This window comes from Condylostylus longicornis, unplaced genomic scaffold (assembly GCF_029603195.1).
Source record: "Condylostylus longicornis isolate FDR11 unplaced genomic scaffold, ASM2960319v2 ptg000046l, whole genome shotgun sequence".
Taxonomy (NCBI): domain Eukaryota; kingdom Metazoa; phylum Arthropoda; class Insecta; order Diptera; family Dolichopodidae; genus Condylostylus; species Condylostylus longicornis.
The window spans coordinates 2,172,580-2,289,094 of NW_026578015.1; the positions used below are offsets into that span (position 1 = coordinate 2,172,580).

Below are 116,515 nucleotides of genomic sequence, written 5' to 3' on the forward strand. Positions count from 1 at the left end.
AAATTACTGGCAGCAAAATTTTCTTGCAAGTTGAACTGCAAGTAAACAAGCAAGTAGAAATATTTCAATGTGTTAGTAAAATTTTTGTATGTATTGCAACTTTCTTGCAAGTAACTTGTACGTGTAAATGCTGGGTTACATTCGATAGAAATTTTATAAAATACTATTGTGAATGAATTATTTTACATATAAAATATATACATGTATTATATTTTATGGTACAAAAATATTTTTGACATAAAAGAGCATGAGTACATATTTTCTAATAGATAGGAATGACAGAACAGGTGAATTTTCCATTCAAAATCCAAAACAAAATAAAAAAAAATAAATAAGAAAATAATAAATTTTTTAAGTTCATGTTTTATTCGTTCTGAAATGTCATATTTCGTTAATATCTGTCAGAAAATCTTTTTTATATTATTATTATTATTGTTTTTTGTTTTGTTTAATTTTTCTCTCTTTTTAACTTGTAAAATTTTACTATATTGAGAAAAATTGAGTTGATAATAGTTGAGTTGAATGCGTGTCGCGCAATAAGTCAGTGTTTTTTTTTTTTTTTTTTACATTTTCTTATTACATATTGGGAAAAGAAAAAATTAACAAAAAAAAAAACCAAAGGAAAATAGAAAAAAAAAAATTAATATTTTTTTTAAAGTGAGAAAAGTTTCTGATTTTTTCCTGTGTAATAAATTTAAAATAAAATTTTAAAGTTTAACCTAAATAAATTCTATTTTTAAATTTAAAGAATGATTTCAAAATAATTAAAAAATAAATTATAATTACAGTAGAAAATTTTTTTCTTCCCAAATCCTCCTAAACTAACATTTTGAATAAAATAAAATCTTATAGAAAAAAAAGAGTGTTATCTTTGCATACACATGTATTTCGTGTTTTTTTTTTTATTAATAATTTATTTAAGTTTTGTCAATTGAAAGAGCTTTTCTATTAAAGAAATTATTATAAGTGCAAAAGTTTCTATACAAAAAGAAAAAACCATAATAATAATAATAAAAGTAAAGTAATAAAAAAAGTATTGTAAAATCTAGAACTGATTAGATCCAATTACTAGCTACTCAAGGCAAGAAAATAAATTTTTAAATTACCTATTAATTAAATCTTCAGCGAAATGGAAGCAAGAATAATATTCTTAATACAAAATAACTAATTAAAATAATTTAGCTGGTCGGCCATATGATCAAATAGAAATTTCATATTTATTGCAAATATACTAAAGTAATATTGTGTGTTTTCATTTATAAATAAATAAAAAGTGCGTAAAGTACAAAATTTTTTGTTGAAATATTTTGTTTACTTATAAAGAATCTATAATTAGCTTATTTTTATAAAAAATAGAAAAAGGAAAAAAATCAATAAATTACCTACCATACTTTATGGAATTATTTTTATTAAATCAATTTTTAAAATAATAACAAAAAAATTGATGAAAATATAAAATTGAGAAATAAAATATCCTAGTCCACTCCTTCCTCTTCTTCTTCATCTTCTTGTTTTTGCATTGTTGTGTTCCATATAAATTTTATTTTTGAATAAAATACTTAGTGGGTAATTACCCACCTATATAAATATTGTTGCACATTTCTAATTATTTATAGGTATAGGAATAACGTAGGTATCTTATAATAGTAAAATAGAAATTAAGCGCGAAAATTTAATTTATTATTGTTTATAAGTTTGTGTTTTAGATTTTTGTTTAGCAAACTTAATTCTGTTATAATATGCATAGCTTTTTTTTCGAGCGCCTTTTTTTTTTATATATTTAAAGTGATCTTAGCACCTAAGCATAGAATGATTTTTAAAATTAAAGGTGCATTATTGTTAGACTCTTATAACAACGATTTACGTATGTAACTATGTATATTTACTATCTATATATTTATAAATAAATACAAACTGTAAGCCCGTCTATATGTAATAGTGCTCCAATACGCAACAGCATCTCTTGATTTTAATGCAAAAAATAAATAAAAAAAATACAATTATATTTTTTATTTAAATGAATATTAAACTAAAATTTTTATTATTTTCTTTCTATTTCAATCATATTTATTTGTTAAAAATTTTTTATAATATTTTGCGCCAAATTTATAATATAAAAAGTGTAATTGTCAAGGAATAGTGTTCTTTTTTTCGAAATTTTTTAAGAAAACTTTTATATTTAATATTTTTCGGTCTACAAGAAAGATTAATTTTAATCAATAATTTAAAAAAAATATATATATTTAGTATATTTTAACTAAATTTATGGAAATGTTGTCTACTGGAGCTTATTTGAACATTATTTCCATAACGCAATTTTGGATGCTACTTTCTTACAACCGTAGATTTTATTATATTTTTTTCTTTATATTTAAACGGGTAATAAATTTTACTATACAAAATTACCCAAAACTAAAAAAAAAAATGAGAAAATGTCCAAATATGGGATGCTATGCTGGGTACTGGGATGTTAAAAATAGGTTTAGGGATGCTGCGTACTGGAGAGTGGCTACTTCTCACGGTTTTCTATATAAATTTATAATTTATTGTGAAAAACATAAAAATCCAATAACATTTTTGAGAAAAAATAGACATTTTAAGTTTTCTAAACTTATATGAATTTAATTTTTGGCGGCCAAAATTACAGGAGATACTTATCACAATTACAATATCAAACATTTTCTTAAGGGTGCTGCGCTGTGTATTGGCAGTTTACAGTATGCATTTATAAATAAATATTTTTTCTTATAGGAAGAATTGATCATAAGAAGAAAAACTTGTCTTAATTTTGTCTACTCTTTAAATCTATTCAAATCAACATTATACATATAAGTATATTCCAAAAAAATATTTGAAGAAAAATTAAAATTGACAATTTTCATTTTAAAAATTTAAAATATGTGGAAAATTTTTAAATTAAAAAATTCATATCGGACTAGTAGCTATTATAATTATAATATTGATATTAAATCAAAATTAAAAAAACATAATATTAATATAATTTTTAATAATAATAATAATAAAACTAATAATAATAATGAAAATGAAGAAAAAAATTGTAAATATTTAAAATTAAAAATTATAAATTATTATTATAATTTTTTATATAAATTGTTAGTAATAATATTATATCAATTATATAAATTCTATTATAATTTTTTATTATTTATAAAAAATTTAATAAATTTTAATAAAATTCATTTAAATTCAATTATTTATAATTATAATTATAAAAATGATGATAATAAGAATAATAATAATAATAATGTAAATATGATGAATAATATAAATTTAAAAAATAATAATTATAATTTATTATATAAAAATAATAAAATTAATAATAACAATAATAATAAAAAATATTATGAAAGAAAAAAATTCATAAAAATAAATAATTTATTTAATTTTAAATTTAATATAATATTTTCAAGTTTATTTATATTTTATATTATAAATGAAAATATATATGAAATAAATGCTACATCAATGATGATATTTAGTAGTACTGCTATCGATTTAAATGATTATTATAATGATAATTTAAATGATAATAATCACAATAATAATAATAATAAAAATATTAATAATATAAATGATATGTTATCATCATCAACATTATCATCATCATCATCTGGATCTGAATCACCATCAGATTTATTACTAATGGAAAATTCTAATAATGATAATATTAACCTTTATAATAATAATAATAATAATAACAATAATAATAATAATCAACATAATATTGATCATCCAGAGAAGAGTCAAGTAATATTTGAATCAACAAAATTAAGACATTTCTCGAATGGTAATAACAATAATAATAATAACAATAATAATAATGATCACAATTATTTTGGAAAACATGAAAGGTAAGAAGTACTAGGTAATTTAATTATTAAATAATTTATATATAAATTTTAGCTTTTATATTTAAATTGTATTATTCAATCACTTTAAGCTAGTAGAATTTTGTAACTTGAAATTTTAGTTAATTCAAATAATTTTTGAATTAAGATTTTCTATTATTCCAACTTTACCCTTAGAAACAACTCTTAGATTAAAAACATCTCTTAATTTCTGATACGCCTGAGTTGAATTTTTCGGCGTACCTCGCGATTTCAAAAAAGAGCCCTAAGTTTTATTTTTTTCAATTTCATGAGCAAAAATATTTAGTGAAATTTAACACTATTCAAATTAAACAAAATGAAATGTTTTTTAGTTTCTCTAAGAATTTCAAATAATTTTTAAAAATCGAATGTTTTTTCCTTTTCTTTTTTGTTTATTTTTTCATACAAATTCTATTGTTATTTTTGTTGATTACTTAATTTTGATTCTGATACATAAAAAAAAACCATTAATGTAAAAGAATATTTAAGTATTTAATAAAAAAAAAAAAAATCTTAAAAGGCGAAAATTTGGTTCAATTCATTCATAAATTTTATTTCATACAATAAAATTAAAAATAATAAGTTTGAGATTAAATATCTTTTAGAATCGAATTTCCTAAAAAAAAAAAATATGGTGTAAACTTTGACCAAAGATTGAGATAAACTAAAAATTACCGGCAAATTTATTTTGTACAAATAAATTTACTTCAAATTAGAAATAAACCTAATTTGACGTAAGATTGGAAAACTTTACATCTGTGAGTGGCTCTGATTTACTTACATAACCTATAATTATTGAAATTTTAAGTTCAATTTACCGCAATCGATTGGAATTTAATTTAGTTGCTTAGATGTGGGGCAACGATTTTGCAATCCAGCTGTAATTATGACATTTACTATACTAAAAGTTAGAAGTTTGACAAAATATGTATTTTTTATAATGTAAATAAATCTTGATCAAATCATTGACGTTGGTCAAATTTTAGTGCATATTCATTATAAGGGGGACGGACATTTAACTATAATTTTCCTGATATTTAAAATAATTAAATATTAAAAATTTATTAAAGTGTATAAAGTTTATTTTTATAAGTATGGATGTATGTGTGCATAACATGCTGATTTTTGATAAACTTAGATTGTATATGTATTATATCAAACGGATTGTTTGATTTATTTTCGTTTTAAGTTTATATACCTACCTACCTATGTGTGTAATGCATGAAATATGTATAGTTAAGTCAAAAATATTTAGATATAAGTTTGCAATTATCGAGGGATATATGTACGCCTTATAACATATTATTGGGGACTCAATAATAACTATATTTTTACGACATTTTTACATATAATTTTATACTTATTGGACATACGTGTATACACATACATATTGCTTGCGCACATAATGTTCATGTGAGTATTGGCAAATCGGAATAGTTATGTACTAAAAATATGATGTGCATTTATAGTTATACGCATACCTTTATTATTTTACTCTTATGTTTACATACAAATTTATTTTAAAGCGTAGCTTAATTATTTTGTTGTATACAAAAATTTATACATATGTATGTAGTGTATGTAGTTAATAATGTATGGATGTATGTACGCAATCATAGGCGTATATACCATTATAATATGGTGTATTATTGTTGTGTATTCGAAACGACCTTGACGTTGTTTTCATCTATTATAAGAGATGGCGTTGTTTATCTTTATATTATTATTATTATTATTACTATATAATACTGTTATGTTATACTGTTATATTATATTTTTTTTTACTTTTTGAAATTTTGTTTTAATGTAAATGTGAAATCTTTTATAGATTTTTGGGGTTTTTTGGTTTATCAGAATTTTGCTTTTTTCTTTCAATATTTTTGCTTTCTGGAGCTTTATATACATTGTATACACATACCTCCCTATTAGGGAAATTCTTGATATTATGTTTATAACTACAAATTCACATACATCCATATAAGTTTACATAATATTTTTTTTTTGTTTACACTTGTTTTTGTTATTTTATATTATAATTATTTGTTTTGTGTATTTTATTATTTTATATTCATATGATATTCTTAGGTACCTACGCGCTGTGCCGTATTTTCCAACATAATTTCATACGTAACGATACGGCATGTACATACATGCCTACGTGGGGAATAAAATACATAATTTAGAAAAGGAGCTCAAACATATTGTCCATAATAATTCCATACTTATTTATATTTAGCAAAAAAAAAAAAAAAGAATGAAAGAAAGAGAATAAGAGAAAAAAAAATCATACTTATTGGTTTTGTTGTTATTGTATTTCGGGTACTCTAATAAATATGACGTCAATATTTGCGATTTTGTTTTTTTTTTCTCGTTTTGACATTACACTTACTTTTTATTTATATTTATTTGTTTGTTGGCCTGTTAATTTCTTTGTTTGCTTCCTATGTATTATAATTTTGTATGAAAAGATGGGTGTTCACTGTATATACATATTTAATTTTTGATAATACTTATAAGTATATAATAACCTTTGACAAAAAGAGTAATAAAATAAGAAAATTTCTTGATTTATTTCTTCATCTTTTAAATTTCTAAATTTGCTTATATACGTTAAGTACAGAGGTAGGTATACGTTGATTCCTTTTAAGAATTTAAGTGTTTATTATAAAATACCTTTTTACCAGATGATAAATATTCATACGTGATACGATATACACCTACATGCAAAAGTATATACGTATGTATTACGTAATACGTGTTTATAATTGTGTGTATTGAGCTAAATATGTACAAGATAAAGATTCTCTCTGACTCTAGGCATTTTTTCCTCCTATAATTTTTTTATTACTTATTAAAAATAATAATGATTATCAATTTATCAATAAATATACAATATATACGTATACATCCATACAAGTACTTATTAAAAGGCTTAAGTATATTGATATTTAAGTAAATATGTAGCAAAGGAAAAATGTTTTTAAATAATATTTTTGTATATATATATAAGCAAATATAATAATGTTATATTTGCTTATATATAATGTATACCTGCCCTAAGATTATATTTATTTAGGCCTTAAAATGTTAAATTAAATAAATATTTATTACTACTCTATACATTTATATTTACATAGGCAAAACTTACGTACGCACATATATACATATGTATGAATACGTGCGTACAAACTTTGAAGCATAAACAAAATTTAACACAATAATTGATTCTAAAATTCAATTCTGATATTACAGTTGTCATTAATAGTATACCTATGTATGTATATTTCAATAATCTTAATCTACAAAATCATCAACTCGAAATTTCATTTGTGTATCTGTTTGAAATTTTTGTCAACATAAAGCTATTTGGGCTCAGTTAGATACGCAAAAATTGTAAAATCATTGAGCGCAATCAAACAGTTTGTAAAAAATTACAAATTTGTTTGATTGCTTAATTAAGTACATGAGATCATACAGTTGCATGTGTGCGCGCTTGCTTATACATAAATAAGCTATGTAAAACAAATAAGCAATCAAACAGTTGCAAAATTAAAAATTTCATTAATCATAAATCTGCCTAAAATTTGTGGTTATAACTGAACACAGTTTCCTCTTGTTGCTCTATAACGGGAGGGCAGGATATTTTGTTGCACATCAAATCCTACAGTTAAATAATTACGAACATTATTGTAATATAATTTCAAAAAAAAACTTACAAATATTTGCTTAAAATAGGGTCCTATAGGGTAATTTTACTTTTCAACTTAAAAAATTTATGATTTATAAAAACTCATTAAATCTGAAAAAAAAAAATTCTAAACAACCTTAAATAATCTTATGTGTACCCAAAATTTTGCATTCTCTTTATTTTCTTATTTCAAATGAATTTTAAGTTACACAATAAATTTAAGAAATAAGTAAAAAATAACCATTTATTTCTTATATAGCATTACTTATTTTGTATATATGAGATTATTTACAGGGATGTGTAAAAATTTTTATTTTGTAATTTAATCCTTATTTTTTTTTTATTTATATTCTCTTTATATAAAATTTATTGAATTTTTTTTATTATTGTTAAATTTATTTTACTTGTATGTGTTTATTAGAGCAATATAAGAAAATTTATATATGTATGTAAGTATAACAGTTATAAATATTTAGTTACCTACATAGCTATTTACAACAATTTTATTCTGTTCACCTTGAAAATGAAAGCAAAAGTTTTATTTTTTTTTATTTCTTGAATTTTTGTTGATTTTGTTACTTTGTATAAAATATTTTATTCATTATTTTGATTGTGAGTCACCCTTTTTATTATTATTATTATACTGGATGTTTATACCTACCTACTTTATTTAACATCAATAAATTATGCCCAGGCAAATTACATTAGTATTTATGTATACATGTATGTATGGAAGTAATTTTATTTTATTAGATCAAATATGATTAAACTTAAAGTAATTTAACACTTAAGTATAAAATATAAATTGTATAAGTATGTAGCACAATATTAGTAAAAACTGAATTATTTTTATAAAGTAACCCCATGATATTTACATACTTATGACAAGTATTAAGAAAGTTTACAAGAATTTTTCTTATAAATTATTTAACTATACAACTATGTATCAGTAAAACTTGTTATAGAAATGGACACTGTCAAAGAAAAAAAACTTGTATTTGTAATAAAAATTTCAAATTCTGCTGTCCCTTGAAATTTTTTGCATGAGAAAACTGAAAAATTTGTTAGACACTACATCTGAATGAAATATTTGTAAATTTTGAAATTATTCATACATATATCTGTAACCTATGGCAATGTAGGAAATTGTGAAATTTCTCGCCGAAATGCCATTACTGATTGTTTCATTATTATATTTCGGCGGCTATTGCATATTAAATGTTGATCAAATTAAGAAGGACTGCGTATATTTGCATTTGTACTTTCTGGAAAGCTGTTTGAGCTGGAAAATTTCGTTCAATTGAATTTCCCCAGCTTTGTGAACTTTTACTATATATCGTTTATTTGTTGTAACACTGACTTAATTGAAATACTTATTTGCATATTTGTGAAAATTGAATCTTAATTTATTGTAACCGACAATATTTTTAAGCTAAGAAAACGACATTTTTTTGCCATGAAATTGAAGTGTTTTAAGTGCTTATATTTCTGTATTACTCAATCGTATCGTATAAATCGTATTTTTTTGAGTTATGTCAATTTGCAGCAAAATCAACGTTATATTTATTTATATGCCAATATTTTGTCATATGGAGTAGTGAGGACCAGTTTACATTTTATTTAATATTGGAATATAAAAGCAAAATAAAAATTTGTTTTTGGATATTTTGCAATATTTTTTTTTTGTTTTTTTCCAAATGGTTATGATTTTGACCTTGTCAAAATTTTTGCTCTTAATTTCTTATACAAAAGTTCTTATAATTGTCTTCTCTCTTATGTGGTTTTGTTATTTTTATTTTTACTTTTTTATATTGCCAAATTCAAAGGCAACAAAGTGATGCTTTATTTCAATAAGATCAAAAAAGAAAAAAAATATATTTTTTAAAAGGACTTGAATTTGTATGTAACTTTGCTCCTTGATTTTGTTTGTTCCAAAAAATATAATATTAAACAAAAAAGTAAAAAAAATTATTCATAAGGTCAAGGTTACTAAATCGTGTATTGCGTATACTTGCACGATGTTGAGTAAAAAGATGATGTCATCAAGTAATTTATTTTTTTTTTGTTATGAATGACTAACTATAGCAGCCAACAAGGAGAGTAAGTACTCACCCTTAAATAAAATATTTATTGAGGTTATTTAAATATTTATTTTAAAAAATAGTTATTATCTGTCATATGATGTTCCAAGATTTAATCCTGCATCAGAAACACTGTTTGACATCAGAATTTCCTAACGGTAATTGATAGAAATTATTCTATTGTCATTTATTGATTTGTTTACTGATATATTTTTAAAAATTATAATAGTGATAATTAATATTTTGGGAAAGTTTTAAACATCGATCAGCTGGTTTATTTTTGGTTATAATTTTCGTTGTTTTACGTCAATTTTTTTAAATTTTGAGGTAAAGCCAGAGCTATATCAAATAATTTCAGTCTGATATGTAAATAGTAATTAGATTTTTTTATTGTTTAAAGTTTAGATTTTGTCGTACACTTATCTAAACAGTACCTTAAGTTTATAATTTTTCGGTGCATTCTAGTAAATTAATTTTCCTATTAATTACTATTTATCGATTAAAGGCATTAGTTAAATATCTGTTGGAGGCAGCATGATTTTCAGTAATAATTTTCAAAAAATTTTAAAAAATTAATTTCAATGAAAAACCTACCTTAAACCGTGTCAGATTCAAATAACAGTATGTCAAATTACATTGACATTTGTTCCAATTCCAGAAACTTGGAACAAATTGAAGAAAATTTAAAATTTTTAACAAAACTATTAAAAAAAAATTTGCACTAAGTATAAAATTATTGAATTGTACTGCTTAAGTACTTAACAAAATTTTTGGTTTGACAATAATGTCCCCCTTTTCATTAGAGTTGCATTAAGTACGGTGACTTTGAAATACTTCTTAAGTATTATACGTATAAAATTTGTAAATACTTATTTAAAAAAAATATGCAAGTATATTAATGATAAAATATTAAAAGGTATAAAAGTAAAGGTAAAAATGTGTCAACAATATAGCACATACACATCGATAAATAATTGCAGGAATAAAAAGAAAAAATTAACGTAATACGTAGAGTATACAAGATAATATTTGAATGGATATGTGTGTATGTGTGTATATGAAAACTTCATTATGATTACAGGAGTGAAATTATAAAGTAGGTCATGTCCTTGGCCTTAACATTGAAATTTTTTCATTCATTCAAGAGAAAATTTCATTTGCCCTTGTTTTTCTCTGTTCATCTTATTTTATGTACGTATATGTATGTATATATAACTGAAATACAAGACGTAAGTATTTGAATTGTAAAAAGCTGGATTGCTTTTGTTATTTATTTCCCCCAATCCTTATTTTTTCATTATGTATTTATAATTTGTAATGTATATTATAGGTATGCAAATACAGTCATTCATTTTAGTATACGTATGTAGCTTGTAACATTCAGATAGGTAAATAGGCATTACGTATACGTATAAAATGCAAGATGTTTTTAAGCATATGCATAGGTACGTGTATATATACATATATACTATGTATGTGTTTGTACATTATTCTATACATAAATTTAATTTTAATGATTTTATTGTTCATAAAATTTTAACAATTTCATTGATGACAATAAACCTTTCGATGAAGGCAGTATAGCGCCGATATGCAAAGGTGCTGTACTTAACAAGTTTGTCTAGTTTGCTCAATAAAAACTGTTAAAATATGAGCAATATAATGAAATTAGTATGTGTAGCACAGTTAAATAATATGAACTGCTTATTATGTATTTACAGTTTATTGCTTTGCAGTATTGCGTTTATGAAAATCAAGTAAAATTTTCGGAATTGAATAGGAACATGCTGTTATACAAGACCACTCAATTTCCTGGCATTTTCATATTAAGTTGAATTTTAGAATTAATGCATTTTAATGAAATAGATCGAAGATCATTACAATTCAGGGTTCTATTGCTTATTCCAACTAAATTCTGCAATTCATGTTTGAAGCTGAAAGGAATTTAAAAACCGTGTCAAATTCTATATAATATGGAATTACAATGTATAAGTAATTGCATTTAAAAGATTTGTTCAATTGCGTCATTACTATGAATAATATTATTTTCATTAATTTTTTCTCATAATACGTAAATTCTTAATAAAAAATTCCATTACTTACTTATATAAAAAAATGCTGACATTAAATCATATATACTTATATAAATATATATAAAAATATTGAGATAAAATTAAAATAATACAATAAAAATGAAAGGGAAGTGTTGATTTTTAAATTCAAATTGAATTTCTTAAAGGGATCAAATTCAATTTTTTATTACTTTTTCATTTATAACATTGTATAGGAACTTATATATCAAGTACGCAGTATCACATTTAAGTAAGGAAATTATTATTGTTTGACAATAGAAATTCATTTATGGAACTTGTCAATTTTGACTTTTTCTTTAATTTTTTTTTAAATTTAAGTGTTGCATTTTATTAAAATTTTGTAATTGCTTTAGTTCTTTACTTAAAATTTAATCCAGTGTCAACATTAGAAAAAATAATGAAATATTTAATTTTTTGACAAATTCATGACATTTAAATGACATTTGCTTTTATAATTGACATAAACTATGACATATGAAAATAATATGAAAATTGATTTATGTAGTTTGAATTTTATTCTTACTATTGTGAATTCAAAACAAATTTTTCCCGCACAAAGTTATTGCTAAAATAATATGGCGATATAAAACAGTTACTTATATTAACAAGGGCGATATAATAAATCACTATTTAAATTTATTTCTCGTCTAAATTCTAACAATTACCATTTTTTTCCATTTTAAATGGATTTGGGAACGGAATGTAATTTGAGTGGCTTTAGTGTAAAATTGTTAATATGAAGCTTATTGTTATATGAAGTGTAAATTATTACGTGTTTAAATATTTTTTTGATTCACTGTGAATACAAATAAGAATACAATTAAGTATAAAATAGGTATATACTTACATATATACTTAAATATGTAAATTCATTCATTATAAGTATTATATAGTTGCCAACTTTAATATTTCCGTTTCATATTTAAAAACAAAATAAATAATTGAAAAATTATAAAATCAAAAAAAAAAATCAACTTCATCATTTGTGAGAAAATTTTTAATAATATCCGGTAATAATAGTTTTATGAATTCCCTAATTTCATTTACGTATAAGTAGTTAAAACAGTAATATTCTGATAAAAGTAATTATTATTACTTGAATACTATATTTGATTATGAAAGCTATATAAGTAATAAAACATAATTTGTATAATGACCACCCAAAGAGATTCAATTTAAAATTTAAATGTAATGACAAATTCTTATCATATTGAACAAACATATAGTTTCTTAATGCATAATTAAATGCAAATCAAAATAAAAAATGTTAAGTATAAAGTATTTTTTAAATTTCTTATCGCGCCTTTTCGGCATTTCGGATTGAAATAGACTATGTTGCAATTGTATACTCTATGTTTAAGTAGAAACTTAGCTATGTTTGGTACTTTTTATAGTCCTTAACAATTTGGCGTTCATATGTTGATAATTTTTGTCATCAATGTCAGAATTATCGCTTCTTGGAATTATTTGCATTTGTCATTGATTAATATAAAAAGTAACAGTGACGCATAGAAAATAAACTGGGTAAATTATTAAAAAATATTTTAATTTTAAAATTTTAAAATTTTGATAAAATTTTGTAAATTACAAGAACTAATTTTTTGCGTTTGCAACAGATTATGAAATCATGGTACAAAATTGATTATAAAAATTATTTCTGATGAACGTCAAATTTTTTCAGTCTAATAATAAAATAATTTGCAGTTTATAGGTAAGCCCTATGTCGTATATGAAAATTGCCTAATGAAAATGATAAGAAAGAATTAAAAATAAAATAATTTTTCATGTTTATAATCCAAAAATAATTCTATGTCAAATTTAATATTAAATATATTTATAATTAAATTTATGTATGTACATGCACATACATATACGTCAAATTAAATCTGAAGAATTTATATTTTTTTTTTTGGATGGTATTCAAGCATTTTTTTAATGACAAATCATTGAAATTAACATTTTTATATTAAAATTTTGTGATTTTAGTCCTTTTATTAAGCATTTCTATTGTATTCTTAACACGTACATTAAAATTAAATATAAAAACATGCAAAGAGATGTCATACAATAAGATCAAATGAAATAGCATTAAGTAATTAATTTCTCAATAAAATCACTACTTATATAATCTAATGCCATTTAAATCTATTATAAAAATGGTGGAGCAACTGAATTTTAACTTTAAACTGTTATTAAATAGTTGAATCAGCAATTATTTGTGATTAAATTTTGACATTATTTCCTTAATATTTGTTTAATGAAAATTCAGTGGTTATTTCTTTTACTCTTATTTTACTGAGTCCTATAAGTAAATATTTAAATTAATTTCTTATTTAGTTGATATTATGCCAATTTTTTAAAAATTCTTTTATAAATTTTTCAACAGATTTTTAAATATGATTACAATGTAAAACATCCTCTTCCGATAACTTCATGTGTGTATTAAAATATTTATTAGTTTAATTAAAATTATATTTATTTATATAACATGTAATATAATTAGTTTTAAATTGTTTAAAATCAATGATTGAATTAATGTAGCATTTGAATTTTTAATAAAGGTATTTATATAAAATTTTTGTGGTCAATGAACGAACAAAGTAAAATTCAATAGGAAAATAGAACTCAGTTCATTGTAGATTGTCGAATACTAAAGAGAGATATGGGTTAACGGAATTTTACTCCTCTAACCATGACTTTCAGCCTTACCATATCCTATTCACACTATACCGGTCCCAAACAAATACCCGAAAATATCCCTCTGAGAGTTTTGTTTTGTCCTAAAATCTGAGTTCCCGAACACTGCCAAGCTCAAACCATTTTCGCCCTCTGACGGCCAGAGTAGGTTAGTTTTAGTTAATATGTGTAACCGCCTTCTCATCGTCGCACGAACCCAATACGTGTAACCGCCTTCTCAGTAATAGCACGAACCCAATTTTGATCCATCACCAGCAACTCTGAATAGAACTCAGCAAATTACCAGTTTATCACACATCACTTCTTTACCTTTTTGTTAAGTATTAAAGTATTTCAATAGTTCTGTTTATTATATACTTAAATACATAAATAATCAATATATTTTTAATTAATTTATCCATAAAATCAGACTCTTACTTAATTACAAAATCAATAATTGCTTAGAACGAATTAAAAAACGAATTGAACTATGAATATTTAATAACGTTGGTATGTATAGGTGGTATACTTATAAGTTGTAAATATTGTCATATACTTCTAACTATACGTGTAAGTTTATGTTCCTATACAAACTACAAACTAAATTTTTACTTAAATGTCATCAATATCCACTTTAATATTGTTCGAAAATACAAAAATTGGAAATTCTAAGAATTCTAATTAAAATTGTATTTTATATTTTGGTCCTTAAACTCCTTTGGGCTCCTTTAAATTGATTTCAAAATTTATTCTTGGATTTTATTTTTCTTTTTACATAAGTTATTATTTCATTTTATTAATGCTTATATATAGCCTTTAGGGTAAAATAATTTAAAAGGAATTGCAAGACTTTTTAATAATAATTAATTGGAATTTTTTTTTTGGAATTTTATGATTTTTACAAATTATCTTAATTTTTAACAAATAATATTACAAAAAAGTTAAATTAATTAAAATTGTATGTATGAAATGTAAATGAACAACTGAAGATGTTTCCTAACTTTCAGAACGCTCTGCTGTAAAATTTTAAATTTGATACTTAGCATATCTTTGTGCTTCACTATCTACATATATATACATCATCATCATCATGACTGGATGGGCAACGGTAGGGTCTTCGCTTATTGTAAGCTATATGCCCCCACGAGAACCGGTCTCTGGGTGATGTTCTCCAGTTTGTTATTCCTATTGAGCGAGCATCTATTTTTACGTTGTCTATCTATTTTAATTTGGGATGACCTTTTTTTTCGTTTCAGATCACTCCTACTAATGTCTTTATATCTAACAAGTCCCAATGCTCAGAGAGAAACTTGAAAGCACACCTTATTTGATATGGGTTTTTTTAAATCGAAGTGGCTATTTTTTGAGAAGAAATATTAAAATAAATTCACACTTATTATAAAGCAGATAAAATTTAGAAACTGTATTTGAAAAATCAAAAAAATATATCAATATTTTCATTCATAATTATTTTAAAATTTAAAAAAAAGCGGAAAAACAACAAGCACATCCTTCGCCTTCAACGTTTTATATGTTACTGAAAGCATTTCATTATTTTTAAGTGAACAGCTTTTTTTTCTCATAGGGTAAGTTAACTCAAGATATGGGGAGTAACTGTGGTGTCAAGTTGAAAATATAATTAATGAAAGATAATTCTTAAATATTGATATAAATACCTAGTAAAGAAAAAATTTGAAGAGAGAATTAGAAAATAATATCTAAAATACAATCAAATATTAACTGTTAAATACAAATTTTATATAAACTTCAAAATTTTACCTCTATTTTTATTTGAAAAAATATTAAAAACTTACTATCATTTATATCAATTACCTAAGAAAAAAAAAATATTTAAAATGTTTGGAAAAAACAATCATATATTTTTATGACCGGATTTGAATATTTTTCTATTTTTGAAATAAATGGTATTTTACCAAATGACTCGAAAATTCCGACTGTAAAATAACAGGTATTTTAAAATTTTTGTTCAGGTATTTTAAAATTCTTTCCGTTTAGAATTAAGATAGGTCATACATACACATGCAGGGACATTTTATAAATAGATTGCTCTTGTTTACCTGCTAATAAAATATGAAAAACATACATGTTTGAAATAGTTTTAAAATAATTATTTAAAAAAAAATTTATTGGAAGTAGGTACATACATATTTATTTTTAATAACTTAAAAACTAACTGAAATTATTTGAAACAATTTTATAAGTAACGTATAAATAACCGAAATGAGATAATTCAAATTGTTGAAATGTGTCAACCTATATTACTTTTAATAACATTTTTGTTAGCCGACACTACTCAACTTGCCTTATTGTTAAATACAAAATGTGCATGAAAAATCATACATCCTTCCTCATTAACATTTGAAACCATACTGAAATATGAATTTGAAATTTTTTATCATTTTTTCTTTCCTCCTACCTTTCTTTCTTTTTCATGCAATAGAATTTAAATGGGAAGCTTTTCAAAAAATGTGTATAATATCCTGAGATTTTTTAAAATATTAATCTCTTTTTTACGTAAAAAAAAAGAAAAAAATAATAAAAAATATGACACGATCAGTGGCATTTAAAGAAAAAACCAACAACGAGACCAAAAATTCGTAATATTTCGTAAAAAAAATTGAGTATTGGGACTTGTTAGATATAAAGACATTACTCCTACCATAAAGTATTACTTTTGATTGATAATTACTTGCAACTCTTTCTATATGTCCTGCCAATTGTAGTCTACTTCATTGTACTGTAGATATTCATTACTTTTATGATATCTGGATGGCCGTATAGCTGGTAGAGCTCTGGATTAAATCGTTTACGCCATACATCATTCTCGTTTACTGTATCTATATACACTAAAATATATTATTGTTTAATTATATAATATAAAGTATAGTAAATTATTAAGCTGAATTTTTTCATTATAAATAAAAATGGTATAGCTCTTAATTAATTGAATTATATGGAATATTACAATTAATTTTATTATAATTATTAATAAAATTATTTATTATTATATACCTTTTATTATATGTACATATGTACTCGTATATAAAAGTATAAAAATATTTTACTAAGTATATCTGCACGTGGTTCACCTGTTATTCGATATTATTTATTGAATTCATTTATTAATAATTCGATTATTGAAATAATTCGATTGATTGAATTTTAAAGAGAAAATATGAAGCATAATTTTAATTTAATAAAAGAGAAGAGAAAATATTTTCATTGTTTAAATTTTTTTTTTTAATATTTATTGAATAAATGTGGGTATACTCGTATGTAGTTAAGTATAGTACTTTTGTGTAGGAAAATTTTGTTTTATTTAATTTTTAAATTTATTTCGTTTAGCATATTTTACAACAAAATTGGAAACAATATAATTAATTAGGCTCACTTCATTCGACCATTTGTGGTATATATGTATATACAAGTATTTGTACGTTCATCGATTTATAAAATCTCTATACCTACTCGTATAAATGTAAAAATCTAAAATTTCCTGCACAAACAGATTTCATATAGAAATTTTTTAATATGAGAATAATTTTAAGAGAACATAGTTGTGTTCCCATTATGCGTGCATACATAGTCTAGTTCTAGTCTAGTCAAATACATAGTCTAGTCAATTGGAATAAGTATAATTTTTATGTGTGATTACTTTGATAAGTCCATTAAGTCAAAATCAGTTATCTTTTCTAAACGCTCACACACTATAAAATTCTTATTATAAATGTACATATTATATGTAGATAAATTTAAATGAGGGATTTTGTTATATACAATTTTTAATACCAAAGACATTATAAATCAATTATGAATTTTATGTTCTGACATTTGACTATAAGCATAGCTATAAATAAGACTTAAAAAAAATTTTTTTAAATTTGAAAAATACTTAAAGTTCTTATCAGATTATAAAAGTGTTATGTATTCATTCATATTAAAAATCTTATCTTATACCACCCTGTAAACAAATGTAAGGTAATACAGTTTATAATATTAAATGAACGATAATGTAAGTCAATGTACGTGCATGTATGTATGTGGATATAAATTTATAAATTGAGAATAAATCAATTTTTTATTTTTTTTCTAAAATTTTAAAATTTAATTTAAAAAAATTTCTTTTTTCTTATTTCTAGAAAATATTTTAATCTTCTACTTACATAAGTATATGTACTCGTTTTTCTTTTCCGTTATATAAGTATATATAAGTACTTGTGTCATCAGTTATACCTATCGATTTTTATTATTAAGAGTATTAAAATCAAAATAATTTGAGTAAAGCATGAAAATGATTTTAAATGAAACCGTGATTACCTTTACCTGTATAATGTAATTGTATAAGTATACCTTTATACTTAAAAAGTATATCAAATAATGTTTAAGATTGATTAGAAGTGAATGATAAACCAAGCAAGAAGTACTCATATATAATGATTGGTAAAGAAGCACATTTCCAAGATAAAATGTTTTTGCTAATTTTTGAACAATTTTGGCTTAAATTGGCAAAAACGAAAGTTGAAAATCGGTTTTCTTTTAATACCTAGAACTTCCTAAATTTTCAAACTCCTGCAGACTATTGCGAAAAAAAAAACTAACTCTACACATTCATGAGTTGCAAACTTCAGGTATTTATTTGACCATCAAATAATCATTAATCAAAGAAATTAAATGTATTCAGTAAATACGAGCAAGAGAAATTTAATACATGCGAGTCAAAAAAATACTGTACATTAGGGTACATCCTGTTCAATGAGTCTTGATATAAACAGTCTTATGATACAGCAGTCTTGAGATTGAACTTTAATTGCTTAATATGGATCACTTCAAAAAAAGAGTTGACAAGTAGATCTTTTATATAGTCTTAGTATGAGAATAAATTTAATTTTCTATAAATATTCTATAGACGAAATTTTGTGAGCAGGTAAACGTTCGGCCCAAATTTAAAAATGATATTTTGATAAGCACATTTTTTTCTTCAAAATTTTGTTAGAAATGTATGCTAAAAAGAGAGAAACAATAAAAATAAATTATTTACACAACGAGTATTTTTTTTTATAAGAATTAAATTTAATTTAAAACATAAGGGTCTCCTCTTCAAAAATAAATATATATAAAGTTTAAGTATAAGTATTCTTTCATAAGTACATACTCACAATCAAGTGTGTGAGTGTGTACAAAATTATATTTATGTATATATATATGTATATGTAATATAAAAATTGATTACTTTTCAAAAAAAAAAAATTTAATTTAATATTTTTTTTCTTTAATATTTAATTTTTATTTTATTTTGATTTGATAAAGATCATAAAAAATAAAATTGATTTTTTAAAAATTTGATTTGTTTTTTTAATTTTCGTTTGAGTGGGTTTAATATTTATTTGTTTGATAAGAACTAAAATATTTAATGGTAAGAATATCGATTTTATAGTACGAGTAATCAATTACATTTTATGAAGAGAGAACTTTAGAGTATTTACACACTTATTTCTCTTTCTCAAAAAATAATTTCAGAATATTTTTCCCATTCACAATAATACGAGTATGTTATTCCCATTCAAATATATTTTAATTGGTATTAAAGGATTTTCTTTAAATTTATCTTATTTTTTTTCCCTAAGGTCTGCCAGATCCGCTTTTATACGTACGTAATATTTTTAATGAAATATTTAATATTAAAAAATTTTATTTTATTTTAATTAAATTTAATTAATCTCTTATTGTAAATTTTTTTGTTATTTTAAGTTTTATTATAAATTTATTTTTTCTTTCAATTAAAATTACTGGTAGTCAGTGGCGTTTATTGTTTTTTTTTGTTTTGAACAGTTCTTGATTGTTATTTGAAATCAAATTAGAAATTACTACTCGCAACTCCACTCGCATTACTCGTCGTACTACATCGGAGTTACAAATTTTTCCAATTCACTATCCGAAATTGGATACATACTACTCTCAAATACTATTCCGTGGTTATAAACTACTCTAAACTGCTACTCTAATTTAAATGAAAGTTCTTTTTTTACTAAAGGAATAAGAGTGTTTATGCTGCAATGAAATTTTAAATATTTAAAGTTTAAAGTCATCTACCGGAATAAATTTGCATATAACTACTCCTCGTAACTATTATGCTTATAAATTTATGCAAGTGGTTAGAGATTTTATAAACTTTTATATTGTTAAATACATTTAGGGTATCTTGTATTTGCTTACCCCTTAATGGAATATGAGTCAACCCTGTTTTAAATATTATAATTAATTATTTTATTATTTAAAGAGAAATCTAAAAATAATTTATTGTGAACACTTTTAAATGCGGTGTAAGTAATGAATAATTCTAATTATATTTGACCTTTAAAGTAAAAAATTCAAATAGAAAATTTAAAAATAATTACTTATTAAAAATTTTATTTATATTTTACTTTATTATATTTAATATAATAGAAATCTTGTGTAAATTTTTATTTTATATTACAATATGAAATAAAAAAAAATTTCTTAAATAACCCTCAAGCTTTTTAAATTAAAATTAAAATTTGATTCATTATGATGTCAAAATATTCACAATAAAATTTTTAATAATAATGTGAATGAGAATTGTTTTAAAATTAAATAAAAAAAAAAGTTGTCAGCAAATAATAAAAGAAAGTTTGTGATTTCTTTTGTTTTGTCAACATTGTAAAATTCTTAAAAATCAAGGTAACAAAACATCAAAAATTCATTTTTTTTTCGTTTGTTTTGTGAAATTTTATAAATTTCTAAAATATTTTTCAAAATATAAAAAAATTTATTTTTTTTTCAGTTTCTCCCTCAGTTATTTGTATTGTTAGAAATTTAAGTTTGCATACACATACATACATACATACATTTATATACATATTATGTACATACTTAAAATATATACCAGGCAGGTAGAAGACCAGGTTACGAAATGGTGAACAAAATATCTTCAAAATTTACTTCGCATGTACCAGTGTACCACCTACATTTAATAAGTATCTGAATATTTTCGACTAAATATATTAATTATTATAACTTGGAATTTTAATTTCGAAATCGTTAACATGTAGCGTCTAATCTTATACTATAAGAAGCGTAATTATATTATCTAAATAGTCTTAGTGGCAGCACTGTAGCGCTTTCCCGTTTATTTTCCCCAAAGTTTTTAATTTACTTTACATTACTTATTCCCATTTCTTATAATTTCCAATAGGCAATAAATATTAATTGCTGAATCTAGATGGGTGGTATTAAAAGAAAAATGTTTTCGTTGGAAATTGTTTACTATAATAATGAAAATAATTTTTTAATTTATAATAATTTTCGATTTAAAATTGAAAAATTTTACACATTTTATAAACAAAATTTAAGATTCTCAGTCGTTATTCCGAATTTTATATTAAAAATGTTTAAAAGTTTATAATTTTGAAAGGAACAGGTGTTGCACATTTTGCCTAAATAAATAATTTATCAATTTTATTGAAATTTTACATTAGATGACCATAAGATTTTTTATAAATTGGGATTTAATGCCAGTATAAAATTTATTTCTATATAATATTTTCCAAAAGTATACAGAGAAATTGTATTTAAAAATAAAAAATTTTCAAACTTTTTAAAATAAAATTTTAATAATAAATGGTAGAATGAGAAATTTGCTTGAAATCCAAAGAAAATTGAGAATGTCCAGTGACACTGTAAGTGCAATAATTTGTTCCCAACATACATACATATATAATTTAAGGTATAAGTATTATGAGTAGAAAGTAAAAGTACCTACCGTCTAAGTAATTTAAAATTTAAAAATGAACAAAAATTTAATAAACAAAAAATGACATAATAAATAAGTACGTGTCAATTTTACAGCTATTATTATCGTTATCGATTATCAGTAAATTTGTTTTTTTCCATTTTACTTGCTTAACTCTTAAGTATTTTTATTATTTTTCTTTCTATTATATAAATTTTCTTGTGATTTATTAATACTCACATAATCATTGTTAGTAGTTTTTTTAGCAAATTTTCTAGAAATTTAAAACAAAATCTTTTTATTGGCTTAAAAATCTATAATCATTCTATTCATTCAAAGATTGTAGACCTTTTAAAATTGAAAACTCAACAATGTGACGCATAATTAAATAGTAAGGAAACCATATTTTTAGAACAATAATTTCCATCTGTCTCTTTGCCTTTCAATTTATAGTTCTTTAATTTCCTTCAAATGTCATTCTTTGACAATTTAATATTTCAAAATTTTAAATATTTTTCAAATCATGCAAAAACACAGAAACATACTTATGTATCTATGTATATGTGCAATGTATGTCAACTCACTTTCATTTCTTTAGTGGCTTCATATTAACACGTTAAAATAGCTTATCAAAGTAACCGACATTTCAAACCGGGTTTTTTAATTTTTTGTTATGACGCGTAAATCATAAACGGCAAGTCGAAAAAATTAAATATTAAAACGTCAAATTAGCTAAATATTAATTCGATTCTCTAGATTCTGCCAAAATTTTAATAAAAGTAAAAAGGCGATTTCACTTACTCTTTGAGAAAAATCATTCATAATTGAGTAAATTCTGTCAATGAACCGTTACATTTTTAAATCCTTATGCACGTCTTACCACTTCCTTTTCGACACGGTCATCACTCCTTCAGCAGCTTTTTCGTATTATTTTCTATTTTTTAGCAAGTTATAATTTTAAAAACGTTATGTTTTAAGTCAAATTTAATAAAACACAAAAGAAATGTGCTGTTTTTCAAACTGTTGTTATTGACCAATTAAATTTTTTTTTTATAAATTTTTTAAGGTATTTTTCCATTCAACGCGTCAGTCAATCAATATAATAATTTATTATTATTAAATGAATAAATGTATGTATGTATGTATGTAAAATGCATGTGTTGCCACACAGTCATCTTTATTCTCTATAGGAGTACATTATAGGAGTCCATGGTTGCCACCACCATCTAACACAAAGCAGTCAGAAATTCTATTTTTATTTTAATTTCTTCTTTCTTTTGTTTACATGTACATATACATATGTATACATATTTGGGTGAATATTTCGTTTGCATGCAATAGTGATTACGTACATATATAACTCGATATCTCTGAATGTACATATATATTTATAGATTTGTCAGAATAAAGAGCAATTAATATATGTACATAAACTCTACATGTATATGTACAAATACTTAAATTTTTAAATATACATAGAAAAAATTCTACAATAATTATTTAAAAATTCGCTTACACAAAGTTTTTTTGAATCTAGTGAAGTCAAATTCAATACACACATACATATGTACCTAAAAATAACAATAATAAAAATCAATCCTTTTAGAGAGTTCTCCCAATGTATACTATATGTATATTTACATTATGTATGTTCGACTGTTAAGTATACGTACGCAGTATTCCATTCTAAATATGGAGAGAGACTTGCTTATATATACATATATGTATGTAAGTACTTTGTCTATAAGAGCATTTAACATTTTTATGTTTTCTTCTATAATTTTTATTTTTTTTGTTTTTTCTATTTTTAATCGGTTTAGTTTAACATTTTTGTTTTTTCATTAAAAAAAGAAAATTTTCATATTTTTTACTTATTATTTTTTTTTTATGATTATGGTTTATAATTTAAAAATAAAAATATTATTTACCTTGGCCTAAATAATTTTCGTTTTCAATTTCATGTGACTTGACTGATAAAAATTGAGTGTTCGAAAGCTCATAATATTGAGAGAGGACATTTTTGTTATTTACTTTTTTTATTATGTACATTTTTATTTGCTAAATTTTAAAATTGAAATCACTTATATTTTTTTTATACATAATATTCTATGATATCGATTTTGCAAATAAACGATAAAACTAGGAATGTCACATGATCCAAGTTACAAACCAAAAATTTTTGATAAAACCGTAACATGATACAAGTTGTAAAAATTACGTTGTGTAGATGCAAAAAAAATTGTTCATAGCGCAAAATGAATTTCGTTTTAATAAAATATATTATGATTATTTAAGAGTTTTAATAGATTATTTTTAAAGAATAGAACTGTTAAAAACAAATTATTTGACAATAATTGATGACATCTAATAAAATTTCAAAATCATGATCCAAAATGCAATTATTTTTGCAAAGCAACAACATAATTTTAATAAGAGTCTTTTTAGAGCAGAGTGTTATCGTAAATACATTCGTGTTAATATCGTACAAACAAAGTATCGCGAAGGTTTAAATATCAACACAATTTGATTAATAATTTCTAAAAATGTAAGTATTTTAAAATATTTTTTAACTAATAGCAATGAAATCAAATACACGCTTACTTACATACATGTACGTACATATTTTTTTTAGGACTCAATTTATTCAGCGTGTAATTTAATATAGGAGTTGTAAAAGGCACAGATTTATAAATTAAATATGAAATCAAGTGTTTATTCTGGGAAGATTATTCAAAATTTGAACGTATGGTCACTCATGGTTTAATGTAAAACGTAAATTTTGACTCAACATTTTTCCTTTCATGTATTTTTTTTTGCTTTCTGTTATTTGCATGTCATTAGTTTTTGTTCTTTATTTATGAATTAAAAATGTTGAGTCAACATACTAAGCACATACATTGGTACAATAATAATATACTAAGTAATATACAAGAAAGCAAATATTTTAATTATATTTAGCAAAGAACTTGTAGTAAAATTTTATTATTCTACTAAAAAAAGAAAAAGCAAAAAAAAAAAAAAAAATTCATAAACAAGTTTATTAGCAAAGATTGTAAACAAAAACGATATAAAGAAATATGAGTACAAAATATAAGAACGTTTACTTGAAATCATAAAATTTATTAAAAGTTCTTTAACTTTTTTTCTTTATTAAGTATGTAAATCATAAATTAAATTCATTTTTTTTTTTTTATTGAAGGTTTTTTTTTTTTGTTTTTGGGTTTCTTTGCACTTTTTACGTGTTATTTTTGAATTCTGCGCATTGTTTCAACTCTTAACATTAAGACGTAAGTATTTCATGTAAGTACAGATATAGTTACAAATATGTACTCGTATCATGTCAAACATTGTTATATCAAAGTACAAGACGTATACATTTTTATACATACATTGTATGAATATTGTAATCGTGTACAAATCGCGTGTTTTATACGTGTTTTTTTTTTGTAACTGAATCTAGAATTTTTGTACACAAATTGGATTAAATCGTGTATATATGTATGTATATGGAAATATACGTGAATGAGACTAATCAAAAACAAAAATATTATTTTATTGATCAAAAGTAATCAATTTTTATAACCTAAAAATGTGTTTAAATGCAAATTGAATTTTTGTAGCTACTATTTTTACTCATTTAAATTTGTTTTTTAAATTATGTAATTAAATAGTAAGTAGGTGCTACTTGTATTATTGAGAAAATACAGTTTTATTCAGAAAATAATTACACACTGTTAATGAATGGCTCAATATTTAAAAAAAAATATTAAAAGGTTAGTGTCATTTGACAAGCATAAATACACTATTAATAACTAATTCATATTTATTTAATCGTAGAGCGACTGTCGTAACGTAGGACACTTGTAAAATATTACTTTATAAAAAACTTGTCCAATGATTTGATTTCAGAACATAAGCGATATGAGTACATTAAAAGAACATAATTAAATGTGAGTACTCACACGCTTTATTAACTAAATTTTAAGTACCTAAGTCTAAAATCGTAAAAGAGAGAAATTAAGAGACGTTGGTTCTGAAAAGTTTTCAAAATACGACTTAAGATTCTTCTGCTTTAAAGGCAATTTATTTAATTTGAATTTTTTCTTGTACAATTTTTTTTTTTCTTTGATTTCTTGCACATTTTTGCAAAAATCACAAATATTTTTAATCGTATTTTGTATTTCCTTTTTTATACCATTCAAAATATTTAAATGAAAAAATATTATCAGCACAAAAATAGCTTTTGTTTTTTTATCAGAAAGGGTACAAAAAAAAAAATGGCTAACATAAAAAATTATTTGAACTAAAAAAAAAAAAATGTTTTGGTTTAATCTACTTTATTTGTTGGGAATTTGTTAAAGATTACCTTATCAAAATTATATGTATACATAATTACATATTTCATTTATCTTAATTAAAATAATAAATTTAATATAAAAAAAAAATTAAATTTGTCATAAAATTAAATGTTATTTTCTTTGAGTGTATTTACGATTGTCAAAATTTTTAAAGCTAAACTCAATAACTGTGCTTGTAATAAAATAAAATTCTATAAATAAATACATACATACATGCATACATATATCATTATTACATAATATGTCAAAATATTGACGCCGTTCTTAACGGTCTTAAAGTTTGCTCTTAACAAATAAGTAACGAGTTAAGCGAATCATTTAAGGTCACTCATATTGTTTACACAAAGTCTTAAGTTTTAATTAATTAAAAATAATCTTCTGAATTTATTTTGGTTTAAAAAAATAAATAAGCAAATAAATTTTATAACACTTAGTAATTAGTTTTAAAAATTAGTTTATTCTTAAAATCTTAAGTAGTACAAATATGAATTACTGAAATAGTAAATTATTTTTTATAATAAAAAAAATTATGACAAAAATCGGAGAAATTTAAAAAGAACCCAACCACTTAAAGGTTGTAAATTGTTTCTATGCAAATCAACATGAGCCATTTATTTTTTAACTGACGTATAAGTCAGTTGTATTCTTGATATTTACTCATGAAATCTAGTTAAATGGAAAATAGATTCATAAATTTAATCTTAAAAGAATTTTAAAAAATAAACATAAAATTTACTTATTTAATTTTTTTTTTGGCAAAAATTTTGTTTATATTTTTTTTTTTTTACCTAAGTAGGTGTTTTAAAAATTTAATGACATTTAATTTATATTTAATTTTCTTATTTGTATAAACTGAGATTTTTTATATTATTATGACATTTTATAATATTTTATTTACGTTTAAATTAAAGGTACTTTAACATTGTGGTATACATATTTACATACTTGAGTACGTCATATTTTTATGACATAATCTTATTATTGTATAAGAAAATTGTTTATTTTTGACAGTTGAACTAATTTTAATTTTATTTTGAAGTTTTATTATGGCAATGATTTCTTACATTGCATTGTACATACTTACGTAAATATTAGAATTATTTCAAAATCTTATCAAGTTCAAGATCAACTTTAATTACTTCTACTCTTTAATACTTAAATTTAATAATAAAATTAAATTACATTTATTTTATTGCAAAAATTTCTAGTACATTATTACATCAACCTATGAAACAATAAAATCAATTTTAAATAATACACGTACTATTTTTAGAAATTCTAAATATGTACATAAATTTTAAGTTTATTAGTGATAAATTATAATTATTTTGAAATTCATCTTAGACACCTTGATTCTCATTTTAAATAAATTGAAGCCAAATTGGCGACTGTATATGTAGAAGTTTGTTTTTGAGTTTGTCATAACATCCAATTGTGGCATAATAATTTAAATTTCTACTTTAAAATTTTACAAATTTTAAATTACATAATTAAATTGCATTTCATTGAATTTAAAAAAAAAAAATTATTTAAGAAAAATTATTCCAGTAGTAAGCACATATTTTTTATAACTATGAGTGACGGTGATCTTATTTATTATTATTATTAGTAATTTCTTTGATATCCAAATTTCAGTGATACTAGTTTACTAAAAAATGCAATAGTAAATTTTGTACAATAGAATAATAAGTATCAAAAAGGTGAATTGCACAGCAAAACTATTGCAATTTGTATTCCAAAGTCGAATCAAATAACAATAATACATTTTTAAAAAAATACAGTAATAATGTTCGTACTGCAGTGTATAGTCATACAGCAAAGCTGTGCTGCAATTAGTATATCAGAATCCAGTCCTGTGCGATTACTAATGCATATTTGAATTTAAAATTTAAATAAATAAAATATTTGAAAATTATTTTTCAACTTAAATAACACATACAACAATCTACTTTCAAACAATTCACAATTATCGAAGAATTAAATTAATTTTTTTTGTTTTTGTGAATTAAGGAAATAAATAATATTTAATGATAATATAGTTAAAAGAAATAATAGTGCGTATATCACATTCAATTTTCATCATTTTAAAATCAACTTCATTATAGAAAGCAAGTACGACAATACTTGTACTTGTAATATATAAAACTTTCAATTTATTCTATTAAAATCTGTCAAACAAAATGATATTATTCATATTCACAATAAGTACTTACACATACTACATACATAAGTAAGTGCTCAAAAATTGTCTTCAACTTAAAATTTATTTAAAGAAAATCGGTATGGGGAGAGAGAACATAAAATAATAAAAAAAAAAAAACCCAACTTAATGTCACAATTTATAAAATTTAATTTTTTTCTTCTTCTTTTATTTTGTATACTGAAATTTTTTGATTGAAAAGCGTTCCACTATTATAACATTTAATTAAAAATAATTGATGAAAACTATACTCAACTATTTATGTATATCAGTTAATTCACAATTCATATCAATTGTCTTTATTTTAAAAAGAAATGAGTGGCAATATCAGAGAGTTAAACAACAATAAATTGCTTAAATATTATAATATATACGAGACTAGTAGTACGGTATGACATATTAAATTGAATTATAAATTTTATTATGAATTGAATAAATTCGTTTTTTCTTTCGTGTTTCTTTTCTACTCTATTTCTTCTCTTAAATTATAATAATTCATAATATATTACCCCAGCTTATGTGTTATACAGTATAATTGTGTATAATGGTATTTATACAATATTTATAAACAGTGTAGTAAATATACAATTTTTCATAATATACAATATTGCTCAAATTTTATAAATTTTATATGGAAATTCTCTTGAAAATTGTAATTTTCTTAAAAGAAATATACTTAAGTAAGTATATTTTATTGAATTGAATTTTATTGAATTTATTTTTTGTTACAATTTTATATTACGAGTATCACTTATTTTGTTTTAAATTGGGTATTTTTTCATTGTTGTCTCATATGTATGTACATATTTTGCAAATATGTATATATAATAGAATTGAGTACGCGGACTTCAAGCGGAATTATTATGAATTAAATTAATGAATAAACAGGCCATAGGTAAATACATAGCTAATAATTGTTTTATCGTAATATAGCACAAGTCTTGATAGTTTTTATAATTTCATTAATGTGCACTATTTATTGAAGCGTTCCATTAAAGAGAATATGACATTTCGAAAGTATAACATCCTAAACGTATAACACTCTAAATATATAATGCTCTACACATGTAGAGCACTCTAAATGTATAACACTCAACACGTTTAACACTATAAATGAATACTCTACATATGTATAACATTTTACATGTATATAACACTCTTAATTTATAACACTTTATTGCAATAGTTACAAGCTGTTACTTTTATATAACAGGATAACAACGTTCCATTCCCAAATTATCCTCAATTATTTCAAAGTATGTAGTTTCGTATATTACAACATTAAATGGAACGCATGAAATAAATGCTTAGTAATAAAAGTGTACAACCATATGTACCCGTATTTAGATTTGTTTTCTTTTTCAATCACAAATTAATTTTTTTTTTTCATTTTTATATTCGTTACAGTTTGTTATACGTACATATACTTGTTTCTGTTAAGTGTAGCCAGATATTTACTAAAAAAATTCAAGGAATGATTAGACTATATGTCAACGTTGTTTTTTTGCTTTTTTTTTAGACAGTTACCTTAGCAGCAGTTTATTTCTTTAACTTGAATTTCATATCATATGATAAGGTGTGGCTCAGGTTTTTCGTGATAGCCATTGAAAACATTTTTTATAGCCAAAATTACTAGTTTTCTCATACTTATTTTGAACTACAAATTAAAATTCCAATGTCTCATCTTATGGCAATCCTGTTGAACAATTAAAAGAGTTTTCACTAGATCTAGTTGCTTAGACAAAATAACTAATCTGAAATCAAGTAGCTATAACTGGGTACATAAAACTTAACGTAAATAATTTTTGTCTGTATTGAAAATATTTTGAAAAGTGGAGCTACGTATAGATATAAGTGTTACAATAAATGTGACATGTATAATATATGTTAGTAAGTCTGGCAACAATATTTTTTTTTATGCTTAATCTTGCACTTTCAACAGTTTAAATCCACTCACTTTTTAAAATCATATTTGAGTGATGCCAAAATAAAATAAAATTAAATTAGAATGCTATTTTAAATAATTTTCATAATAGAAACAAAAAAAAAATATGTGTACATACTTATGTATAAAGTAAGTATGTAAACGAAATAAATTGAAAAAAATTATTTTAAAATTGGAAAACGCCACTCACTCACTTATTCATTGTGAAATTTTTCCTATCTACGTATAAGTTTTTGCCCCCAAATAATGCAACAGGAGAGCACAATGGAATCATATTTATTTATTTAATGCCACAAATTATTTTAAATTCAGAAAACAAAAAAAAAAAAATAGAAAAAATGAAAGAATTCAAAGAGTTTTCATACCACACACATTTGAAAATTTGGATGGTGCCATACTCGCGTATGCTTTGTATTATACATACCTAATATACTTATTTATAAATATGTATATACGTATGATTATAATTATTATGTACTATCAGTGTTGTATAAAAAATATTAATGTTACATACCTATAAGAATGCCAAAATAGTTAAGAAAATTAAGTTATAATTTTATTTTAATAATTTCATTCAAATAATAATTGTTGTGTGAATAATTTTAATGTGTTAGCTCTTATGTGTGTCATCATATAATTGTTTATTATTTTAGTTATAAAAATGACCGCTGCATGTTTATCACACATTGAATTGTTTAAAGAGACTCAACTGTGATTAAAGCCAAATTTTTCTTGATTCCAGATACTAAATGCTGGAATATTTTTTAAGCTGTTATTATGAATAAATTTTTCGGATATTATTATCGATTCTGTCTACAAAAACATCAAAGTGTTATACATTTTTCTCTAAAAATTTGCCAAGTAAATACATAAAAATTATTATTACACCCCTGAAATTCATATGTACATTTATTATATGCATATATACATGAAAGTGTAAATTTACTAATGAATTTGCATTTGTACATGATATATACATACATATATTCTTATGCAACTGACATAATGTATATATACGTGAATGAATGTGTATGTGTATCTCGGCATCGTGATTGACCTGATGCCCATTATTAAGTATTTAATTTGTAGGAAAAAAGTATTGTTTATATTTACCTAACAAAATATCGTAAATAAAAAATTTGCACAATATAGCCTTTAATGGTCTATAATAAATCACTATATATATATACGAGTATATATATATATATATATATGTATATATATATATATATATATATATATACATATATGTAAATACATATATGCATTTTTTATGTACAAAATTTCTCTGTGATCACGTTAAAAGTATCACCATACTAATATTTTTTATAAATGTACTTCAATGATTATGTATATATCGTAATTCAGTAATTTTAGGTAGTGTGATGTACTTGAATAATTTATATCAGGGGCGTATTATTTTGAGCACGTGTTTTTCACGGTATTTTTTTTTTTTCTTATTTACTTAATTATGACATTTTTTTTACGATTTTTTTTTTGTTGTTTTAAGAAACAAAACATTTTTTATTGTATTAGTGTTATAATATAATGAGACTTTGTTTTAATATCAGATTGAGATGATTCAAAATTATCTAGATATATACATATATAGATATATGCATATAAGTTGAAGTTGAATATTTAAAAAATGTAAATATGTAAATAAAAATAGCTGTTATGTTTCCTATTAATATGAGTAATAAGATTAATAATTATTTACAGGAAAAAACTGTAAGATGAATAAGATCGTACCTATGTATTTATATTGTTACTATAATTGTTAAAATTAAAATTTCCCATTACTTATTAATAAAAGTGTTTTCAATAATAATGAGAAATAAAATGTGCTATATTAATTATAAAAGTTATAATAAATTACGGGTTTTTCTTGTTGAATAAATTCTGTTATACATTATGTTCATAATATAGATATATGTATTTTTAAAGATATTTTATTGAATTACTACTGGGTGCCGAATATTTTGAATAGCAGTATTAGAATTTCACAGAAATGAAAGATCGTATATGTATATCGTAGATCGTAGATATTTTAGTTTCTCTAATTAAGTTGCTCAATTCTCTTTGAAAATTTTAAAATTCCTGCAATTTGGCAATATCCAATTTGATCTCAACACGTCCAACTATAATTTATAAGTAATATCAAAATTGTATATAACAAGTACTTATTATTAATATGAAGTTTTTATATACATACCTAAATGACATCATCTGTCTGTCACAAAGGCTCAATAATAAATAAAAATTCTTATACGTACTTATGTGTATATGGATATATATGTATGTATAATTGATAAGCATGAGTACATACACATAAAACGTTAGTTATATACACGCACGTATTTAATAATAGTCTTATCAATCTAGAAAAAAAAAATACTTTATCAAAAAGGGGCAGACCTACACATTAAATATAATTTATAATCTTATTTATGAACGGTATAATAAAAATTAATTTTATTTACAGGAAAAATAAAAATTTATTTATTTATTCAATAAATAATTTATTTTAATAACGTAGAATAAAATAGAATTTAAACCACCTTGCTGTTTAGTCTTATCTTAATTGAATTTAGATTGAATCCAAGTACAAGTCAAATTGTATTGAAAGTTATTTTCATTAATATGAAGCTTATAACACTTATTGTGGAATTGGAAAATGATTAAAAGAATTTGAAGATTTACTTACTTATACAAAAATTGTAACTTAAAGTAAGTTAGATTGCACGGCTCTCCGAAGGCTACACTTAGGCAACCAAGGCCCGTTGTGGTACCGCCGAATCTTCCCCCTCTCCTTCATTAGAACCAGCCCGAGTTCTTCAGAAACTGGCAAAAATCGTGGGACCCAAGAAACTTAAAGTAAGAATTAGCTTAATTTGGTTCGAAAATTGATTTTTCATTAAATTAAGAACATTGTTTAACTTGTGCTTATGTTATGCTGTAACTAATGCCCGACAGACCACATAGGTATGTTAAGCTACTGCGGTATAAGAAAGTAGAAATTTTAAATTATCTCTCTATTTTATGTCATTTAACTTGAATTTTGTAAGAATCAGTCATATATTTCGGTTGTCGTTAATAATATTTTGTTCTAAATTTTGAACTTCAATGTGCAAAATGGATAAATAATAAAGGTAACCAATTTTATTTTTTAGAAAAATTGATATAATTCGATTTTGCGTGCGAATATCCGTGAGTGTTTTGTACATCATTCAAGCTGGTTCTAAGATCATTTTCTCTACACTAAAATAAATGTTTTTCTGTTTTTCCGCAAATATGCTTCGATTTTGATGGGTTTGTGTCTACATTGTTTAAAGCATTATATTGAAGATTCTTTTTTCAAATTTCTAGTTTTACTTTTAAGTCTATAATCGTACTAGCATTTCAGTTCATAATCCTGTATACCAAATATTTTAAAAAGTTCATGTACATATGCATGTACGTACATAAAAGAATACGAATTTATGTGTACCATAATGCTGACGTGTTTTTTATATATTAATAGGATTTTACTACTTAAGTATATCATATATGTACATATTGTATAAGTAGACATTACCATTCACTCTCTTTTAAATTAAATTAAATTAAAATTTTAGAAAATTTCAAAAAGCGTCAAAACTATACGCACATTTGCGTAGGTAATTACGTCATTTACGTAAATAACTTACGAGTCACAGTCAGTTATTTACGTAATGCACACTATAATAAATTGTCAGTGGTCAGTTATCTGACCTATATAATATGTATACTAAAACCAATTAGTTATGTAGTTGTGAATAGGTAAATAAATTAATATATGTATAAACAAACTTATTAAATATGGAAACAAAGTAATTTTTTTTTTTCGACAATTCTAATTATATAACGAACCGTAAGTAACAGAAATAAATTAAGAATGACATGCAACAATGAAAGCATAATATAAATTTAGAATAAAAAAAACAAAGATTGAATTGTAACAAAGGGAAGAAAAAATCAATTGTTTTTTTTTTAAATTAATGAAAATAAAATAGTTTTCATATTTAATTTGTTACAAGGATAAAGAATTATTATGATTTCATTACTTAGTTAGGATCGTACATGTAAATATAAGTACATAGGTATTGCATTGTTGTGTAAAAAAACTACCAAAATTAAAGGAGAACCAAAATTTTTATTATCTTTGTAATATAGCTGTATGTAGATAAGAAGAATAATCAAGAACTTCTGCATTTAGTCGACCCGATATCTCTTTTGTTAAACGTCAATAATATCTGCAAGTAGTAGTGTCTACACTACATTTCCGAACGCGTTTAATTGCCGCACAGTAAGTTATTTTCGAACGATCTATATTTTCAATATGTACCGCTTACAATTTTTACAACGTGCTACAAGTTAATTCATTGCTAATTTAGAACTGAATTGACGAAAATCCCCCTAGCATGTTGTCACGTAATACATATTTTTGTTATACAATTCATTTATCTAAAAAATAATTAATAATTTTCTAAAATACTTTGTACTTACATATTTGAATTTTAATTTGAAATTGAAATTGCCATGATTATGTAATAATATTGCTGTTATAATACATACGCCATCTATAGGAAAAATTAATTATAGGTATTTACATATATTTTGTGAATATTTCAAAAATTTTCAACAATAGTTAGTTTTAGTTGTTTACCGCATTAATTTTAGAATAATGTTGTCAATGAAAAACAAATTAGCTTCTACTTTTAAATAAATTTATATTTTGAAATTAATTATTTCTCAATTAAAAACTGAACATATCTAGAAATAAATTTATTATTTCTTAATTAAAATTAAAAATTTTTTAATTCAAAACAAACACAATATTTTTTTTCAACTTTAATTTTCATTTTACAAAAATAAATATTTTAATTGTCATTATAGAAAAAAACAAGAAAAAAAAAATTTAATCTTACGTCATTTTATTTAATTTTCAATAAAATTAAAGTGTTTTTTTTTTTTGTATTTTCAAAAATATGAAAAAAATTTTTACAGTTAAAGCAAAAAAAAAAAAAAATATGGGTGGCACTTGTTTTTTTTTTTGGAGTGGGGCGAAATTGGTTTTTATTTGAACATTTTGTTAACTAGAAACCGTGACTAATGTTGAAAATCTTCTCCAAGTATGTATGAATATTTTTGTACATATACTTAGGCGTTTTTATTAAATGACAAAGCAATAAAAAGTTGGAAAATTTGTTGTTATATTATTTTACAAATATTATTTCAAATCTGTGTGTATGTGCGTATATTTTGTAAAATTCCATTACAATTGTTACAAATTATACCAAGAAAAAAAAAAACAAAAATTTTGAAATTAGCGGAACGGAACTAATGAATGTTAATACTTATGTTACGTTATTTTGATAATTAATTATTACAAATCGATAATTCAATTAATTTTCGATTCTTTTTAAAATGATCGAATTTAGGTTAATAGCAATTGCATTTATTATTGATTTATAACATATTTAATGTTAAAAGTTTAATAAGATAAAAGAAAAAAGTCAAAGTTTAATGGTACTTGAGGGTGTTTGTTGTTGCTTGTAAAATATTAAAATTAAATTGAAAAGATATTACGTAACCAAGATTTTAATTTGAAAAGAGAAGGAAAAAGTAATCCAACAATAGCTTGAGTGTAAATTGTATACTAGGTACGTTTGAATCTAAGTTGGCGCCTACCGAATAATAGAAAATAATGTTAGTTTTTGATCGCTACGGTCATTAAATAGTTTAGAACTAAAAAAAAGTTTTTCGTTGCCTAAATTTTGAATTAAAATCACCTTTTATGATTATTAAAAAGAATGATGGATTGAGATGAATACTTAAGAAAAATCAGGCACCTCTTACTTATGTAAATAATACTAACAATTTCTATAAAATGTTCGCATTTATTAGTGTATACAATAACTCATTCTTTGTGGAAAATCATTTAAATTGAATAACTTTTAGCTCTCCAAGAAATTTGACACTCGACAATTCTACAAAATGTCATAATCGATATAAAATTATATGCCAAATGGCATATAAAATTCTAAACAAAAATTATTACTGGCGGCAACGAAAGTGATATTATTGATCTTTCTTTAATTAATCTTTTATATTTCTTATATATGTACGTATGTATGCATTATTATGTTGTAGATACATATATGTATGTATGTATGAATACGTTTGTAGTGTGTAATATACGTACATTAAATGTTAAAAGAATTTATACTTTGACGACGTTTAGTCTGTTGTAGAGTTTTGTTAGAGTAATAAAATTTTTATGAAATTTTCTAAGTGTAATTATTTAAAGTAGACATTATGTTTATGCTTTTAGTTCTTGATATTCCAATAGTTTATTTGATTTATAAATGAATACCTATATATGTATGTATATGAATGTATGTATATGTATAGTTTTGTTTAGAAAATTTTAAACATTTTTATGTGTTTTAATTCTAATATTTCTAGTTAAGTACTACTATTACAATATACTTATTTGTTTTCTATTTTTTTCAAAATTTTAAAAATATTTGCATACATACATGCATACACATGTTTATAAAACTGATTTTATCGTTTCTATTTCATGCTCATAATAAGTATTTTTACATTTTTTTTCTCTCTTATTTACTAGAGTTCGCTAAACCAAATGGAAATGATGAATCATTTTAACATTAAATCTACATACATAGTTGTGTAATCCAAAAAAAAACACCGCCAAAAATTGACAGAAATTTATTAATTTAATTTTGCAAAATTTGCTTTTACGCTCTTACCCAAAAAATTGTTTGAAGAAAAGAAAAAACAAAAGTTCAAATAAAAAGAAAATTCTAATGAAATGAAAAGCAAAAAAACAAAAATTATTTAAAATGACGTTTTTAAAAATAGAAAAATTTTCATTAGTAAAAAAAAAACAACAGAAAATAACAAGAAGAGTAGACTGATCAAAGGTTAATCATGCATAACTACACTTCGTTCATACACCATAGCTAATTTTATAGATGTTGTCATTCTTATTTCGTCAACTGTTCTATGTTAACGTAAAAATATACGTAAAAATTGTTTAATGTAGGAACGTAACGTAACATATACTTACGTAACTATGTCATACATGCGTTAACATCATTCTGCGTTGACATCTTCTGTCAAGCAAAAATTTGTTAAACTTTTTCTATTGTCTTGGTTTAATTTATTTTCAATAATTTTACAACGTTGTCTAAAACTTCTAAGAACAGAAAAATTCCATAATTATAGAGTGCATGTCGAAACTCAAAACTTGAATATGGTTTAAAAAATTCTTATTTCACAAAATTTCACAAAATAATTTCTAAAATTTAAAATTTCCCAAAAATTTTTATATAATTCATAATATGAAACTAGTTCCGTTTCTATATGCTTGTTTTTATTTCAAATGTCAATGTCATCATGTATTTTATAAGTATAGTGATATTTTCTGACAATTATTCACATATAAATAATTTATTTCTTATTTCCTTCATTGTATTTTGGAAATAAGCAATAAATTGTTTTACAGACATATAAAAGAAAAAAAAGAAAGAAAAAAAAATAAAATTAAATAAGAAATCAAAATGAAATATGGATAAAATAGTTCATGATTTTTTTTTTTTTGCCAAATAACACAATAAAAATGTCATTATAAATTTCAAATTTATTTATTTTTAAAATGAAAATATAATATTATTGTTGTTCACAAATTGTCGTACTAGCAAAATACATACACTTATGTACATATTAGTTATGCTAGACTTGGGTACATTGCTTTTTGATGAATCTTCGTACCTTTAAAGGTGAATGATTTTATCATGTTTTTGGGAATTCCAGTTTAATATTGTGAATATTCTATGTACATACTTAGATATAATATCAACTACATACATATTATTATGTACTTACATGTATAAAAAATAATAATGATTAATACCTAGTTAACTGGTTTCTATTGGTAAAAACTAGTATTTTTGCAATTTTTTCTTACTAATTTTTAAAAAAGTGTGTAAATACTATAATTATTTGCCGGCATTTTTTTTTTATGTTCTTTCCATTTATGTCGGCATTTTTGTGATTAATGTTTATTTATAGAAGTATATTTAAAGGTATGGGTATTTTAAGTTGTAGTTATAGGGTATTAGGATTAGATTTACAAAGCTAAATGTTGATAAGAATTTTTAATCAACATTGAAATATTGATTAATTTTTATTAATTACGGGTACATACCGGTTATATTTTTTTATGTTTTGCACTTAATTCTTTGGGTTTATTGTACAAATGGTATGTATGTATGTATGTACGCACCTACTTATAATTTATCATTTGTAAAAAATATGGTTATGAACTACATACATGCATATTTCGTATTATAACTGTTATTTAAGAGAAACAAATAAATAAATAGTTCGTTTAAATTTATTAAGAAACTTTTACTTTTAGCAACTTTTGATTTTGAGAAATTTGTAAGTGTTATTAAAATTTTATTCAAGGTCTTAAATAAAAGCAATTAACAAAGAAAAATATTATGAGCTTATTGAAATTATTTGGTATCTTAATCTTTACAATTTAAATTCCTATTAACTTATTTAAATGTTGACTTCATTATATTTTAGACGACCGAATTCGGTGGATTCAATTTTGATTCAATATTTTACGCAATTTTTCCGGACGAATGCCAAATGCTATTAACTAATCGACTAATCCAAATACTTAAAAGTAATTGCTCACCAAACGCAATTTTCAGTTGTTATTTCCTATTTTTTAATCATTTGGAAATTCATTACGCTGAAATTCGATGACGTTATTCGGACGTCAATATTTAAGAGATGAAAATTAGATTTGACATTTTATAACCTCAAATTAAATATGTAAAATGTCAAAAGTAAAAGCATAGAAAGATAAAAAAAATTACTCGTTTTTAGAGTAAAATTTTTAGATTGAACTTTATTAGTAAAAAACTCTGAGTCAAAAAGCATTATGGTTTCCTAATTTCCCCAAACATGGAAATAAATTCTAATTACCTTAATAAAAAAGTACTGAAAGATTTTCGATTAAAAATGGCATAAAGCCAACCAATCATATATATATATATACATGTACCATACATACTTACAGGTATGTTCATATGTATAATATAAGTATAAATAAATTCTAAATTTTTTTTAAGTACCTAGGTATGTGCGGCACTTGCAATACGATATATTTATTTTTTGTATTTTAGCGCCAATAATTAGAGTGTATATGTAAAATTCTTTTTTAATTAAATAAAATACAAAAAAGTTTCTGTAGTAAAAAATTTTTAAAAATTACAGCCTCCATATTAATTTCAATGTTAATTTTACAATTTCTTTAAAAATGTTCGTGCAAATCTAATTTAACTTATTCAGCAATATTAAATTAATTGAAATTTTCAGTATCATAAAAAACAAAAATATATAATAAGTTGAAATTTTTAATAAAAATTTTACATTTTGTTTCTTTTTTTGTTTATATTTTTAGTAGTCGCCGGAAATTTCGTTCAGCTGGTAATAATACAATAGGAAAAGCTAATGTGACATCAACATTGTCATCATCATTGACATCACCAACATCGTCATTATCATCAGAATATATTAAAAAAACAAATGATGATGTAACATTAGCTGGAGCCCAAACAACAACAACAACAACGACTCAAACAATTATATCACAACAACAAGCTGTTCAGGGTTTTCGGATAGAAGGTTTTAGAATTGAACATTCAAAAAAAGAAGCTGAATTTGGTGATGATGGTGTACCAGAAGTTTTAAGTGGTTATGATATTGTATTACGTTTATTTGGTTATGGTCTAACCGATAATTTATTAATAATATTTACAACTGAAGAGAATACATATGGTGGATCATGTTTAATACCATCAACTGGTAGTTTTCGTGTAATACAAGGTACATCAACAAATAAAACAGCTTTAGTTGACGTTACATTTGATCGAAGTAGTAATCATAAAGATTTTTTAATATGTGCTAAAATTGATGATTCAACTGAAAATATTGTAAGTTAAAAATTTTAAAAAAATAATTTTTCATTTTAAATAAATCAAGTAATAAAAAATTTGTTTTTTGGATTTATTTTTAGCAAAATGTTACAATAGTAAAACCTTTTGTACATCAAGGCTCTGAAGCATGGTTAAGAATAAGAAGTGTTGAAAAATTATTACCTTTATGGGCATCCATTATGATTATTGTTGTATGTTTGACATTTTCGGCATTATTTTCTGGTCTAAATTTAGGTTTAATGGCATTAGATCGTACTGAATTGAAGGTAATTGTAATTTGAAATAATTGTTTTATGATTCAAAGTGATTACAATTATATAATTAAGTTAATTTTGATAATTTAATTATCGTTTTCTTTTTGTAGATACTTCGTAATACTGGCACTGATAAAGAACGTGAATATGCTAGTAAAATTCAACCAGTACGTGATCATGGTAATTTTTTACTCTGCAGTATATTACTGGGCAATGTTTTAGTAAATTCAATGTTTACGATATTATTGGATGATTTAACATCCGGTCTAGTGGCAGTTATATGTTCAACTCTTGCAATTGTAATTTTCGGTGAAATTACACCACAGGTAACACACATACATGTATTCGTAAATTAGTTTATTAATAATTTTAATTTACTAATTGTTTTACTTAATATTCATGATTAAAAATTAAAATTATTTTTTAGGCAGTTTGTTCCAGACATGGTTTAGCAGTTGGTGCTAAAACAATATACGTTACAAAAGCAGTAATGGTTGTAACATTTCCATTGTCATATCCGACATCAAAAATTTTAGATTATTTACTAGGTGAAGAAATCGGTAACGTTTATAATCGTGAAAGACTGAAAGAACTTGTTCGAGTAAGTTTAAGATTTTTTTTTTTGAAATTACTCAAATTTTAATTATTAATTATATTATTTCAAATTGTAAACTGATAATATTATTTTTTGTTTTTAGGTTACGAACGATGTCAATGATCTTGATAAAAATGAAGTAAATATAATATCTGGAGCATTAGAACTTCGTAAAAAAACTGTTAAAGATGTTATGACTCATATTGAGGATGCTTTTATGCTATCATTAGATGCAATATTAGATTTTGAAACAGTTTCAGAAATAATGAAATCTGGTTTTTCTCGTATACCAGTATTTGATGGAGATCGTAAAAATATTGTTACATTATTATATATAAAAGATTTGGCATTTGTTGATCCAGATGATAATACACCATTAAAAACATTATGTGAATTTTATCAAAATCCATGTCATTTTGTTTTTGAAGATGTAACATTAGATGTTATGTTTAATCAATTTAAAGAAGGTAATAAAGGTCATATGGCATTTGTACATCGTGTAAATAGTGAAGGTGATGGTGATCCATTTTATGAAACAATTGGTTTAGTAACATTAGAAGATGTTATTGAAGAATTAATACAAGCTGAAATTATTGATGAAACAGATGTTTTTATTGATAATCGTACAAAACGTAAACGTTTAAAAACAAAAAAACAAGATTTTACAGTATTTGCTGAACGTAGAGAAAATCAAAGAATACGTATATCACCTCAATTAACATTAGCTACTTTCCAGTACTTAAGCACTTGTAAGTATTTTTTTTAAAAAAATAGTAAAATTTTTAAATTATTTTAAAGATATTGATTATGTATTATTTTATAATTTTAGCGATTGATGCCTTTAAGAAGGACACAATATCTGAAACGATATTGCGCCGTCTTCTTAATCAGGATATCATAAAGCATATTAAGTGTAAAGGCAAAGAAAAAGACGATCCATCTTTGTTAATATATGAACAAGGAAAACCCGTTGATTTCTTTGTACTTATACTTGAAGGAAGAGTTGAAGTAACTGTTGGTCGAGAAAATTTAGTATTTGAAAGTGGTCCATTTACTTATTTTGGTACACAAGCATTAGTTCCAAATATTGGAATAGGTAATAAGTTAAAAATAGTAATTATTATTACTATAGAAATATTTGTAAATATAAACCAATAACTATGATTATATATTTAAAGTTACTAAATATTTGATTTTAAAAATGATAAAACAAAAATATTAATCTAATAATGTGATTTTAAGTGTCTGTCTAATTTTCTAATTCTATTATATTTGTAATTAAATTTTATACAATTATCAAAAAATTTTCTTGAAGGATTTACTATATATATTTTTAAAATTTTTTTATGTTTTTTGTAATTTAGAATAATTATAAGTAAACAGCATATTTTCTTTAAGCTAGTGAATACTTATTTAAAAATTTCTTGTCTGATTTAAATCATATTTTGTTGTATTATTTAAGAATATTATAATTAAAATATTATAAAGCTATTTCAAAATAATTGATATTTTTTGAAAACTTCTAGTGACAATTGTTTGTCTGACCATTGTTCCATTTACAAGTTGAATGACAGTCATTGAAGTTTTCAAACAGCCACTATCCAGTAGCCACTATTTCATTTAAATCATAGTTTTATCTAATTTTTGAATTAGTTTCGTATCTATTGGTTGAATTCAAGAAAATGTGCTTTATTGTATTTAAAATTATTCTAATGATTAATTTTTGTTTTCTGTTGTTTTTTTTTTATTTTTGAATTAAAACATCTTAATAAATTTTCTAGCTATTTTTATCAAAATCTTTTTTGATTAGGACTAAATTTTCTAATTTTATTATATTCTTGCTAATATGTGTGATATTTTTTTAATACGTGTATTAATAATTTAATCATATTTTATTATATAATATGTATGTACTTACAAAATAAAGAATGAAAAAAAAAAATTAAAAATAAAGTCTGAAAGGTTTGTAGAACAAGAAAATTTCCGTTTCAAAACGTTGATTTTTATTTTAGGCGAACCATCAGTTAGTTTTTAAAATTATTTATTTTAATTGATTTTAGTTAAATAATTATAAAAATCATTATAATTTTTTCATAAATTATTTTCAATAAATTTTAATGTGTTCGTTAACTTTTTATAATTTTATTTAAAGATTTTGTTAAAGGAAAATTTTTACTTTTAATATTTTTGTAATTAACTTAAATTGTTTTTTTTTTTCTAAATTTGTAATTCAATTTCAGAATCTCTTTTTTAATTTTTCATTATCACAAATTAATTTTTCTAAAAAATTAGAACACATATAATATAAAATTATTTCTGTCTTTAATATTAACCAATATGAATAAGCCTAACTTTAAAATTTAAGAGATTTTTATAAAAAAAATTGTTTAATAATAATGTACTTGCATATATCTAATTTATTTTGAAAGTGACCTAAGCACATTTTTAATTTTAAAACTCTTCTCTTTTATTCTATAAAGCTAATAACCAGTAACCTGAATTTTTGGTTAACTGAAGACGAATTAATATTGCATTTTTATAATATTCAATAGACTTAAGTCACTTTTAAAATAAACTATTTTTATATAACATATTTAATATTTATTCGTGACTGTAAAAGAAACTCGTTTTTACAACTTAGTTCCTTTTTGTGGGCATTTAAATAAATAATTTCTACAAAATATTTTTGTGTTTGTCCGTCTGTAATATTAAATATATAAAATAAGATTGAATTTAGTATTTGTAATTAAAGTTGTAATGTTGATGTTGTAAATTATGGGTCTCAATAACCACATTATTTAATATAAAAGTATTCATCATGAATATTGATGAATCCAATCCAACTTATTGTTATTTGATCTTCGAAAATGCAAGATTATAAAAGCAAACTTTTTCTTATATTATAAAAGAAATACAAATTTGATTATAAAGTTAAAATGAATTTGAAAAAAAATAAATAAATAATAATTTAAATTAAAATCTTCTATTAAATAAAATATTTTATAAAATCGACAGGTGAGTTTTTTCCATATATTTTATTTAAAAGTTTACAACTTTAGTATTACAAGATTATTCCTGTATCGAGTAAAATTGATTATAAAATTTAAAATTATTAGTTTTAAAAAGATTTCAGACATAGAGTTTCTTAAAATTTACATAATTAAATTTTATAAAATAGGCTTATTCAAATTTAAATATTACTTTTTTTTTGGTTTTATTCATTAAATTTTTATATATTATGGGTTTTCACTGCTTAGTGCAAAAGGTCGTGTATCAAAGTATTGATGTATCAGAGTAAAATATTGCACTGCTTTAACAATTTGCACAATTTATATGACCAAAAAGAATTTCTTTTTAGTAGTACTTTACAAAAACGAAGTTATTAAACTGGCAATTTGATAAAAATGTCCAAACTTTTGTTAAATATGGTCTTTTTCGCTATTTCAATTCTAAATAGTGGTCTTGAATTAATATATCCAATTTTTCTCGTCAAATATTATGGAGACAAATGCTTAATTTTTTTTTCTGTGGCCGTCCATTTTGATTGCCCTAGCATATAGTTGATGCTTGTTCTACTATTACATTTTAAAATTATAAGCAAAGATGCTTATAAACAGGAGTTTTGCAATATTTGTAATCTCTTTGCTTTATTCTCATTCAATAGAATTTAATATAGTAGAACAATAGTCAAATTCTTGCTATATAGTTGTTAATTTTTTTATCAGTTTTAAATCGAAAATTTTCTTCGGGCGTTCACTAGTTGAAGAAAAATTCTTTTTTTCTTCTCCATTTATTTTTTTTTTTTTTGCACTTATACATCAATGAAGTGAAAACCCTTATTATTTTTAAATTTATAATCTTTCTCAAATAATTTTATTATTGTAAACATGTTTTCCAAATAATTATACCATACCATATTAATATTAATATTTAAAAAAAATTTTCTTTTTATTCTTCAATAATCACATTAATTTTTTTACAATTATTGTCATATTTTAAAAAAAAAAAAATATCATATTTAATTTTTATTTAATAATCACTTTATTAATAAAAAAATTATTATTTATTAAAATGTAATAACTATATATTAAATATTTTTTTTTTATTTATTTATTTTTATCTTTTATATATAAACATATATACACGTACATAATATAATTTAGAATCACCAAATCAGCAATCACAGCAAATAATGGGTTCATTACAATCACTTAATATGGATGCATTATTAAGGCATTCATTTGTACCAGATTATTCGGTGCGTGCAACAGCTGATGTTATTTATATAACAATAAAACGTAGCTTATATTTGGCTGCAAAACGTGCAACATTATTAGAGAAATCACAAAAATTAGGTGTTGAACCAACAAATGAAGCAATAGATGATGAAGTTGAAAAGGTAAAATTTATTAATTTTTTGCAATTTAAAATTTTTTTAATTATTTTAAATTAATTTTAATTTTATATTTTATTTCATTTTAAAAATTTATTATATAATTTTTTTTTTTTTCATTTTTTTTTTTATTGTGTTTTTTGAAAATATTCAATACATACATATATACATAATATATGTTGAAAAATTTAAAGAAAGAGTTTGAATCTCTATTACGTGATGAAGATGATGAACAAGATCGTTTGTTATATTAAAAATAAAAAAAAATCAAACAAAAAACAAAAAAAACAAACAGTTTATATATTTTATTAAATCATCAAAAAATAAATATACATACTTATATAAATATAGAGAAATATATTTAATCATAGCGAACTTAATTAAATTAAAAATGGATTTATAAATAGAAAAAAATAAAAAAGCCGTAAGAAGTTTTAAAACTTTAATATTTTTTTTTTTTTTTTAAAAACAAAATTTTTATTTAATTTTTATTTTGTTTTTATTTTTTTTCGTTTTTGTTTGGTAAAATAGGCGCTTTTGAATATATTTTTTTTTTAAATATTTTTATTTTTAAATCGGTTGTTGGGCATTTAAAAATATTCTATATTATTTTTTTTTTTATTAATATTAATAAATCTATTTGAAAATAGAGAGAACAAATTAATATATACATATATATGTAAATATATATACACAGACAATTAATTATTTTAATTAATTAATCAAATAATATTTGTGAATTCAATTTAATTAATAGATTTTCATTTAAAATTAAATTAATTTATAATTTAATTATTTTTTGATTTTTAATTTTTAAAGAAAAATTTACTTAATATAATTATAATAAATTGTTTTTAATTATTTTAATTTTTACTCTTAATTTATTAAATGCTATACTTTAAAACGTGCTTATTTGTTTTGCTCTGTCCGTACGTCCGTCACAATTAGATTCTATGTACAAATAGATTTTTAGTAAAAACTTATTACTGTAGAAGAAAATTTTTTACCTATCTCCTGCCCTTCTAAAGTAAGTCAAACTTGTAAAAATGTGATTTTTTGACTATTTCTTCTTACGAAACCATAAACGTTTTTCAAAATCTGCAAACAGAGAAAGGCAGTCACATGCGTCTACCATTAAGGCGTAGAACAAATAAAATTAAAAAAAAAAACAAAATGGCCTTTAAAATTAACCGTTACCTAAAACATATTTTTTCAAATATTTAATATTTACATATTTTGAAATAGAGGGCAACTTGTTGTTGTTCGTTGAAACAAAATATTTTTCCAGCTTTACCACTCTCTAAGTTAATTCGTAAAATTTAAATTTTAGACACCTTTCAATTTGAATTTTATAATTCTAAAAATGCAAGTTTATCCAAAATTCCTATAAAAGCGAAAAGGTAACCGTAAATGTTATATACTGTCATCTAAAAGTAGAATTATTAATTTTAATTCGGCAACTAAACTGTCCAATTAATCTATATTATGTTAGCACTTCTTTTAAATTTTTTCTTTTGCTCATCCGAAGTATATGCAATAAACTGATAATATATTTTCACTTGTTCAAGAGAAAAGTGCTACTTTAAAAACCAGTGGTTTTATTCAATATTATTTTATTTATTAGAAAATTAATTTTGTTTCGGCATATAATTAAAAAAAAAATTAAAATTAAAGTTTAATTAATAAATTGAAAATTTTGGATTTAATTTTTTTTTTTAATTTTTATTTTTTTTTTTTTCAAATTTATTTTTAAAATGAATTTTTAGTTTGTTTTTTTTTAAGTAAAAATATTTTTTCTTATTGAAAAGTATGTTGGCCAATAATTTGTTTTGTAATTATTATTGTTTTTGTTAAATGACTTAAATGACATTTGGCAGTTGAAATATAAATATCTATATAATGGAATTCAAATCCAGGGATGGGTTTTCATTAAAAACAAAATCATATTTTATTTTTTAATTTATTGTTCTGTTGTTCAATAGAATAATAATCTAGAAACTTATAAACTAGGCAATTTGTAATTAGGCTTATAAATCTACAAGAAGACGAGTTACATTCATTTCGGTTGTGTGTTAAAACCGAATTTGACAAAATTCATTAATGTCAAATAAATATTTGACAAAAACTACTCATACAAATAATGGCGTATTATTGCAATTTTTATTTTAAATATAATTTGAGTTCTTTTATTTATTCATTATGTACACTTGGTGAGTATTGAAAAAGGAGATCAATAGCGATTTATTAATTAATTGAAATTAAACAAAATATTATAATTTAGTTGTTTTTTTTTTTTTTAGAATAATCATGCCCAAAATCTTTTAGAAAAGAAGAAAGATTTTAAAAAGATAAAAATATAATTATATGATTATTATTGTGGCTTCTATTTTTTATTGTTTTTGGCTGCCATTATTTATATTTCATGATCATTATTTTTTAAAATCAAAAAAATTAAATTTATTTATAATATAAATTTAAATAAGTAATTTTTATTCATTTAAACATGAATTAATTATATAATTGTAAAAAAGGTGGAAGGATATTTTTTAAATTTAATAAGATAATTATTTTTTATTAAAAATAATAACTATATTTTGTATTTATATTTACTTTTACTGTTTAGGTGTTTTAAAACAAATTTTTTTTTTTCCAAATGTTTGTCAAATATAAATTTTTTTTTTTTTAAATTCAAAACAAAGTTTATTGGGTATTTGAATATAATTCCGTTTTTAAACTATAGATGGGTATACGGTTTTTGTTCATACTTTATTTTAATTTCCAAAACTCAGCTAATGAAAGAAAAATTCAAATAATTTTTAAATGGCATCATTTATGTCAAATTATTTACAGTTATTTACGGATTTTTTCAACAATTTTCAATATTTCCATATACTCTTTAAAACAAGCTTAAGTTCATGTAAAATGGTATTATCTAAGCTCATCAACTACTTCTTTAGCTTTTTCAGTTTCTTAGTTCATCAGGCCCTCTTTTACTGTTAAAGAACTTCCATAAATTTCCTAAAGGAGGATAAATTCTTTGGGATGATTGTATTTTGATTTTCTTAATAAAATATGCTGTTTTTTTAACTGAGAAACAAATAACAAGAGCGGATTTATATCACATACCTTCTATTCCAAATTTATTTAATTTTTTAAAGAAAAATTCAATGATTTACATAAATTAGAAAACTAATGTTCGTTCGTTATAATTACAAAATTTTCTAACCTATCATTATTTTAACATGTGCTTTATATAATTTAATGTTAAAATGTTAAATGAATGTTGTAATTAAATAAAATTATTCGAAATGCTGTAAAAATTAACTTTATAATTTTTATGTTGATAAATTTTTAATAAATTGGCTTATATAGTATTTATTTAAAATAATGGAAAATATATATGAATATTTATTTAATATATATTTTAATTATAAAAATTTTAGTACTGTGCTATATTGATAAAATTTGATTGAAAAAAATACAAAATTTCCTATTACAACAGTACTAAAATTTTGTTTTTGTTTTATTGGAATAATTAAGCGGCTTCTTTTCATAAAAGCACATCAGCTTCTATAATATAGTATAACATAATAATAAATATAAAATAATGCCATTATTCATTTTAATGTTACATCAAAGCAATGTATTCAATATTTTGTTAAAATTTAATTTATTTTTATAAAACAAAAAATATTTAATTATTTCTATTTTATTTTTTTTTTATTACCTTTTTAGCTACTACATTCCCTTGACGAAGATGATCGTTATACTGCACATTTTCAAATTAATAGAAGAAATGATTTAAATGCATCCAATAAAAATTTATCAAATATGAATTTACATGAAATATCAACAAATACAAATATTGATAATCATAGTAAACAGGATAGTAATTCACAATCGCCAACAACATTCCCATCGGTAAGTATAACATTAGTGCGTAAAAAAAATGAGGAGGGACAAAAAAATGATCTTATAATGTATGCTACCAAGGATTGTTTACCAAATGGACCAACACCAATTAGCCCGAATTCATTACAGACATCATTTAATCAACATACAGCATCATTACTTGGATCACAACAAACTAGTAATAATAGTATGGCAGTAGCATTATCAAAATCACCATCTGGTTGTGGTAATCCTGGTAATGCTAATTTAGCTCATACTGATAATAATTTATTATTACCATGTTTACAAATTCAAAATACTGACGATTTACCATATAATAATAGTGATAATAACGATCGAAGTACTAGTTTGATTATTGGTGGTAGTAATATTGGTATTGGTGGTGGTATCAGTGGCAGCAACAGTGGTACTAATAGAAGAAGTATTGGTGAAATTGGAATATCAACTAGTTTTAGTAGTAGTAGTGGATTAGATGGTGGAAATTTATCAGAGATTAAAGCACGTAAAAGAAGTTTAAATATAAATCAACAGTCACAAAATATTAATAATAGTAATAAACAACAAAAATATTTAACAAATCAATTACAACAACAACAACAACAACAACAATTACAACAGCCATCAAATATGATGAATTTAGATAATAGTAGTAATAATGCAGCAGATTCACCATTATTAAAAGATGAATCATGTATTCAATATCAACAACAGCAAACAAATAATCCAACAAATAAAAAAAATTCAAAATGCTAACGATTCCTTAAATTATTAATATCTTTACTAATTTTTATTTAAATTTAATAAAAATTTTTTTAATGAAAAACTATATATTCAATTAAATATTTCAAATATTAAGTTATAATTAAAAATCTTAATTTAATTTAAAAATTTCTAAAAGTATATAATAAAAAAAAAAAAAAAAATTTTGAATTAAAAATAAGCAATAAAAAAATGTTTATAATAAAATTTATTGTATTATTAAAATTGGTACAAAAAATTATAATATAAATGTAATATGTAAAATTATTTAAAATTTTAAAAATATTAAAATGAAATTTATAAAATTTCATTTCATTTAAATAATACTTTTTTTTTTTTACAATATAATATAAAAGTTACCAATTGGAATTTGTAAATCAAAATAAAATGTAATTTACATTTTTATATTAGTGTTTCATGGGCATTAATTTTAAGTTTCAATTTAAATTTATAAAATATAACAGGTTATAATGCATTCAAAGTCATATATCAATTTAATTTTTTAATAAATTCAATTTTAATTGTTTAATTAGTCAAATAGATATTAGATCAGCATCTGCTGGTTGCTTGCCCAAACACTCTCATGATCTTTTTAATTTATTTATCAAGTTTACTTATTGCAAAAAAAATAATTTAACTATTTTTGATTAGTTTCAGATTCTTTCAAAAATATAATTCATGAGCTCGTTAAAAATGTAAAAAGAAATAAACTAAGTTAAAACAAAAAAAATTAACTAAATTTAGATTCGAGAAAAATTGTAGTAATTATACCAGTTATTAAAGCAATTTTGTGAAAACCACATTTAATAAATTTAATATATATAAAAAAAATGTTTAATATAAGCTATAAAATTAATTTCTATATTCTTTTTTCTTTTATTTTCTTTAAATTTTATGTATGAGTTTTATTTAATATCTATATATATTTTCTTTTTTAAATGTAGAAATTTAAAATATTTTAGAAATTAAAAAAATAAGTAGTTCTTCCGCTATTTACATAATTACAATTTTAAAATTAAATACAATTTTTTTACTTAAATATTTTAAAATTTTAATACCATATATTTTAAAAATACATTTAAATTTTTTTTTTTTTATTTGTTTTCCAATAATTAAAATAAGAATTTTTTAATACTTGTTTTTTGTTTAATTTTTTTTTTTTAATATTCAAATATTTTTTATTTTTTGCTAAGAAATCGCGCCTAGTACTTCTTAGCAATATTACACCAAATAAATAAAATAGTGATGAATATTTTTATAATATTTAGGACCTTTTAATTAATAATTTTTATAAATGTAAAATTTAATTTATAAAGAATATTAAATTGTAAATATAAATATTTTTTTTTTTTCAAATTTTCATTATTAATTCAAAGAACAAATTCTGCCGCTTTTAATAAAATAAATTACTTGACGTGATGGGTTGTTATTCAAAACTAACTTGACGTGATGGATTTGAGCTTTTCAGAATAAAATCAATTTCAAATTTGAAATTCTATACTGAAAATTAAAATATTTTTCAATAATATCACATTATCTTAAGTATTAACGACTAACAGAATATAGGTGATCTTGTTTTTTTTTTTTAAATAAAGTTAAAAGTAGTTATTTTATATTTTCATTTTCTACCATATTTTTAATTCAATAATGTTGTTATTAGTATTTATCTAACAATAATTTAAATGGTTGCTAAAAAAAAAAATAATTCATAAAAGTATGCTTTTTTCATATATTTATGAATAGTTTTTAATAATATAAAAGTTTTGCTCATTAAACATTTATGAGAATTATTCAAAAATTTATTATAAATATATTTATATTAATCAATTATAATTTTATTTTATCAAAATTTTCTCTTGATAATCTTAAATAATTAAATTATTTAAATTTTCCATTAATTCTTTAATTTTAATAAAAACATGATTGAAATATTTTAAACAAGCCAAAATTTTAAAAAAGATTTAATAAAAACTTCAAAATTTATCTTCTTATTTTAAAATGATTTATTTGATATTTCTTAATGATAATATTTTTTAAAATTGTATCTAAAAACTTTAAATCTATATTATAAACAATTATTTTAAATAATTAATTGTAACATATAACGTGAAAACTAAATACTTAAAAAATTTTTAAATATACAAAAATTTTTATTATAAAATAATAAATAGAAATGGATAATTTCTTCTTAAATAAGGAATTTTTAGTAACAAAATTTCATTTATTTTTATTAAATACTTCTATTTTATATTGAGATTTAATAAACTATAATATAAAATCAATTCCTTTTCGATTATTGATTGATTATATGGAACAGCAAATTCCTAGTTTTAATAATTAAAAATATTTTATTTTGTGTAAATAAATTTACTCGCTTTGTATTAAATACCGTGTACTCACATCAAATTATTGAAGAAAAAAAAAAGTACATTTTGTCGCAAAATATAAAAGTATTTAAATTATAATATGAAAATTATTAAATCAAAAGCTTGTTAAATAAAAAACCTTGCAAATTATTTTTGATAAAAAAAGAAAACAAATACTCGATAAGGAAAGGTTAAATATTAGACGATCAAATAAATCAATATAGTTATTATTAAAAAATTAATTCATATTAAAAGTTTGATTTTTAATTTTTTAATTAAATTATAAAATAATTTTAAAATATAGATAATGAAGGGCATTTCAAAAATTCAGTTCTAACTTAAGATCTTAATAAAAAATGGGGTTATCGTTCAGTTCTAGAATATTTCTAATTTGAAGAACACGTTCGCAAAATGTACCTTACATTGTATTCGGTTCATTAATTTCATTAATTACATTGTATTCGGTTCATTAATTTCAGTTCTAAAATTTTAGTTTTCATAACAATGTCATTTACGAGTATGTCATTTTGCAACCACTGATTATTTATACGTTTTAGAATTTGTAGATTAGAATTTAGCTGAAGTTTCAACATGCTGTTTACCGCTATGACTTGGAAATTTAAATTCTAATCTAGAACTTTCAACGCAACGTGCATTAAACAAAAACCCCTAAAGTATGTTCGATACTAATAAAAACTATAAAATTTTCAAATGTAGCATGTTCGATAAATTTTTTTCTAAAAAAAGAAGAACGAAAATCGTAGCATGCTTGAAATTCTAGGAAGCATTTTGAAATTTTTTTTCTAATTGCTACAAAAATATTTTAAATTAAAAAAAATTTACATAGAAAAATATAAAATATTGAAAACCTGAAAACTTTAGTTAGTTTCTAGGGGGGCTGTAGTGAATGAATAGTGATCGCTTTTTATGATTTTTAAGTTTTAAGTTAGAACTTTAATTGCATATTTGAATTATTGAAAATATTCGATTTTTTTTTTTCGGAAATTTTAAATATCTTGCTTAAAATTGCTGAGACAATATTATTAGCAAAATTTTATTGGGCGAATAGAATAGGGGTCACAAAAACTGTTGTAAATTAGTTCATTATCCTTGTATAATAAGTTCATTGTTCTTATTTTAAAAAAGTAAATTTTTATTTTTTACAGAAAATTTATTTTATATTATGCATTTTTCGCATTTTATTTTAATTTCTTTTTTTTTCTTATTTTATATTTTGTAAATTAATATAAATTTTTTTAAATTATAATTTTTATGTGCTTTCTATTTCTTCTAGTTTTTTATAAGAATATTTAATTTCTAAAATAAAACATACTATTAATATTCGACGTACTTAAATACAAAAAAATAAATACAATTAAAAATTAATGAAAAAAACGTGTAAAAAAAAAATAAAAAATTAATAATTGTATATAAAAAAAAAATTGTTATTGTTTTTTGTTCCTTTATGTTTTGTTATTTTGAACAATGTTTTTAAAACTAATTAATAAAAGAAAAAAAAAATAATGAAAAAATAATTAATTTTAGAGAATTTAAGAACAAAAATAAAAACAAAAGTAATCAAAGTCAATTAATTTTAATTCTTTTCATTTAATATAAATCCATACACGAATACCATTGCCCTAACCAGTTTTAGCTTTAAAATTTAAAATATTAAAAAGTAAAGGAAAGATAAAGAGTAAAAGTGGTCAGTGTAATATTGCCAAGGTTTTTGTCTTTCAGATTTAAATGATTTAATATGTTTAAATTGGGGAGATAACAATTTTTCAATATTTGAATAAATCGGATTAAACCATATTTGAGAAATTAATCAATCCCATTCAATATGTAAATGCAAACACCTTATAAACCGTGGTTACATTTAAACAAGAGATTTCCGAAAAAAATTAGCTTTTCTAAAATTCGTCGAATTCGAATAAAAATAACTTAGTAAGCTATTCAATAATATTCGCTTTTAAATATACGGTAGAGCCATCACACCTCGAACTCCTCGAAGTCATATGAGTTCCCTTGAATTTTTTGTTTTCTCTTCGAAATCCCCATAACTCGAACTGTTTTAACGTTCCCGTGCGACTTCGAGTTATACAAGCCTCACTGTATATGTTCAGTGAATAAAAATTTTGAGAAAATAAAAACAAATATTCGGCTCTTTCAAACCAAATAATAAATCGATTATTTTAAAATTCGGTAGAATCCCTAATCTGAACAATAACGCTTTCTGTTAAAAAATTAGATTATTAGAAATTATAAGAGAAATTTTCAATTTTTGCAATAATATTTTTAATTATTTTTCTTAAATTATCATAAAAAAACATATCTCTTCTAAACTTAAAAAAAATAATAATTTATTTATTACTATAATAAAATAATTTGTCCATAATTTAATTAATCATAATTTAATTTTCTAAAATTCGAAATCCTAATTCATCAGCGACCCAATCGACTTTAATGATTTTTCCTTGTTCATCAAAAAATTCATAATTTCCTTTTTTTATTAATACATCATTTCCCATTTTACCTTTAACTAATTTTCCTTCTTCTGTTACTCTAGTACCATCATTTAATACATATGAATTATGATATTCTCCTTCACCAGAATTACCAGAAATTGGAATTGGCATATTATCACCATAATTTGTTATTGTATTCTCATTAAACATTTGATATTTATCTGATTCTTGTAATGGTGGTCCATATTCATTAAATGGTTGATTTGGTGTCATTGATGGTAAACCATATTCTAATTCTGGTAATGATGGTGGTGGTGTCATTATTTTTTCTGATTCAATCACCTCAGTTTCTATATTAACATCTTTTTCTTTTTCTGCTTCAGTTGTTGTTGCTGGCGATGAACTTGATTCTGGTTCTGGTGTTGTTGTAGTATCAATTGATTTTGGAGTTGTTGGTTCAGAAATTTTTGTTTCTGTTGGTTCAACAACTTTTGTAATTGTTGGTTGAATAACTTGTGTTAGAACCGGTTGTATTTCATGTTGTTGTATTAAGGTTTGATGTGGAATTAATACTTTTTCATGTACTGGAACTTTAATAGGAACATATTCTTTTTGTATAACTGGAACTTCTTTAATTAGAGTTCGTGTAACAGGATATGGTTGTGGTAAATAAAATGGAACTGGTTGTTGAATAATTACAGGTTCTGGAATTTCTTTTTCAGTTGTAGTTTCTACATGTTTACCAAATCTTCGATTCCAAAGTAATTTAAATATTTGTACTAAAAGATTTTTTGAAGGTGGTTTTTCTGTAATAACTGCAGTTGTTGTTGTAGATGGGACTGTTTCTAATTTATGATGAGCTAAATATACTGATTGATCATGTCCATGAGTTGGATATAATACTTGCGGATGATAATTATGATGATATAAACTTAATGGTAAACTAGCTAAGGTAACATTAATGAATACCAAGATAATTAAAATCTAAAAAAATAAAAATTATTAATAAAAATTAGTTTCCGAAATTAAACAATATTAATTTTCTAATATTTGACACTTACCGATTTATTAAATTTCAAATCCATTGTTATTTTTTTAATTGTGATTTTTTGTCAAAATTAACATTTTATATGAACTATAAAGGAAATAAAATTTTGCCTTAAATATAAAGTCCCCCTCTCCTTCCTGTATGCTAAATCGTATTTCTTTTTCTATTAAAATATTATTGAAGGTCTTTTAGGTTCGAAGGCCTTTTTTTTATAGACAGTAGTGCGAATTGGAATTTTCTCTAAAGAAATTTTATACATTCCCTATTTTAAATATCGCACGAAAACGCGAGTTAGTGCTTTAGGGTTTTTATTTTTTTATATTTTACTAAACGTGTTTTGACTATTGAATGCTAATTATTTTACGTTTCTCATATTTTCAAAAATTCTTTGCTTATTTTAAACAATCGTATAAAAGATATGGTGGAAAATCTGTTTCTAATGTTGTTGAAATTTTTGGAATTAAAACTACTTTTAATGATGGTAATTAATTTGTATGTTGAAAATTGTATAAGATACCGGAATTCCATTTAACGGGAACACTTATGAAAGTAATTATTTACTTATATAATATTATATTTAGTATATTAATGAACCTAAACGCTTTTAAAGCATGTCGAGATGCAATTAGTGGTATTGCATATATTAAAAAAGAAAGTGATTTTGCAAAAATTTTTGCCACCAGCAATAAAAAAAAAATGAAGGTTTTATTTTGTTTTCACTTTTAGAAATATATTTCTGTTATTGCAGAATTTAATGAACTACAATATTGTGTTATAAGCGTAACGCTAAGAGCACTTATTTTTGGGATACAATTATTTTTAGTTTTAAATATTAAAAATATTTGCTTTTTACGTTTAATAAACTATTCTGATTATCAATTAATTAATATTCTGATTATCAATTAATTTTATTCTGAAATTATCACGTAAAATTTATTATGAGTTTATTTTTAATTAATGATAATGGTTTTAAAATTTGCATGCTACGCTTTATTTAATTAATAAAATGGAATATTGTCTCATGTGTGGGTTTGTATTTAGTTTAGTAGAATTCGATCTCTGTTACTTGAACAAAAATATATTATCAAAATTATAGCACATTGAAGTTGCACATTGAAATTGGGTATATTGCCTCTCCAGGCAATTTTCCATTTGTATTATTATAAAACACTCGAAATAGTTTTTCATTCGTTCATGATATTTGACCGGATGTTTTTTGAATTTAGGGCCCGTACTTCTAATCTTAGATGTTTTTATATTTTAGCTCTTAGGATTTTCCATAAGCTACCTTTGACTTCGATTTCATTAGGATCGAGAATAATATTGAAGCTGTTCAAAAGCTGTTTTCCAAAAAAAAAAAACTTAGAATTTGGCTTTTTAGTATGGATCTTTTGCAAATTGAATTTATATCAAATGTTCTACACTAATTACTTGAAGCGTTACTTTAATTTTTATATTTAACATAGTTTGTATAATTGCTCATTAATTTTGAGGAAAACTTAATATTTAATCTTATATATTCCTAAACCACATTTAATATACAAGTACGTTCATATAATAAGTATGTATATTTAGCAATATATAAGACAAAAGGGTGCTAAGATAACAACAGCTATGCTTTTAAAAACTTAAATAGCATTGTTTTGCACTTTATTATTACGTTGGCAATGTGCAAAAAGAATAGAATTAGAAAGAAAAATGGTTTGTATCTATAACAAAAATTTTAATTAAATAATTTGTAGCTTTCGCAATAGAGGCGCAGTTTACGTTATGAAGAAATTATTTTTTTAAACAAATATATGAAAACTTTTATTTTTAATGTTCTTTAAACATTCTTTGCTTTATTTTCAAAAAAAAAAAAAATATTATTATAAATTTAATAATATAATTTAATTATTATTTATTTAAAATATTATAGGATTCCATATTGTCTTTATTTTTTTGTATTTTTTGGAACTTATTTAGTTCATTGCTTTTACAAATATTTTATATACATAATATAAAATTTTTACTTAAAATAAAAATAAGTCAAAATTAAACTTAAAAGAAAAAATATTAAAATATTTTATTTTTTTTTATCGACTGATTCACTATAATAAACTAAAATAGTTTCCGATTTTTAGTTCTTGCAATTATTTTCGGGTTGTTCTTCAAAAAAAAAAAAAATTATTTTTTAAACAATTATTTTTTATGCAACTTCACTTTGTACAACAGATTCTGCATCTGCTGATTTCGTTGATTGACTATCTTTTGATGGTGCTGTTAATTCTTTTTCACGTATACCCAACCATGGTAAACGTTTTTCTAATTCAGCACGATATTTTGGATGTGCAACAGCATAAACCCATGGATCAATACATGAGACAATTTTTGCAGCAACAGCTGGTAACATTGAAACAGATGGTGTTAAAAGTGTTCTATCACCGAATGCACCAGTTATTGCAACCCAAGCATATGGGGTCCATGAACATACAAATAATATTACAATACTAACAGCTGCTTTAGCTATTCTTAATTCAACATTTGTATCTTTAACTTGATTAGCTGATAATGATTTAACATTCATTTTACGTGCTTGTTCTTTTAACATTGCTTCATGATCTTTTACCTAAAAAGATTTTGAATTTTAATTTTTATTATAATATTTTAAATTAAAATCAGTTAATTTCTTTTTTTAATTAAATTTTTTATTACCTTCATAAATAATTTAAAATAACATATTATAATAATAGACATTGGAATTGCATAAGCCCAAATAAATAATGTCATTGTAAATACCCTAGTTTCACTATCTTCAGTTAAATAATCAAATGAACAAGTTGTTAGATATCCTTCTGCATTAATTATACAAAAAAGTAAATTAATTTGCATTATTAATCTGTATAATTATATAATTCCTTTAAATTTATACCAGGAATATATCTATTCCATATATGAACATATGGGAATATTGTAAATGGTGTTGCATAGAACCATGTAAATATAACTAAAAATGTTGCTTGTACATAATTTAATCTACCATCAATTGGACTTGATATAGTTCTAAAAAAAGTATAAAATTATATTAATTATTAGTATAATTTATATATTGATTTAAATATAATTTATTTAATTACCTGTATCTATCAAAAGCTATCATAGCATTTGTTATAGCAGCACCTTGTCCAGAAATGCTACCTAGTGCTGCATAAATATTACAAGCACTTTCAAATCCAACAATATATTCTACAGCAGAATTTACTAAAAACATTGGCATTTCTAACATCATCGCCAAATCGAATATTGCCAAATTTAATATGAATAAATTTGATGGTGTTCGTAAATTTTTTGACCTATATTTTATTATAATAAAATTAAATAATAATTTAATAAAGCAATTTTAAAATTTTTCTAATATACTGTAAAATTATTTTGTCAATATTCAAAAAGCAAATATATGGAAATCGATTTTTATCGCATAATCGATACTCGTCTTAGATTCTACCGATAATTTACCAACAGTTAGTGTTGTTGAAATTGTGTTCAATGAATCGAGATCAAATGTAAATTTGACTTATTCGTTTTAACTAATTATTTGGAATAAGGTAAACTAATGTCAGATCTGTTAGATGTTCTTTGGTTCATAATTAACTATTTAATTTCAATATTACTATATATATATGTCTACATATCTACATATATACATGCATACATTTAATAGTAATTGACAATTTAAACTTACGTTGAAAATATAAAAACGACTAATCCATTGCCTAATGATGATATTGTCATCATAAAAAAATAAACGATAAACATAAATAAATGATAAAAAAATGGTGGCGCTGCATATCCTCGCCAATGTGGATGAACTAAATGTAATTCTTCAACAGGAAAATTCCATCCTAATAATTTATGTTGTTCAGTGCTAAATTTTAATGAAAAAATAAATATAATAATAAATTAAATGTAGAATTTACTGTAAAATAACCATTTATAACCATTACATAGAAAGTTAATAAAATTAATTTAGATTTACCTGACTAATTTTTCAAATGTAATAGGTCCAATTTCATTATGATGTGTCGCGTTACCAAATATATTTGCCATATTTTTGGTTTTTTTTTCACTTGTTTTTTTATTTACCGATCATATATAAAATTAGCGTTTATATTAATTCAATCTACTAAATCCAGTAATCTGTAACCAGTTTAAATCTATATAAAGGACAATTTTGGTTTTTTTTTTTTGTTTAAAGGATAATGAAGGATTAAAATTAATAAGAAATAATTTACTTTTTGGTTACAGCTTTCTGTAAATATAGTAGGTGTTTGTCCGGTTCTAATTTCGTTAAAAAAATAACGAAATTTAATTATAAATTACCTTTATATAGTCTTAGAATAAATTCTATTCTTTTCTTTGTTTCTCTTTAAGGAAATTCTTAAAGGAATTAAAATTGTTTTAAAAATGTATTGAAAATGAAGACAAAATAAGAAGAATAAGAAGAAAATAGAAAATATTTGCTGATTTAGCGGAAAATTTTGTAAGTTTTTCTTCTTTTTTTTTTGTCTTTCATTCCTTATAAGAATAATGATGAGGTTCTAAAAGGTTATAATAGAATTTTAGCATAAGATTTTTTACATTCTTTTTTTTTTTTGAAAAGGTGCGATTTTGTATTCAAACATAGATATGACAAGAATTTTACTAATTCCTTTCTATTTTTATTTTATTTTTGTTTTTTTCTTGGTTTTTTAGATAATGGATTAGATATTTAAGTATTAAGTTTATTTTATAACGATTTGATATAGCTATGGATTTAAAGGTTATTTTAAACTTGAAATTATATGACAAGAATTTTTACTTGACCTTCATAAATAAAATCGATTTTAAATTGTTATAATAGTTTGTGGTTAAGATTTTTAAGAATTTGAAAATTTTTTTTTTTTTAAATTTTGTATAGAATTTAAATACCATTAAAGAGCATTGAACAATGTATATACAATTTGAAATCATATGGCAAGAGTTAAGTTTATCTGGCTTATTAAGAAATTACAAGGTATATAAGTGAGTTGAATAATTTAAATCTGTTGTAAATACCCATTCATATATATATTCATTAATATATGTATATAAAGAAATTATATTTTATTTTTGTTGTTGATTTGAAGAATATGTATGACGCCGTTCTATATTGTACATTTTCTGTTTTCTTGTTTACGTGGAGTAGTGCAGCTATTATTCACAATATTGCATAAAGTGAACGATGTTAGCGTCAGTTTTCAATTTTTCTTGCTTATTTCATAAGAATGTCACAATTGGATTAAATTTATCTATAACTGTTATAACCAGAACTGTAATTCTTAATTTCGAGATGGCTGCAGGTAGTTTCGTCAAATTGTAATTTCTTACAAGTTGAATATTTTTAGCATATATAATTTTGTTATGCGTAAATGTTCATAATTATTTATTTACTAGCGTCGATACATCCATACATATTTCATCTAATAAACATAAATTTTAATTTAATTTTGTTTTTTATTTTCAATAAAATTTTTAATACATAATTTTATGAAATTTTTTAATTTTTACTTTTTTTTTTTGTATTTTTTTAATTTTTATATAGGAATTTTTTAATGGATCTATTGAAAAAAATAGACAGTGGGATTGAAAATTAAATATGTACGTAAATGAATCGATGAGAAATCAATTTTCTATCGATAATTTTAGACATGTTTGATAATTTTTGTGTTTTTTTTTTTCTTTTTTTGTAAAAAAAATACGACAAAATACGCAAAATGTCACGAGTTCAATGAAGAACACAATTTTGACTTTTTATTTCGCCAATGGTGGCGCGGGTAAATATAAAAAATCACAAGGTTATAAACTTGAAATTTTGCAATTTTTGATTAAAAAAAAAAATGGAAAGCATTTCATATATTTGCGTACAACTTGAATTTTTTTTTTAAAAATATATAAATTAAATATTTTATATTTTAATTTATTTATAAAAATATATACTTTATGTATATGATTGAATTAAAAGAAATCAAAAATATTAATTCCAGGAGGACAAGGGAAGAAAAAAAGTGAAGCAATTTGGAAAAAAAAAAATAAATTCTTTTGCGATGTTGCGTAATTTTGTTGAGCATTTTTAAAAATTTATTTTAGGTATGATGACTAAGAGTAATGGTGTTGAAGAAATTTAACTAAAAATTGTTGTACACAGTGAGCTTGGTTGCAATACATGGAAATAAACTCAGGAAGTTACAAGAATCAAAAACGGCTAGAACTATCGTTTTCTTTGGTATAAGGTGTGGGCATTTTTGCATATAATGAATTTCCAGTGGTTGAAGTCCTATAGAAAATGGCATATTAATATATTTTTCGAATTTCCATATACATATAGGGTTATGTACGCATATTATCAATAATAGATATGTAGTGATTTCAAAGAGGTCTTGATAAATTTTAAAAATCATTCAATTTTTCAAGTAATTGGTCAACTTTCCATTATGGCCAAGTTTAAGATGGCCATAAATGGAAAGTATTTAAATTCCATTTAACAGTCTCTAGGTATGTACATACGTACATACATATAAATATGTATATGTAATTAATGTAAAACTTAAAAAAGATATGAAGGTTTTCTCGAAAGGTTATTGAAATCTAAAAATTTCAATAAAAATTTTATAAAATAATTAATTAAATTATAGTAACAAAAGTATAAAATTTAAAAAATATTAATTGTTATCTTTCATTTTTAAAAGGGTTTTCAAAATCATTAATTGCGGTTTGTCTTTAAATTGTTATTTTTAAAATTTTTTATTTGAAATTATTCAAGAGAACTTTCTATATATAAAGAATATTGTTAATGTAAAATATAATTTAAATAATAATAAGATTTCCATTTTTCTAAAAAAAAAAGAAGTTTTCTCTTCTCATCAAATTCATCAGACCATTTTCATTTAATGTTATTTGTTTTGCATTAATTATATTAAAATAAAGAAATCGAACAGGTCTTGCTGATCTTAGGATCTTTATAAAGGCTAACAATATTGTTAAAAATTCAATGATTTTTTATAGCATTTTGTAGGATTTATAAAATAAAGTTGAAGTAAGCTGAAGTTAATAATAGTCTGCAAATATATTAATTACAAAATTATATGTTTTTTTCTTTTCAGTATGGTGTTATAAGCTTCACATAGTGTTAGTGTGATTTTGCAACTATGATGATTTGATTATGAGAACTCGGATATGAATTTTTGAACTTAATTTAAAGGTTTGCATTAATCTATTATAGAACTTAAGTTAAATTTTCATATATTTAATTTGATTTTTCTTTTAATTGGAGATCTTTGTAAAATTTTTCTACTATTTTGTGGCCGACGTGAAAATTTTCAGTTCCCTAAAAATTCATTTATTAATTTTGCTTTTTCCTTGAAAATTGAAGTCCGAGTTTGATGTAAGATTTAAACTTCGGAAGCATAAGCTATATATTCGTTAGGTAATCCGAGAAAGAATTAGTTCATTTTCTTTTTTTTTGTATTTTTTGCATTCACGAATTTCTTTATTCAAATTGCATATTTAACAAAATAAATAATTTGTATGCAATAATTAAAAAGCAAATTCTAAGAAGAACGGAAAAAATGCGTTCCCACAAATTTATTATACCCTTCAAAATAGTATAACATTGACATTGAAATTTTATAGGACCGAATTTTGTATAGTTACATAACTTACTTCTAATTATAATCTGGTGAAAAGAAATATGTAATTAAAAGAATTTCAAAAATTTATGGGTTATTTTGACAATTTTATTCAATTTTTTGTATTGAATATTTTTTTAGAATAAATTATTTCTTCTTTAAATTTTTTCTTTTTATTTTAATAACAATAAATTATTATTTTTTCTGTTTTTCATCTCTTTTTAGAAGAAACAAGGGTCTCTTTTATGCAAAGGACAGATCATACAGAGAGTAAAGTTGTTAAACTTTTTACGTCATTCTTTCTATTTTATTAATATTTTAAGAAAACTAAAAAAAAATATTGTCTTGAAGGAAACTTTTTTTTTGATTTTAAAAATTTTTTCTTTTTTGAATTTTGAAAGGAAAAGGGTTCTTTACTCTCAAAAAAGGATCTTATTGTTATAAATTTTAATTATGTATGTATGTTTGATAGTATGAGGACTGTATATTATGACTAGGCAACAATAAATATTTTTTTGGAGGATTCCAATTATATCAATTTGTAATTAAATTACTTTAAAATTTTATAAATTTTTTTCTTGTCAACTTTAAATTTTCGATTCATACTAAAATGTAATTATTTAATATATAAAAAAAATTAATTTAGCCTTAAATATTGCGATGGAAGTCTGATCTACAAATGTTAATATGTAGGAAGCTGCAATCATATTCCTTAATTCGGTTAAAAATAATTTTCTGATGTAAACGCGAGTTTCGAAAGTCAACAGTACCAAAGCGACAGATCGGATCGAGTATGTTAAAAATAATTTACTTGTATATTAAAAATATTCTAGAAAGACAGACTGAAGTTCTTGCAAATTTTATCAATGTCACGTATACACTAATTTAATTTTTTTAATTTATTAACTTGTATTTTTGGTACAGGCTTATTTGTAAAAATGTAAAAATTTTCTTTCGTACTTTCTTAAAAATTTTCTTCAATATTATTAAAATTTAATTTTAAATTTTTGGTATCTATAGTATTTTCTAGATTTCTAGACCTCTAGTCTCCATATTTTTTTATACATACATATGTATGTATGTATATGAATATATTTTAAAGAAATAAAAATGTAAAATAAAAATTATATTTTATAATTTTTTCGGCTAATTAATAATTTGTTTCAACAAAAATTATACATTACTTTATATTGCGATCAACAACATTGTTGTTAATTTTTACCGATAGGATTATATACTAAAGGAGAGGTATTTTATTAGTGTCAATTTTAACATGTCACGTTTTTTGACAGAGTAGTTCAACACAATCGAATTATTTGATCATCGATTTTATTTCTTTAAGCATTTAAAAAAAAAATTAAGAGAATTTCTTGAATTTTTTTTAATAGATTACGTCTGATAATAAGATGAAGCAATGTAATGAAGAACCGGTCGCTAAAACTTTACTACAGGAGCTACTAAAATTTCAACAAAAACTATACACTTTTGAAGGTATATTAACTAGAGGATTATTAATTTTCTAAAAATTTGGAATTAGTCTATAGAATATGTAGCACATATAGATACTGTCACCAAACAATGTGAAACAATAGCGGGTATATTCCAATAGAATTCCATAGTAAAACGCTATATTTTACATCAGCATGTTTTTCAACAAATTGATTAATAAACTAAAAACATTCCAAAATATAGCAATTAATTTATATAATAATTTTAATAAATTAAATGTGAGCCAGGAACACAAACTTCTACTATAGCTACTCATAAAATATATAAAATATTTAACAAGCATATAATAAGCCACACCACTTTACACCACGCCAACAAAGTGAATAATTACAATACCAGTCACGTAGATGATTTTATTATGTTATGTGCTGACCACATCTGATTTTATTTTTTTAATAATACTCTAAAGCAGTAAATCAGCTTTATATTAATTTAAATATTGTTCTACGAAATTATTATACACTTATATAAAGACTTGATGACGTAAGTGTAAGAATTAAATTCGGTATACGGCACAAAAATAAAAATCCGAAATTTTAAAAGAATAGCAAAGGAAAATTGCAATAAGTTAAAAATAAAACAAAAAACAAAATATGATTAATTTTAGTAGTCTATTAAAAATAGAAAAAAAAAATTATTTTTAAAATTATAAAAAAAAAAAAATAATTTATATGGAAGAGTTCGCTAATATTTATTAAAAAGATTATGTCGAAATTCATTTCAATTAATCTGGACGTAAAATAAAAACAAAAGCATGAAGAAGAGCAATGAAATTTTATTTTAAAAGCATTGTAATGATGTGCGATTTTTTAAAGGCAATTTTCCATTATCATTATTATTTTCATTATTATTATTTATAGCAAAATAATAATCGAAAAATATAACATAAATGAATTATTTTTAAAATGTTTTTTTTGAAGGTCTTTTAATTTATTTTTAGATTATTATTATTCTACATACTCAATAATTTGTGTATACGCATTAAATGGGGGCTTGTTTATTTTGTATTGGGATTTCTTCCTTTAGGATATGCCCCTAAAAATTATGTGTGTGAAATGTAATTACAATCTTGCTCTATAATTCTATATGTAACATTAATTTGAAAATAAACTGAATGATAAAATCTATTATGTAAATATGTAATAATTCTGTAGGGGCAAGTAATAATAGCCCATTTTGTAATTACAAGATTTTAGATTCAGTTAAATTTCAAGGGTTCGCTTCGAAAATATGTTGCTTCTGAGAATTTTTTGCCTATCACTGTATGTTAAAATAATTCTCAGAATATCAGCTTTCATATCTCGGAAAATAGCTATATAAGGTCAAAAAAATGTGATTTGTGAACTAAATATCGTCCCTAGTGTGGGACGATGTTTAAAAAGACGTATCCAATATGGAAATTTTGTCAGTTTTAATCCTTTTCCTTTTAAAATTAATTTCAATTTAATAAATAAATTAATGATTAATCTATGATTCAAGGTTTTCTCCTTTCAACTTGCTTATTTGGAAATTTTCAAATTCTTTTTCTAAATGTGTAGATAGATTTGGAATTAGGGAAAACGCTTTAATTAGGGTACAAATTTTACTTTTAAATATGAAATTTAAAAATGAACAAAAAAAAAATGTTTTTTTCTTAAATCCATAAAATTCTTTAATAATACAAAATTTAAGTAGCTGCATGCACACATACACACATATATAAGTTTGGTTATGGTCTTTAATTATAAATGCTTAAAGTTAAAAATATAAAAAGAATAAAAAAGAAAAGTAAAAATAAAAAGTTCATTTTTTATCATCAAGGGTCACATTACCAAAATATCCTGTGTAAGAGTTTCGTATGACGTCAGAGATGTACACATTAACTTTTGTTGTCAATTTTATTTGTATTTTTCATTCTATTTTTTTATTGTTTTTTTTTTTTTGGTTTAGATACTTAACACATTCTCTCTTGAGTAATGTCTTCTTAACATATTTTTTTTAATTCTCTGAGAAATATGGTCTCTGCATTTTGTTATTCCAATCGTAACAATGTGACGAATTTTTATTATACCAAGAATTCTGTATGATTGTTCCGTCTGATACAATTCAATCAAACATGTTTGAATTAAATTAAAATGAATATGAAGTTTGATTTAATTTTAAACAAGTTTTATATTTGATTTTAGTTTAGATAAGCACTTTTGGTTATTGTATTGACTTAATCAAACATTTTGTACGGTGTCTTTGTATTTGTAAGTATTAGCATTCAATATATCTGATAATATTGCATTATTTAGTTGAAATTAAAATGTTTTCAATGTTGTTGCTTAGAAATATCTTCGTTTGGCTAGCAAAATTGTTGTTCATGTATTTTGTATTACAAAAAGTTTGAAAGTAATATATAAATGTTTTGGTTTCAGACACGGTTCCGAAGTGTGTTAATTTTTCAGGCCGTAATTCATTAAGGATTGAATAAATTATTGTAGTCAGAAATTCATTCGTCCATTCCTATATTCATTAAAGAGTTCTAATACTGGACACTTCAATTATAATCCCATAGTGGGTGTTGACCAATTTTATGTTGCGTTGTTTTACAATGGGATTTTACTAGCTTTTCTTCCTTAGCGTTTTTTTTTTTATTTATGTTTTTTCTAATACAACTTTTGCTACTTACATATTTTAAATTATATTGTTTGAATGTCGTTGCACGTTGCGATATTTTTATATTTTTAAATTATTTTTTTTTTTGCGTTTTGTGCTAAAAATGCTCAATTTATTTTTGTGTTGCCATAAAAAGAATAACATTTTTATTATCATAATAATATGAAAATAGTAAGAGAGAGAGTGCGGAAAGTAAAACGGTTTATATACACTTTTTATTTGTACATGTTACGAAAAAAAACAAGCATAAGTTTATTATAATGCATTTGTGTAGGTTCCTTACCAATCTACATTTATAAATTTGTACGTATATATATATATATATATATATATATACACATACATATACTTGAATATTTAGATTTTTAAATGTTATCTTTAAACTTTTTTTTAGATATTTAATACGAATATATAATATTGCATATTTTATTAAAGAAATAATGAAATTAAATCGAAGAATAATAAGATATTTTTAAGGAAAACGTGGAGGTTTAAAGAGGTTCCTTGTGATCGTCGTTGATGTAATCGATATTCTATATTATAGCAATAATATTAATGGCCCCTACAACTAAAAATCCATTGGAAAAAGTGATATATAAATGACCGGACCCGGTTGAAAATATTGAACTGGTATTGATTGTATCATACTGGTTCGAAAGCCTTAAAAAAGGTTTTTGAAGTATCTAGCAAAACCACTCCACAGCCCTGCACGTTATAAATTTATTATGAATACCACGGTTAACGGCAACGGCACGCAATTTCTGTTGTTAACCCAAAACAACAACGGAACGGCAAAATTTACCGTATAGTATTTTGCATATAATGTCATACACAAATGGAATAATAATTTTAGCGGCTGCGGTTAAATTCGCGGTTTTGCTTGATTTTGGGCGGTCTCATTTAAATATATGCATTCCATATGCATTCTGACGTTTCGGGACGAAAAATAGCTCTTGTTCTGTGTTCAACTTAAAATATTTATTTTCACAATTCTAACAGAAACAAAATTCATTCTTTCTCTCATTTTTTTATAATTACGATGAAATAAGGGTGAGAGCATGTTTTCCTTACAGACGAATTAACAAATTTCAACATACCATTTTTAAATTAATTCGAATTTATTGCTCAATATGGGAAGTTGATATTTTTATTTGGAAGAGCGGCGAAGAGAGTCATAAGGGATAATTATGTAAAATAAAAGAAAATTATTATTTTTTTTTTTGCTTTTTAATTTGACGTCAAACGTTTAAGTATGTGTACGAGTATGAACACGAAGAGTTTAAGAAAATAATTATTTTCTTATAGTTGTTTTTTTTGTTTCTTGCTTATTCACGATTATTACAACTACTTGCTGTTTTCTCTATTCTTATAGGAATTGAAAGTGTAAAGTTAAAACTTTTTTTTCAAGTAAAAAAAAATTGAATATAATTAGAAATTCATTGTGGAATATTTTGATTATCTAATTAAATTTCTACTTACAAAGTTGAATTTAAAAGTTTTAAATAAAATTTAAATTAGAAACTGCATGAACACGAGGAGTGTCCTATTTTCTTAATCATTATTAAAATTTTTAACAGTTGGTGTTGTCATTTCGTTATTGCTAACCTAGGTTAGCAACGTAAATCGGCCGCTGTTTGCGTTCCCCGATTTGGTCAATTAGCGTCTTTATGTATATACTAATCAGTTTATTTTGTTATAGTTTCAATTACGCCCTAAATTTTAAGTGGAAACCTCCAACAATTATTAATGTAAATTTAAAAAGTTTGATTCGGCTCGCACAAAATGTCGTTCAGTTGTAGCCATTGGTTCTATTAATAATAAAAATTTGAAGACAAATTGTTTAATGTCAATTTATTGTCAATCCTGTAATAGTTATAAGTTTCTATATATTGCCGGTTGTCGCGATTTTTAACATTACAGATTTTAAATTTCCCATAATATTCGCAGAATGTACTAAAGATGAATGTACATAACTTAAATATTTTGATATATGTTATATTCATATTTCCTAATAATATTCTAAATATTGTTGAATGCATTGAGGCAAGTAAATGAAATTATATAAAATAAACTTTAATATTATTTTTCAATTTAATATTACAGTTTATTTATTTTAGTTTTCCATAATTGTTATAATAAGTTTTCTTATAAGTAATTATGTAAGAATATTTTCTTAATATAATTTTCTTGTTTATACGCATAAATGAATTTAATATATTTAAAATTAAAATGCAAATAAATTTAAAACTTCTAATAATTTTTATTTAATAAAAATTTAATAAAGAATTTTAAATTTAAACAAAATTTTCAACACAAATTACACACGGTTACAATATTAATGAAATTATTTTGAATTTGAGATTGTCTTCGAATAAGGTTGAAATCGGGTGAAATCGGGTGGAATCGGAGTAAAATATGTATATTCATATTTTATTTAGGCTCATCGGCCTGCAAAATTCCATTTTAAAGAAATTATTTTCTAACAAATGCATTTTATTCATATACTCTGTTATTCATAATTTTAATAGTATCCATAACTCCGGAGACAGGAAAGCAGTAAAAGTTGAGGTTGGTTTACTGAAGTCGGGGTCAAGCTTGAAATCGGAGTCAGTGTCCGGGTCGGAATCGATTTCGGCGTCAGGGTATGGGTCGGGTTTTGGGTGAGGTTTGTGTCGTAGTTCGGATCCAAGTCAATATTAGGATCAGGGCCGAAATCGAGATCGGGGTTAAAGTTGAGTTCTGAAAAATTGTTTATTAGAAAAAAAAATTGTTTATTTTTTCACGAAATTTTAAAGAATTTTCAACTTAAATTTGGGATACATGAAAAAAACGTAATAAATCTCGTTACACTTTAATACAATAAATTAAGATAAATTACATTATTATTTTCATTGCATATATAATATACAATATTTTTCTTTTAGATCAATAAATTATATTTGGAAAAAAAAAATTATAAATACATTAAAGTAATTTTTGGGCAAAAATATTATAACAATGGCTAATCTATAAAATATTATCTATGCCCTTAGGATAAAAGTCAATAAATTATAAAAACAAATAAAAAGAAAACGAATTTCTTGTTAAATTGGAGTTCAAGAGCAGCGTATTACATAAAATAAGCAACAATAAATTGTAAGAATGTATGTTAGGGCTAGCTTGACCATAAAATCTTGCAAAAAATTAAGTGTTTTTTCGTTTTTCATTTTTTTGATTCGGCTAGTATCTTCTTTACTGTAGAAATCTACGAGTTTATTGTTTAAAAAATTGCAATTTATTTTTATTATGGACTCATTCTCATATCACAATAATAATTGACTGTATGACTATGAGAATGAAACAAATAAATTTTTTTAGTAATGAAAATGGGTTCCTAAGTCATCTTTAGTAGATTTTTATTTTCTTCTTTATTATCCTTATGGAAAACCTTTTTTTTTTAATTTTTTTTTGTAGTAAATTTTTTTTTTTTGTTAAGTTCACGTATCTAAGTGTGATGGTCAGAGAAAACAGAATGATTGTTTAATTTATTTCATAATTGATTAATGATTAATAGTACAGATTCTTTTAGGTTTGGTATGAAGTTGCCTTATTTCAGGATTTATGATATCAAACATCTTCAAACAACGATATTGTTTGATTTGAATATAATTGTATAAAAGTTTGACATCGAACAAACTACATCATACAAATTTTGCAATCAAACATAGTTCATGGGTATTGTTCGACTTGGTTGATGTTTAATAAAAGTTTGATGTGTATACATGGATTTTGTTTGACCGAAAATACAATACAACGAATTTCTCTCATGAAAAATTTTGATAATTAGATAAGCATTATGAAATACACTTTCAAATTTGTTTTGATGGAAACTTGATGAAAGTTTGACGTGCAAATCTACGAAAATTTTGTTGAAAAGAAAACGGAGAAGAGTTTTTGATTATCATAAACTAAAATCTATGAACAATGTTTAAATAGGGACCAGAAACTTTCTTAAGCCCATCGGAATATCTGGATTTGAACACTATTGTAAGAATCGTACTGCTCTACTATATTTGCCAAATGCCTAGATTTCCCAAGCAATATTAAAATATTTTTAAAATATCTTACGGTTAAAGTATTACAATTGAATTATAAGTTTAATTTCGGAGATAAAAACCAGATTGATTTGTTATACAAACATTTTCTTTGTTTTATCTACTCAAATAAATTTTTTATGTTGCTTAAAATTGTAAAAATAAAATGAATAGTAAAAACATTTATTTTTATTTCGGGATATTGGTTATTTTATTTATAAAGATATTAAGAGAATCTATCTAGAATCTAACATAAAGATATTTTTATAATTTTCGAAGAATCAATTTGCAATATCCTTAAAAAAAATACCTATTTTACTTTGATATACATGTGTATGTACATACATTTGTGTATCCCTTATGTTACATTGTACATCTAGATATTTCAAAAATTTTTGGAATACGTAAATAGATCCACGTGTTCCCATAAATACATTTGTATATGTGATTAATAAATTTACTGATAGAAATAATATACAAAACTTGTAATCTTTATTTATGAAATCGATCAATTTAACAGACTGTAATATTTACTTCATGCTGATAGGGTCTAGAACTTTTTTTTTAAAAGAAATTTTTCCTAATATAATTCGGTTGTAGTTCGTTCTTTCAACAAATGAATTTAAGATATGAAATTGTAAGAAATTTGAATAATTTATTGTCATAGATGTGGCCATTAAAGATTAAATTAACTCCCAGTCAAGATCCAATCATAGAATACGAAAAGAAATTTCTGGAGATGCAAAGGACGTCGTTTCACATTTTATGCGTTTGTCGCTGTCTGGTTAGTTAAGGTTCTATGGACTCTTTTAGATATCATGTCCTAATCGTTGTCATTAAGGCAACAAGAATATCAGAAAACTTTTTTCTACTGTGATAATTACTATTGGTTAGATTGGCAGTGATGATATTCTAGCTATCTTACTCACGCTCGACAAATAAATATGTAATTTAATGTGATTTAATGAATTTCAAAGTTGACTAATTTATTACATCCAAAGACGGAAGTCAATAAATTCATCAAATCCACAAAGAAAACGAAATTTTCATTAAATTATTTGCAAATTAGTTATCGTTTGGGTCAAGCTATGATTTCTCTTGAAATCTACAATGTTTTGTGTAGCTGTTTTGCCCTATCCTTTGAAATTTCCATTCCTGAGCTTCAAATTTGTAGAATACGAGTATTAAACTTATATAATGATATCTTTATTGAAAGTTATAATGACATACGAAATAATTGTACTTTATACGAATTGAGAAACTCTTTTCCAAACTATATAGTTTTAATTTAGCCTTCATAGCACAAGTATGTTGCTTGGAAACGCTTCATTTATAATTCGGTAACAGTCTTATCAGGCATCGAAATTTTTATATATAGGAATTTTCTTGAATTTGTCATTTTTAATGGATTAAGGCACTTTTATTTTCCAAAATATCTAATTAGATTTGATTTGAATTATTGAAATAGAAATTAAAATTCTTTATTCCGTATAGTTTCTTGTATTTTCTATAGAGTCTTCAATTAAATTCACTTATAGTATTTATCAACTTTTATCTGGAACTCGTGTTCATTGATTCTAACCATATGGTTTAAAAATTATAATTGTAATACTTTGAATATTGTTTTTTTTTTTTTCAAGTAAAAACTTTTGCTTACAATTAAATTGCAATAATATAAAAATAGATTTTGTATAGTTGAGAAGGTTAATTACACTTGATACTATATGTTAAATGTTATTCAATTTTATGACTTGTTATAAACACTATAACATTAAAATAACAATTTTGTATAGATCTATTCTTCTAAAGTACAATGTTGTGAGCTACAAAATCGTATACAATATTTTGATTTTATAATAAAGGTCAATGTTATCTTAAGTTGAATGTCCTTTAAATTTTAAGATGCTTTTTCTATAAGTACATAATATGTTGATGTGTATGTGTGTGAGTGTTTGAAAATTTTTACAATTTTTTTTATATTTACTCTTGATTTTTTGATCAATAGTATATTAAGAAGTGTAAAGTAAATTTATTCAATTATATATTGTATTTTCAGGCTTTTAACGCCAACATAAAATTATTACAAAATAAATTTTGTAAGAAAATTTTTCAAAAGTTGATTCAACTTTCATTTCGTATTCTATGGAATATATATAGGTATATATTATATTGTATATACTTAATATGTACATTTTAGTACATATATGTATCGTATATCCATAAGATATTTGTACAGACAAGAAGTCCTGAGAACCTGAATGAAAAAGCATCTGCTATCATTCATGATTTTACACCAAAAAAAAAATTATTTTACTTTTGATTTTTCTTTAGGTCTTTCGAATGCAATTTACATTATATTTGTTATAATTCGATTCGAATAGAATCGAACTTAAAGTGTTCACAGGAATTGATCCTGAGCAATTAGTATTGGCCTTCTTAAAATGAATGAAATGTTAGGGAATAAACATTCAGAGCGCCAACTGAGATCATCTTTACAACTGCGGGTAAGCACACTTTTAGGCGTAGCTTGGTGTGCAGTGGAATTTCAAAATTTATCTTAATATTGTCAATAACAACTTCAGCAATATTTCGTTGTCCTCTATGATTGAATTAAATTTCCCCTTGTATAATTTGATTTTTGCTTTTTTATTGACAGCTTTTTCTTTTTTACTTTTGAAATGTTGTACAACAGTGTAAACAGGCTATAGGAAAATGATTGTAAAAAAAATTCAGTGTTAAAGAATAATTTATTTGAAAATGCAAAAAAATATAAAGGGAATAAATTTTAATGTACTCACCTACATGTACAATAGGTCGTTGATCTTCTTATTTAGTATAGTATCCTTGTATACGCAATATTTTTATGGATCCGCAGCAAATTGTATGTAGACGGATTCATTCACGGTGAGAATTGATTGACATATTTTTTTTTTCTTTTTTAATACTTTATTAAATTTTTGATTTAATTTCATGCCCGGTTCTTATTTTTTAATTTGATTAACTAAAAAAAAATTTCTTTAACTGAGCTGTAAAATTATTCAGAAATTCATTTTAATTACACTTTAACACTTACGATAAAATGTTGGCAAGATTCTTTGGCAAAAAATTAATTTCGATAAAGATTTGTTATTATTTATTGCACTTATAATGCAGTGCAGCTATTAGACGCAGTATTGCACATTCAATACTGTATGGAAAGAAATAAAATAGATATTATTACATTCTTTAAGCCGACAAAGGTTTTCGACTCGATTGATACGTATATTGTACTTAATAAGAAGAATATAAATAAGGACTTGCAGTTGTATACATCGAAGAATACTATGTACACGCATTTCAACAGGCACTGAATGTTGATATGAGAGAAAGTGAAAATGGACAGATTTACATCAAGCATCAACACAATAAAGTCTAAATGCGTGTTCTTTAATACAAAACGAACAGATTATAATATAAATGTATTGTACAGTAACAGCAAATTATAGATAGAGTGGTGCAATATTGCACCATATAATATTTTGGAGTAATAATAGACGTAAACCTTACATGAAAACTACATATAAATGAACAAAAGAAATTTTTATGCAATATATTTTTATGCAATATATAAAAGGGCTCCGCTGTATCTAAAAAGATTCATATACTATCAATGTTCCATAGCTTCATCACATACTCTAATACAGAAAACTTAGTTTAGAACAGAGAAAGAGAGACAGGTTTCATGAATAGAGGAAAAATTATAAGGTAATTTTGCAAAACACCATCAAAACTGAATTTGAACAACGAACAATAAATTTGTTGTCGTAGTTTAAATTAGTTTAAAGCCATTATTAAATATAAAATTATGTAAATGAGTGCCTCATATAATCATATAAACGACCTATCCCCCACCCTCCAATTCATCGTTAGTTTAAAATCCTAAGAATTCAAAGTTTCATGGTGCTATTAACTGCAATTTTAAAATTATTATTATTAAATTGTATAAATTTTGTGATTAAAGTCCAGACTACATTAAATTTACCAAAAACAAATTACAGAAATTTAATTAAGCATTTTAATTTTTTAATTAAAAGTTATAAAGTTTTCTCTGTTATTCTTATTTTGTCTTAGTTTATTAAAAGTTTAATAAAAATTCCAAAATAAGGATTTTGTAAAACTTTCCGAAAAATGCATTGCACTCATAAACGAGGTTTGTTAACTTTTTAAAAATTCCTTGATGAAAATGTTAAAAAACCTTTTATGTATTTATTTATTTTGCGGTCAAAAATTAGAATGCCAAAATGAAAAATATGTGAATTTTATTTCTTTCTCCCTTTTTCCAATATAATAAACTCTTTTCTCTCTATCTGTTATACTAAATGTTATACAAAATGAATCGAATTTTTATAAAGTAATAAGCATATAATTTGAAAGTTATCAACTTTAGTTTAAAGGGTATCTGTAAAAAAAAATTTTTTTTTTTTACTTGCTTCTTAGAATGAAAATGGCAGCCCACAATACACAAATATTATTTTTATCTTTTAAAAAAAAAAGTTGAAGAAAAATAAATAAATTTTATACAAAAAAAAAAAAATTAAAATGCACAGAAACCTTTCTTTTCTTGGTTTGATTTTTTTTTTTTTTGGGTTCCCTTGTTTCTATTTTGAGGTTTTGAAGGTTAAAAATATTTAAAATTTTTCAAAATAAAGTGTTGTTGGTTAATAATTAATATAGTAATTTTACTGTTTTTAAGTACAAAATAGTTAACATTGATAGCTCTCGAAGCCTCTGAAAAATTCTCTGAAAAATTCCAGTCATTTGTAAGATTTAGCAGATTTAAGCCCCGGTGCAGTGTTTCGTACTCTACCTAACAAGAAACGTTACGAGATTTTCCACAACTTTACACAAAGTTAAAAAGGAAGGTATCATTCATTAGCATTATATAATGCATTTCTAATAACCCACTAAGATGACGGTGAAATCAGATAAATTTCGGAAATAAGCTGAACAAGAAACCCCTCTTAATTATTATTGATAGTAAGTTAATTTTTATTTGAATTATATTAAAAGGTTTTAAATATTTTTACTCTTTTTGAAAAAAGTAGGCTATTCAAAAAGTTTTCGGCTATTCGAGCATTATTGAACAAAATTTTATGCATGTATATGCGTACATACGTTCCTACAGCATTATATTTCGTATACTAAATGGCAACATTCTATATAGCTAATATATAAATTGTAATATTATTATAGGTTGTTCCGAACATTTGAATATTTTTATTTCTTTTTCCATATGATACTTGTGTATAGGAACAGAGATATATACACACACATTTTGCGTTATACAAAATACCTATATAAATTAAATAGATGCATACACAAAATATACATATATATAAATTTGGGAACTTTAAAAAAAAAAATCAAATTTCAAAGGGTTTTCGAAAATCAACAAAAACAAAAATTTTATTTTCAAACTATAAATTTATAAAAACACTGTGCACATATTTTAAAGGTCCTTCATTTCTATAAAAGGGGTATATAATATATTTTTTCATGTTAGTATATAAACTTGTTAGTATATAATATATTTTGTGTATTATGTATAACAAAGATGTTTTTTTTACGATATTTCCAAAATTTAGAATGATATTATTGCTTATAAATTTTTATTTGGCCAGCTTTTCATGTATGCAGCGGTATTTTTCTGTGCAAAACTAATTTTAATATTTAAAGAACACAATTATTCATTTATTCATTATTCATTATTATTCATTAATGTAAAACTATAGGTTTTAAATCCGATTAGACAATTCATGTCTAATCTCAATTGAATTTAAAAACTGGTTTTACTAGCCACACAAATATTTAATATTAAAATTATATAAGATTTTCAAATTGTGAATCACGTTAAAAAATTTATCTAGCAATTGAAGTTTGCATTATCGAAATATTTTACGTTTTACATTTGAGTACCGTGATATTTTCCAAAAGAAAGAGGTAATTTTCGAGGAAATGTGCGAAAATATGAAGTATGAAACTCGAATTAAAGTTATTGAAAATGTTAAGAGCAAAATTTAGGGCATATTTCAAAAATGTTATTTAAAAATTTGTTTGGGATACCATGGAATTATCAATATGTGTGTGGTTACGACTTGTACTAGTACATCAAATTCAAGATTGGTCAACTAGGGGATTGATAGGTGTTATTTAAAACTGTTTCTGTATATTGCGTGTATCACAAAATATTCTCATAAAATTTTATGTTACATTATTTGTTTTAGAGAAATTTGTAAAAAAATATCTTTAATTTTGTCCTTAATTAACATACGAATTCCTCAATATGTAGATCTAGATGTTATTTTTATAATAGTTATGTTTGAACTCAAAACTTTTACCCATAATTTTATATTAAAAATTAGAAACAATATTATATTTCATAGTTATAGTTCAATTACAGGTAATTTTACTGGAAGGAAACATGTTCCTTTTTCCTGTTCTTATCAAAATTTAATTTCCCAATACCCTACAAACCCTTTGATTTCAAACTTATTTGCTTTAAAATAATCTTAAATCAGAATTTTATGAAATTTGATTTACGATTCAATTTTATGATTATACGTCAAGGAAACTTTCACAACATTTTTAAAATTTTTTTCATTTTTATATCTTAGAATACCCTTTTTTTTTCTGCACAAAATGAACCCACAAAATGGTCATCCAAAATAAAATAAATGAGGAGTTTTTTTTTTTGTGGAGTGATGATAAAAGTATTGATAATGTTATCTTAATGTCAACGGCAACAAATATTTTTGTTTTCTTTATTATTTTGAAATGTTAAGGATATTTAACATAATAACTATATAAAAATGAAAAATAAAAATGAAAAGGATATAAAAAAATTTGCATTTTATGAATAATTTATAAATTTACATGAAATTAAATGAAAGTCAATTTATAAAAAAAAAATTTTTTTTTTTACTCTATATGCAATAAATAGAAATAAATTTTATCTTAAATGTAATAAAATTATTTGCATAGATTTTATTTTTAGAACTTGTTTGTTATTCCAAAAATTCAAAGTTATTGGAAAAAAAATTATCATAATATTACAATAATTTTATCTCATGTGTTGCATAAAGAACCCCTAAATGTATGCAATATTTATCTTACAAAATGTTTTTATTGAATATTTTGTGAATGAGTTGATTTTGTAATATGGTACCAGTGCAGGATTTAACATATATACAAAGAAAGCTTGAGCTACGGTAAATGGGCGTGCACTTATTACATATAATATTTTCTGGAAATCGCATAGGAAGCCGAACAAATTCGAACCGGGCCTGAATGGTATACGCAGTCGAATCCACTTAAATTCAATCCTATATAATACAACAATCCGGTTGTAAGTTCGAAAAAAAATGATTCAGACTTTTAACAGATATTTATACAAAAAAAAAAAAGATTATTATATAGTAAAATTAGAAGCATATAATCAGGAGTATACTGCAACATAAGATATTGTTGAACAATTTAAATCGAGACAGTGAACTATTAACAAGCAAGCTCTAAATTATGGGATATGGCCATGATACTTTCTAGAGAAAACCAGAGAAATAGTGATATCAAACAGTAATATCCATCAAATATTGATATTTTAACTTATCTTGTTGTTCGATCGTTGTTTTGTTTTTGTCAATAATAATGAACACTCACTGCCCGAGTAACTTATACTTATAGTCACAAATTTTTAATGCAATCAGTAAGACTGTGGAACTCCTTGTCAATAAGACTGTGACCCGAGGTTTATTGGATTTGATTTTTGTTAGGAGAATCTCTACTCTTGTATTTATATATCACTAGTCAGTATAATGTATTCGGTGTCCTTAATATTCTTTCTGATTGATTATGATTGTTGTTAGTGTGGTGTTAGTTTGAATTGGTTAAAGTGATTACTGGTACTGCGTAATGCAGAAGAATAATTAAATGAATAAATAAATTAAATTAAAATAGTTAAATTATAGTCAACAAATATTGATTTGGAATACTATATGGCGGATTCAGGGTCAGACGGAAATTCAAAATTTCTTAATTATTATATAATTTGATAACTTATTTAATTTATTTGCAAAATTAATTTACAATTATAAATTTTCATCACTTTTCCAAAGTTAATTGCAATAACATGTAATTATGACTTGAAGATTTCAGAAAATTTTTGTTTTACAAAATCGAAGTCAACCCACATACATATATCAGTGAATTATTTATAATATGGGGCCGCTATATACGCAAATATGAAATATGTTTTTACAATATGCTCGCACATATAAGTTATTAAACTATCTTGATTCGATTATAAAAAAATAATTTTATTTCACACAATGTCACAACTATTACTTAAAAATTAAATTTTACAATTACTTAAATTCGAATTGATAGTTTAATTATAATATTCTATTCTTATTAACACCAATTTTAGACTAAATCATATCTTAAAATCTAACAGTATTTATAGTAATTAAAATTAAGTTCGTTTCCGGCCTCGTGCAAAATTATAGACGTTTCGTCAGCATTTTTGATGGGAACGATAATTTCGTAATTTCTTCATGTTTAAACATGTTCGATTGCAGACGCTGTGTCAGCAATTTTCATGTGAACAGAAATTAGTATCGTACTGAAGATGTAATTTGATACCACTTGAATATGTAACTAAAGACGGTGATAACTCCTCCCCCTTCAAAGATCTGCGTCCCGTAGATCAAGCTGGAATTTTGGTGCTTCTATGACTGAAATTTGCGGAATCTCTATAGTAGGAACCACTGTTGGAGTGCGTTTTCTCACAACCTTGCTGATGTTTTTCTTGATGACCCAAATGATGATGACTGCAATGATGACGAGTCCTATAGTAATATCGGATGCTATAGAGAGTTGGCTCCTTGGTATTAGCTTCTGAAGTTGTTTTGTGTTGCTGATATGAAGATCGTGAATGTAGTCGAGGCTTAGCTTGATATCTCCTTCTTTTAAATTTTCTTGAAGAACAGGTGGTAAAACTTGCGACGTGGTGGCAGATTCGCTTGTAAATTTCTGACCTTTTATGTGAACGGTTTCGTTGGTATGCTGTATCATAAAGCTTCCAGTTAAGTGTTTGCTCGTGTTGCCACTTGTTAGCTCCCCATTGAAATTATTGAGAAAGATGATATTTTCACTTATGGTTTCTATGATTTCTTCCTTATTGTATTGAAGGCTGCAACTGGCGTTTATTCCCTTTAGCAGTTGATACATACAGTGTCCTTCGTCCAGTTTTCGAATTTTACTTCTTTCGCATATGGTGATGTTTCTTAAATTCTCGCATTTTGTCGATATGCCATATACGTCATCTTTCACGAGAAGTTCCTGATATTCGAGGTAGACTTGTTGGGAGTTTCGGATTGTTGATCTCGCTATAATGTGGTCATAGTACTGGTTGCCTGTCTTCGGTATTGATAATATGTAGAGAATTTCTCGTCCATTGGTTACTACCTGTGGTTTTGCGTATTCTATTGCCTCAATTTCGTTGACGTAGGGTAGTGTATCGATCTCCTTCAGTATTTTTTGGATTTCAATCCTGCTAAGAAGATTTGTGTTGACAATTCCATTTTTTGCTAATTCTGTCGCTAACACGATTTCTCCCAAGGCTTCTTTTATGATTCCAAGTTTGTTAAATATTATTTGTTCGGATCGATGATCTAAGTTCCCTACATGTTCCAAAATGTGGTTAAATCTTTCTACTACTTGGTTTGTTATCCTCATAACTTCACGATTTATTTTGTACTGTTGATTATTATTTTGTATCAGCTTGTCTTGGCTTGTAACGATGTTGTCCCAGTCTGTGGCGTCTGGTGTTCCTGCCAGCCATTTCCATGCTGTACCAATCCAATTTATTGACCGTTGAACTCTTGATTTGCTGCTTCTCAATTTAGTCAGAAATTCCATTATTTGAGCCAGTTGGTGTTCTAACTGTGGTTTCATTATGCTGGTCGAGTTGATTCCATCAACCAAAGGAATGATTTGTTGTATAACCTCGTCATAGCTCTTTAAATCAATGATGTGCACCAAATTGAAATTTCCTTCCAAGATTTGACCTTGTCCTTGTTTAATGGTTGCTATTGCGCCTTTGAATTCGAAGATTTTCGGAAATGCTGTAATTCTAGTGACTGCTAGTCTAAAAAGAAACCTAAGGTTTTGATTATTAACATAATATTCTAATGTTATATGTTCTTGATGTGTGATTTATGGATTCTTTTTCCGGAAGCGGTAATAATGGTAGCTTTATTGTTTTTTGCCACAATCTCTTTCTTGTATATCGGTTTGTGCTTTGCCTTGATTTGCTTGTCTCGAACGTAAATTGTTTCACCTATTGGATAGTTTTTAGGTTCGTCTCTTTTGTTGTTTTCTCTCTTTAATTTCGTTTTCTGATTTTTCTCGATGCGTTCTGTGAGTTCATTATTAATCTTTATTCTTGCTTCGATGAGATTCTGATAGGATGTTCCACTTGGTCTGCCGAAAAAAACGTCGCTGGGCTTCATTTTTGTTACAGAGTGTATTGAATTGTTGTAGCGATCTACTGCTAAGTTGATGATTTCTTTTTGGCAAAGTTGCGGGTATTCTTTCTGAAGACATCTTACTATTTCGATAATAGTTGAATGCACCCTTTCGATTGTCCCGTTTACCTCGCTTTTTTGTGATGGTGTGGTGTAGATTTCTATTCCCAAAGCCCTGATGTAGTTCAGTGTTATAGGGCTCACGAAGCTGCGCTCATTGTCGAATATAATCATTTTCGGGACGGTAAAATAGTGTAATACCTTCGTTATTTTGTCCCTTAGATGAATAGCTGATCGATCCTTGATTCTGAAGAATTTCGCAAATTTAGAGAACTTGTCGACGCATGATATATACTTCTCTCCCTGTATCTCCATCAAGTCCATGTGCAATATCTGTGTTGGATATTTAGGTACTGGAGTTTCTTGCAACTGCGGTTTATGTGGTCGCCTATCGTATTTGTTGCTGCTGCAGATATCACAAGTTTTAGTATATTGTTTTATTAAACTGCTCATATGTGGGAAGTAATATTTTGCTAGTATTTGCTTTCTGTTTTCCTCTGAATTTCGGTGTGCTCGCTTATGTTCGCTCTCGATTATGCTGAATTTCCTTTCCTCTAGAGCTACGTCTTCCACTATGCTTTGCGTTATACGGATTTTGAATCTGTTAAAGTGATCCTTAAAGACCTTCTGCAGTATGCGGATGTAGCATTCTGGGATCTTTATTCCATTCACGAGGTTAGGATTTAATCTTTCTTTCAGTATTTTCGTGAGGGTTCCTTCATTTATTTCTGGTAGATCGATGTAATGCCTGTGGTACCTTGGATGTGGTTCTTCGTGTGCTTCTATGTATTTTCCTTGTCTTATAATGATTTGATTCTGGAAGACATTTATCGGCGTCTCGCAGTGGGGTATGAGATCAGAACTGTCCTCCTCGCCACTATGTGCTGTTTCCGTTACGCTGTCCTCATCTGAACTGCTTGCCGTTTCGGTCGAGCTTGTTGATAAGCTGTTTACTTCGGTTGGCAGCCTGGATAGTGCATCCGCGACAACATTTGTTCTCCCAGGCTTATATATCAGCTCGTAGTTATATTCCTCAATTTTTGATTTCCATCTTTTGAGCTTTGCATTATGATTCCTATTACTCAAGGTGAAAGTGAGTGGTTGGTGATCTGTAAGTATCTTGATTTTGTTAGCCCCATACAAATAATTTCGCAAGTTGTCTAATGCCCATACTATCGCCAACATTTCCTTTTCATTTGTGGCGTAGTTTTCTTCCGTGGTATTGAGCGATCTGGAAATGTACGTAATTGGCTTATCTTTTCCAATCTCACCTTGTGATAACACCGCTCCAATAGCTGTGTCGGAAGCATCGGTTGTTAGGATGAACGGCTTCTCGAAATTTGGAAATATTAGGACTTCTGAAGATATAAGTAATTCTTTCAGCCTGTTAAATGCCTTTAACTCTTCTGCATTCAATTTGATTCCAACTTTCTTAGATTGATTGGCCTTTATTTGTGCGTTTTCGCCTCTTGTTAAGCTCGTTAGTGGTTTCGCCACTTTTGCAAAATCTTGAATAAATCTGCGATAATATGATGTGAGTCCCAAGAATGATTTTAGGTCCTTCAAATTTGTCGGTGGCATGATGTTCTGAATGGCCGCCACTTTTCTGGGATCGGGTTTGATTCCTTCGCTTGTGACTATATATCCAAGAAATTCTGTCTCGGTGTTGAAGAATTTTGTTTTTTCCAGGTTGACCTTCAGGTTAGCTTTTTCCAATATGCTAAAAATCGTTTCAATGTTCCTTAAATGTTCCTCCTCCGTTTTTCCATATATGATAACGTCGTCGATGTATACGTAGCAGCTTTTGCCTATCTGATCCTTTAGAACATCATCTATCATGCGTTGGAATATTGAAGGCGCATTCCTCAGCCCGAATGGTAGTCTTAGGAATTCGTACTTTCCATTCATTGTTGAAAAAGCCGTCTTGGGAATGTCCTTTTTGTGCATCATGATTTGGTGGAATCCGGATGTCAGATCTAATGTTGTAAAGAATTTGGCCTGGCCTAGGCTTGCTAGTGTGCTTGTAATATCCGGTATAGGATATGTGTCTGGTACCGTTACTGCGTTAAGTCGTTTAAAGTCGATAACCATTCTATACTTCTTCACACCTGATGAGTCGGGTTTCTTGGCTACTACCCAGATCGGTGAGTTGTAAGGGCTTTTCGAAGGGCGGATAATTCCATCCTCTAGCAGCTTTTTGATTTGTTCCTCTACTTCCTTCCTCATATTGGCTGGGTATGGATATGACTTGGTGTATATGGGATCATCAGTAGTAGTTTTAATTTCTGCTTTCACTTGTGTGTCTATTATTTCCCTGTCGTTTATTGGGCCAAATATTTTCTCGTATTTCCTTATTATTCCCATAATTTTTTCTTGGATTGCCTTCGGTAAATGGTCTGCCCCGATTTCGATGGTGTTGACTTGAGCTGATGCCTTTGCCTTTAACGGAATTTTTATATCTGGCTTGATCCTTAAGGTGTTGTTCTTTCTGTCTATAATGGCTTCGAGCTTCTTAAGCGTGTCGTCTCCAATTATACCATCAAAGGTCTTCAATCCTGGCAAAACAAAAAATTCAATGAAGGTGTTGTTTCCCAGACTCTGAAAAAATCTTCCTCCGATCTTCTTGGTGATTGTTATATCTCCTCCAGCTGAACGTATCTTGAATGGTTTTGTTGTTGGTTTGGCATTTGTCGCGATCTCTTCTCTTACAAAATTTTTATTAGCTCCTGTGTCGACTAGAAATTTTAGGAGCTGGTTGTTTTTTGTCTTGAATTCTAAGTAAGGAACGCTTGAAAGGCGTCCGTCATAAAATTTACTTCTTGAACCTCATCATCTGCATATGCTGGTTCTTCGTCATATTCGCTGCATTCTTCTGGGTGGTCATCTACGTCGTCTTCAAGTGTTTCCATATTGAATAGCCTTTGGTGCTTATTGCTAGGCATGTTGCCTACTGATGGTGGCCTCTTGTATATTCCCCTGTAGTTGTCTGGCCGGTTCATATAATTAACCTGACGTGTTTGTATGGATCGGTCAACGTCCATCTTCTCTAACGGTTTTGGCGGTCTAGGTGGAGGTTGCGATTCTCTCTGATGTTGAATGTTGTAAGCCAAGTTCCGTTGTTCCACTGTTAATGGCTGTTCTGGTTGATACGACCTTGGGTTCCCAGCACTTGGTTGTTGTCGTTTCATGGACATTTTGTTGAATGGTACAGTGATTCTGTTGTTATCATTCCTGTTGTGTATAGCGAAGTTTCGGCAGCTATAGTTCTGGAGCTCTAGACACGTTGAATATGCTTCTGGCAGAGTTGACGGTTTCTGAAGCATCAAGTACCTGGACAATTCCCCATTGAGCCCTCGGATAAATACGTCCAGTGCTCTGTTTCTTTGTGATTCTATCAATACGTCTATAGTTTCTTTTGTATAATTCTCGGTCTTGATCTTATTGATTATGAGGGAGAATTGATGGTTGACTCTGGCGTAGAATTCATCTATGGTTGATCTTCCCTGCGTCAGTGTGCTCATTTGGTGTTCCAATGTGCGTATGTCCCGTTTGTCGGCATAATGCAGGGACAAACACTGCTTGATTGCGGCCCATTCTTCGTCGAACAGGTTGTACGATATTAGAGCTGCATCTGCTCTACCTCTAATTTTTCCTCTAATAGCTTGTAATATTGCTCTGTATATGGGTTTGTTTCTGACAACTTCGTAATCTCGTAGAATTGATTCTACGCTGTGCACCCATGATACATACTGCACTGCATCGCCATCAAAGGTTTGTAAATCTTTGACACAGTCCGGAAGTCTCGATATTTGTTTCAGGTCGTCTTCACTTTTCGGTGCTGCCAAATTTGTTACCTGCGGTTGTGGTGTATTGAACTGAGCCTCTAGTTTTGCTAGGCGAATTTCAAACCGTTTGCTTTGTTCAATTTGAGCATTGATGGCTCCATTTAATTTTTTGAGCTCTTCCATTATTTGTTCCATTTTTAACTTTTTATTAAGGTAATTTCACTAATTAAATTATTCTATTACGCGGTTTTAAACTTTTAAATTATATTTTTCTTTCAAATTTGTCGATTAATTTCAAATTTTTTGTTAAATTTAAGTTTTTAGTTGGTTAATCTTATTAATTTTTCACTGGTTTTATTTAAATTTCTGATTACTTTTGTTTTATTTTTTAATTAAATATTTATTGGTTAAATTTTAATTTTTCAATTTATTATCGGTTAATTGATTAATTTTTCAAATTTTCAATTTAATTTTCATTTATCACTTCAATTTTTTTAAATCTTAATTTTTTTAAAATTAACGAAGCTTCTATATTTTTAAAGCTTATTCAGTGAGATGCAGTTAGTTTCCCTCAGTTAAGTTTTTAAGATTAAGTGTAATGAAAAACTACTTACAGGAAAAAAACGTAATTCATCTGTTTGAGTCTTGGTGAGTAATGCGAATAGCGGTTGAGTTGTGTTTGTCCTTTTTAGACGTGAACTTTTATTCTCGTAAACGTCCTACTGCGGCACAATCTTCAACACTTTTTTGTAAGTACGGTTTGCTTCAGTTCCTTTTTCTTTTTATTTCACTTCGGATTTCCACAATACGCGCACTATAGTTGGGTACACTTTTATCGCGATATGCTTATTTTTCTTCTTTTCTTTTTTAAAATTTAACGAAGAGTTTTGCGATTTCACGATTCAAGTCACGTTGGGCGCCAGTTATTAAACTATCTTGATTCGATTATAAAAAAATAATTTTATTTCACACAATGTCACAACTATTACTTAAAAATTAAATTTTACAATTACTTAAATTCGAATTGATAGTTTAATTATAATATTCTATTCTTATTAACACCAATTTTAGACTAAATCATATCTTAAAATCTAACAGTATTTATAGTAATTAAAATTAAGTTCGTTTCCGGCCTCGTGCAAAATTATAGACGTTTCGTCAGCATTTTTGATGGGAACGATAATTTCGTAATTTCTTCATGTTTAAACATGTTCGATTGCAGACGCTGTGTCAGCAATTTTCATGTGAACAGAAATTAGTATCGTACTGAAGATGTAATTTGATACCACTTGAATATGTAACTAAAGACGGTGATAACTTATATTTTTTTGAAATAGGTTATTGGACGCGTAAACAAAAACGCATTAATAATAAAAATAAATATTGCAATAGTTTCAAATAAATTTTTACATTGTCTTGTATAAATTTAAGTAAAATGCAAAAGCTATAACAAATTCACATGTTAATTATGTGTACAATGCACAGAGTGATGACGCAAATTACGTTCTCATTTTTTTTATGTTAATTTACACAGAAAAAAAAGAAAAATATATAAAAAATTAAAATAAAATTTAGAAAAAGTTTTTGGTCTGAAAAGTAACAAAAAAAAAATCAAATAAAAAATAGCAAACGCGAATAACGAATTAATTTTTAAGCAATTTTCCACTGAAACCATTTATTTGTTTGAAAATTATGTACATTTAATAATTTTCAAAATATATTCATGATTTTTATTTTATTTTTAATATGTTACAAATGCAGTTGAAAAAAATCTGATGTGGTCAATACATAACCGACCGCAAAGTAAAACACTTTTTTCCAATTTCGAGGACGTTAGTAAGGTTCTAGTTAGCATACCTAGAAAAATGTAAATTTGGCTCTTAGTAGGTTTTCAATTTGTGCCTTCCGAATTCCTTGAAAAGTCCGTCAGTAACTTCCGGTGTAAACAGTATTCGAAAATTAAATTTTAAGAAATGCTGTTAAGTAATTTCTTAGATATAGATAATAATAAATGTAAAATCGGCTCCTTGTTCAGAAACAGGGTTCGGAAACGGACCCTGATATACTTGATAGCACTTTCTTAATTATTTCTCTTTATGTGAAGAAAAATGTAAAATTGGCCCGCAAATAGGTCCAGCTCCCAAGGCTTGATATATTCAACAAAATTTGATCAATCCGTGACATGATCAAAATAAGATCACATAAAAAATTTCATCAAAAATAGTTCAGCCGAACTTGTAAGCACCCAGACAGACCGGACCTCTCTGTAGAAATAGTTTATGTTCGCTACAATGGGGAAATGCGTATCTATCGAAACGTCGATATTTAAAATTTGGTACCATCATATAACCCCTCTTATTGCATATGCGTTGCGGTCGATAAAAATATTATTCATCAATAAATTTATCGAAAAATTTATTTTTATGTTGTAGACCGTCACACAACGAATATGTTATGCATTTAGTGTACTTACGTAAGTAATTTTCGTTTCGCCTTTCTTGTTTTTTTTTTTCTTTGGTCTCATGTGCAATAAAAATACTATCACAATTTTATGACATTTAACGGTCAAATAACAATTGATTTTTACGATATTTAAAAATATTGAAGTGATTGAGTCATAAACGAATTTAAAATTCTCATTATACTTAAACACATTTGAAATTGTTTGCCGAATTTGCCCATACTTACGAACTGTGACAAAGATGTACAAATATATAGGTGGAAATGAGAGGCATGTTAGTAATTTTTGCAAGGTTTTTCAAGAAAGGAAACATTGTAGATTGTTTAATGGGGAAGATGATGCACCGCAACCCAAGGAAATTTATTGTGCAACTCTTCTTAAGTGGGAGGAATTTTCTTATAGACCTTGCTCTAGTCCACTCCCGATGATGGAATTAAGCAGCTTGTGAGGTTATAATGAATGCGTTATCTGCTTAAAAATTTATTTTTTCAAGAAAAGAGTTATAATGTAATATATAATTAGCAGTATGTGAGGAACGACGGCTTGCGAGGTTGCCATGAACGTGTTATCAGAAATGTAACTAAAAGTATCCAAAAACACTTGCATGTTGTAGAACATATTTTCAAGTAAGTATTTTACCCATTTTCGATTAATTAAACGATGGTATATAATATTGTACTTTTCACCTACAGTATTGTACAGAATATTGTACTCTTTTACGGCAGAATCACCCTATTTACGGAATTTGAATATTTTTCTAATGCTCAGTATACACATTTAAACACAGTAACAGATAAAATTAGATATTACCGAAAAATTATTGCCCATATGGCATTATATAGCGAATTTATTAAGCGTAACGAAACTTGTAACGCGAAATATTGCCAAAATTTTTAATTTTAATTAACAATAAATTCTGAAAATATTTTTATATTGAAAAAATTTTCACCAGACACGTCTGCAGTTATAAACAAAATTTCATATCTAAATTTTCTTATAATCAATGATCAAAGAAAATTTTTTTTGAAAATTAAAAGCAAATTTGCATTATCTGGTGCCACAAAAAAAAAAAAAAAAACAATCAAAAATTTAAATAAATTTAAGGATTAAATAAAATTCAAAATAAAATTTAAAATCAAATAAAGCAGAAGAGAGGAGAAAAAATTTTCAAGGATTTTCATAAAAATTTTCATTTTTTGATGATTAAGAATAAGAAAAAAATCAAAAAAAATGTCTACAACTTTTAATGTTTTATTTACATTTTAAATTCGCTTAGAAAATATTTTGTAATCCTTAAAAAAGGATCCTTGAAAGAATTTATGTCAATAATAATTTCATTACCTCATCATCCAATTTTTCAGTTTTCTCTTTTATCTTTTAATTAAAGTTTTTCCATATGAAGATTTCTTATGTTTGTATTTTGAATTTCCTTGAAATTTCCAAAAGCGGTTTAAATAAAATAAAACTGAATTTTAAAGCCTAAATAAAAAGGATTATGTAAAGTGTATATTATGATAATAGGCTGTAGCAAAAATATTTTTGGAGATATTTAAAAAAATCTTTTGCAAAACTTTAAACGCGTTTTCTGGCTAAACTAGAAGAGATAGAGCGATTTTAAGTGTTTCTTTGTGATCACTCGGAGTTCACAGATTCCGCCAATATATGATAATAGGTTGTAGCAAAAATATTTTTGGAGATATTTAAAAAAATCCTTTGCAAAACTTTAAACGGGTTTTCTGGCTAAACTAGAAGAGATAGAGCGATTTTAAGTGTTTCTTTGTGATCACTCGGAGTTCACAGATTCCGCCAATATATGATAATAGGTTGTAGCAAAAATATTTTTGGAGATATTTAAAAAAATCTTTTGCAAAACTTTAAACGCGTTTTCTGGCTAAACTAGAAGAGATAGAGCGATTTTAAGTGTTTTTTGTGATAACTGGGAGTTCACAGGTTCAATATATGAAAATAGGCTGTAGCAAAAATATTTTTGGAGATATTTAAAAAAAATCGTTTGCAAAGCTCTAAACGCGTTTTCTGGCTAAACTAGAAGAGATAGAGCGATTTTAACTGTTTTTTGTGATCACTGGGAGTTTACAGATTCCACCAATATATGATAATAGGCTGTAACAAAAATATTTTTGGAGATATTTAAAAAAATCTTTTGCAAAACTTTAAACGCGTTTTCTGGCTAAACTAGAAGAGATAGAGCGATTTTAACTGTTTTTTGTGATCACTGGGAATTTACAGATTCCGGCAATATATGATAATAGGCTGTATCAAAAATATTTTTGGAGATATTTAAAAAATCTTTTGCAAAGCTTTAAACGCGTTTTCTGGCTAAACTAGAAGAGATAGAGCGATTTTAAGTGTTTTTTGTGATCACTGGGAGTTCACAGGTTCAATATATGATAATAGGTTGTAGCAAAAATATTTTTGGAGATATTTAAAAAAATCGTTTGCAAAACTTTAAACGCGTTTTCTGGCTAAACTAGGAGAGATAGAGCGATTTTAAGTGTTTTTTTTGTGATCACTCGGAGTTCACAGATTCCGCCAATATATGATAATAGGTTGTAGCAAAAATATTTTTGGAGATATTTAAAAAAATCTTTTGCAAAACTTTAAACGCGTTTTCTGGCTAAACTAGAAGAGATAGAGCGATTTTAACTGTTTTTGTGATCACTGGGAGTTCACAGATTCCGCCAATATATGATAATAGGCTGTAGCAAAAATATTTTTGGAGATATTTAAAAAAAATCTTTTGCAAAACTTTAAACGCGTTTTCTGGCTAAACTAGAAGAGATAGAGCGATTTTAACTGTTTTTTGTGATCACTGGGAGTTCACAGATTCCGCCAATATATGATAATAGGCTGTAGCAAAAATATTTTTGGAGATATTTAAAAAAATCTTTTGCAAAACTTTAAACGCGTTTTCTGGCTAAACTAGAAGAGATAGAGCGATTTTAAGTGTTTTTTGTGATCACTAGGAGTTCACAGATTCCGCAAATATATGATAATAGGCTGTAGCAAAAATATTTTTGGAGATATTTAAAAAACTCGTTTGCAAAGCTTTAAACGCGTTTTCTGGCTAAACTAGAAGAGATAGAGCGATTTTAACTGTTTCTTGTGATCACTGGGAGTTTACAGATTCCACCAATATATGATAATAGGCTGTAGCAAAAATATTTTTGGAGATATTTAAAAAATCTTTTGCAAAGCTTTAAACGCGTTTTCTGGCTAAACTAGAAGAGATAGAGCGATTTTAAGTGTTTTTTGTGATCACTGGGAGTTCACAGGTTCAATATATGATAATAGGCTGAGCGATTTTAACTGTTTTTTGTGACCACTGGGAGTTCACAGATTCCGCCAATATATGATAATAGGCTGTAGCAAAAATATTTTTGGAGATATTTAAAAAAATCTTTTGCAAAACTTTAAACGCGTTGTCTGGCTAAACTAGAAGAGATAGAGCGATTTTAACTGTTTTTTGTGATCACTGGGAGTTCACAGACTCCGCCAATATGTGATAATAGGCTGTAGCAAAAATATTTTTGGAGATATTTAAAAAAATCTTTTGCAAAACTTTAAACGCGTTTTCTGGCTAAACTAGAAGAGATAGAGCGATTTTAAGTGTTTTTTGTGATAACTGGGAGTTCACAGGTTCAATATATGATAATAGGCTGTAGCAAAAATATTTTTGGAGATATTTAAAAAACTCGTTTGCAAAGCTTTAAACGCGTTTTCTGGCTAAACTAGAAGAGATAGAGCGATTTTAACTGTTTCTTGTGATCACTGGGAGTTTACAGATTCCACCAATATATGATAATAGGTTGTAGCAAAAATATTTTTGGAAAAAAAAATCTTTTGCAAAACTTTAAACGCGTTGTCTGGCTAAACTAGAAGAGATAGAGCGATTTTAACTGTTTTTTGTGATCACTGGGAGTTCACAGATTCCGCCAATATATGATAATAGGCTGTAGCAAAAATATTTTTGGAGATATTTAAAAAAATCTTTTGCAAAACTTTAAACGCGTTTTCTGGCTAAACTAGAAGAGATAGAGCGATTTTAACTGTTTTTGTGATCAATGGGAGTTCACAGATTCCGCCAATATATGATAATAGACAGTAGCAAAAATATTTTTGGAGATATTTAAAAAAGTCTTTTGCAAAACTTTAAACGCGTTTTCTGGCTAAACTAGAAGAGATAGAGCGATTTTAAGTGTTTTTTGTGATCACTGGGAGTTCACAGATTCCGCAAATATATGATAATACGCTGTAGCAAAAATATTTTTGGAGATATTTAAAAGAATCTTTTGCGAAACTTTAAACGCGTTTTCTGGCTAAACTAGAAGAGATAGAGCGATTTTAAGTGTTTTTTGTGATCACTAGGAGTTCACAGATTCCGCAAATATATGATAATAGGTTGTAGCAAAAATATTTTTGGAGATATTTAAAAAAATCTTTCGCAAAACTTTAAACGCGTTTTCTGGCTAAACTAGAAGAGATAGAGCGATTTTAACTGTTTTTTTGTGATCACTGGGAGTTCACAGATTCCGTAAATATATGATAATAGGCTGTAGCAAAAATATTTTTGGAGATATTTAAAAAAATCTTTTGCGAAACTTTAAACGCGTTTTCTGGCTAAACTAGAAGAGATAGAGCGATTTTAACTGTTTTTTGTGATCACTGGGAGTTCACAGATTCCGCCAATATATGATAATAGACAGTAGCAAAAATATTTTTGGAGATATTTAAAAAAGTCTTTTGCAAAACTTTAAACGCGTTTTCCGGCTAAACTAGAAGAGATAGAGCGATTTTAAGTGTTTTTTGTGATAACTGGGAGTTCACAGGTTCAATATATGATAATAGGCTGTAGCAAAAATATTTTTGGAAATATTTAAAAAAATCTTTTGCAAAACTTTAAACGTGTTTTCTGGCTAAACTAGAAGAGATAGAGCGATTTTAACTGTTTTTTGTGATCACTAGGAGTTCACAGATTCCGCAAATATATGATAATAGGCTGTAGCAAAAATATTTTTGGAGATATTTAAAAAAATCTTTTGCAAAACTTTAAACGCGTTTTCTGGCTAAACTAGAAGAGATAGAGCGATTTTAACTGTTTTTTTGTGATCACTGGGAGTTCACAGATTCCGTAAATATATGATAATAGGCTGTAGCAAAAATATTTTTGGAGATATTTAAAAAAATCTTTTGCGAAACTTTAAACGCGTTTTCCGGCTAAACTAGAAGAGATAGAGCGATTTTAACTGTTTTTTGTGATCACTGGGAGTTCACAGCTTCCGCCAATATATGATAAAAGGCTGTAGCAAAAATATTTTTGGAGATATTTAAAAAAATCTTTTGCAAAACTTTAAACGCGTTTTCTGGCTAAACTAGAATTGATAGAGCGATTTTAAGTGTTTTTTGTGATCACTGGGAGTTCACAGATTCCGCCAATATATGATAATAGGCTGTAGCAAAAATATTTTTGGAGATATTTAAAAAAATTTTTTGCAAAACTTTAAACGCGTTTTCTGGCTAAACTAGAAGAGATAGAGCGATTTTAAGTGTTTTTTGTGATCACTAGGAGTTCACAGATTCCGCAAATATATGATAATAGGCTGTAGCAAAAATATTTTTGGAGATATTTAAAAAAATCTTTTGCAAAACTTTAAACGTGTTTTCTGGCTAAACTAGAAGAGATAGAGCGATTTTAAGTGTTTTTTGTGATCACTAGGAGTTCACAGATTCCGTAAATATATGATAATAGGTTGTAGCAAAAATATTTTTGGAGATATTTAAAAAAATCTTTTGCAAAACTTTAAACGCGTTTTCCGGCTAAACTAGAAGAGATAGAGCGATTTTAACTGTTTTTTGTGATCACTGGGAGTTCACAGCTTCCGCCAATATATGATAAAAGGCTGTAGCAAAAATATTTTTGGAGATATTTAAAAAAATCTTTTGCAAAACTTTAAACGCGTTTTCTGGCTAAACTAGAATAGATAGAGCGATTTTAAGTGTTTTTTGTGCTCACTGGGAGTTCACAGATTCCGCCAATATATGATAATAGGCTGTAGCAAAAATATTTTTGGAGATATTTAAAAAAATCTTTTGCAAAACTTTAAACGCGTTTTCTGGCTAAACTAGAAGAGATAGAGGGATTTTGACTGTTTTTTGTGACCACTGGGAGTTCACAGATTCCGCCAATATATGATAATAGGTTGTAGCAAAAATATTTAATATTTATATTAAATTTGGAGATATTAAAAAAAATCTTTTGCAATACTTTAAACGCGTTTTCTGGCTAAACTAGAAGAGATAGAGCGATTTTAAGTGTTTTTTGTGATCACTGGGAGTTCACAGATTCCGCCAATATATGATAATAGGTTGTAGCAAAAATATTTTTGGAGATATTTAAAAAAATCTTTTGAAAAACTTTAAACGCGTTTTCTGGCTAAACTAGAAGAGATAGAGCGATTTTAACTATTTCTTGTGATCAGTGGGAGTTCGCAGATTCCGCCAATATATGATAATAGGCTGTAGCAAAAATATTTTTGGAGATATTTAAAAAAATCTTTTGCAAAACTTTAAACGCGTTTTCTGGCTAAACTAGAAGAGATGGAGCAATTTTAAGTGTTTTTTGTGATCACTAGGAGTTCACAGATTCCGCCAATATATGATAATAGGCTGTAGCAAAAATATTTTTGGAGATATTTAAAAAAATCTTTTGCAAAACTTTAAACGCGTTTTCTGGCTAAACTAGAAGAGATAGAGCGATTTTAAGTGTTTTTTGTGATCACTGGGAGTTCACAGATTCCGCCAATATATGATAATAGGTTGTAGCAAAAATGTTTTTGGAGATATTTAAAAAATCTTTTGAAAAACTTTAAACGCGTTTTCTGGCTAAACTGGAAGAGATAGAGCGATTTTAACTGTTTCTTGTGATCAGTGGGAGTTCGCAGATTCCGCCAATATATGATAATAGGTTGTAGCAAAAATATTTTTGGAGATATTAAAAAAAATCTTTTGCAAACCTTTAAACGCGTTTTCTGGCTAAACTAGAAGAGATAGAGCGATTTTAAGTGTTTTTTGTGATCACTGGGAGTTCACAGATTCCGCCAATATATGATAATAGGCTGTAGCAAAAATATTTTTGGAGATATTTAAAAAAATCTTTTGCAAAACTTTAAACGCGTTTTCTGGCTAAACTAGAAGAGATAGAGCGATTTTAACTGTTTTTTGTGATCACTGGGAGTTCACAGATTCCGCCAATATATGATAATAGGCTGTAGCAAAAGTATTTTTGGAGATATTTAAAAAAATCTTTTGCAAAACTTTAAACGCGTTTTCTGGCTAAACTAGAAGAGATAGAGCGATTTTAAGTGTTTTTTGTGATCACTGGGAGTTCACAGATTCCGCCAATATATGATAATAGGTTGTAGCAAAAATATTTTTGGAGATATTTAAAAAAATCTTTTGAAAAACTTTAAACGCGTTTTCTGGCTAAACTAGAAGAGATAGAGCGATTTTAACTGTTGTGATCATAATCTTGTGATCAGTGGGAGTTCGCAGATTCCGCCAATATATGATAATAGGTTGTAGCAAAAATATTTTTGGAGATATTTAAAAAAATCTTTTGCAAAACTTTAAACGTGTTTTCTGGCTAAACTAGAAGAGATGGAGCGATTTTAAGTGTTTTTTGTGATCACTAGGAGTTCACAGATTCCGCCAATATATGATAATAGGCTGTAGCAAAAATATTTTTGGAGATATTTAAAAAAATCTTTTGCAAAACTTTAAGCGCGTTTTCTGGCTAAACTAGAAGAGATAGAGCGATTTTAACTGTTTTTTGTGATCACTGGGAGTTCACAGATTCCGCCAATATATGATAATAGGCTGTAGCAAAAATATTTTTGGAGATATTTAAAAAAATCTTTTGCAAAACTTTAAACGCGTTTTCTGGCTAAACTAGAAGAGATAGAGCGATTTTAACTGTTTTTTGTGATCACTGGGAGTTCACAGATTCCGCCAATATATGATAATAGGTTGTAGCAAAAATATTTTAGGAGATATTTAAAAAAATCTTTTGCAAAACTTTAAACGCGTTTTCTGGCTAAACTAGAAGAGATAGAGCGATTTTAACTGTTTTTTGTGATCACTGGGAGTTTACAGATTCCGCCAATATATGATAATAGGTTGTAGCAAAAATATCTTTGGAGATATTAAAAAAAATCTTTTGCAAAACTTTAAACGCGTTTTCTGGCTAAACTAGAAGAGATAGAGCGATTTTAACTGTTTTTTGTGATCACTGGGAGTTCACAGATTCCGCCAATATATGATAATAGGCTGTAGCAAAAATATTTTTGGAGATATTTAAAAAAATCTTTTGCAAAACTTTAAACGCGTTTTCTGGCTAAACTAGAAGATTTTAACTGTTTTTTGTGATCACGGGGAGTTCACAGATTCCGCCAATATATGATAATAGGCTGTAGCAAAAATATTTTTGGAGATATTTAAAAAAATCTTTTGCAAAACTTTAAATGCGTTTTCTGGCTAAACTAGAAGAGATAGAGCGATTTTAACTGTTTTTTGTGATCACTGGGAGTTCACAGATTCCGCCAATATATGATAATAGGCTGTAGCAAAAATATTTTTGGAGATATTTAAAAAAATCTTTTGCAAAACTTTAAACGCGTTTTCTGGCTAAACTAGAAGAGATAGAGCGATTTTAACTGTTTTTTGTGATCACTGGGAGTTCACAGATTATGCCAATATATGATAATAGGCTGTAGCAAAAATATTTTTGGAGATATTTAAAAATATCTTTAGCAAAACTTTAAACGTGTTTTCTGGCTAAACTAGAAGAGATGGAGCGATTTTAACTGTTTTTTGTGATCACTGGGAGTTCACAGATTCCGCCAATATATGATAATAGGTTGTAGCAAAAATATTTTAGGAGATATTAAAAAAAATCTTTTGCAAAACTTTAAACGCGTTTTCTGGCTAAACTAGAAGAGATAGAGCGATTTTAAGTGTTTTTTGTGATCACTAGGAGTTCACAGATTCCGCCAATATATGATAATAGGTTGTAGCAAAAATATTTTTGGAGATATTTAAAAAAATCTTTTGAAAAACTTTAAACGCGTTTTCTGGCTAAACTAGAAGAGATAGAGCGATTTTAACTGTTTCTTGTGATCAGTGAGAGTTCGCAGATTCCGCCAATATATGATAATAGGCTGTAGCAGAAATATTTTTGGAGATATTTAAAAAAATCTTTTGCAAAACTTTAAACGCGTTTTCTGGCTAAACTAGAAGAGATAGAGCGATTTTAACAGTTTTTTGTGATCACTGGGAGTTCACAGATTCTGCCAATATATGATAATAGGCTGTAGCAAAAATATTTTTGGAGATATTTAAAAAAATCTTTTGCAAAACTTTAAACGCGTTTTCTGGCTAAACTAGAAGAGATGGAGCGATTTTAAGTGTTTTTTGTGATCACTAGGAGTTCACAGATTCCGCCAATATATGATAATAGGTTGTAGCAAAAATATTTTTGGAGATATTTAAAAAAATCTTTTGAAAAACTTTAAACGCGTTTTCTGGCTAAACTAGAAGAGATAGAGCGATTTTAACTGTTTCTTGTGATCAGTGGGAGTTCGCAGATTCCGCCAATATATGATAATAGGCTGTAGCAGAAATATTTTTGGAGATATTTAAAAAAATCTTTTGCAAAACTTTAAACGCGTTTTCTGGCTAAACTAGAAGAGATAGAGCGATTTTAAGTGTTTTTTGTGATCACTAGGAGTTCACAGATTCCGCCAATATATGATAATAGGCTGTAGCAAAAATATTTTTGGAGATATTTATAAAAATCTTTTGCAAAACTTTAAACGCGTTTTCTGGCTAAACTAGAAGAGATGGAGCGATTTTAAGTGTTTTTTGTGATCACTAGGAGTTCACAGATTCCGCCAATATATGATAATAGGCTGTAGCAAAAATATTTTTGGAGATATTTAAAAAAATCTTTTGCAAAACTTTAAACGCGTTTTCTGGCTAAACTAGAAGAGATGGAGCGATTTTAAGTGTTTTTTGTGATCACTAGGAGTTCACAGATTCCGCCAATATATGATAATAGGCTGTAGCAAAAATATTTTTGGAGATATTTAAAAAAATCTTTTGCAAAACTTTAAACGCGTTTTCTGGCTAAACTAGAAGAGATGGAGCGATTTTAACTGTTTCTTGTGATCAGTGGGAGTTCGCAGATTCAATATATGAAAATAGGCTGTAGCAAAAATATTTTTGGAGATATTTAAAAAAAATCGTTTGCAAAGCTCTAAACGCGTTTTCTGGCTAAACTAGAAGAGATAGAGCGATTTTAACTATTTCTTGTGATCAGTGGGAGTTCGCAGATTCCGCCAATATATGATAATAGGTTGTAGCAAAAATATTTTTGGAGATATTTAAAAAAATCTTTTGAAAAACTTTAAACGCGTTTTCTGGCTAAACTAGAAGAGATAGAGCGATTTTAACTGTTTCTTGTGATCAGTGGGAGTTCGCAGATTCCGCCAATATATGATAATAGGCTGTAGCAAAAATATTTTTGGAGATATTTAAAAAAATCTTTTGCAAAACTTTAAACGCGTTTTCTGGCTAAACTAGAAGAGATAGAGCGATTTTAACAGTTTTTTGTGATCACTGGGAGTTCACAGATTCTGCCAATATATGATAATAGGCTGTAGCAAAAATATTTTTGGAGATATTTAAAAAAATCTTTTGCAAAACTTTAAACGCGTTTTCTGGCTAAACTAGAAGAGATGGAGCGATTTTAAGTGTTTTTTGTGATCACTAGGAGTTCACAGATTCCGCCAATATATGATAATAGGCTGTAGCAAAAATATTTTTGGAGATATTTAAAAAAATCTTTTGCAAAACTTTAAACGCGTTTTCTGGCTAAACTAGAAGAGATAGAGCGATTTTAACTGTTTCTTGTGATCAGTGGGAGTTCGCAGATTCCGCCAATATATGATAATAGGCTGTAGCAAAAATATTTTTGGAGATATTTAAAAAAATCTTTTGCAAAACTTTAAACGCGTTTTCTGGCTAAACTAGAAGAGATAGAGCGATTTTAACTGTTTCTTGTGATCAGTGGGAGTTCACAGATTCTGCCAATATATGATAATAGGCTGTAGCAAAAATATTTTTGGAGATATTTAAAAAAATCTTTTGCAAAACTTTAAACGCGTTTTCTGGCTAAACTAGAAGAGATGGAGCGATTTTAAGTGTTTTTTGTGATCACTAGGAGTTCACAGATTCCGCCAATATATGATAATAGGCTGTAGCAAAAATATTTTTGGAGATATTTAAAAAAATCTTTTGCAAAACTTTAAACGCGTTTTCTGGCTAAACTAGAAGAGATAGAGCGATTTTAACAGTTTTTTGTGATCACTGGGAGTTCACAGATTCTGCCAATATATGATTATAGGCTGTAGCAAAAATATTTTTGGAGATATTTAAAAAAATCTTTTGCAAAACTTTAAACGCGTTTTCTGGCTAAACTAGAAGAGATAGAGCGATTTTAACTGTTTCTTGTGATCAGTGGGAGTTCGCAGATTCCGCCAATATATGATAATAGGTTGTAGCAAAAATATTTTTGGAGATATTTAAAAAAATCTTTTGAAAAACTTTAAACGCGTTTTCTGGCTAAACTAGAAGAGATAGAGCGATTTTAAGTGTTTTTTGTGATCACTAGGAGTTCACAGATTCCGCCAATATATGATAATAGGCTGTAGCAAAAATATTTTTGGAGATATTTAAAAAAATCTTTTGCAAAACTTTAAACGCGTTTTCTGGCTAAACTAGAAGAGATGGAGCGATTTTAAGTGTTTTTTGTGATCACTAGGAGTTCACAGATTCCGCCAATATATGATAATAGGCTGTAGCAAAAATATTTTTGGAGATATTCAAAAAAATCTTTTGCAAAACTTTAAACGCGTTTTCTGGCTAAACTAGAAGAGATAGAGCGATTTTAACTGTTTCTTGTGATCAGTGGGAGTTCGCAGATTCCGCCAATATATGATAATAGGTTGTAGCAAAAATATTTTTGGAGATATTTAAAAAAATCTTTTGCAAAACTTTAAACGTGTTTTCTGGCTAAACTAGAAGAGATGAAGCGATTTTAAGTGTTTTTTGTGATCACTAGGAGTTCACAGATTCCGCCAATATATGATAATAGGCTGTAGCAAAAATATTTTTGGAGATATTTAAAAAAATCTTTTGCAAAACTTTAAACGCGTTTTCTGGCTAAACTAGAAGAGATAGAGCGATTTTAAGTGTTTTTTGTGATCACTGGGAGTTCACAGATTCCGCCAATATATGATAATAGGTTGTAGCAAAAATATTTTAGGAGATATTTAAAAAATCTTTTGCAAAACTTTAAACGCGTTTTCTGGCTAAACTAGAAGAGATAGAGCGATTTTAACTGTTTCTTGTGATCATTGGGAGTTCGCAGATTCCGCCAATATATGATAATAGGCTGTAGCAAAAATATTTTTGGAGATATTTAAAAAAAATCTTTTGCAAAACTTTAAACGCGTTTTCTGGCTAAACTAGAAGAGATAGAGCGATTTTAACTGTTTTTTGTGATCACTGGGAGTTCACAGATTCCGCCAATATATGATAATAGGCTGTAGCAAAAATATTTTTGGAGATATTTAAAAAAATCTTTTGCAAAACTTTAAACGCGTTTTCTGGCTAAACTAGAAGAGATAGAGCGATTTTAACTGTTTTTTGTGATCACTGGGAGTTCACAGATTCCGCCAATATATGATAATAGGCTGTAGCAAAAATATTTTTGGAGATATTTAAAAAAATCTTTTGCAAAACTTTAAACGCGTTTTCTGGCTAAACTAGAAGAGATAGAGCGATTTTAACTGTTTTTTGTGATCACTGGGAGTTCACAGATTCCGCCAATATATGATAATAGGCTGTAGCAAAAATATTTTTGGAGATATTTAAAAAAATCTTTTGCAAAACTTTAAACGCGTTTTCTGGCTAAACTAGAAGAGATAGAGCGATTTTAAGTGTTTTTTGTGATCACTGGGAGTTCACAGATTCCGCCAATATATGATAATAGGTTGTAGCAAAAATATTTTTGGAGATATTTAAAAAAATCTTTTGAAAAACTTTAAACGCGTTTTCTGGCTAAACTAGAAGAGATAGAGCGATTTTAACTGTTTCTTGTGATCAGTGGGAGTTCGCAGATTCCGCCAATATATGATAATAGGCTGTAGCAAAAATATTTTTGGAGATATTTAAAAAAATCTTTTGCAAAACTTTAAACGCGTTTTCTGGCTAAATTAGAAGAGATAGAGCGATTTTAAGTGTTTTTTGTGATCACTAGGAGTTCACAGATTCCGCCAATATATGATAATAGGCTGTAGCAAAAATATTTTTGGAGATATTTAAAAAAATCTTCTGCAAAACTTTAAACGCATTTTCTGGCTAAACTAGAAGAGATAGAGCGATTTTAAGTGTTTTTTGTGATCACTGGGAGTTCACAGATTCCGCCAATATATGATAATAGGCTGTAGCAAAAATATTTTTGGAGATATTTAAAAAAATCTTTTGCAAAACTTTAAACGCGTTTTCTGGCTAAACTAGAAGAGATAGAGCGATTTTAAGTGTTTTTTGTGATCACTGGGAGTTTACAGATTCTGCCAATATATGATAATAGGCTGTAGCAAAAATATTTTTGGAGATATTTAAAAAAATCTTTTGCAAAACTTTAAACGCGTTTTCTGGCTAAACTAGAAGAGATGGAGCGATTTTAAGTGTTTTTTGTGATCACTAGGAGTTCACAGATTCCGCCAATATATGATAATAGGCTGTAGCAAAAATATTTTTGGAGATATTTAAAAAAATCTTTTGCAAAACTTTAAACGCGTTTTCTGGCTAAACTAGAAGAGATAGAGCGATTTTAACTGTTTCTTGTGATCAGTGGGAGTTCGCAGATTCCGCCAATATATGATAATAGGTTGTAGCAAAAATATTTTTGGAGATATTTAAAAAAATCTTTTGCAAAACTTTAAACGTGTTTTCTGGCTAAACTAGAAGAGATGGAGCGATTTTAAGTGTTTTTTGTGATCACTAGGAGTTCACAGATTCCGCCAATATATGATAATAGGCTGTAGCAAAAATATTTTTGGAGATATTTAAAAAAATCTTTTGCAAAACTTTAAACGCGTTTTCTGGCTAAACTAGAAGAGATAGAGCGATTTTAACTGTTTTTTGTGATCACTGGGAGTTCACAGATTCCGCCAATATATGATAATAGGCTGTAGCAAAAATATTTTTGGAGATATTTAAAAAAATCTTTTGAAAAACTTTAAACGCGTTTTCTGGCTAAACTAGAAGAGATAGAGCGATTTTAAGTGTTTTTTGTGATCACTGGGAGTTCACAGATTCCGCCAATATATGATAATAGACTGTAGCAAAAATATTTTTGGAGATATTTAAAAAAATCTTTTGCAAAACTTTAAACGCGTTTTCTGGCTAAACTAGAAGAGATAGAGCGATTTTAAGTGTTTTTTGTGATCACTGGGAGTTCACAGATTCCGCCAATATATGATAATAGGCTGTAGCAAAAATATTTTTGGAGATATTTAAAAAAATCTTTTGCAAAACTTTAAACGCGTTTTCTGGCTAAACTAGAAGAGATAGAGCGATTTTAAGTGTTTTTTGTGATCACTGGGAGTTCACAGATTCCGCCAATATATGATAATAGGTTGTAGCAAAAATATTTTTGGAGATATTTAAAAAAATCTTTTGAAAAACTTTAAACGCGTTTTCTGGCTAAACTAGAAGAGATAGACCGATTTTTGTTTCTTGTGATCAGTGGGAGTTCGCAGATTCCGCCAATATATGATAATAGGCTGTAGCAAAAATATTTTTGGAGATATTTAAAAAAATCTTTTGCAAAACTTTAAACGCGTTTTCTGGCTAAACTAGAAGAGATGGAGCGATTTTAAGTGTTTTTTGTGATCACTAGGAGTTCACAGATTCCGCCAATATATGATAATAGGCTGTAGCAAAAATATTTTTGGAGATATTTAAAAAAATCTTTTGCAAAACTTTAAACGCGTTTTCTGGCTAAACTAGAAGAGATGGAGCGATTTTAACTGTTTCTTGTGATCAGTGGGAGTTCGCAGATTCAATATATGAAAATAGGCTGTAGCAAAAATATTTTTGGAGATATTTAAAAAAAATCGTTTGCAAAGCTCTAAACGCGTTTTCTGGCTAAACTAGAAGAGATAGAGCGATTTTAACTGTTTCTTGTGATCAGTGGGAGTTCGCAGATTCCGCCAATATATGATAATAGGTTGTAGCAAAAATATTTTTGGAGATATTTAAAAAAATCTTTTGAAAAACTTTAAACGCGTTTTCTGGCTAAACTAGAAGAGATAGAGCGATTTTAACTGTTTCTTGTGATCAGTGGGAGTTCGCAGATTCCGCCAATATATGATAATAGGCTGTAGCAAAAATATTTTTGGAGATATTTAAAAAAATCTTTTGCAAAACTTTAAACGCGTTTTCTGGCTAAACTAGAAGAGATAGAGCGATTTTAACAGTTTTTTGTGATCACTGGGAGTTCACAGATTCTGCCAATATATGATAATAGGCTGTAGCAAAAATATTTTTGGAGATATTTAAAAAAATCTTTTGCAAAACTTTAAACGCGTTTTCTGGCTAAACTAGAAGAGATGGAGCGATTTTAAGTGTTTTTTGTGATCACTAGGAGTTCACAGATTCCGCCAATATATGATAATAGGCTGTAGCAAAAATATTTTTGGAGATATTTAAAAAATCTTTTGCAAAACTTTAAACGCGTTTTCTGGCTAAACTAGAAGAGATAGAGCGATTTTAACTGTTTCTTGTGATCAGTGGGAGTTCGCAGATTCCGCCAATATATGATAATAGGCTGTAGCAAAAATATTTTTGGAGATATTTAAAAAAATCTTTTGCAAAACTTTAAACGCGTTTTCTGGCTAAACTAGAAGAGATAGAGCGATTTTAACTGTTTCTTGTGATCAGTGGGAGTTCACAGATTCTGCCAATATATGATAATAGGCTGTAGCAAAAATATTTTTGGAGATATTTAAAAAAATCTTTTGCAAAACTTTAAACGCGTTTTCTGGCTAAACTAGAAGAGATGGAGCGATTTTAAGTGTTTTTTGTGATCACTAGGAGTTCACAGATTCCGCCAATATATGATAATAGGCTGTAGCAAAAATATTTTTGGAGATATTTAAAAAAATCTTTTGCAAAACTTTAAACGCGTTTTCTGGCTAAACTAGAAGAGATAGAGCGATTTTAACAGTTTTTTGTGATCACTGGGAGTTCACAGATTCTGCCAATATATGATTATAGGCTGTAGCAAAAATATTTTTGGAGATATTTAAAAAAATCTTTTGCAAAACTTTAAACGCGTTTTCTGGCTAAACTAGAAGAGATAGAGCGATTTTAACTGTTTCTTGTGATCAGTGGGAGTTCGCAGATTCCGCCAATATATGATAATAGGTTGTAGCAAAAATAGTTTTGGAGATATTTAAAAAAATCTTTTGCAAAACTTTAAACGCGTTTTCTGGCTAAACTAGAAGAGATGGAGCGATTTTAAGTGTTTTTTGTGATCACTAGGAGTTCACAGATTCCGCCAATATATGATAATAGGCTGTAGCAAAAATATTTTTGGAGATATTCAAAAAAATCTTTTGCAAAACTTTAAACGCGTTTTCTGGCTAAACTAGAAGAGATAGAGCGATTTTAACTGTTTCTTGTGATCAGTGGGAGTTCGCAGATTCCGCCAATATATGATAATAGGTTGTAGCAAAAATATTTTTGGAGATATTTAAAAAAATCTTTTGCAAAACTTTAAACGCGTTTTCTGGCTAAACTAGAAGAGATGAAGCGATTTTAAGTGTTTTTTGTGATCACTAGGAGTTCACAGATTCCGCCAATATATGATAATAGGCTGTAGCAAAAATATTTTTGGAGATATTTAAAAAAATCTTTTGCAAAACTTTAAACGCGTTTTCTGGCTAAACTAGAAGAAATAGAGCGATTTTAAGTGTTTTTTGTGATCACTGGGAGTTCACAGATTCCGCCAATATATGATAATAGGTTGTAGCAAAAATATTTTAGGAGATATTTAAAAAATCTCAAATATTAATTTTTGCAAAACTTTAAACGCGTTTTCTGGCTAAACTAGAAGAGATAGAGCGATTTTAACTGTTTCTTGTGATCAGTGGGAGTTCGCAGATTCCGCCAATATATGATAATAGGCTGTAGCAAAAATATTTTTGGAGATATTTAAAAAAAATCTTTTGCAAAACTTTAAACGCGTTTTCTGGCTAAACTAGAAGAGATAGAGCGATTTTAACTGTTTTTTGTGATCACTGGGAGTTCACAGATTCCGCCAATATATGATAATAGGCTGTAGCAAAAATATTTTTGGAGATATTTAAAAAAATCTTTTGCAAAACTTTAAACGCGTTTTCTGGCTAAACTAGAAGAGATAGAGCGATTTTAACTGTTTTTTGTGATCACTGGGAGTTCACAGATTCCGCCAATATATGATAATAGGCTGTAGCAAAAATATTTTTGGAGATATTTAAAAAAATCTTTTGCAAAACTTTAAACGCGTTTTCTGGCTAAACTAGAAGAGATAGAGCGATTTTAACTGTTTTTTGTGATCACTGGGAGTTCACAGATTCCGCCAATATATGATAATAGGCTGTAGCAAAAATATTTTTGGAGATATTTAAAAAAATCTTTTGCAAAACTTTAAACGCGTTTTCTGGCTAAACTAGAAGAGATAGAGCGATTTTAAGTGTTTTTTGTGATCACTGGGAGTTCACAGATTCCGCCAATATATGATAATAGGTTGTAGCAAAAATATTTTTGGAGATATTTAAAAAAATCTTTTGAAAAACTTTAAACGCGTTTTCTGGCTAAACTAGAAGAGATAGAGCGATTTTAACTGTTTCTTGTGATCAGTGGGAGTTCGCAGATTCCGCCAATATATGATAATAGGCTGTAGCAAAAATATTTTTGGAGATATTTAAAAAAATCTTTTGCAAAACTTTAAACGCGTTTTCTGGCTAAATTAGAAGAGATAGAGCGATTTTAAGTGTTTTTTGTGATCACTAGGAGTTCACAGATTCCGCCAATATATGCTAATAGGCTGTAGCAAAAATATTTTTGGAGATATTTAAAAAAATCTTCTGCAAAACTTTAAACGCATTTTCTGGCTAAACTAGAAGAGATAGAGCGATTTTAAGTGTTTTTTGTGATCACTGGGAGTTCACAGATTCCGCCAATATATGATAATAGGCTGTAGCAAAAATATTTTTGGAGATATTTAAAAAAATCTTTTGCAAAACTTTAAACGCGTTTTCTGGCTAAACTAGAAGAGATAGAGCGATTTTAAGTGTTTTTTGTGATCACTGGGAGTTTACAGATTCTGCCAATATATGATAATAGGCTGTAGCAAAAATATTTTTGGAGATATTTAAAAAAATCTTTTGCAAAACTTTAAACGCGTTTTCTGGCTAAACTAGAAGAGATGGAGCGATTTTAAGTGTTTTTTGTGATCACTAGGAGTTCACAGATTCCGCCAATATATGATAATAGGCTGTAGCAAAAATATTTTTGGAGATATTTAAAAAAATCTTTTGCAAAACTTTAAACGCGTTTTCTGGCTAAACTAGAAGAGATAGAGCGATTTTAACTGTTTCTTGTGATCAGTGGGAGTTCGCAGATTCCGCCAATATATGATAATAGGTTGTAGCAAAAATATTTTTGGAGATATTTAAAAAAATCTTTTGCAAAACTTTAAACGTGTTTTCTGGCTAAACTAGAAGAGATGGAGCGATTTTAAGTGTTTTTTGTGATCACTAGGAGTTCACAGATTCCGCCAATATATGATAATATTCTGTAGCAAAAATATTTTTGGAGATATTTAAAAAAATCTTTTGCAAAACTTTAAACGCGTTTTCTGGCTAAACTAGAAGAGATAGAGCGATTTTAAGTGTTTTTTGTGATCACTGGGAGTTCACAGATTCCGCCAATATATGATAATAGGCTGTAGCAAAAATATTTTTGGAGATATTTAAAAAAATCTTTTGCAAAACTTTAAACGCGTTTTCTGGCTAAACTAGAAGAGATAGAGCGATTTTAACTGTTTTTTGTGATCACTGGGAGTTCACAGATTCCGCCAATATATGATAATAGGCTGTAGCAAAAATATTTTTGGAGATATTTAAAAAAATCTTTTGAAAAACTTTAAACGCGTTTTCTGGCTAAACTAGAAGAGATAGAGCGATTTTAAGTGTTTTTTGTGATCACTGGGAGTTCACAGATTCCGCCAATATATGATAATAGGCTGTAGCAAAAATATTTTTGGAGATATTTAAAAAAATCTTTTGCAAAACTTTAAACGCGTTTTCTGGCTAAACTAGAAGAGATAGAGCGATTTTAAGTGTTTTTTGTGATCACTGGGAGTTCACAGATTCCGCCAATATATGATAATAGGTTGTAGCAAAAATATTTTTGGAGATATTTAAAAAAATCTTTTGAAAAACTTTAAACGCGTTTTCTGGCTAAACTAGAAGAGATAGACCGATTTTTTTTTTCTTGTGATCAGTGGGAGTTCGCAGATTCCGCCAATATATGATAATAGGCTGTAGCAAAAATATTTTTGGAGATATTTAAAAAAATCTTTTGCAAAACTTTAAACGCGTTTTCTGGCTAAATTAGAAGAGATAGAGCGATTTTAAGTGTTTTTTGTGATCACTAGGAGTTCACAGATTCCGCCAATATATGATAATAGACTGTAGCAAAAATATTTTTGGAGATATTTAAAAAAATCTTTTGCAAAACTTTAAACGCGTTTTCTGGCTAAACTAGAAGAGATAGAGCGATTTTAAGTGTTTTTTGTGATCACTGGGAGTTCACAGATTCCGCCAATATATGATAATAGGTTGTAGCAAAAATATTTTTGGAGATATTAAAAAAAGTCTTTTGCAAAACTTTAAACGCGTTTTCTGGCTAAACTAGAGAAGATAGAGCGATTTTAACTGTTTTTTGTGATCACTGGGAGTTCACAGATTCCGCCAATATATGATAATAGGTTGTAGCAAAAATATTTTTGGAGATATTTAAAAAAATCTTTTGAAAAACTTTAAACGCGTTTTCTGGCTAAACTAGAAGAGATAGAGCGATTTTAACTGTTTCTTGTGATCAGTGGGAGTTCGCAGATTCCGCCAATATATGATAATAGGCTGTAGCAAAAATATTTTTGGAGATATTTAAAAAAATCTTTTGCAAAACTTTAAACGCGTTTTCTGGCTAAACTAGAAGAGATAGAGCGATTTTAACTGTTTTTTTGTGATCACTGGGAGTTCACAGATTCCGCCAATATATGATAATAGGCTGTAGCAAAAATATTTTTGGAGATATTTAAAAAAATCTTTTGAAAAACTTTAAACGCGTTTTCTGGCTAAACTAGAAGAGATAGAGCGATTTTAAGTGTTTTTTGTGATCACTGGGAGTTCACAGATTCCGCCAATATATGATAATAGGTTGTAGCAAAAATATTTTTGGAGATATTTAAAAAAATCTTTTGAAAAACTTTAAACGCGTTTTCTGGCTAAACTAGAAGAGATAGAGCGATTTTAACTGTTTCTTGTGATCAGTGGGAGTTCGCAGATTCCGCCAATATATGATAATAGGCTGTAGCAAAAATATTTTTGGAGATATTTAAAAAAATCTTTTGCAAAACTTTAAACGCGTTTTCTGGCTAATTTGAAGAGATAGAGCGATTTTAACTATTTTTTGTGATCACTAGGAGTTCACAGATTCCGCCAATATATGATAATAGGCTGTAGCAAAAATATTTTTGGAGATATTTAAAAAAATCTTTTGCAAAACTTTAAACGCGTTTTCTGGCTAAACTAGAAGAGATACAGCGATTTTAACTGCTTTTTGTGATCACTGGGAGTTCACAGATTCCGCCAATATATGATAATAGGCTGAAGCAAAAATATTTTTGGAGATATTTAAAAAATCTTTTGCAAGTTCACAGATTCAAGTTGACTGGAAGTTCACAGATTCCGCCAATAAATGATAATAGGTTGTAGCAAAAATATTTTTGGAGTTATTTAAAAAAATCTTTTGCAAAACTTTAAACGCGTTTTCTGGCTAAACTAGAAGAGATAGAGCGATTTTAAGTGTATTTTGTGATCACTGGGAGTTCACAGATTCCGCCAATATATGATAATAGGTTGTAGCAAAAATATTTTTGGAGATATTTAAAAAAATCTTTTGAAAAACTTTAAACCCGTTTTCTGGCTAAACTAGAAGAGATAGAACGATTATAACTGTTTCTTGTGATCAGTGGGAGTTCGCAGACTCCGCCAATATATGATAATAGGCTGTAGCAAAATTATTTTTGGAGATATTTAAAAAAATCTTTTGCAAAACTTTAAACGCGTTTTCTAGCTAAACTAGAAGAGATAGAGCGATTTTAAGTGTTTTTTGTGATCACTAGGAGTTCACAGATTCCGCCAATATATGATAATAGGCTGTAGCAAAAATATTTTTGGAGATATTTAAAAAAAATCTTTTGCAAAACTTTAAACGCGTTTTCTGGCTAAACTAGAAGAGATAGAGCGATTTTAACTGTTTTTTGTGATCACTGTGAGTTCACAGATTCCGCCAATATATGATAATAGGCTGTAGCAAAAATATTTTTGGAGATATTTAAAAAAATCTTTTGCAAAACTTTAAACGCGTTTTCTGGCTAAACTAGAAGAGATAGAGCGATTTTAACTGTTTTTTGTGATCACTGGGAGTTCACAGATTCCGCCAATATATGATAATAGGCTGAAGCAAAAATATTTTTGGAGATATTTAAAAAATCTTTTGCAAGTTCACAGATTCAAGTTGACTGGAAGTTCACAGATTCCGCCAATAAATGATAATAGGCTGTAGCAAAAATATTTTTGGAGATATTTAAAAAAATCTTTTGCAAAACTTTAAACGCGTTTTCTGGCTAAACTAGAAGTGATAGAGCGATTTTAAGTGTTTTTTGTGATCACTGGGAGTTCACAGATTCCGCCAATATATGATTATAGATTGTAGCAAAAATATTTTTGGAGATATTTAAAAAAATCTTTTGAAAAACTTTAAACGCGTTTTCTGGCTAAACTAGAAGAGATAGAACGATTATAACTGTTTTTTGTGATCACTGGGAGTTCACAGATTCCGCCAATATATGATAATAGGTTGTAGCAAAAATATTTTTGGAGATATTTGAAAAAATCTTTTGAAAAACTTTAAACGCGTTTTCTGGCTAAACTAGAAGAGATAGAGCGATTTTAACTGTTTTTTGTGATCACTGGGAGTTTACAGATTCCGCCAATTTATGATAATAGGCTGTATCAAAAATATTTTTGGAGATATTTAAAAAAATCTTTTGCAAAACTTTAAACGCGTTTTCTGGCTAAACTAGAAGAGATGCGATTTTAACTGTTTTTTGTGATCACTGGGAGTTTACAGATTCCGCCAATATATAATAATAGGCTGTATCAAAAATATTTTTGGAGATATTTAAAAAACTCTTTTGCAAAATTTTAGACGCGTTTTCTGGCTAAACTAGAAGAGATAGAGCGATTTTAACTGTTTTTTGTGATCACTGGGAGTTTACAGATTCCGCCAATATATGATAATAGGCTGTAGCAAAAATATTTTTGGAGATATTTAAAAAAATCTTTTGAAAAACTTTAAACGCGTTTTCTGGCTAAACTAGAAGAGATAGACCGATTTTAACTGTTTTTTGTGATCACTGGGAGTTCACAGATTCCGCCAATATATGATAATAGGCTGTAGCAAAAATATTTTTGGAGATATTTAAAAAAATCTTTTGCAAAACTTTAAACGCGTTTTCTGGCTAAACTAGAAGAGATAGAGCGATTTTAACTATTTTTTGAGATCACTGGGAGTTTACAGATTCCGCCAATATATGATAATAGGCTGTATCAAAAATATTTTTGGAGATATTTAAAAAATCTTTTGCAAAATTTTAAACGCGTTTTCTGGCTAAACTAGAAGAGATAGAGCGATTTTAACTGTTTTTTGTGATCACTGGGAGTTCACAGATTCCGCCAAAGTATGATAATAGGCTGTAGCAAAAATATTTTTGGAGATATTTAAAAAAATCTTTTGCAAAACTTTAAACGCGTTTTCTGGCTAAACTAGAAGAGATAGAGCGATTTTAACTATTTTTTGTGATCACTGGGAGTTTACAGATTCCGCCAATATATGATAATAGGCTGTATCAAAAATATTTTTGGAGATATTTAAAAAATCTTTTGCAAAATTTTAAACGCGTTTTCTGGCTAAACTAGAAGAGATAGAGCGATTTAAGCTGTTTTTTGTGATCACTGGGAGTTTACAGATTTCGCCAATATATGATAATAGGCTGTATCAAAAATATTTTTGGAGATATTTAAAAAATCTTTTGCAAAACTTTAAACGCGTTTTCTGGCTAAACTAGAAGAGATAGAGCGATTTTAACTATTTTTTGTGATCACTGGGAGTTTACAGATTCCGCCAATATATGATAATAGGCTGTATCAAAAATATTTTTGGAGATATTTAAAAAAATCTTTTGCAAAACTTTAAACGCGTTTTCTGGCTAAACTAGAAGAGATAGAGCGATTTTAACTGTCTTTTGTGATCACTGGGAGTTCACAGATTCCGCCAATATATGATAATAGGCTGTAGCAAAAATATTTTTGGAGATATTTAAAAAAATCTTCTGCAAAACTTTAAACGCGTTTTCTGGCTAAACTAGAAGAGATAGAGCGATTTAAGCTGTTTTTTGTGATCACTGGGAGTTTACAGATTTCGCCAATATATGATAATAGGCTGTATCAAAAATATTTTTGGAGATATTTAAAAAATCTTTTGCAAAACTTTAAACGCGTTTTCTGGCTAAACTGGAAGAGATAGAGCGATTTTAACTGTTTTTTGTGATCACTGGGAGTTCACAGATTCCGCCAAAGTATGATAATAGGCTGTAGCAAAAATATTTTTGGAGATATTTAAAAAAATCTTTTGCAAAACTTTAAACGCGTTTTCTGGCTAAACTAGAAGAGATAGAGCGATTTTAACTGTTTTTTGTGATCACTGGGAGTTTACAGATTCCGCCAATATATGATAATAGGCTGTATCAAAAATATTTTTGGAGATATTTAAAAAATCTTTTGCAAAACTTTAAACGCGTTTTCTGACTAAACTAGAAGAGATAGAGCGATTTTAACTGTTTTTTGTGATCACTGGGAGTTCACAGATTCCGCCAAAGTATGATAATAGGCTGTATCAAAAATATTTTTGGAGATATTTAAAAAAATCTTCTGCAAAACTTTAAACGCGTTTTCTGGCTAAACTAGAAGAGATAGAGCGATTTAAGCTGTTTTTTGTGATCACTGGGAGTTTACAGATTTCGCCAATATATGATAATAGGCTGTATCAAAAATATTTTTGGAGATATTTAAAAAATCTTTTGCAAAACTTTAAACGCGTTTTCTGGCTAAACTGGAAGAGATAGAGCGATTTTAACTGTTTTTTGTGATCACTGGGAGTTTACAGATTCCGCCAATATATGATAATAGGCTGTAGCAAAAATATTTTTGGAGATATTTAGAAAAATCTTTTGCAAAACTTTAAACGCGTTTTCTGGCTAAACTAGAAGAGATAGAGCGATTTTACCTGTTTTTTGTGATCACTGGGAGTTTACAGATTCCGCCAATATATGATAATAGGCTGTATCAAAAATATTTTTGGAGATATTTAAAAAAATCTTCTGCAAAACTTTAAACGCGTTTTCTGGCTAAACTAGAAGAGATAGAGCGATTTAAGCTGTTTTTTGTGATCACTGGGAGTTTACAGATTTCGCCAATATATGATAATAGGCTGTATCAAAACTATTTTTGGAGATATTTAAAAAATCTTTTGCAAAACTTTAAACGCGTTTTCTGGCTAAACTGGAAGAGATAGAGCGATTTTAACTGTTTTTTGTGATCACTGGGAGTTTACAGATTCCGCCAATATATGATAATAGGCTGTAGCAAAAATATTTTTGAAGATATTTAGAAAAATCTTTTGCAAAACTTTAAACGCGTTTTCTGGCTAAACTAGAAGAGATAGAGCGATTTTACCTGTTTTTTGTGATCACTGGGAGTTCACAGATTCCGCCAATATATGATAATAGGCTGTAGCAAAAATATTTTTGGAGATATTTAAAAAAATCTTTTGCAAAACTTTAAACGCGTTTTCTGACTAAACTAGAAGAGATAGAGCGATTTTAACTGTTTTTTGTGATCACTGGGAGTTCACAGATTCCGCCAAAGTATGATAATAGGCTGTAGCAAAAATATTTTTGGAGATATTTAAAAAAATCTTTTGCAAAACTTTAAACGCGTTTTCTGGCTAAACTAGAAGAGATAGACCGATTTTAACTGTTTTTTGTGATCACTGGGAGTTTACAGATTCCGCCAATATATGATAATAGGCTGTATCAAAAATATTTTTGGAGATATTTACAAAATCTTTTGCAAAATTTTAAACGCGTTTTCTGGCTAAACTAGAAGAGATAGAGCGATTTTAACTATTTTTTGTGATCACTGGGAGTTTACAGATTCCGCCAATATATGATAATAGGCTGTAGCAAAAATATTTTTGGAGATATTTAAAAAAATCTTTTGAAAAACTTTAAACGCGTTTTCTGGCTAAACTAGAAGAGATAGACCGATTTTAACTGTCTTTTGTGATCACTGGGAGTTCACAGATTCCGCCAATATATGATAATAGGCTGTAGCAAAAATATTTTTGGAGATATTTAAAAAAATCTTTTGCAAAACTTTAAACGCGTTTTCTGGCTAAACTAGAAGAGATAGAGCGATTTTAACTGTTTTTTGTGATCACTGGGAGTTTACAGATTCCGCCAATATATGATAATAGGCTGTATCAAAAATATTTTTGGAGATATTTAAAAAAATCTTCTGCAAAACTTTAAACGCGTTTTCTGGCTAAACTAGAAGAGATAGAGCGATTTAAGCTGTTTTTTGTGATCACTGGGAGTTTACAGATTTCGCCAATATATGATAATAGGCTGTATCAAAAATATTTTTGGAGATATTTAAAAAATCTTTTGCAAAACTTTAAACGCGTTTTCTGGCTAAACTGGAAGAGATAGAGCGATTTTAACTGTTTTTTGTGATCACTGGGAGTTTACAGATTCCGCCAATATATGATAATAGGCTGTAGCAAAAATATTTTTGGAGATATTTAGAAAAATCTTTTGCAAAACTTTAAACGCGTTTTCTGGCTAAACTAGAAGAGATAGAGCGATTTTACCTGTTTTTTGTGATCACTGGGAGTTCACAGATTCCGCCAATATATGATAATAGGCTGTAGCAAAAATATTTTTGGAGATATTTAAAAAAATCTTTTGCAAAACTTTAAACGCGTTTTCTGACTAAACTAGAAGAGATAGAGCGATTTTAACTGTTTTTTGTGATCACTGGGAGTTCACAGATTCCGCCAAAGTATGATAATAGGCTGTAGCAAAAATATTTTTGGAGATATTTAAAAAAATCTTTTGCAAAACTTTAAACGCGTTTTCTGGCTAAACTAGAAGAGATAGACCGATTTTAACTGTTTTTTGTGATCACTGGGAGTTTACAGATTCCGCCAATATATGATAATAGGCTGTATCAAAAATATTTTTGGAGATATTTACAAAATCTTTTGCAAAATTTTAAACGCGTTTTCTGGCTAAACTAGAAGAGATAGAGCGATTTTAACTATTTTTTGTGATCACTGGGAGTTTACAGATTCCGCCAATATATGATAATAGGCTGTATCAAAAATATTTTTGGAGATATTTAAAAAATCTTTTGCAAAATTTTAAACGCGTTTTCTGGCTAAACTAGAAGAGATAGAGCGATTTAAGCTGTTTTTTGTGATCACTGGGAGTTTACAGATTTCGCCAATATATGATAATAGGCTGTAATCAAAAAATATTTTTGGAGATATTTAAAAAATCTTTTGCAAAACTTTAAACG

The 116,515-nt window shown here is 25.9% G+C and overlaps 2 protein-coding genes across 4 annotated transcripts; one reads left to right on the forward strand and one right to left on the reverse strand.

The window, feature by feature from the left end:
* The first annotated feature begins 3,588 nt into the window (after window positions 1-3,588).
* On the forward strand, window positions 3,589-50,857 carry LOC129610679 (unextended protein-like). Of its 2 annotated transcripts, XM_055523326.1 has the most exons (10): window positions 3,589-3,872; window positions 40,232-40,763; window positions 40,847-41,032; window positions 41,131-41,346; window positions 41,448-41,621; window positions 41,719-42,364; window positions 42,445-42,711; window positions 45,779-46,014; window positions 49,744-49,929; window positions 50,002-50,857. In XM_055523326.1, the coding sequence occupies exons 1-10, from the start codon at window positions 3,598-3,600 to the stop codon at window positions 50,671-50,673; spliced, it is 3,390 nt and encodes a 1,129-aa protein (XP_055379301.1). In that variant the 5' UTR covers window positions 3,589-3,597; the 3' UTR covers window positions 50,674-50,857. The 2 variants fall into 2 exon arrangements, with proteins under 2 accessions (XP_055379301.1, XP_055379300.1); XM_055523325.1 differs by having other exon boundaries at window positions 49,744-50,857.
* Window positions 50,858-58,468: 7,611 nt separating this feature from the next.
* Window positions 58,469-60,896, reverse strand: LOC129610692 (opsin-3-like). 2 transcript variants are annotated; one of them, XM_055523341.1, is made up of 7 exons: window positions 60,833-60,896; window positions 60,577-60,737; window positions 60,283-60,465; window positions 59,678-59,893; window positions 59,473-59,603; window positions 59,256-59,395; window positions 58,469-59,169 (listed from the first exon to the last, which is right to left on the reverse strand). In XM_055523341.1, the coding sequence occupies exons 2-7, from the start codon at window positions 60,645-60,647 to the stop codon at window positions 58,750-58,752; spliced, it is 1,161 nt and encodes a 386-aa protein (XP_055379316.1). In that variant the 5' UTR covers window positions 60,648-60,737; window positions 60,833-60,896; the 3' UTR covers window positions 58,469-58,749. The 2 variants fall into 2 exon arrangements, with proteins under 2 accessions (XP_055379316.1, XP_055379315.1); XM_055523340.1 differs by having other exon boundaries at window positions 60,577-60,754.
* Between the last annotated feature and the right edge of the window lie 55,619 nt (window positions 60,897-116,515).

Excerpts from the sequence above, each read along its gene's own strand:
- LOC129610679 (XM_055523325.1), top strand. The coding sequence starts at position 3,598 with ATGTTATCATCATCAACATTATCATCATCATCATCTGGATCTGAATCA. Across the intron at positions 41,033-41,130 it reads TAGATCGTACTGAATTGAAG|ATACTTCGTAATACTGGCAC; the intron begins GTAATTGTAATT and ends TTCTTTTTGTAG. Across the intron at positions 41,622-41,718 it reads GACTGAAAGAACTTGTTCGA|GTTACGAACGATGTCAATGA; the intron begins GTAAGTTTAAGA and ends TTTTGTTTTTAG.
- LOC129610692 (XM_055523341.1), bottom strand. The coding sequence starts at position 60,647 with ATGGCAAATATATTTGGTAACGCGACACATCATAATGAAATTGGACCT. Across the intron at positions 60,466-60,576 it reads ACATTTGAAAAATTAGTCAG|CACTGAACAACATAAATTAT; the intron begins GTAAATCTAAAT and ends ATTAAAATTTAG. Across the intron at positions 59,894-60,282 it reads GTCGTTTTTATATTTTCAAC|GTCAAAAAATTTACGAACAC; the intron begins GTAAGTTTAAAT and ends AATAAAATATAG.